The following is a 111,934-nucleotide window of genomic DNA, read 5'->3' as shown; positions in this document are numbered from 1 at the left end:
CTTCACACACATTTATTTATGGTTGTCAGAATTGTTATCAGATTGTGGTTTCTGTTTATTCCAAAGAGATTTGCCAATACAGTATATACAGGTGCGGAATGACTGTCTTTAATAACACGGACTCCACAAATTTGTTCATGGCCACCTGGGTGTCTGAATAAATACAGATCCATGGTGGAACAATTACTTTCTCGTTAATTGTGAATAAATGTATTTATGAATTAAGATCACCTACCAGCAGCCTCACATTTGTATAAAAAAATACTGCAAACCTTGTGTAATGGCACACACTGGTTGCAATAAAATACAGTACAGGGGGTAAAATTGTGACTAGCGAATCAAAGACGGGCAAGTGCAAATGCGCAAACAACATTAAGTGAATTAAACACTAATTTGCACATATGAGCAACATCAACTTCTCATTTCTTAACGCTGATGTAAATGGAAGTTGGATGAACAGCATTTTGCTGGTTAGAAGAATATTCTTTTATTATTTCTACGGGATTGGGGGAGGGAAGAGTAATCTAAAACACTCATGATTCAGCCAAGCAGTTAGCATAAATGGGTGCTATAAATGATATTTTATTTGGATGCGTGTGTACAAAGTAGTCAGCATAAACATATGTATGTCATGCTAGATAAATAAATACCTATTCAGAGAAGTAAAAAAAAAATTCTGGAATTTAATCTCTTCTTTGCAAAAGATATATATACAAGGTTTTCAATAACCCCTTTTTTGCCCTTAACTGTAGAGATCAGCCTTTCGATGTTTTTATGCAGCACAAAGCTTTCTCTTGCCCAGACCCCAAGGCATGCAAGAAGTTTTGTGCAACTGGCCCTTTCTGATAATTTCATTGATGGTGCAAATCAGCAAATATACACTGGAACACTCATATTGAACACAAACTAGAGAAATATTTGCTAACAAGAGACCTCTGTGCCTGTGAAAGTTGTGTAGATCTGGGCCAGAAAATCAATATGGGGGTGGGGGGTGGGGTGCAGAAGCCCGCTTTGAAATCTTATATATTGCTTAGACAGGAGCCTCAGTTTTAAAAAGTATGAGACCTCATTTAGCCAGTGGAAGAGCAATGGCAAATCACTTGTGGGTGGTCCAGTGCTATCTTACACCATTCATTCAATGTATCTGTCTACTGGTTATCATTGGCTGGCGTTTATAACATGCTCTCTAGCAAGCTGCTTTAACTAGCTGGTGATGTCTCAGTTGCTTCCTTTTGAGCTTCCTTATTTCAATGGGTTTGATTGAATGAAAAAAGTCCAGTTTTCCATAGCATGGCTTGTTTGCCCCACACGGCAGGAGGGGTGCACTTCCACGGTTATGTAAATGTAAACAAGGTCTTTGTGGCCATGGTGTATCGTGAGTTACAGGAAAGGACTCACTTACTGTGAGGCTGGAACATGGATTGGTAACAAGTGTCACACATCACATAGCTATTGTGCTGTTGTTGGTATTGTTACTACAGTGGAACCTCAGTTTACGAACACCTCGGTTTACAAATTTTCGGTTTACGAACGCCGCGGACCCATCTGGAACGGATTAATTCACTTTCCATTACTTTCAATGGGAAAGTTCGCTTCAGTTTATGAATGCTTCACTTTATGAACAGACTTCCAGAACCAAGTGTGTTCATAAACCGAGGTACCACTGTAATTGGAATAGGTAGAGTGAAGCTAAGTAATGAATTTATCTGATGCAAGTACCTATTTAGATGATGGCTTTTGTTCATCCTGCCCCTGTACATGCCATCAAATCAGTTTTGTGGGTCCCCCCCCCAAACCTCTGGACCAGATCATGGGGGAGGGGAGAGCAGAGGGAGGGGAAATTCCTGTTGCACAAGTGGAAGTCTTTGCCTGTACAGGGCAAATTTGTTGGATACAACACTTGGCCGTTAACTCTTTTTACACCCTTAGGCTTCTTGTTAGGCTAAATATGTTTGTTCATTTTGTATCTTCCTTTTCTTATGTTTTTTTTTAAAATAGCTGTGCACACAGAGAGACATGTAATAAGTTGATGTGGTAAAGGAACAGTGGGGATTCAGCTGCATATTTTGTGTCAGTTGTTATTGCTAGCATAAAATAAGCAACATCGCAGGTGTGGATAGTTCAGCCATATTGGATTTATTGTGTATTGTGCGTGTTGCATAGCCGGGACATTAGTTTCTGATTCTTCTTGTGGTAGCCCAATCATTCTCAGAACTGCTATGGATTGAAGCAAAGGTCATAGAATCGTTTGTCTGAAACAGCAGAAATTGGCAGGCGTCAGTGTAGCAGTTTTTAACTCAGATGTTTCTTGCTACCCTATTTTTTGAAATCTTCCAAAAGGAAGTCCAACTGAATTCTCGGGGTTTACACCCAAGTACCTGTGTAGAGTTGCAAGCAATAAAGATTTAAATAACTGCTGGTGATCTGAAGCGTTCTGCTTTGAATAAAGCATGGTGTGTCTGACGGGCCAGGCCAATGAAATGGAACTACCCTCAGAATACAAAAGTGGATGGCTACTTTGAAACATTCATATTCTTCCACCCTCCCTAGTTTGGACTAAAGCGCAAAGGAAGTATTGGCACTTCAGAAATGAAAACTGGTTTCAGAAATGAAATGAAAACTTCAGAAACTGGTTTCTGTTAGCTGAGGTGGAGCAGGGACACCCAGTTTTGTGCTGGCACTCAGGAAGCTGTGACTAATTTGCATGGGAAGGTTTTGTGTCTAGTGTAAAACAATGGAAAATACCACTTATATATGTTAGCCATTTAACCTGAAAAAAATATACCACCTTGAGGTCATCTTGAATGAAAGCTCCACCCTTGACAAGATGATGGGCCAAAAAGTATCACAGGAAACGAACCAAGAGCATAAGGCTGGTTATATGTGATGTTTTTAGCCAAGAAGGGGTCTATGCGTCTCAAAAGCTAAGAGTATCTTAGCTTTGAAGATACACAAAGCAAATCCCACCTAGCCACAGATACCCGAAATGAATTTTTTTCTGGTCAACTTCCATCAGTTTCTGGCCTATTGAGATAGCTTAGCAGCCCTCTCCCATCTTTCAGTAATAATTAACAGAGCCTTCTTGTTAAGGTGGAGCAGAAGAGTCATGGTGTATGTCTTAAGTGAAGGGAGGGACCTTGGTGTGGAGCGGATGTTGTTACGGTAGAAATAAGGATCCCCAATTCCCCTCTTGCTCTGCCATGCCTCTTCGCCAGTTCAGCTCCAGATGTAAAGGAGAGGTATCAGTTTAAATATGTCACCCCTGGTCCAGGTTTCCTGTATCAGTAAGATCTGATAATGTGATAGAAAATCAGTGGAAGAGTGTTCTTTCTGCTGGCCTGTTGGCTGTCAACCCTTTTCCCTCACAAGGTAGTTGGTGGGGCTGTTAATTCCACCAAGGCTGCAGGACAGTTCTTGGATATTCTTTGCATATGGCAAACCTCTGATAGCCTCTTTTTAAATACAGTGGTACCTTGGTTTATGAACACAATTGGTTCCAGAAGTCTGTTCATAAACTGAAGCGAACTTTCCCATTGAAAGTAATGGAAAGTGGATCAATCTGTTCCAGACGGGTCCACGGAGTACTTAAACTGAAGCGTTCATCAACTGAAGCGAACTTTCCCATTGAAAGTAATGGAAAGTGGATTAATCCGTTCCAGACGGGTCCGCGGAGTACTCAACCTGAAGCGTACTTAACCCGAAGCATGGGTGTAATTGGTTCCGGAAGTCTGTTCATAAACTGAAGCGTTCATAAACTGAAGCGAACTTTCCCATTGAAAGTAATGGAAAGTGAATTAATCTGTTCCAGATGGGTCCGCGGCGTTCGTAAACCGAAAATTCGTAAACCAAGGTGTTCATAAACCGAGGTTCCTCTGTACTCCATTACAAGTGTGTGATTTGCCATCAGCATGCACCCCCTCATTCCTGTTTTCTTCATGGTTGACACTTGTGAAGCAAGAGGGTTTAAAAAAGCACACCTCAAAACTACCCAGTACATAATAAACCTTGTGTGATGAGTGTTTGATAACTGCTCTGTGGCTTCTTATATGCTTTTTTATTTGTATACAAGGAACTGGGACTGAGAAAATGATGATCTGCTCCCTGCAAATTTCGATTTCATCATCTTATTGCACGTAAAGCATGCTGCAACAGGCAAGTCAGTTTCAATCCTGTTGTCAGATTTTCTCTCTGGTTAAGCCAAAATCATGGTGCAAGTCAACAGCTGCACACAGTAATAGGCCAAATTAATATATAAATGGCAGCTGTTAAGCTGTACTGCCTACCTAGAAATATCAATGACCAGGAAGAGCCATTTTTAGATAGCCTGATGCACACTAGCAAAACATTTCCTCTGTTCTAAAGGCTATAAAAAGGGGGAGGTGGGAGCAGGAAATGGATCTTGCTTGACTCAGCTGATCCTGCCATTATCCCTGCAGGCACACGGAGGAGTGAATTTAGGAGCTGTTAATATGCAGTTGTTGTGAACAGAATTTGTGTCCCCTTGTTGAAAACTTCTTAGTCATGTACATGTGGTCTAAAGGATAGTGTAGCTGTTTGTAAGATGGGGCAAGGACCATATGCAAGAGGCTGCCAGACCAGACATTTTCCAAATTATAAATACACCCAGTATGGAAGAGCATGTCTTTTAAGGTAGGATTTTTGGTACCTCAACTCCCATTCATATAATCTATCAGAGGGAGGGTGTATGAATCAGAACCCCCTGGAACAGAAGTGTGTGTGTGTGTGCAGATGGACTTACAGTGGTACCTCGCTAGACGAATGCCTCACAAGACGAAAAACTTGCAAAACGAAAGCGTTTTGCAATTTCAATGGAGACTTGCAAGACGAAGTTTCCTATGGTGCGTTTCGCAAGACGAATTTTTTCGTCCCATAGGGTGCCTCGCAAGACGAATTTTTTCTCTCTCTCCATCTTGCGAGGCACCCTATGGGAAACCGCACTTCAATGCATTCCTATGGGAGCTGCTTTGCAAAATGAAGCAAAACGAATTAAATTCGTCTAGCGAGGCACCACTGTACTGCTTATAGTTGGCATTTTTGCTACATGCTCACTCATGGACAGACTGGATAACCTTCAGTAACTTGTTCTCAAACCCCTCCCCCCCAATTATCTAGTTAGTAGTAATACAGAGGTAATCATATTGGCGTACTTTGGAGTAGTTAAGGATTATGAAGAAAATGTGCTTGAGCTTTAAATAACTGAAATAGAATAATTGACTTCTGAGTAGCTTCATTTGGTCTCCAATGCATGCTGTTAATTATACTGCAGAAAGGTCTGTCCATCTGACTTACTGTTTATTTCTATATTGAAGCAAACTTTGTTAGGTCAAGCAAGGTCTGTGCAAGCTTTGAATTCTAGTCTAGAGCTTTTCACTAGGGTGGTTCACACGCAAGCAACCTTGCTCTCTCCTGCTGTTGCTGAAGTACATCTCCCATCATTACAGTATTTAAGTGCTGATTTCTCTGCCCTCACATTATGTTTGACTTCTTGACTTCGCTTGGTTGGTAGAGCATGGGACTCTTAAATCTCAGGGTCATGAACTCTCTGCATTGCCAGGGGTGGGACTAGATGACCCCCCCCATGGTCCCTTCCAACTCTCCAATTTTATGATTCTATTATTTTATCTTGCTGGCTCTGCTGGATACAGAGCCATTTTAACTGTTTCCCCAGAGTGGCTGGAAAAACCCAGCCAAATGGGCAGGGTAGAAATAATAAAATATTTTGCGTTCTCCTTTGTGAGCCATGTCAGAGAACATTTATTTCACCTTTGTTTTTTTTTGTTTTTTTACATTTAGTCCAACATTAAGGTAAGATGACATCCATGAAATAAGTAAACGAAATAAGTAAGCAAAAAAAGTTTTATTTCTACCACGTTGCAGTTGGAAAATTTAATTGCTGAACAGGTAGGATGTGTCCTATAAGAGAGTTTGTGTGAGGCAAGCCAGAGCTGTTCAACACCTCAATAATACATTTATTAAAAAGTTAAGGCTCCCTTTGCCCACAGTGATATACAAAAATATTAAGCAAAAAGATAGTTACATGGACTTTGAAGCAACTCTTGTGGCAGAAAATAAGCAATCGAGGAATTTAGCACACACAGAAGTAAAACCATTCTAGTGTTTTGTTCTATCTTCTTCGGCCTCTTGCTCTTCCACTTTCCAGGTCCTAACTTGTGCACCCTTGACTGGCATTCAATCAGGCTGCAACCCCTCCCACCCCCTTCTCAAAAGATTTCAGCAAATATATGTACTGTAGTGGCTTGCTTTTGTTCCTCAAAACACCATACATTGCTCCTCCCAACAAGGGCAAGTATGGTACTGCTACGCAGCAGTCCTGAAACTGATCAACTCAGCCCACAGGATGCTTCAGGGCAAGATATAGAAGAGCCTTGGAATCAGCATACAGGACAGGACAGAAGCATGCTCAAATAGACTGAGGAGCCTGTTCTCTCTAGGTGGAAGGAGAAACAGCAAAGGCACAGGGAGGGACGCCAGGCTGCAGTTCTAGTTTTAATGAAATGGACAAAAGGAAGGCAGAGTCTGCCTAAAGTTGTTTGTGCACAATCCACCCCCACCCCCAACTGAAATAACTGGAAGGCACCCAAGAGGAGTGCTTGCACAGCTTGCAGAGTTTTCACTTCATTTCAATGTGGCTTTTTATCCCAATGTCCAAGTGGGATAGTAGCCCATGCAGATAAAAAAAAGATGTCTGGAAGAGACTAGAACTTACTCATTCGAGAATGCGAGACTTCATCACACACACACACGTTCATACACAATGGAATTAATTTTGGGGGGAATCTGGCCACAGAATTTTAATTTAACAAACAAAGCTATTTAGCAACTTATAAAAAGATCTATATAAAAAGAGTAGTTAAAATGCACACGATATCTCTGCAGTTAATAGGCCTTACGTGCATCTCTCTGGAATCTGTAGAAGTCTTCATTCTTTACCAGATATTAAAGAATACCTGCTTTCCGATCCCTTCTGGCAGTTGTAAAGCTTACAGTTTAAGAAGATATATACAACACACACTTAGAGCTTTAAGTAACTGTTTGATGTCCCACAGCATTCCAAACGTGACTCGACTTCCAAAAAATCAATTACAACTGAAATACCATTTTTAAAAAATCAGTGGGACTTCAGCACTGGGCTGTTTTACACACTTCACTACTAAAGAAGGGAGGAAGCATTTTAAGGAACACTTGGTGTACAAAGCTTTGCTTGGGAATGCTTAGCAAGAGAAACTTAAGGAAGACGTTGCTCTATAGTGAGACAATAAATCAGCTGTGTGTTCTCAGTATACAAAGGTTTCTAATGTATTTTCATTAAATAAGCAACACTCCCCACCCCCCACCCCAAACTGGCTAAACCACCAATCTTCAAATAAAGGCAATAATGAAATTTCAATTATTGAGCTTCGTGACAAGAAAACTCTTCCTTCCATCACATAAGCGTGCTATATCAGGAAGAAACTCTTTGGTGATGCAAGAGGCCGGCTACAGTTTGCCTATCTATTGTGAAAGAGTTAATCCAGTGGCCTTACAACAGATTTATTAAGCATAGCGAAGCTAAAGATACCATATGCAACACAGATATCCAGTACAGAATTTTCAGCGTGTCACTAATAAGAAGACACCAAACTTGTATAGAGAGTTTGGCAGTCTCTCTGAATGCAGCTTCACACCCCTTTGCCTCAGGCACTGTTTCTGCCTTGTTCCCTGTTGTTCCACGCACTTCCATCCATTCTTTTCCCCACTTACACATTCTGATTTCATCATTCCTCCATTCCCCTTTAGTACGCAAATCTCATCTCTTTGGAATATCCCAATTTATCCAGATTGGGAATGCAAGCATACTGAATCATTGGAGGGGGGCCACACATCAGGATGAGAACGTCGTCTTGTGGCGGGGGCAGGTGGTCCCTGATCATGTCTTCACTCACAAATCCTTGGCTGTAATCCCAACCTAGTTGGGAAAGACCACAATCCAAGTTAGTATCTATAGACACCAAAGAAAATAAATGCATATATATACTTTGTATTCATGGATTTTTACTCTGCTGTAAAAAAGAAGAAGCTTCAATGTGATTATTGCCTCAGACACTACAAACCATGAGACAGTAAGAACAAATACAATGCTTAAATGCCATTAAAAACCCAAGAGGGCAAACTTTGTCTAGTCCCTAAAATAATGAATAAGGAATCAGGTGAACACACATACGGAGGAAATCCTGTAAATTTGGGTGCCCCAGTGAAGAGGCCCTTTCTGTAGTTACTACCAACCTAATCTACCAAGGGAGGGCAGACCAGAGAAGGGTTTCTGATGAAGATTTTAATTCCCAGACAAAGTCAATGCGGAGAAAGTCCTATGTTGGTGCTGAAGAACAGAATGGCTGATTCACACACGGCACTGAGTTAAGCCAAGATTTAACTGAAGTGTTGTCTGAACCAGGAGTGACGAGTAAGCTCTCTCCTCACTAACCAAAAGCTGTAACCAATATTTGTTCTAGGAGCAAAGTAGTAGCCATAGTTTGGGCTCACTGTATTTTGTGAACCAGGTGATAGTGAGCATGTGTGAATGAGCTATCCCCAGTCCAACACTGCAGTCAGAAATTTCATTTAACCCAAAGCCCATTTCTAATGAGCCTCTTCACATATTCAGGAGTCATTGTGCTAATGCACAAAGTTAGTATCAACTAACTTTAAAAAGGTCGTTGGTGGTTCAAGTCCACCCAGGGATAGCTGTGGGCAGGATTCCTGCATTGCAGGGGCTTGGACTAGATGACCCTCTGGGTCCCTTCCAGCTTACAATTCTGTGATTACAGTTGGAAGACATTTTCCACAGAAGTCTGTTTTTTTCCTGGCATCTGTCACAGCAAACTGGAGTTTTCTTGCATGCACTCAACACTCAGCTACCACCAATCCTGGCTCACGTAACAGGTGTACTTGTACAATACATATGCAAACATATTTTTAGATGGGCAACTAAGAAGATAAAAAACCATGAGAAATAACCATAATGGAATAAGGGACTTACTTTCAGGTGCTCTATCCAACGTGTACCACAGTTTAAAACGGTTTGAATGTTGAGCCTGCACTTCCTCAAGTTCTGGACGTAGCAGGATGTCATTCTCAGTCTGTTCAAGAAAAAAAGGAGCAGCAGTTTTTTTATGTAGCTTTGTGCTGTCCACCGTACAAACTTTTTTTAAAGAATAGGTAAAACCACTCCCAAACCAGTAAATGAAGAAGGAAGTACAGTAACAGGCGTAAATTAGAAAGCCATTATCTCACCGCACTTTTCCATGAGGCTATGGTTTGAGGTCTGACTGGACTCTTGGTAGCAAGGAATAACAAAACTGGTCTAGTGATGCATGCCATCTACTTTGATACCATGGTTTGATAATGCCAGAAGTTGCAAGAAATTATATACAGTGGTACCTTGGGTTACAAACGCTTCCGGTTACAGACTCCGCTAACCCAGAAATAGTACCTCAGGTTAAGAACTTTGCTTCAGGATGAGAACAGAAATCGTGCTCTGGCGGCGCGGCGGCAGCAGGAGGCCCCATTAGCTAAAGTGGTGCTTCAGGTTAAGAACGGACCTCAGGAACAAATTAAGTTCTTAACCAGAGGTACCACTGTAGTGATGTTCATAACCCTCTACTTTCTCAAAGCACCGTAAGGGACACTTCTTCCGGTTTCATCTGCTAAGACTCTTGACACACCAAGAGTCTTACATTCAAGTACGGCAGCACTCCAGGCAGGCCTCGGTTTCTGCCTGGTGGGCTCCATTCAGCTTGGTGCATTGTGATTTGGACAGGCCTCATCTAGCTAGCCAGAAGGAATTCAGGGAAGGCTAATAATGACAGGTCAGTCTAAGGGGACAGGAACCCCTTACAGAAAAGCAGCATAAACATTGCATGGCTTCTTCCCATCCCAGCGCCACTATCTTTTGCAGCTAGGCAACACTGAAGAAACCATATCAGTTGCTCATCAATATAATATAGATGTGCACATCTGTATACGGTATGTGTATATTTTGTAGAGCTGGAAAACGTGCAGAAAAAAAGAGCAATCCAAATGATCAAGTGACTAGAGCAACTGCCTTATGAAAGGGAGCAATATTACCCATCCAAAGGAATCTGGCACAAAACAAAAGGCTATATTTAGGGATGCAAGGAAAGATTAATCTGCACCTGTTGTTGCTGGGAGAAGACACCTATTTCTGGAGCTGTCTCTATCAAAAGAAAGCTATTCTTGGAGGTGCCACAATGGAGGGTAAATAATGCAGAAGGAATCTTGGACGTACAGAAGCACGTTATTAAAAATCAATAAAGTTTATGTTACAGGATTTAAATTTGTAAATCACCTTGTGGAGAAAACTCTAAATTCAGATAAATCTATTGGGGGGTAGGTTGCAATTAGAGGGCACACTTATTTAGTTTTGGGGCTACTTTTATTTTGGTGTAAAAAAAGATTTAAGATGGACTAACAATGTGTGTAGCTTGATATATCATCCCAATACAGACATCTAGCACAACTGAGTATGAAAACACCAAAACTAGATTCAGTCTCTTCATATCAGCAAGGATACAAAAGGTCCCAGGATCTAAGGCAGGGGTAGAAAATCCCTTTCAGTCCAAGGGCAACACTGTCTTGTGGGCAGCCTTCTGTGGGCCATGGCCACGTTGGGTGGGGTCAGAGTGAAAATTGGGTGGAGCGATGAGTGCAATTTTTACCTTTGCATGGTAGGCTGAGATTTCTGTGTACCTCTCTCCACCCAGGCCAAGGCCTCTTATCACAGTTCAAGAGCACATTCCACCCAGGCAAAAGCATTTGAAGATGTGAAATGGTGCCACTAGCAAATGATGTGGCCTATGGAGAGAATGCAGCCTTGGCACAGTCCCAAGGGCCAACAGAGAGGCCTGGAGGGGCACGTTTAGCACCTGGGCTTGAGGTTCTCCACCCTGGCCTAGAGGAGGCTTCCCCAACTTTGTGTTCCCAGATGTTGCTGCACTTCAACTATCATCATCTCATCTACTGGCCAAGAGTTGTAAGGCCAACAAGGTCTGGAAACTCAATGTTGACCGGACCTCCAGTAGTACCACTTCCATTGTCACTGGTTGTGCTTAGTTTGGCAATATCCTGAGGGTCAAAGGTTCCCACTCCTAGCCCATGGCACGGTCTGAAGCAACATGACCTAGTTCTCCTGCTGAAGCCAAGGAGGAGTCCAGAAACCTTCTGAGATGGAACACAGTGGGAACCCAATGCAAGTTGCTCTGAGCAGTTGAAAAAGTGGGGATGTAAGGCTGCAAGCTTATGCACACTTATGTGGGAATAAAGTCCTATGTAAATTATAGATATATTCTCGAGTAAACGTGTAGGATTGCACTGAACATCTATGAATATTTCTCCTTTTAAAAAATACCACCACCTTGCTTTTCTTAGCCCTGCCAAAATCCTGCCTTTCCTTCAGATTAACATCCACAAAAAATAAAATTAGGGACTTCTATTTACCTGGTTAGCAAAGAGTAAATGGCAAATGGTGGGATCCTCTTCATCCTTCATGATAGCCCGAATGAGTTGCAACATGGGGGTAATTCCTTTAGAGAAGGGGGGGAAACCAGACACAGCCAAGTCAAACAAAGCCACCTCTTAGAGAACACAAACAAACTCAATACAAAAAGACCGCAAACAATCTATTTTGTACCTGTTCCACCTGCTATCATCCCCACATATTTGACATGTTTAAGAACCGGTTCAGATTTCTTTTCAGGACGAATAGCAAATACGCCTGTGGAAATAGCAAGAAAGGACATAAACAGTGGTTTTATGTCTAGAAGCAGAAGTTGAAAAGAGCCACAATTTCCCCACCTTTAACTAGGAGACTGGAGGAAGAAAACCTTGACCTAGAAATGTGCAACCTGTGGGCCTCCAATGCTGCTGCACAGAAACTCCCATCAGCACCAGTGAGCACGGTCAATGGCCAGGGATGACGGGAGTCTCACAACACCTAGAGACCCCTGTTGCCTCAGCAGAATAGGGAGAGACCTTCTGCTGCCCTCTGAGAAAATAAACATAAGCTAGGGAAAATGCTAATCTCGTGGTGGTTTACTTACTACTGAAACCCCTACACCTTTCTACTAGAGAGGCTGCATTAATGCACAGTGCTATTCAGGGTTTAGCATTGAGAGAACGTGCTGTAGCAGGAGCTGTGCCCATGCACTCTCTCCCACTCCATGTGCAAGAATATGAAAGATGGCGCCTCGTATGCCTCCTTCCAGCCACTCCTACTGACAAGCTGATGCCAAACATATTGCCGCTTTCCTTTGGACCACATTAGGAAGGCCAAGAGGGAGGTCTTGTTGTCTGGGCAGCCCAGGACCCCCTTACACACTGCCCAGGCTAGCATCCCAGGGAGGTCACTTCAGTGCTGCTAATGCAACAGTTTGACTTTGCCCGCGGAAGCGCACTCCATTGTCTCCCGAGACAGACGGATGCCAACACCATGGCTTGTAATAATACCAGCCTTATTCTGAACCAGGAAACTGGTTACATAGCTTCTGCTACGGCTGGCAAGTTCTTTCCTTGCAAGCAAGCAAAGGGAGGAGACATGTTTGAGCTCAAGACTCACCACAGCACATGAAGACTAAATTGTGCTTCAGTTATCTGAAAGCAACCAGAGTTCCTGTGGTAACTGGTTTGATTTAGGAAGTAGATGTTCTTAATCCCTGTTCAGAATGACTGAAGTATTGCTTTGTTCCATTATATGCACATTGGCCCCATTCAGAGTATCAAATGGGCTCCAACGTGCACAAAGAACTCCCTGCAGGGGAGTTGGAAATTGGTAACAAACGGCACCTGCAACACACACACCCCACAACCCTATTCTCTGCACATCTTCCATTGTGTAGGAGACCCTCTCACTTTCTTTCCATCTGACCAAATTATCCAGTTTACTCTGCTGCTAGCACAAAGTGTTTTTCCTTTTCGTTTAAAGGCATCTTGTTTTGCCGGCTTTCCTTAAGAAAACAACTGTTGTCTTATTCCATTTAAGAGGAAGTTAGGATAGGATAGAGCAGAGCCAGCCAACAAGATACTGCATGACTCTTAACTTTCATCCGTTTCTCAATGGTCAGGGATAATGGGAAATGGAGTTCCAACAACATCTGAAGTGCAACATGTGGGGAACCCATGGAATATAAGGAACATGATGTTTCTTATGAACCCATGCTATTTATAAAAACCACTCTTGCCTTTCCCGTTGTAGACAAGCAGTCCACTGGGTCCACGAAACTCAATCGTGTCATTTATTTTTAGGCTTTCCAAGTACTGAGACATCTTCCCTCCTTCAGGGAATTTTGGGTGAACTCCTTTGAAATATATCTATTTAAAAGAGAGAGAATAGAAAAAAGGATAGCTTTAAAACAAAAAACAAAAATAGTGTATACACCAGATTAGTTTCAGGTTTTCTATGTGGGCAACACAAGGATAAGAAACAGGTCTCACTTCACATCCTTTGCAAATCTAGACTAATTAACAACAGAGTTTCACTACCACACTGCAAGCATATGGATGTACAGGGGCCATCTGTGAGGGTTTCAAATGAGACTGAATACTTCACAGAGTGTCACGAGATACTTAAATTTTTGTTGCTTTATCGCCCTGAAGCGATCATTCTCAACAGCCATTACCTTCACAACAAGATCCACATAACCTTTGTCGTCATCGCTGGTAACTGGTGTGTAGGGCCTGATCACCAGATTCCCATCAATTCTTGCAGAGAGGTAGATGTGCTGCCCTAGAGGTAAATTTGTAAGTTTAAAAAATACATCATATTTTGAAGAGACTGAAGAACATGCTTACATTATCCTTGATATTGACATCCCTTTAGCATACTAGGTACCAATCTACACTCTCCCAAAAGACTATGTTACGTTATGGCCATTCTAGATCAAATCAGCAAACCCATCTGTAGAGCTTCATTTTTCTTAAAAAAATGATGTAAAACTAACTCACCCTCCCTAAATTTTCAACTCACCCTCTCTAAATTTTCAATTTAACATTTACACTATAAAGCCAGCTCAAAAATTTATTGCACTTCTTTCCTACACATAGAATTCAGGAACTCAGGCTGCAATCCTACACTTGCTTATCTGGGAGTTAACTCCCACTGAACTCAATGGGTCTTACTTCTCAGTAGACGTGTATAGGTTTGTACTACCAGAGTGGCCCACATCTGCACAGAGCCCCAAGGGGGTCTCCTACCCAGGTGTGTACATGGCTCAGCCCAAGAACTAAACTACGTACCTTGGACCAGCAGTTGACTCTTCTTGTTTTACGGTATTCAGAATGGCTAACTTTCCCCATGGTCATACTACACATCAATAACACAAAGTACTGTCTATATGGTCACACCTATTCTCATGGTTGATCTGTGGGCAATATTAACAAGTCGGACTAACATGTGGCTTTGTGTGATACTTTTGCTTTCTGGAAGCTCAGATGTTAGAACTTGCTCTCAGGTGGTAAGAGAGGTGGACCAACAGCACAACTGTTCTCCTGGACAAATCATCTCAACACCAGAGAAGGAGAAGAATTTGTGTTGCAACCAGAGACAGAGGGGCTATAGTAAACCAACTCATCAAGTCCTTAAGCCAGTTGTATGAAGACAATGGAAGCTGCAGTGCCATTCTGCCTTTGCCACCACTTGTGTCCCAAGAGCAAGGTGGGGGCATCTTTCTGATTAGCTAAATGTATAAAAGACTGGATCTCTCCAGGGGGAAAACACTGATCCGTGAAGCATCAGAAATGTTGAAAGCTACTCTTTTTGCACTTATTGGCATTGCTTTCTGACTTTATCTCCTTCCATATTGGAACTAAAGCCATGAGCTCCCAGGAGATGTTCCATTCATGTACTGACCAGATCCATATCTAGCTCAGTGTTGCAGCAGCATCGTATATAACTGGGTGTATAAGACGACCCCAACTTTTCCAGTTAAAATATAGAGTTCGGGATATACTCGCCGTATAAGAAATACAACCTGGCGTATAAGACGACCCCCGACTTTTGAGAAGATTTTCCTGGGTTAAAAAGTAGTCTTGTACGCAGGAATATACAGTATTTGTGGGTGCTGTGACAATTTTAAAAGATCATAAATACTTTTCACCTGAGCTTTACTCCACCTGCCAATGGAGAAACGTAGGCACAGGCTTAATACAGGAGTGGGTGGGTGAGTGGGCTGCTCATAAGGCTCTTTCAAAGCCCCACAATTCAACCAAATGTCTTGGATTCCCATTCTATTCCTCCACTACACGCAAAGACCCCAGGTAGACAGACAGACAGACAGACAGTCAGATAGATGATATTAGATACATCCAGATGCACTGCAAAAAGTGTTCATTTTCTTCAAATAAAAACATACCAACAGGAAGGCCTAGAATGTGTTCTGGGGATGGCAAGGCAAAACGGAATTTTCTTGTGTCATGACTAATCTCCTGAAAAAGGAACAGCAGGCAAGTCAGTGCTTTGAAGGGAGGTGCAAATGCTTGAGTATTATACATTCTTCTACCACATATATTTATAACCAAGATAAGAGGTAAAGGAAAAGGATCCCTGGATGGTTAAGTCCAGTCAAACTGGTTAATGGGGTGTGGCGCTCATCTCGCTTCAGGCCAAGGTATCTGGTTTGTCCACAGAAGGTTTCTGGGTCATGTGGCCAGCTTCTGGCGCAACGGGACACAGTGATGGAAGCCAGAGCGCACGGAAACGCCATTTACCTTCTCACCACAGCAGTACCTATTTATCTACTTGCACTGGTGTGCTTTTGAACTGCTAGGTTGGCAGAAGCTGGGATAGAGCAATGGGAGCTCACCCCGTCGCACGGATTCAAACTGCTGACCTTCTGATCAGCAAACCCAAGACGCTCAGTGGTTTAGACAACAGCACCAAGCCATGTTTCAGAACTGCCTGTCAGCTTAGAAAATAAACATGCTTGCTTATAAGGAGAGTGGGAGACACACACTTCGGTTTTCCATGGATTGTTTGGGAATCCTGGTGCATTTTGTTCTCTATCTTAACTTGGCAGGAGGAGGAGAGGAAAAATTGAGCTAAGGTGAATATTACCTCTTTGTCAATCAGCCGCAGAGCATATTTCACATCTGGATTCTCTAGGGTAATGGGAGGCAGAGGCTTAGAGAAAATTCTCATGATCACACTGATCACGAAGTATACTGGAGAGAGTGCGACTCTTCCCAACTGCAACACAAAAAGGGAAAGTAGAGTATCACTACCATGACTCTAAATATCAACATTTCAGTAAACATTTATGAGCAAAATAAAAAATAAAAAAGCAAGTAGCATCACATTAGTAGCATATTATCACAAGGCAATACATAAGATTTTAAATATATTATAATTTTCCTTTTAAAACATCAGTTCAAGTAATCTTTATTTTCCTGAGGGATGAAGTGAGAAAATATAGTCCCTCTGTACTGGTAAGTGGCAAAAGCACATAGGAGATTTATGGCATTTTAAAATATTTGCTTTATTTACAAATACCTATCTCTCTACATGAGGGACACAGGTGGCGCTGTGGGTTAAACCACAGAGCCTAGGGCTTGTTGATCAGAAGGTTGGCAGTTTGAATCCCCGCGACGGGGTGAGCTCCCATTGCTTGGTCCCTGCTCCTGCCAACCTAGCAGTTCGAAAGCACGTCAAAGTGCAAGTAGATAAATAGGTACCACTACAGTGGGAAGGTAAACGGCTTTTCCGTGCACTGCTCCGGTTCGCCAGAAGCAGCTTTGTTATGCTGCCCACATGACCTGGAAGCTGTACGCCGGCTCCCTCGGCCAATAACGCGAGATGAGCGCCGCAATCCCAAAGTTGGTCACGACTGGACCTAATGGTCAGAGGTCCCTTTATCTCCCTACATACCTATATCCATCGAGAGGGAGATGTAATGAGAATGAAAATGCTAGCACAAATGGAAGCAAACAGGAGATCCACCACCGCACACCAAATCCCCAAGGTACATTCTGCTAATTCATAGCTGTTTGATTCTTCCCAACTACCAGCCCTTGTTTTTCACATACATCCACACCTGATCCCTCCCTGTGGCACAATGCCTGCTGCATATCTTCCCAACTGATATTTCACACACGTAGATTTCCTAACTATTAGCCAACATTTATGGGCTATGAACCAGCAGTTCGTCTTAGAAAAACAAATGGTGGATGTCATTATGCAGCCATAATATAAATATGACAAACACAGGTCTCATTTGTGTTAACTAGGACTTTTGCTTTTCTGAGCCAGAATCAGAGCCAAGGGCCTAGAAATTTAACGATCAACACTTCTTAAGCACAAACATACATTATGGACCTGCACAATACAAAAGGATGCAACTAAAAATAACTTGGATGGGTTTTAAAATGATAATAATAATAATAATAATAATAATAATAATATACAGATCTTACAGGATGAGAAGGGAAGCTGCATGTGACTCGATCACAGTATCTAACTTACAGCGATGCACACAAGGAGGGCATTTGTGGGTATATGCTAAGTTGTATGACTATCAAGTGTAAGATACCTGTGCATCATGTACTAAAGGTAAAGGGACCCCTGACCATTAGGTCCAGTCGTTGGCAGGAGCTGGGACCGAGCAATGGGAGCTCACCCTGTCACAGGGATTTGAACCGCCGACCTTCTGATCAGCAAGCCCTAAGCTCAGTGGTTTAACCACATCTCCACCTGGGTCCCAGGTGTTCATTATTACTAGCTGCTCATTATTATCCATAATTCAGTAACCAGCTTTATAAGAAGGCCACTCTGAGGGAAAGATGCCCAGTGATCAAGACTGCATCTCCATCTGCTGCTGCAATTGCTCATGGCTGGCCCAAGACATTTTAGCACCTGAGCTGAACCACAGAATGGTTCCCACCTCCCCACCAGGGAAGAAGCGCGAGTGAAGATCTACATCAGGCACAAAGGGGAATAAAGATCCACATCAGGATCTGCTGCCCCTATGGATTCTACCACTTGAGATGGCTGCCTCACCTTGCCTCATGCCATTTGCTCTCCTCTGAAGAAGTTATTTGAGGGCTAGCAGGCATTTCTCAGAGGATGAGATCTGGACTTGGAGCCTAGAGCAGCAGGACTACTCCGACTGCTTCCCACTCTTCATTCCGAGGGAAGCTCTTTATCAGATTTGGCTGAGTGACTCTTGAACATTATACATGATGGCAACTTATCTAACTGCTCCTGCATGGTTGACCTTTGTGGTTTATAATTCCTTAGAAGATACTGCTGAGGGGCAGGAGAGATAATCTATCATCATGAAAGGAGAGGAAGGAAAGGAGCAAGAGAATATCCCCACATACCAGTGCAACAGACAAACTTCGTGGAATGATTTGTTTAAAGGTGCTGCAGATTTATAAGCACGCAGCCCATCTTACTGTAATTTAGTATTCCTTAAAAAAAACACAACCCAAAACAACCTGAAGGCGGTTCCCTCACTGCGAGAAGCCAAGTTACAGGGAACCAGTGGTTGGAGGGCCTACAAAGACTCGTGCATATGCACAGGCAGCATGGTGAGGCATTCTCTGATATTTGGTCTACATACACAGACTTTCCTGCATAAACTTGTCATGAGCAATGTGCTTGAGGTTCACTGTCTCAGGCGATTTGTCAGATCTGGCAGCTAGAGAAATAACCCTCGGCTTCCCTCCTTTTCCTTCCTCTTACTGTTTTTGTCTGTATGGAGCCGCCTTTCTCAACGTTAAATCCAGTGTCAAAAATTCCCGAGGCACCAGGCACACTTTGCTATCAGCCAAGTGATTGTGACCAAGTGAAGATGCCTGGGCACCAGGATGGTGCCTGACATCTCCACCATCTGGAGCTGCATGCCTGGAGATCCTTGGATCTGAAATTTGTTATATTTTACCTGCACAATCGGAATGAATTTCAGAAACCAAAATGCTTTTTCTGTGCAGCCTGAGCAAGAGCACGGAACGTTATAGTTAATTGTTGTTACTTCACCTACCCCACCCCACTGCCCTGCTCACAATTGTTATGAATGGTTCATGTCACCATTAACGAAAAAAGGTAGGAATAGGCCAATATACATGTGGATCAAGGGACTTTTCTTCCTTAAGTTCTCAAAGCTCTTAACCTAGCTCAGGGTGGTCATCTGAACCAGCCACATGTTTAAATGAGAATCAATCACAGCGAGTACTTCATTTGAAAATAAGACATTTGGCACCCAGCTTCTATATCTGAGTTTCTAACACTGGTTCCTAACACCCAGCTGTTGTTGGACTACCATCATCCCTGACCACTGGTCCTGCTAGCTAAGGATGATGAGAGTTATAGTCCAATAACAGCTGAGCACCTAACATTGAGCGTATGGATGACTGTCTTTTGGTTATGATACAGTGGCTCTCTTTCTTTCCAACATGTAAGTGCTGTTTGATACTGAATTAAACAGAGCCACCATGCCCGTCCCACAGAGTTAGTCCAACAAGATACCGGGGTCAGTGGTATCAAAAATTATTGAGAGCAGAAGCTGCATCCCCCCCCCCGTCCTCCTTTCTACAAAAGGTCACCCATCACAAAAACCAATGCTGATTTGGTCTCAAGCCCAGACAACCCACAATGGAATGCAGCCAGATAATCAGTCCTATCCAGGCATGCTTGAAGTTATTCTCCCATGATGACCCCCTCAATCACCTTCCCCCAAAAGGAGGTATCTGCAACTGGGTGACAGCTGTTAAAATCTACTAGGTCCAGAGCCGTTCCCCCTGCCCCTAAGTGGCTACTTTTATGGTGGCAGCAACTACCCCTTATGCAATGAAGCGCTCACCACCCCCTGGACCCTCCTCTCTTCGCCAGGCTAGATTTCACTAGCTCTGATGGGCACGGTACTTTACTGCAGAGGGTTGGACTGAATGACCCTTGGGGTCCCTTCCAACTCTACAATTTTATTATTCTACCCTGTAGACATCATACCACGTAAGCTGAAATTAATTCCACAAAGTCAGACATATATTTTCCTCTAGCCGCAATATCAGATATTCCCAGGGCTAGCACTAATGTTAATCACTAATGCAGGAGAACATAAAAAACACTCTTATTCTGAATGCCCCATTGAAAAAGACAGGTTGGGAGCTCTCTGCCTTGTTGACATGGTGTGTTTGCGCATAATACTAGTGAACCACCCTATGTTTGTGACCCATTACAGCCTGTCTCTCCCAGAAAACCAGATGCAATTAAAATTTTATTACTTTTGTTCTAATTCTTTCCTGCAGGGAGTTTAGGCAACAGACATGGCATCCAACTTTGGAGCTCCCAATTCAGTACTCCCTGGTCCAAGTAACATTCTACCCACTATGCTATACTGCCAGAAACTATTACCACCCCACCCACAACATATTACCATAATCTCAGAGGCTGGGTCAACCACTTCTCAGGCTAGTGGAGTTGGCACTGCTTTTCCATGCTCTTCCAATCTTACCTTCTTCAGGCTGCCCAACCACAGCCAACAATACAGCATCTTCAGCTGTCTTTACCATCTAATTTTAAGCCAGGGGAGCCATTTTGTTTTGTAAACTTTGAATGGCCAATGACTTTTTAAATCCATTCTTGCTGGTTTATCCTCTTGTTGAGAGGCTCTCAAACCTAAGACATAAGACAGGGAAAGCAGCCATCGCCACAGCATTAGCACTGCAGCCTGTGTGACAACCAAGGCATGGTTAACATCTTTAGATCCTACTGGAACATCTACAAATTCAACAAACTGTTGCATGAGATGCATGGCTGCTACAAAAGGCAGCAATTCTAAATATGTTTCTCCCCAAGCCCCTTCATTGTGTCTAGCAAGTAAAATGTGCGATAATGATATCATGGTACTTCAAGTTTCCCTATCTCATTTCATTGGCAGCTGCTTCCAAGGATGGGAAATTTGAAGGATGTTTTCATGTTACCTTTTAGTTTTTTGTGGGGTCGGGAGGAGAGAGAGAGAAAGACAGGAATCATACATCTCCTGAAAGGACGAGATGTGCCCTGAAGGCCACATCTATCTATCTATCTCTCTATCTCTCTATCCTATTATTAAACATTAATTAAAAACCACTGGTATTCATGGTTTATAGCCATTGTTATTAATTTCATTAATTGCTAGTTTTCTTCATTGTTAATTGTGAGTTTTATTGCTATTATTTGCCACACATAAAACAACATAACTTATAACACACAAACCAAGCACCACTACCATATTATCCATTTTATGAATGAAGAGGGCATGTGTGTTTCGCTACATGGAATCAGTTTGTTTAAGAGCCTCACGAGAGTCGGTTAAAAGAACAAGCAACACATTCCCACTGGCTGAACTTTCCAGATTAGTAGTTCTTCCTGACCAAGAACCAGTGAGGGAAGCCAAAACACACACACAATATTTACAACAGTTTCCTGGAAGACATTCAACATCTCAAACATCAGAATATTATTGTCAAGTAATAAAAAACCAATATGGCTTCTCTCCCTTCCCTTGGAATTTAGTCTTCTTAAGAAACAAATGCAAACCAGTTAGCATTCTGTTCTTAAACCTTTCAACCAGGACCTTGGTCAGCTAAGGATTCTTGGCTCCAGCCTTAGGGTGGGGCCAAGCAGCCTGCAGCACATTCAAATTTAGGACTCTGAGGAATTCAGTAAGACTGGCCAGAGGGAATGGTGGGAAGATGATGCCCACAATCCCTGTTACGAAAACAAGTTCATCCTGTCAAGCCAACTGCAATAGACCATGTTTTCCAAATGTCTCAAACTGATCCAACTCTCCCAAGTCACTTCTGCAACGGAACCCTTTCTCCTACGAACATGTTGCTAATATCTAGCATGCATAAGTGATATATTTTATATATTTTTCTTTCCTTCCATACATCCAACTGATTACAAAAAGGACACACTTATTTTCAGTGTAATGTACAGAGCCATCAATACACAAGGGGACAGCAAAGGCGAACAGAGCGCTCAGGCAAATTTGGGGAGGCAAAGATTACCAACAAGGATACATAAAGATACAGCGTTGTGTCCACGGCGGGTTGTGTTTTTTCAGGATATGAATGTGACGGACCTGGAAGTGTTTACTTCCGGTTTCCACTTTGCACACAAGCGTTCTGCACGCTTGGCACATGCGCAGAAGCACTCTATCGCGCTTTTGCGCATGCATGAAAGCGCCGCTCGGGTTGTGGACTTTTGGGGTGCACATGGCACCCCGGAACAGATCAGGTCCGCAACCCGAGGTACCACTGATGAAAGTCAAAACAGTCACCAAGAAACAAGAGGAATGTCTCAGGAAAACCCCAAGGTTTGCAGAAGTGCAATCAAAATGCTAACTAAAGATCAAAACTAATAGGGCAAAAAAAGAAAAAGAGTAATAATAATAATTTATTATATAGACCCTGCCCATCCAGCTGGGTTTCCCCAACACATAGCTATGGAGACTAAGCATGCTCAGCACAGTCCTTTGGAAAACGCTGGGGCGAGGGGGTAAGGAATTGGCTGGCTGGAAGTGGCCAGAGAACAGTGGGACATAGCCAAGGTAGACAGTAAAGACCACAGTGGGGGTTAAGAAAAGAGAGTGGAAGGTGCAGTTATCTCCACCTCTCTTGCCATTTTCTCTTTCACTTTCTTCCACTACTGACTACTCAATGAACAGAGAAAAGGGAAGTAGAAAAATGGAGTGAAACACACAACTACAAGGAGGGCAGAGACAACCATCTCGTTGCCTTGAATAAGTCACTTCCTGAAATGCTATTTAAATGTAGCTAGGAACGAAAGTGACAGCTGCTGGTAAGAATCAACAGAAAAATCCAAGAGTAGTTGCGACTGAACTTGGAAGGGAGAGGAAGCAGAAAGTTACAAGGAGAGGAGGAGGAGAGGTCTGGAAGCCAGGAGTAGAAACAAAAAGGAAAGAAAAGATAAACAACAGAGGTGAAGCGAAGGAGACCATGTGGGGTCTGCCCTAGAGCCAATGCACTTAAGCCTTGCATAATTCACCCCCTCTACCTTAGCAAGGGCAAGGCAGGTTTTGGGGAATTCCCCACCACCACCACAGAATCTCCCAGCAACATTACCTTACAAGTTTGCTCTACCCGTAAGTAAGTGGCTAACAAACAGCACCTGAGATCAATGATTAAACCCCATTATTGTGAACTGTGGTGGTAACTTTTCCTTCTCTGAATTGTTTTGCCACCAAGTACTAAGTCATCTTTTGCAAAGGGATCAAATACTTATTTCACTCATTATAATGCACATCAGAAGACTTTTTTCTTCTGGGTTTCTGGGGTTTTCCCTGTTGTTATTCTGTCTTTCATGGCTACAATAAACCTACCATTAAAATTATGGACTGGTCATTTCTTCGTCAGAGGGCAAACAGGCAAATTTAGCAGGGGATCAAATACTTTCCCCCCTCACTGTAATACTCTGCCTTCTGACCGAATAATCCTCAATATGGTTTACAAGTTGCAATAATACAAAACAGTATGGGAGAATGCAAGCTCCCTGTAGTCCCTGCAGCTGGTATTTCTCTGGACGGATGGACGGATCCTGGCACCTCTTGATAATCCTTTTGGAGAGCAGGAACCTCAGACACCTGCTGGTGGATGAAGAGTGTGTGGCTGGGCTTCCTTCCCAACCCACCATTCGTGCCATTCCTGTATATTGCTTCTTTAGGAGCTATGAGATAAAAGGAGAAGCAAATACCTCTGATATTGGTCCAACTTGCTCCATACGCGTGACTCTTGGTAAATCTCCGCATTTCACCAAGGTCTTTCCTAATCCTGCTGCCCAAGGCCTACCAGGGGTTCAACTAGAGACCTTGCACCTGCAAAACATGTGCTCCGCCACTTTTCTCCAAGGACTGCAGTGCTTTTGTAAGCAAGATAACACCTTCTGTTATGCTCTCATTCCAAAGGCACCAATTATGCATAAAAAAATCCACTGAACGTAAATAAGATAATAGCTCAAGTAAGAGCTATTAAAAACCAGTAAGGCATGCAGCTCTACATTATGCATATTTACTCAAGAGTAAGTGCTACTACATCACTACTGACTCAATGTAGATTTACTTGGGAATAAAACACAACTTGCCAAGAGTTACTAAACATGTACTGAGTTGGGCTATTGATCTTAAAAAAAAATTCTTTAGATCAAGCTGCTGGGGGTACATAATGTTCTCTTAACTGCCTCTCACCAAAGTGTAATAATGCAAAATATATTGTCATCACCCCCGTCATAAAATAATTACACATCAAAGTACATTAGGCACACCCCCTTTATATATATAAAAAAACAAAGCTCTATAAATTACTTTAAAAACCACCCACAGCTGATGGATGGATAGCAACAGAGAGAAGGCAAAAAGCCTCTTATATTCCAGTGTGGTGATCGCCAGGAAAGTCTGGAGTGTTTTTCCTATGAGTTGTCAAAGCACGATGAGTCACAAACCCCGCCCTGCAAGCTTCGGAGCAGCTGATAGACTAGGCCTACATACCAGTCTTCTCTCGATTTCTCTCTCCCCCCTAAACTATTTTTTCCCTCTTTCTTAATTCACTCACGAGGTGTGTGGGTGAATCTCTCACTCCTTCCGTCCCCCTTGCAAACGCGCAACAACCTCAAAACAGGGCCTTCTGCCTATTTTAAAAACGTGAAGGAAAGGAAGACGCTGCCCTCGGTCGGACTTGCTCTCCATGCAAAGCGCCCAGGCAAGCCCCCTGCGAAGGCAAAACTGGAAGCGGCAGCGCTGGGCGAAGCGGTGCAGAAAGAAGCGCGCGCGCCCCTCGGCTGCCATTTGCAGAGGCTGCACCCCAGGGAGGCGCCTCCCGCCTCGGCCGTTCCCCGGGGAGCAGCGGCTTTGCAAGGAGCGGAGGCGCGGGGAGAAAGAGGGAACCGGCCGGGGACTTACAGTGCTCAGATACGCCCCCATGGCTTCCACTGGGGTCCCGCTGCTGTAGCCACGAGATGCGCTTCCAACTCCACAGTGCAAAGAGCGCAGCCGGAGAAATCACTCGCCCCGCCCACGCACGCACGTACGGACCTCCTTCCACCCGCCCCTCGAACGCTCGCGTGCTCATTTGCCTCGGAGTCCCGTCCATCACAAGGACTGGCACAGCGTGACTCGCTAGCAAGAAGCGGCGGGCGGGGTTTGGATGCCAACTGCGCCTTGATTTGTGGAGGAGCGAGAGGGAGCTCTTTACGCGTGGAGAGAAGACAGAGAGGGTGGGAGGGAGTGCCCGCTTACCCCTAGCAGGGGCTGCTGGGAATTGGAGTTCGCCACGTGGGTGGCGCTGTGGGTTAAACCACTGAGCCTAGCCCTAGGGCTTGCCGATCAGAAGGTCGGCAGTTCAAATCCCAGTGACGGGGTGAGCTCCCCCTGCTCGGTCCCAGCTCCTGCCAACCTAGAAGTTCGAAAGCACGTCAAAGTGCAAGTGGATAAATAGGTACTGCTCCAGCGGGAAGGTAAACGACGTTTCTGTGCGCTGCTCTGGTTCGCAAGAAGCGGCTTAGTCATGCTGGCCACATGACCTGAAAGCTGTACGCCGGCTCCCTCGGCCAATAATGCTCAGGGGTCCCTTTACCTTTACCTGAATCAGAGACATCAGTGCACGCTGACGTTCACTCTGAAATAAGTGCCACTCTCTTCTTGAAAGTTGTCACAACTAATTTCATTATGTTATATTTTGGTATGAGCTTTCGTGTGCATGCACACTTCTTCAGCCGGCTCTTCTCTTTCATTGTATCTGAAGAAGTGTGCATGCACACGAAAGCTCATACCAAAACATAAACTTAGTTGGTCTTTAAGGTGCTACTGAAGGAATTTTTTTATTTTGCTTCGACTCAGATCAACACGGCTACCTACCTGTAACTTTGTTATGTTATGTTGTTGTTGTTATGTTATGTTATGTTATGTTGTTGTTGTTTAGTCGTTTAGTCGTGTCCGACTCTTCGTGACCCCATGGACCAGAGCACGCCAGGCACTCCTGTCTTGCACTGCCTCCCGCAGTTTGGTCAAACTTATGTTCGTAGCTTCGAGAACACTGTCCAACCATCTTGTCCTCTGTCATCCCCTTCTCCTTGTGCCCTCCATCTTTCCCAACATCAAGGTCTTTTCCAAGGATACTTCTCTTCTCATGAGGTGGCCAAAGTATTGGAGCCTCAGCTTCACGATCTGTCCTTCCAGGGAGCACTCAGGGCTGATTTCCTTAAGAATGGATAGGTTTGATCTTCTTGCAGTCCATGGGACTCTCAAGAGTCTCCTCCAGCACCAAAATTCAAAAGCATCAATTCTTCGGCGATCAGCCTTCTTTATGGTCCAACTCTCACTTCCATACATCACTACTGGAAAAACCATAGCTTTAACTATACGGACCTTTGTCAGCAAGGTGATGTCTCTGCTTTTTAAGATGCTGTCTAGGTTTGTCATTGCTTTTCTCCCAAGAAGCAGGCGTCTTTTAATTTCGTGACTGCTGTCACCATCTGCAGTGATCAAGGAGCCCAAGAAGGGGAAATCTCTCACTGCCTCCATTTCTTCCCCTTCTATTTGCCAGGAGGTGATGGGACCAGTGGCCATGATCTTGGTTTTTTTGATGTTGAGCTTCAGACCATATTTTGCGCTCTCCTCTTTCACCCTCATTAAAAGGTTCTTTAATTCCTCCTCGCTTTCTGCCATCAAGGTTGTGTCATCTGCATATCTGAGGTTGTTGATATTTCTTCCGGCAATCTTAATTCCGGCTTGGGATTCATCTAGTCCGGCCTTTCGCATGATGAATTCTGCATATAAGTTACATAAGCAGGGAGACAATATACAACCTTGTCGTACTCCTTTCCCAATTTTGAACCACTCAGTTGTTCCCTATCCAGTTCTAACTGTAGCTTCTTGTCCCACATAGAGATTTCTCAGGAGACAGATGAGGTGATCAGGCACTCCCATTTCTTGAAGAACTTGCCAAAGTTTGCTGTGGTCGACACAGTCAAAGGCTTTTGCATAGTCAATGAAGCAGAAGTAGACGTTTTTCTGGAACTCTCTAGCTTTCTCCACAATCCAGCGCATGTTTGCTATTTGGTCTCTGGTTCCTCTGCCCCTTCGAAATCCAGCTTGCACTTCTGGGAGTTCTCGGTCCACATACTGCCTAAGCCTGCCTTGTAGAATTTTAAGCATAACCTTGCTAGCGTGTGAAATGAGCGCATTTCACCTGGGGAAGGAATTGGCAAGCCACTCCAGTATCCCTGCCGAGAAAACTCTATGGACAAAGTCCGCTATGCTCACCCGCAACTTAACCCTTGCCCTTCTCCCGCAGCTGAAACTCGACGAGGTGAACGGCACGGCGGCCGGGAAGCGTCTCCACGCCGTGCTGGAGGACCTGACGGAGATGGAGAAGGTCTTAAAGGACGTGGATATCCTCTCGGCGCTGGCCAAGCTCCTGCCCAAGGGTGCCTGCTCCTCCAGGCCGCCCGCCGCCACCTCCAACAGCACCAGCTCCGCCGGGAACTTCACCTCCGGCACCAACGCCAGCGCCGAGGAGGGCAAGGGGGAGAGCGAGGCGCCCGCCGAAGACCCCCAAGGGCAGTGCTCGGCCTTCGTCCAGCTTTGGGCCGGCCTGCAGCCCATCCTCTGCGGCAACAACCGGTGAGGCCAAGCGGCCCAGAGCCCCACGGCTATGCCAGAGGGGTCCGCAAGATGCGATTAGAATAAAAAAAATATATTAAATCTATTTCGTACGACAACAGATTTCTTTGCTTTGGCCGCTTCCTGCATGAGCAGAGTCTAGCGCAAAACTGGAATTAGATGGAGGCAGGAGTTCCGCTGTATGCCGTTAGGTGGCGCTTGACAACTTCCTGACAGTAAGAGCTGTTCGGCAGTGGGATTTGCTGCCAAGGAGTGTGGTGGAGTCTCCTTCTTTGGAGGTCTTTAAGCAGAGGCATGACAGCCATATGTCAAGAATGCTTGGATGGTGTTTCTTGCCTGGCAGGGGGTTGGACTGGATGGCCCTTGTGGTCCCTTCCAACTCTACGATTCTATGATTCTATGAAACTACAAGAAAGAAGATTTCACCTCAACATTAGGAAGAACTTCCTGACAGTAAGAGCTGTTCAGCAGTGGGATGTGCTACCAAGGAGTGTGGCGGAGTCTCCTTCTTTGGAGGTCTTTAAGCAGAGGCTCGACAGGCACATGTCAAGAATGCTTGGATGGTGTTTCCTGCTTGGCAGGGGGTTGGACTGGATGGCCCTTGTGGTCTCTTCCAACTCTAGGATTCTATGATTCTATGAATTTAATTTAGGGAGGCCATAGTTAAAGGCTTGCCAAATGCACACCCAGAAAGGAAGCAGGACTGAATGTGGATCCCCTGGGGCTGGATCCTATTGTGTTTCACTGAGCAAGGGGAGTAGCCTCTGAGCACATGCAAAGTGCCACTGTCCCTCTTATGAATACCTACAGGCAGCTCTCATATACCTTGGTTTAAGCAACAGGACTCCTGTTGCTTTGAAGATTCCACCTCAACATTAGGAAGAACTTAACCACCTCAACATGAGGAAGAACTTCCTGACAGTAAGAGCTGTTCGGCAGTGGGATTTGCTGCCAAGGAGTGCGGTGGAGTCTCCTTCTTTGGAGGTCTTTAAGCAGAGGCTTGACAGGCATATGTCAAGAATGCTTTGATGGTGTTTCCTGCTTGGCAGGGGGTTGGACTGGATGGCCCTCGGGGTCTCTTCCAACTCTATGATTCTACGATTCTACAAACACGACTGTTTTGCAAAGAGGCAGCGGGCGCGTTCGACTAACGCTCACCTCCCCAAGATGCTTTGCGCGCGTCGGCTTCAATTGTGCGCTACTGCGCAGGTCCCCTGTCTTCTCCATTCCCCTCCCTCCTCCCTGGCGCACGCTGCCTCTTTGCAAAACCGCCGTGTTTGTCCACAAAGCGTTGTTTTTCGCGGAAGCTACAGTTCGCGTAGTTAAAAATGGACCGTTGGTTTAAAAAGGGGTTCGTTCAAACGACAAAGGCCTACAGATGAAGAGGAAGAGAGTGCATTCGATGTTCAAGCGAGTAAGTCAGCGACTCTCGAACCCGATCCTGAACCTAAATCGTCGGCGTCCCTTGAACCTAACCCTTCCAAGATCAGTGCTAAGCTTGCTGGAAAAATTAGATTAGGAATTAGATTTAGGATTACGAATTAATGGGGGTCCTTGTCACAATAGCGGCTCGATGAGGGGTCCTCGGGAAAATTTTGGAGGGAACCCCTGTTCTAGAGGATATGTAGTTGCCAGTGCTTCAGCCCCGCCTGTCAGCTCAGCTGTTTGGTTTATTTCATTTACGGGGCATTTGCAAGTTCTGCAAGGGATTACCTTTATATCCCATAGAATCATAGAATCCTAGAGTTGGAAGAGACCCCAAGGGCCATCCAGTCCAACCCCCTGCCGAGCAGGAAACACCATCAAAGCATTCTTGACAGATGGCTGTCAAGCCTCTGCTTAAAGACCTCCAAAGAAGGAGACTCCACCACCACACTCCTTGGTAGCAAATCCCACTGCCGAACAGCTCTGACTGTCAGGAAGTTCTTCCTAATGTTTAGGTGGTTAAGTTCTTCCTAATGTTGAGGTGGAATCTTCAAAGCAACAGGAGTCCTGTTGCTTAAACCAAGGTATATGAGAGCTGCCTGCAGGTATTCATAAGAGGGACAGTGGCACTTTGCGTGTGCTCAGAGGCTACTCCCCTTGCTCAGTGAAACACAATAGGATCCAGCCCCAGGGGATCCACATTCAGTCCTGCTTCCTTTCTGTGTGTGCATTTGGCAAGCCTTTAACTATGGCCTCCCTAAATTAAATTCATAGAATCATAGAATCCTAGAATCCTAGAATTGGAAGAGACCCCAAGGGCCATCCAGTCCAACCCCCTGCCGAGCAGGAAACACCATCCAAGCATTCTTGACATATGCCTGTCAAGCCTCTGCTTAAAGACCTCCAAAGAAGGAGACTCCACCGCACTCCTTGGCAGCAAATCCCACTGCCGAACAGCTCTGACTGTCAGGAAGTTCTTCCTAATGTTTAGGTGGAATCATAGAATCATAGAGTCATAGAGTTGGAAGAGACCCCAAGGGCCATCCAGTCCAACCCCCTGCCAAGCAGGAAACACCATCAAAGCATTCCTGACATATGCCTGTCTATCAGCAGAGTTGTAGAAGCGTAGCAAAAACCCCTTGCTTAGCACGCTTGTCAGGCATCTATTTGCCTGCATCCAAGTCCAAGCTGCGTAGCAGATAACTGTCCAGTGCGCTCCCGTTGCGCAGTTTCTGCTTCTATCACGAAAGTCAAGCCTCGTTTCTAAACGTCTCGGAATTCTTTCTTCTGAAGTTTAGATAACAGTTCAAACTGCAGCTTGTAGCAGCGGAAACTTTCCAGCTTTCAGCGCCTATGAAATAAATCACTTTCACTCCCTTGTTCATTAAAACAAGTAAGTTTTATTTCTTAAAACAACTCCAACCTGGGGAAGATAGATCCATCCTGGATGGAAGCTTCAGCACAACAGACAGAACAGAAACAGACGATGTCATATATACAGATACACAATAGCAACAGGTACTACTTCCTGTTTCCTGTCTATACGACACGTCACAAGCCCCTCGTGATACAGGACGACTGCTGAGCTATAATCCTCAGCTCACACCCCCTCTCGTCCTGCATCGCAGGGGTAGCGTAAAGACTTCCTTACGCAAGACACAAACCTTTGCAGAATCCATTACGTCTCCGGAAACCCAAAGATTTGGTGAACCCAACTGCCAGGTTCCCCTGGCTCGGGCAATCCCTCAGTTTTGCCAATCCTGCGTGGACGCCTTGGCAAACGTTCCGAAAACGAATGTCAGCGCGTTTGGCACTGGTTACAACGCAACCAGTCTCAGTAAGCAACAAACAGAGCCGGTTGTCCTCCCAAACCGTGATGGGTTGGCAACACTCCCCGTTGACCTTCTGGACCAAACATTGGCAAACCTGAATCGCTCCACAGACTCCTGACAGAGCGTCATACTCAGTCTCTGCAGAGAAAAGAGTAATAAAGCTTTGACGCTTGGAATAGCGTTCCATCAGAGCATCATCATACTTCATACCTATCTCAGTTGCTGACTCCCCGTCCTGCAACTTGGCCCAGTTGCTGCCAGACCAGCACGTGTCCTGTGCTGTACTCATAACTGGCTGCCTAAAACACAACTCCTTAGTATCTCCCAGATACCTAAGAACTCTCTTTATGCCATTCCGGGCATGCACACTGGGCTGTGCATCCTCTTGGCTAAGCCTCTTCATAGCAAACATACCAACTGGTTTACTCCACTGAGAAAAACTCAACAAACTCCTTAGAGTTGATTGGAACATCGCGGGGCTCTGGGACTCAGAGTGTTCCCCGAACTGACTATCCTCAACAAAACAAATCTCTAAGGGTGTTCTGATACTAGCACTATCAGTCTTCTTGAACTTTGCAACCAACTGTTCAATCTTACCTTCCTGCCTCAGCAAGAAACTGTGATCCGCAGACCTGTCAATCCTGACACTTAGGTAAACCTTCACTGGACCTAATTCTTTGAGCTTAAAATACCTGCTAAGCTCTTGTGCAAACCAATGCACCTGTGCCTCTGTATTTGCAATGCATCTGATGCTATCTACAAAACAGAACACAAGAATTTGCTTCTGGCTAGACCCTGCCAGATAAAAACAACTATCAGCAAATTTCTCTTGGAAACTTATACCTTCCTGTCACAGATGGGGTGTTGGCTACTCCCGAGTAAGCACTCCACACATCCTCTGGATTTTCATAGTTTTATTGTGCATGCTATATACAGTGGTGAGATGTCTCAAATCATGTCTGCTCTGCATGGGGCAGAAGCCCACAATGGCGTCTCGTGGGCTCTGACCCCCCTTTTAAGACTCCAAACGCCCCTCCTCCTTGCTCTATGGGTCCTCCGTGGTCCCAAACCAGGCTCCTGAGGTGCCGTTCTCTCTCCTCCCTCCTTTCCAGCCCCTGCTGAAGCTAGCTCCTCCCCTGCTTCCCTGCTACCAACCTGGAGCTGAGCCACCAGGACTCTGCAGAGCCCTGGACCCGTCTTAACCCTTCCTGTTCCTGATTTGAACTCCCAGACTTGCTGCTGCTCTCCCATCTGATGGAAGTAAGCAGAGTGGGCTGCTCTCTGCAAGCCCTCTCTCTTACATCCACCCCCCCTCCAGGCTCCCCCCCCCTTTCTGAGGCCTGGTTTGCCTGGTCTGATGTCTGTAAAGAGGGCTGGAAGCCTGACAGGTCTTCCTCCTCTGTAGTGTGTGTAAAATCCTGTTCCCAGTCGGTGCTGGGTGGCTGGTCCGTGTAGTTCCTTCCGTTGTCATCCTCCTCCTCCCTCTGGAAAATTGCTTCCGATTCCCGGAGGGCTCCTTGGGTCTGCGTCTCCCCTGCTCCCCACCTGGGATCGCCCTCCCCCTCTGTGTTCCCTGTGCTACTGACGTGTGGTGGTTTGGGTCTGTGGGAGAAAGGAGCGTGCAGTTCCAGTGTGCGGTCCTCCCCTTGCATGGTGTGCGTGGTTGCCTCCGCGTTTTGGGAAGCAGGAGTGCCCTGCCTGGCCATCAGACATTTTAACCCCCCCTCCCCCCACCGGGAGCCCGGGCTCGCTGTGGCACTGTAGACCTCCTCCTCTTCCTTTCTTTCTGGAACCTCTTGGCTGCCTTCTCCCTCCACCCTTCTGTCTAGTGTCTTTTGTGTGATTTCCTCCCCCTCCCTCCTGTCAGCGTCTTGTGTTGGATGTGTGTCACGTCCTCTGAACCTTGGGCTTTCCCTAAAGTGTGAGAGCAAAGACCTGTGACCCACGGGATGGACCTTCCTCGCTGTAGGTACTTCCCCCCTGAAGGTGACAGGGTTGATCTGTGTCAGAACCTTGAAGGGCCCCAGCCTTCTGGGTGCCAGCTTCTTCCCCCTTCCCCCCATGGGAAGGCCTTCTGACCACAGCCAGACCCTGTCCCCTCCGTGGAAGACCTTCTCCAGTCCCCTGTGATGGTCTGCCCCCTCCTTGTAAGCCTCATTGCCCCTTGCCACGTCTCCATCCAGTTGTTGGTGTACTGTCTCCCTCCTCTCACCCCATGCCTCAATAGGTGGTCCCCCAATCTCCCCCTCCCCCTGCCCTGGGAAGGCTCTGGGGTTTCGCCCAAGACTGGCCTTACTGGGTGTGAGCCTCGTGAAGACATGTACTGCATGCCCCTCCGTGGGGTTGTCATGATATTGCCTGAGAATCTTCCCTCTGAGGGAGTCCTGGGGCATATACCGGGCATCATTGCTAAAGAGTAACCCCTCTTTCTCTGCAAGCCCTTCCCCTGCCCCCTCTCCCTCCCTCAAGTCCCTCCGTATGTTCTGGGTAAAAGTGTCCTCTTTGGTGAGTTGGCTCAGTTTCTCTTCCTGCATCCCCGCCTCTGCGTCGTTCCATCCGCCTGGGGAGCTGATGTGGTGCGATCCTGAGGATTCTCCTTCTTTCCTGCAGTGCTCCATGCCGTCTGCATCTCCAAAGGTGAGATCTCCCTGGCACTGGCTGCCCACAGGGTCATGGTCAATTAAGTCAAAAGCTAGCACTTCTGAGTGCCTATTCACTGTCCTCTTCAGAGAGGGGGTCTGTTGCGTGACCTCCCCCTCCTGCAATTCCCTGCCGTCTATGGCCGAGACGCTCATGGGAAGCTTCCTTGGGAAAAGGGGAATCTGATTCTGCCTAGCAAAGTCCACCGATAGAAAATCATTGCTGCTGCCCCTGCAGAGAAGCCCGACTGTCTCCTGGGTCTGGCCTCTTGGTAGCTGCAGACTTACTTCCATCACTTTGCCGTGCTGTGGGGTGTTCCAGGAGGGCTCTGTTGCTCTTCCTCCGCCTGGCCACTCCCCTCCTGATCTGGCAGCCAGGCTGGCTCGTTTCCCCACGCTCCAGTTTGCATGTTGAGCTCTTCCATCTTTGTGCCTGCCTGCTCTCGCCATTCCTTCCTCTGGGGGCAGTGTTCCACCCAGTGGCTGGACGCATTGCAAAGGAGCCATCCCCCACCTTTCTCTTCTTTCTGTTTTCCCGCGTCAGCGTTTGAAAGCACCCGCGCGCGGGCTTTATCCCTCTGCATCACATCTGGTGGGAGGGGTCTGTGCTGGGCTGCAGCTGCCTCACCAGGACTGTGTGGGGACTTGGGGTGGCCGCCTTTCCCCTCTGTCTGTCCCTCCTGTCCGGAATCGCCTTGCACTCCCTCCTGCGCTTTCATGGCACCATGTCTCTCAGCCTCAGAGCCAGCTCGTGCTGGGGGTCGCCCTTCAAAGTGCTGGCCCGTGACGGCACCCTGCTCATCAGCCCTCCCGAGTGTCCTCTCTGCTTGTCCAGCCTCCGCTCCTCTGGCCTGGCTGTGTTCAGAGCTGCTCGGTTCACTAAGCCTGGCTTCCCCTGTGATTGGGCGCCTACCTTGTCTTTGAGCTGTTCCATAGTTGCAGGGTGCTGGCTGCAGCTTGCTCTCCGCTGCTCCCCTCATGCATGCCAATCCTTCCTTGGCATCTCTCCTTTCCGTTTCAGATGCTGCCAATTCCATGCCTGCTGCCACGTTTGCAGCTCTCTCTCCTCGGGGCAGCCATCAAAGATTGTGGGCTTGCTGTCACAGATGGGGTGTTGGCTACTCCCGAGTAAGCACTCCACACATCCTCTGGATTTTCATAGTTTTATTGTGCATGCTATATACAGTGGTGAGATGTCTCAAATCATGTCTGCTCTGCATGGGGCAGAAGCCCACAATGGCGTCTCGTGGGCTCTGACCCCCCTTTTAAGACTCCAAACGCCCCTCCTCCTTGCTCTATGGGTCCTCCGTGGTCCCAAACCAGGCTCCTGAGGTGCCGTTCTCTCTCCTCCCTCCTTTCCACCCCCTGCTGAAGCTAGCTCCTCCCCTGCTTCCCTGCTACCAACCTGGAGCTGAGCCACCAGGACTCTGCAGAGCCCTGGACCCGTCTTAACCCTTCCTGTTCCTGATTTGAACTCCCAGACTTGCTGCTGCTCTCCCATCTGATGGAAGTAAGCAGAGTGGGCTGCTCTCTGCAAGCCCTCTCTCTTACACTTCCAAACCTTCATCCAAACTTACGGTTGACTGCTTCAAACCATAAATGGGTATATGTAACTTACAGACAACATCTGGCTTACTGATCTCAAACCCTTGTGGAGATAGCGTGTACAGCATATCCTCCAACGGTGAATTCAGACAAGCGTCACTGATGGTAAAAACAAAACTTTCCTGAGCAGCTGTAGACAACAAAGATCCTAGCGCTTCAGGTACTGCGGGTGCAAAACTCTCAGAATGCAACTCCTCCAGCTTTGAGACATCTCTGGCTACAAACCTAGCCCTGTACTGAGATTCTCCAGTTGCCGTGGTTTTAAGCTTAAACACCACGCGACTATGTACAGCACGGTGGCCCTCGGGCCGCGCCACTGTGAAAAACACCTTCCGTGCTTCCATGGAGTCTAACCCCATCTGCATTGCCTTGTACCACTTCCTGGTCACCTCCTCAGGCAATTGATGAACTTCCTCGAAGCTTTCTGGCTCACACTGATCCATACAAGTCCACAGACTAGTGGCTGTATATCTGTCAGTAGAGATCCTTTTCGTGGCCCTCTCTGACCTGCTCAACCTAGCAACTGCATCCTCATCTGACCACGTCACGATGAAACCTGCTTGAGTACCAATGACCTCAGGAAATGCATAGCGCGAACTACTGCGCGTGCTGTTAGCTCCTGAATCTTGGCGCGGGAACAACCTGCCCCTATTGGCTTGTCTACCAGTGCCTGGCACTGGAGGTGTGAGAGTGTTCCTAGGCTCTTGCTTTGGAAACCCTCCCTGCTGTGCATTACGCTGGGCAGCGCTGAGCATCCAGCTCGCGTGTCCAGCACCTAGCACAACAGTACCTGTGGATGGAGTACTGGCTGGTTCACAACCAGACACAGCCTGTCCATCAACACTAGAACCTGCCAAAACTGTAAGCACATCAGGACTGTAGTGGATAGGTATCCACACCTGTGCCTCACAGAACTCAATGCTATCGCTGAGTATCACCCGTGACTCATCAATTTTTCCTGGGCGCACGAACAACCAAAACGTGGAACAAAGTTCGTATCCCACAAAAACTACCTTTCGGGACCTGGGACCGTCTTCAGATTGCATCACAAAGACTCCCCATTCAAACAAACTCAAGGAAACCTCTGGTTCCTCGCTACATAGCAACAAATAGGATTCACACCCTACCGTTGAATTGCATGGCCAGAACTTCCTCAGAAAACTGACGACAAAGACTATAGCTGACAACGTCTTTCCAAGAATCGTATCCTGTCCAGCTATTGCACAGCCTTGTAGCCCCCTGGGAGCTGACAATCTGTGCTTGCTTCCTTCCTGTGGAAAGAAACCTTGCAGTGTGCCCTCAGCACAAACTGATCCATGATCGGCCTGAAAACAAAACACCTTACAGGCAAACTTTAGCTTCACAGCTTGAACCCACTCACTAACCAAGCCTAACTCCTTCCCTGTACTCCTGAGAGGTATGGTGAAGCTCATTCTGGTTTGGCCATCTGACAGAAATATTTGGGTTCCGCCCATACGGAGCGCTTCCCTTGGTCTACAGGAATCCATTTGAGTCAGCATAGGTGCCTGACTAGAAACATTGGCAGACCTGGAACCTTCACATAATGTAACTTTGGCTTGTTGACAAACAACACCAAGAACCTTAGAGCATGTCAAGACGTTACACATCTCTGGTTGTGTATCTGTACCTGTACCTGGTACCTTCTGCACATCACTTACGTGCGCACAACCTTGTTGCCACAAGTGGGCGCAATTGTGGTGTGGACTAATGTTGGCACCCTGAACCTCAGTCGTGCCTGAGATGATTTTACCTGTCACAAGGATAAAAAACTCATTCACATTGCATTTCACACACATCAACAATCCACCCTCCATTGAGCACATTGAGCACATAACATCCTCAGAATGTACATTGCAACTATCTTTCAACAAAGACAAGACAGATTACATTTCATCAATGGCAAATCAAATACATCAATATTAGCAATATTAGCATGTACAGAGTGAAACTTAATGCCATTTGCAAAACTTAGTCCTCTTCCAGGGAAAAAGTTCTTGCAGCTCAGGACTTCACCACCAGGGGTCTGGAGTCCAGAGCGTTGCTTAGCAACTGGCACGCCACTTGCTTCATCTCTTGCTGCAACAACAAGATGACGGAACTCACCTGCTGACCGATTGCCAGCACACAAGGTTCCCAAGCTGGTGGTTCCCTTGCCATTCACAGGCTCCTCCAGAGAACACGTTATCTGGTGGTGGCCCAGCTGGCGACCTTGGCCTGTATCTTCTTCAAGATGACGTAGGATGGAACAATGCCCCTGCTCATCAACAATGGAATCTTCCAGGACTTTGCACACGGGCCCCATTGCATTCCTGGGAACTGAGCAGCCTTGCACAGTGTAAATTTCCATGCCTTGGTCAAAACAGCCCTCGCAAGTAGCCTTGCCTTCAGCTGTGGCAAAACAGCCCTTTGCAGCAGCAAAGCCTTGCCTAGCCATTCTGAGAAACTGTGCATCACAGGAAAGCTCCAAAACAGCAACAAACAGCTGGGGGACATTTTGGACATCTTCAGCCCAATTGGCTCTGCCTTGTGCCAAAACAACCCCCACCTTTGGGGTTGGGCATGCAGGGATCGGCCGTGGATCCTGGCTGACTGCCAAGTCTCCATTTGGGAGCGTAGCAAACTTGCTTTCTTTCCCATTTGTCCACCTTTCAGCAAAGCCTCTCAAAGCATTTGCTTCCTGTCTGCCCACAGCAGGCCAGCCCCCTCTTCTCTCCCTTACTCTCTCTTCCCTGGGAGTGGGCGTGACCACAGCATTCCATGCTGCGCCACGGGAATTTAGCAGGAGTGCTGGGGTGGCATGCCCTCTGGCAACGATGTGCAAATAGGGCAAATGAAAACCTTTGAAGCTTGTGCTGCTATCTTTAAGCAAACACTCCTTCTCATTTCCCGGGACTGTCAGCTTACTCACGTGTCGCATCGTTTCCAACGGCTGGAGTCTCCTTCAGCAGACGGACCTCCGGAAGAGAAGATACCAGCGAGATTGATGCACCTTGTTTGCACAACCTCCCAGCTGGAATTTTTACGGCTTTCCAAAGAGCAGCAACTTTTCCACAGCAGTTCATAGGCTTATGAAAGCTGTATTGATTGGATCCATAACCTATCAGCAGAGTTGTAGAAGCGTAGCAAAAACCCCTTGCTTAGCACGCTTGTCAGGCATCTATTTGCCTGCATCCAAGTCCAAGCTGCGTAGCAGATAACTGTCCAGTGCGCTCCCGTTGCGCAGTTTCTGCTTCTATCACGAAAGTCAAGCCTCGTTTCTAAACGTCTCGGAATTCTTTCTTCTGAAGTTTAGATAACAGTTCAAACTGCAGCTTGTAGCAGCGGAAACTTTCCAGCTTTCAGCGCCTATGAAATAAATCACTTTCACTCCCTTGTTCATTAAAACAAGTAAGTTTTATTTCTTAAAACAACTCCAACCTGGGGAAGATAGATCCATCCTGGATGGAAGCTTCAGCACAACAGACAGAACAGAAACAGACGATGTCATATATACAGATACACAATAGCAACAGGTACTACTTCCTGTTTCCTGTCTATACGACACGTCACAAGCCCCTCGTGATACAGGACGACTGCTGAGCTATAATCCTCAGCTCACACTGTCAAGCCTCTGCTTAAAGACCTCCAAAGAAGGAGACTCCACCACACTCCTTGGCAGCAAATCGCACTGCCGAACAGCTCTCACTGTCAGGAAGTTCTTCCTCATGTTGAGGTGGAATCTTCTTTCTTGAATCCATTGAATCCCCAGGGGTTGATCATAAAGGAAAGTCTGGGAAAAAAAAACCCCCGGAAAAGCCCTTTCTATACTGAACGGCCCCAATCTCGCAAGACCGCAAGACAGTCCCGTGAGAACTCACGAAAGCCTCCCAGAGTCTTCGGGTGACCGTCCGAAGAGCTTCAAAGGCAAGGTGGAGGGCTTAAGAACAGCCCTTTGCAGAAGCAGTTCTTGAAGCCCCTCTGCCTTACTTACCCAGGCTCTGGGACAGTTTTGGAGACTTCTGCGAGAACTCATGGAGCCATCTGGGATCCTGCAAGTGTCTCCAGAGGCCAGCAAGCAAAGTTTTCATGCCCCCATTCCGTTGGTTGGTTGATCAAAGGCCTGGAAACGATGCCTTATGAGGAACGGCTTAGGGAGCTGGGTATGTTTAGCCTGGAGAAGAGAAGGTTAAGGGGTGATATGATAGCCATGTTCAAATATATGAAAGGATGTCATATGGAGGAGGGAGAAAGGTTGTTTTCTGCTGCTCCAGAGAAGCGGACACGGAGCAGTGGATTCAAGCTACAAGAAAGAAGATTCCACCTCAACATTAGGAAGAACTTCCTGACAGTCAGAGCTGTTCGGCAGTGCGATTTGCTGCCAAGGAGTGTGGTGGAGTCTCCTTCTTTGGAGGTCTTTAAGCAGAGGCTTGACAGGCATATGTCAGGAATGCTTTGATGGTGTTTCCTGCTTGGCAGGGGGTTGGACTGGATGGCCCTTGGGGTCTCTTCCAACTCTAGGATTCTATGATTCTATGATTGATTGAGTGATGATCTGTGTAAAGTTGCGATTGCGTCAGTAAAGTCGCTGTAAGTTGTGATCCCCGTGCATTTTGTAAAATTGATACGCCGCTTGATTATAAAGGAGGAACCTCAAAGTGGCTTATGAAACAATAAAACAAGGACCTTGTCAGTCGAAAATAGATATTTTGAATCATTAAAAGTCACGCCTGTTAATTTCAGTGGTTCTCCATTTTCCTACTTAGAATCATAGAATCATAGAGTTGGAAGAGACCCCAAGGGCCATCCAGTCCAACCCCCTGCCAAGCAGGAAACACCATCCAAGCATTCTTGACATATGCCTGTCAAGCCTCTGCTTAAAGACCTCCAAAGAAGGAGACTCCACCACCACACTCCTTGGCAGCAAATCCCATTGCCGAACAGCTCTTACTGTCAGGAAGTTCTTCCTAATGTTGAGGTAGAATCTTCTTTCTTGTAGTTTCATAGAATCATAGAATCCTAGAGTCGGAAGAGATGTTGGGAAAGATGGAGGGCACTAGGAGAAGGGGACTCCCTGGAAAAGACCCTGATGTTGGGAAAGATGGAGGGCACTAGGAGAAGGGGACTCCCTGGAAAAGACCCTGATGTTGGGAAAGATGGAGGGCACAAGGAGAAGGGGACTCCCTGGAAAAGACCCTGATGTTGGGAAAGATGGAGGGCACAAGGAGAAGGGGACTCCCTGGAATAGACCCTGATGTTGGGAAAGATGGGGGGGCAATAGGAGAAGGGGACTCCCTGGAGGAGACCCTGATGTTGGGAAAGATGGAGGGCACTAGGAGAAGGGGACAACAGAGGACGAGATGGTTGGACAGTGTTCTCGAAGCTACGAACATGAGTTTGACCAAACTGCGGGAGGCAGTGCAAGACAGGAGTGCCTGGCGTGCTCTGGTCCATGGGGTCACGAAGAGTCGGACACGACTAAACAACAACAATTTTTGGATAATTAATAAAATGTTATTTTTTTTTAAAAAAAGGAAGCTTACTGGCAAAAACAGTGACGTTGTCTTGGTAGGCTTGATTGAGGGTGTAGTTGACAATACTCTCCTCATCCGGAAAGCCCTTAAAGATGTCCACGCTGACCTGGTGGTGGAAAAAAGAGAGAGAGAGATTTCATCAGGGGAAGCCGCCCAGAGCTGCAGACGTCTTTTCATCTTAAGCCCTGTTTCTGTCATGGGTTTATTTATTTTCATAGAATCATAGAATCATAGAGTTGGAAGAGACCACGAGGGCCATCCAGTCCAACCCCCTGCCAAGCAGGAAACACCATCAAAGCATTCTTGACATATGGCTGTCAAGCCTCTGCTTAAAGACCTCCAAAGAAGGAGACTCCACCACACTCCTTGGCAGCCAATCCCACTGCCGCACAGCTCTTACTGTCAGGAAGTTCTTCCTAATGTTGAGGTGGAATCTTCTTTCTTGAAGTTTGAATCCATTGCTCCGTGTCCGCTCATCTGGAGCAGCAGAAAACAACCTTTCTCCCTCCTCCATATGACATCCTTTCATATATTTGAACATGGCTATCATATCACCCCTTCACCTTCTCTTCTCCAGGCTAAACATACCCAGCTCCCTAAGCCGTTCCTCATAAGGCATCGCTTCCAGGCCTTTGACCATTTTGGTTGCCCTCTTCTGGACACGTTCCAGCTTGTCAGTATCCTTCTTGAACTGTGGTGACCAGAACTGGACACAGTACTCCAGGTGAGGTCTGACCAGAGCAGAATACAGTGGTCCTATTACTTCCCTAGATCTAGATGCTATACTCCTATTGATGCAGCCCAGAATTGCATTGGCTTTTTGAGCTGCTGCAACACACTGCTGGCTCATGTCAAGTTTGTGGTCTACCAAGACTCCTAGATCCTTTTCACATGTACTGCTCCCAAGCCAGGTGTCCCCCATCCTGTATTTGTGCCTTTCATTTTTTTTGCCCTTACATTTCTCCTTGTTAAAATTCATCTTGTTTGCTTTGGCCCAGTTGTCTAATCTGTTAAAGTCATTTCGAAGTGTGATCCTGTCCTCTGGGGTATTAGCCACCCCTCTTCACAGATGTTAGATGCCTGTTCGTACAGCCGCCCTGGTCAGTATTGTTGTTGTTGTTGTTTAGTCATTTAGTCGTGTCCGACTCTTCGTGACCCCATGGACCAGAGCACGCCAGGCACTCCTGTCTTCCACTGCCTCCCGCAGTTTGGTCAAACTTATGTTCGTAGCTTCGAGAACACTGTCCAACCATCTTGTCCTCTGTCGTCCCCTTCTCCTAGTGCCCTCCATCTTTCCCAACATCAGGGTCTTTTCCAAGGATTCTTCTCTTCTCATGAGGTGGCCAAAGTATTGGAGCCTCAGCTTCAGGATCTGTCCTTCCAGGGAGCACTCAGGGCTGATTTTCTTCAGAATGGAGAGGTTTGATCTTCTTGCAGTCCATGGGACTCTCAAGAGTCTCCTCCAGCACCACAATTCAAAAGCATCCATTCTTCGGCGATCAGCCTTCTTTATGGTCCAGCTCTCACTTCCATACATCACTACTGGGAAAACCATAGCTTTAACTATACGGACCTTTGTCGGCAAGGTGATGTCTCTGCTTTTTAAGATGCTGTCTAGGTTTGTCATTGCTTTTCTCCCAAGAAGCAGGCGTCTTTTAATTTCGTGACTGCTGTCACCATTAGATGCCTGTTCGTACAGCCGCCCAGGTCAGTATTACTATTCCCATATTACCTATCTAGGGGACTGAGGTTGAAAGAGAGGTGCCGGTCTATGTGTGGCTCTGCCTCCTGTCACTACGCAAGTGGTGACCCAGGAGAGAGTCTCCCTGCTTCCAAAATGCTCTCCAGCGGCACCTACTCTAATCTCACTTCGGCATCCAGCAAAAAAACTTCTTAATCTCCTAGGCTTTAAAACAACCAAGCAAAGCCTGGAGAAGAGAAGGTGAAAGGGTGATATGATAGCCATGTTCAAAGATAGGAAAGGATGTCATATGGAGGAGGGAGAAAGGTTGTTTTCTGCTGCTCCAGAGAAGCGGACACGGAGCAATGGGTTCAAACTGCAAGAAAGAAGATTCCACCTCAACATTAGGAAGAACTTCCTGACAGTAAGAGCTGTTCGGCAGTGGGATTTGCTGCCAAGGAGTGTGGTGGAGTCTCCTTCTTTGGAGGTCTTTAAGCAGAGGCTTGACAGGCATATGTCAAGAATGCTTTGATGGTGTTTCCTACTCGGCAGGGGGTTGGACTGGATGGCCCTTGTGGTCTCTTCCAACTCTATGATTCTATGAAACAAAACTACTTTAAGCCACCATGGGAATTGCGTGTTTATCTGTTGTCATTTGCCATCTTTTTCTGGCTGTTTTCCTGTTTCTTAAGTCTCTTTCTTTATTACATATAACTCTAATAAATGAATAGGTAAAGGTACTGTTTGTGGGGCACAGGAGGCGGGCGGGTATGGAGGACTCCCTGGTCCTGAATGGGGTAACTGTGCCCCTGAAGGACCAGGTGCACAGCCTGGGAGTCATTCTGGACTCACAGCTGTCCATGGAGGCGCAGGTCAATTCTGTGTCCAGGGCAGCTCCATCTGGGACGCAGGATGAGACCCTACCTGCCTGCAGACTGTCTCACCAGAGTGGTGCATGCTCTGGTTATCTCCTGCTTGGACTACTGCAATGCGCTCTACGTGGGGCTACCTTTGAAGGTGACCCGGAAACTACAACTAATCCAGAATGCGGCAGCTAGGCTGGTGACTGGGAGCGGCCGCCGAGACCACATAACACCGGTCCTGAAAGACCTCCATTGGCTCTCTGAGCACAATTCAAAGTGTTGGTGCTGACCTTGAAAGCCCTAAACGGCCTCGGTCCAGTATACCTGAAGGAACATCTCCACCTCCATCGTTCTGCCCGGACACTGAGGTCCAGCACCGAGGGCCTTCTGGCGGTTCCCTCGTTGCGAGAAGCCAAGTTACAGGGAACCAGGCAGAGGGCCTTCTCGGTGGTGGCGCCCGCCCTGTGGAACGCCCTCCCACTAGAGGTCAAAGAGAATAACAATGACCAGACCTTTAGAAGGCATCTCAAGGGAAGCTTTTAATGTCTGATGGATTTCTGTATTTTAATGTTTTGTCGGAAGCCGCCCAGAGTGGCTGGGTGAACCCGGCCAGATGGGCGGGGTATAAATAATAATAATAATAATAATTATTATTATTATTATTATTATGGGACCCAGGTGGCGCTGTGGTTAAACCACAGAGCCTAGGGCTTGCTGATCAGAAGGTCGGCGGTTCGAATCCCTGCGACGGGGTGAGCTCCCGTTGCTCGGTCCCAGCTCCTGCCAACCTAGCAGTTCGAAAGCACGTCAAAAGTGCAAGTAGATAAATAGGGACCGCTCCGGCGGGAAGGTAAACGGCGTTTCCGTGCGCTGCTCTGGTTCGCCAGAAGCGGCTTTGTCATGCTGGCCACATGACCTGGAAGCTGTAGGCCGGCTCCCTCGGCCAATAATGCGAGATGAGCGCGCAACCCCAGAGTCGGTCACGACTGGACCTAATGGTCAGGGGTCCCTTGACCTTTACCTTATTATTATTATTATTATTATTATTATTATTAAAATCCAAACTATCATAAATTCAGTTAATATTGCCAAAAAAACAAACAACCGTTCTGGTCTTGCACACCTCTTGCGCTCGCGCAGTCCGTGACATTGCGCCTGCTGTGTTTCACTAAACATGAAAGGAAGGCGAATGGCGGTCGCGGCTGCTGTCTAGGGGCCACGGAAGCTGGCCTCTTGGCCTGACCCTGTCCCCTTTCGTCCTGGCAGGTGATGAAAATGATGGGGCTGAACAACGCGGTGCATTGGGTGGCCTGGTTTATCACAGGGTTTGTCCAGCTGTCCATCTCCGTCACGGCGCTGACCGCCATCCTCAAGTACGGGAAGGTTTTGATGCACAGCGACGTCTTCATCATTTGGCTGTTCCTCGCCATCTACGCCGTGGCCACCATCATGTTCTGGTGAGTTAAGGGAGGGACGGGGAGCGGAGGCGGGTGGCGAAAGCTAGATTCGAACAGGGAGCTTCCTGATTCACAGCTCTTGTTTCTCGAGTGGGCAGTGGGACATGACCAGTAGGGTGGGTCCTAAAAAACTTTTTTTGGGGGAAAATGTCTCCTCCCTCGATCTTCTATCAGGCGTACGGTATGAACATAGTCCAATTTCAAATTGGGGACCGATCGGTTCATGTTTAGACCCTGCTCCTCCAGATTGAAATTTTTGCCTCGCTATGAGCGATGAAAACGTAGGAATTGGACTCATTTATGTTAAATTAAATTAAATTAAATTATGTTAAATTAAACATACTCAGTATGTTAAATTGTGAACTAATCGACATCAATTTTAGGTTTTATGTAGAGCAATAAGAGTTGCCTACTCTTATTTTCTGCAATATTTATTTATTTAACATGTTGATAATTGACGTGAAAAACCAAGGGTTTGGAACAAATGATATGGAACAGTTAAGCAAACGGTGTGCTAAACAAGGAAACATAAACATTAAACAATAATGGATTAAAACTTCAAGAAAGAAGATTCCACCTCAACATTAGGAAGAACTTCCTGACAGTAAGAGCTGTTCGGCAGTGGGATTTGCTGCCAAGGCGTGTGGTGGAGTCTCCTTCTTTGGAGGCCTTTAAGCAGAGGCTTGACAGCCATATGTCAAGAATGCTTTGATGGTGTTTCCTGCTCGGCAGGGGGTTGGACTGGATGGCCCTTGTGGTCTCTTCCGACTCTAGGATTCTATGATTCTATGATTAGGAAGAACTTCCTGACAGTAAGAGCTGTTCGGCAGTGGGATTTGCTGCCAAGGAGTGTGGTGGAGTCTCCTTCTTTGGAGGTCTTTAAGCAGAGGCTTGACAGGCATCTGTCAAGAATGCTTTGATGGTGTTTCCTGCTTGGCAGGGGGTTGGACTGGATGGCCCTCATGGTCTCTTCCAACTCTATGATTCTATGAAAACACCACTCATGTTATGTGTTGCATCCAAACATCACATTATACTTAATTACTTAGGTATAAATTGTACTAAATGCTTACATGTTGTGTAATTAATAAAATTATGCCTTATGCAATATTATACATTGTACTTGTACACCATAAATGCTAAAAATATGCTTTTATGCCTTACACTAAACCTCTATTTTGGTAATAAGTAATTAATTGACAGTAAGAGCTGTTCGGCAGTGGAATTTCTACCAAGGAGTGTGGTGGAGTCTCCTTCTTTGGAGGTCTTTAAGCAGAGGCTTGACAGGCATATGTCAAGAATGCTTTGATGGTGTTTCCTGCTTGGCAGGGGGTTGGACTGGATGGCCCTTGTGGTCTCTTCCAACTCTACGATTCTATGATTAGGAGGAACTTCCTGACAGTAAGAGCTGTTCGGCAGTGGGATTTGCTGCCAAGGATTGTGGTGGAGTCTCCTTCTTTGGAGGTCTTGAAGCAGAGGCTTGACAGGCATATGTCAAGAAGGCTTTGATGGTGTTTCCTGCTCGGCAGGGGGGTGGACTGGATGGCCCTTGGGGTCTCTTCCAACTCTAGGATTCTATGATTCTAAGTATAATGTGATGTTTTGGTGCAACACATAATATGAGTGGTGTTTTATTGTTTAATATTCATGTCGATTAGTTCACAATTTAACATACTGAGAATAAATGAGTCCAATTCCTATGTTTTCATCACTCGTAGCGAGGCAAAATTTCATTCTGTAGGAGCAGGGTCTAAATATGAACCGATTTGTCCCCAATTTGAAATTTGACTATGTTTATACCATACGCCTGATATAAGATCGAGGGAGGAAACATTTTCCCCCAAAAAAGTTTTTTATGACCCACCCTAATGATTAGGGAGGTCGTTTTTTCTCCCACTTGCTTGAAGGAGGCAGAAAAATGACCAGATGTGGGTTCCTTCCCTACCTTGGGGGCTCAGCTCGTTTTTCTGCCTCGCTTGATGCTGGACCTGTTTCTACTACCACACGTCTTCTGGCCTTAGGAATAAAAAAAACCCTGTGCATTGAAAACTAGCAGGTCAGGGAGAAGGTGAGAGTAGAAGCCACCTCTCTGATATGCTAGTTTTCTATAGAATCATAGAATCATAGAGTTGGAAGAGACCTCAAGGGCCATCCAGTCCAACCCCCTGCCAAGCAGGAAACACCTTCATAGCATTCTTGACATATGGCTGTCAAGCCTCTGCTTCAAGACCTCCAAAGAAGGAGACTCCGCCACACTCCTTGGCAGCAAATCCCACTGCCGAACAGCTCTTACTGTCAGGAAGTTCTTCCTCATGTTGAGCTGTTCGGCAGTGGGATTTGCTGCCAAGGAGTGTGGTGGAGTCTCCTTCTTTGGAGGTCTTTAAGCAGAGGCTTGACAGGCATCTGTCAAGAATGCTTTGGCGGTGTTTCCTGCTCGGCAGGGGGTTGGACTGGATGGCCCTTGGGGTCTCTTCCAACTCTAGGATTCTATGATGGCCACATGACCTGGAAGCTATACGCCGGCTCCCTCGGCCAATAATGCGAGATGAGCGCCGCAACCCCAGAGTCGGTCACGACTGGACCTAATGGTCAGGGGTCCCTTGACCTTTATATTATATGTATGGCAATCTTGGGTGGTCTAATGAGAACGGCTGTATCCAAAAACATTGCCGCTTGCTCTGGGATTGGCTAACTGAAGCAGAGCGAGCCGAAGAGATTCAGCAGAGCAGTAAGGGAGAGAGTGTGTAACGGGATTAGGCCCTTCCTAGGCGCTGTGGTTTTTTTTTTCAATTTTTTTTTATTTTTTATTTAATTAAACACAAACAAAAATTTCATAATCTCAACTTCGCCTCCAATCTTGGTGTTTGACTTCCTCGGTTCCTCCTTACTGCGATTCATAACATATTAATCTGTTTGCAATGTCTACTTCCTATTCCTTTTTTAACTTGGATTCCATATATTTATACCTTACTCCATCCATAACCTTCATAGATATTACAATTTTCCTTCAGCGCAAATCTATTTTCGTAAGCTGCAGCTCCCTGTATCTGTCAATGACCCTTTCTTTTTTTTAAAAAAAAATCTTTTTTATTAAATTTTATATAACATTTTAAAAAAAACATAACAAATTAGAACAAAACATCAAAAAACAAACAAACCCAGATATGGTTACAGGTAGGTATCTGAAGAAGTGCGCATGCACACGAAAGCTCATACCAAAATAAAAACTTAGTTGGTCTTTAAGGTGCTACTGAAGGAATTTTTTTATTTTACTTAAACCCAGATATACACAACAATAAAAACAATAACCTCATATCATCGTACATCATCTTGTTAAATCATTGTCCCTTTTGCTTCCCCAAGTCCCTTCTTACTGATTTTCATTTTAAATTCATCTATAACAGTTTCTAACTCATTTCTTTTAATTTTCACCATCTTCACTTTCCCCCCCTACTTCGTATTAATCTCAATCTTTTGTTTATAACTCTATTTCCTCCTTTATAATAAAACAAAAAAATTCCTTCAGTAGCACCTTAAAGACCAACTAAGTTGGTCAACCTCCTTTATAATCTTCTCTTCTTTTTCCCTAATGCCTTGACTTCGATGTTTCCCTAGATATTCAGTCTTTCGATTCTTAAAAATAGTTCCCTAAATATACTTTGAATTTTTTTCCAATCTTCCTCCATTCTCTCGTCCGCCTGATCTCGGAGTCTTCCTGTCAATTCTGCCAGTTCCATAAAGTCCAACATTTTCATTTGCCATTCTTGTAGAGAGGGTAATTCTTCTTTCTTCCAGCTTCAGGATTGTTCTCCTGTACTATTTCAGACACGTGGTTTATATACTTATGTATGTGTTTGCCTTGTACATTTATGAGTATATATATATATGACCTTAGAATTCCTTTTTTAAAAAAATATTTTTTATTAAATTTTATATAGCATTTAGAACACGTAACAAATTAACACAACAAAACATCAAAAACATCACAAAACCAAAAAATTAATAAACAAGATACAACAATAAAAACATTAAACACACACATCATCTTATATCATCTTTTTAAATCATTGTCCCTTTTGCTTCCCCAAGTCCCCTCTATCTGATTTTCATTTTAAATTCATCTGTAACAGTTTCTAGTTCATTACTTTTAATTTTCATCATCACATATTTTTCTTAATTCATCTTACTCTCAGTCTTTTATTTATAACTCAATTTCCTGCTTTATAATCTCCTCTTCCCCCCCCCAATGCCTTAACTTCAGTGTTTCCCTAGATATTCAGACTTTCAATTCTCAAAAGTAGTTCCCTAAATATAATTTGAATTTTTTCCAATCTTCCTCCATTCTCTCGTCCGCCTGATCTCGGAGTCTTCCTGTCAATTCTGCCAGTTCCATAAAGTCCAACATTTTCATTTGCCATTCCTGTAGAGAGGGCAATTCTTCTTTTTTCCAATATTTCGCAATTAATATTTCCAATATTTCCTCGCCGCTGTGGTGGCGTACATAAACAAGTTGACATCTTTCTTTGGGATTTCCTCCCCAACTATTCCAAGAAGGCCTCTGGTTTTTTCAAAAATGTATTTTTATAGATCTTATTCATTTCATTATAAATCATTTCCCAGAAGCCTTTTATCTTGGGGCATGTCCACCAAATATGATAGAACGAGCCTACTTCTTCTTTACATTTCCAACACTTATTGTCGTCCTTGTGGTACATTTTCTTTTTTCTTTTTTTCCGGATTAAAAAAAGTATTTTATTGTTTTCCATTTAAAAATCACACTATACAACAATATTACAAAAAAAACCAATGTAATCATATATCTGTCTTATACAAATCTAACAAAAAGAGAAAATACATAATCACAATAAAGAAATACAAACCAGTAAGCCTGTAAAAGTATATGCCTCATCTAATAAACTCAGAAGAGGCGAGGGAAAGGAGAAAAAAGGTAACGATGAACAGAAAGGAAAATTCAAAAAGAAAAAGGGGAGAAGAAAAGGAAAAGAAAAGAAAAGAAAGAAAAAGAAGGAAAAATTGAGGTTTGACTTCCCGTTACTTCTCTGTACCTCATACGTTACATTCTATTTCACGGCGCGAATCTTAATTTACATTTACATCTTATTCCTCAAATGTTCTATTTTGGGCTCAGGTACGCTCTGCTGGTTGGCTTAATTATTTCATTTGTGGTACATTTTCGCTAATTTAACCGGGGTCAAATACCATCTATACATCATTTTCATTCAATTCTTATCAAGGACCCTTTCTTGTTGCTCGACTTCTATATTATTCTTTTTCAAATCGTCTTTAAAACTCTTCCGATCTCCTTCCACCGTTTTTTCTCGCTGGTCTCGAAGTCTCCCGGTCAGGTTGGCTAATTCCATGTATTCCCTCATCGTCATCTGCCATTCTTCCACCGTCGGTATTTCTTTCGTCTTCCAATATTTCGCTACCTAGGCGCTGTGGTTAAACCACTGAGCCTAGGGCTTGCCGATCGGAAGGTCGGCGGTTCGAATCCCGGCGACGGGGTGAGCTCCCGTCGCTCGGTCCCAGCTCCTGCCAACCTAGCGGTTCGAAAGCACGTCAAAAGTGCAAGCAGATAAATAGGAACCGCTCCGGCGGGAAGGTAAACGGCGTTTCCGTGCGCTGCTCTGGTTTGCCAGAAGCGGCTTTGTCATGCTGGCCACATGGCCTGGAAGCTGTGCGCCGGCTCCCTCGGCCAATAATGCGAGATGAGCGCGCAACCCCAGAGTCGGTCACGACCGGACCTAATGGTCAGGGGTCCCTTGACCTTTACCTTTAGTGAAAGATATATTCAAGACTAAGTCCCACTGAAGGCCATCGAATGGGCCTTAGTCATGGCTTATCTAAGCCCCAGGGGGGTAGAATCATAGAATCATAGAATCATAGAGTTGGAAGAGACCACAAGGGCCATCCAGTCCAACCCCCTGCCAAGCAGGAAACACCATCAAAGCATTCTTGACATATGCCTGATAAGCCTCTGCTTAAAGACCTCCAAAGAAGGAGACTCCACTACACTCCTTGGCAGCAAATTCCACTGCCGAACAGCTCTTACTGTCAGGAAGTTCTTCCTAATGTTTAGGTGGAATTTTCTTTCTTGTAGTTTGAATCCGTTGCTCCGTGTCCGCTTCTCTGGAGCAGCAGAAAACAACCTTTCTCCCTCCTCTATATGACATCCTTTTATATATTTGAACATGGTTATCATATCACCCCTTAACCTTCTCTTCTCCAGGCTAAACATACCCAGCTCCCTAAGCCGTTCCTCATAAGGCATCGTTTCCAGGCCTTTGACCATTTTGGTTGCCCTCTTCTGGACACGTTCCAGCTTATCAGTATCCTTCTTGAACTGTGGTGCCCAGAACTGGACACAGTACTCCAGGTGAGGTCTGACCAGAGCAGAATACAGTGGTACTATTACTTCCCTTGATCTAGATGCTATACTCCTATTGATGCAGCCCAGAATTGCATTGGCTTTTTGAGCTGCTGCATCACACTGCTGACTCATGTCAAGTTTGTGGTCTACCAAGACTCCTAGATCCTTTTCACATGTACTGCTCTCAAGGCAGGTGTCTCCCATCCTGTATTTGTGCCTTTCAATTTTTTTGCCCAAGTGTAGTACTTTACATTTCTCCTTGTTAAAATTCATCTTGTTTGCTTTGGCCCAGTTGTCTAATCTGTTAAGGTCATTCTGAAGTGTGATCCTGTCCTCTGGGGTATTAGCCACCCCTCCCCATTTGGTGTCATCTGCAAACTTGCTCAGGATGCCCTCAAGCCCATCATCCAAGTCATTGATAAAGATGTTGAACAAGACTGGGCCCAAGACAGAACCCTGTGGCTCTTCCCACTAGTCACTACTCTCCAGGAAGTACTCAAAGAGTACGATTCCTGCCTCACTGCTCTCCTCCTCTTCTGACGATTCCTCCTCTTCACTGTTGTCCACATCCTTTGGAGGAGGAGCCATTTTCTTCTGTTTAGGCAGGATTTTAACGTTCTTGGCGAGCTTCACCACAATGGTGGCGGGTTGTGTCCGGATGTCTAGTGTGTCGAAAGAAGCCTCCGCTCGCTCCTCTGGTGGACCCTCTTTTGACTCGTGAAGAGCGGAGGCTGCAGCTAAGGGACCCCCCATCCCACCCCCAGATCAAGGGGACCAGGGGCGTAGCCAGGATGAAAATCAGGGGGGGCAAGGGGCGGGGAGCAAGGGGTGGGGCCACATCGGAGCAGCCCGAAATCGGGCTGCTCCGACTCCCTCCTCCCCCTCCGCGATAGGAAGGGACGAGGGGGAGCCAGGATCAGCCCGAAATCGGGCTGCTCCGACTCCCTCCTCCCCCTCCGCGATAGGAAGGGACGAGGGGGAGCCAGGATCAGCCCGAAATCGGGCTGCTCCCCCTCCCTCCTCCCCCTCCGCGATCGGAAGGGACGAGGGGGAGCCAGGATCAGCCCGAAATCGGGCTGCTCCGACTCCCTCCTCCCCCTCCGCGATCGGAAGGGACGAGGGGGAGCCAGGATCAGCCCGAAATCGGGCTGCTCCGACTCCCTCCTCCCCCTCCGCGATAGGAAGGGACGAGGGGGAGCCAGGATCAGCCCGAAATCGGGCTGCTCCGATCCCCTCCTCCCCCTCTGCAATCGCTGGGGCAGGTGGAGGGAAAGCCCCAGAGCCGCGCAAAGCGGTTGCCTGGCTTTCCCTCCGCCCGCCCCACAGCCAGCCAGGGAGAAGGGAGACGGCACCGGGCGGGCAGTGGGGCAGGCTGGCCAGTGGCCCTGCTTCTAGGGGGGGCAATTGCCCCCTCCTGCCCCCCCTGCCTACGCCCATGAAGGGGACCCTCAGGCATACACAGTAACTGCTATCTCCTCTCAGGACCCAGCTTGGAAAATAGATGATGGGTGATGGGAGACAGACTGCCTTACAGAAGCCAGACACAAACCATTTTACTATTTTGAGAATCTTTCTTTCGATGCCAGTTTCAGTTGCCTCTAATGAAAGGAGTTTTTAGCAAACTAAAACAAATAAAAGTGACTAACCAACTTAAGTATCACCAGCATAGAACAGGCATCCCCATCATATTCAATATTGAATATGATGCGTGGTTGAAATTACGGAATCAAACTTTAAGATTTACAGCATGTACTGCCTTGAAAGAAAATGTCTATAAGATGATGTATAGATGGTATTTAACTCCAGTTAAATTAGCTAAAATGTATAGAATGAGTGACAAAAGTTGCTGGAAATGTAAAGAGAAAGATGGTGAATTTTATCATATGTGGTGGACATGCGAAAAAGTTAAAAGATTTTTGGGAAAGTTTATATAACGAATTGAAAAAGATGTTTAGATATACTTTTCCAAAAAAAAACCAGAAACATTTTTGTTAGGAATAATGGGAGGAGAGATTAGAAAAGAAGATCAAACACTGTTTATGTATGCAACAACCACGGCTAGGACTTTGTTAGCCCCAAAATGGAAATTACAGGAATTACCTACAATTGTGGAGTGGCAGACAAAAATGATGGACTATGCTGAACTTGCTAGATTGACATGCAAGATTCGTGACCAGGGGGAGACAAGGTTTCAAAAGGACCGGAGTAAATATGTGGACTATATGGAGAAAAACTGTAGATCGTTAAAAACTCTCGCAGGATTAAAATAAACCTTACGAATTGACCGATATGACAAAAAAAGGAACTGCAAAAAAGGGAATTAATAAGAAACCCGCATGAAGGGAGGGGGGGAAGTCATAGCTCGGCGGAGCAAGGTAAAAGATGTGAATATAAGATTTTGTATAAAAGATTGGTTTTGTTAATTTGTTGAATTTGGAAAATGGAATAAAATGTATTTTTTTAAAAAATAGAACAGGCATCCCCAAGCTTCGGCCCTCCAGATGTTTTGGACTACAATTCCCATCATCTCTGACCACTGGTCCTGTTAGCTAGGGATCATGGGAGTTGTAGGCCAGGCATCCCCAAACTTCGGCCCTCCAGATGTTTTGGACTACAATTCCCATCATCTCTGACCACTGGTCCTGTTAGCTAGGGATCATGGGAGTCGTAGTCCCAAAACATCTGGAGTCACACTGGTTGGGAAACACTGCCCTAGGCCAGGCACCCCCAAACTTCAGCCCTCCAGATGTTTTCCCATCTTCCCCGACCGCTGGTCCTGTTAGCTAGGGATCATGGGAGTTGTAGGCCAACAACATCTGGAGGGCCGCAGTTTGGGGGTGCCTGGAATTAAAGCTTTGGAATAGAACAGGCCTCCCCAAACTTGCGGCCCTCCAGATGTTTTGGCCTACAGCTCCCATGATCCCTAGCTAACAGGACCGGCGGTCTTGGGGATGATGGGAATTGTAGTCCAAAACATCTGGAGGGCCGCAGTTTGGGGATGCCTGGTCCAGCTCTCACTTCCATACCTCACTACTGGGAAAACCATAGTTTGAACCAGGCATCCCCAAACTTCGGCCCTCCAGATGTTTTGGACTACAATTCCCATCATCTCTGACCACTGGTCCGGTTAGCTAGGGATCATGGGAGTCGTAGTCCCAAAACATCTGGAGTCACACTGGTTGGGAAACACTGCCCTAGGCCAGGCACCCCCAAACTTCAGCCCTCCAGATGTTTTGGACTACAATTCCCATCTTCCCCGACCGCTGGTCCTGTTAGCTAAGGATCATGGGAGTTGTAGGCCAGGCATCCCCAAACTTCAGCCCTCCAGATGTTTTGGACTACAATTCCCATCTTCCCCGACCGCTGGTCCTGTTAGCTAGGGATCATGGGAGTTGTAGGCCAACAACATCTGGAGGGCCGCAGTTTGGGGGTGCCTGGAATTAAAGCTTTGGAATAGAACAGGCCTCCCCAAACTTGCGGCCCTCCAGATGTTTTGGCCTACAGCTCCCATGATCCCTAGCTAACGGGACTGGCGGTCTCGGGGATGATGGGAATTGTAGTCCAAAACATCTGGAGGGCTGCAGTTTGGGGAGGCCTGGCATGGGACATGTCATTACCGAGGAGGCAGACCTGGGCGCCGGCTCCCTCGGCCAATAATGCGAGATGAGCGCGCAACCCCAGAGTCGGTCACGACTGGACCTCATGGTCAGGGGTCCCTTGACCTTGACCTTTTCAAGGGAATGCTACCCTCTCATCCCTTAACTGTTTACAGCAGGCATCCCCAAACTGCGGCCCTCCAGATGTTTTGGCCTACAACTCCCATGATCCCTAGCTAACAGGACCAGTGGTCGGGAAAGATGGGAATTGTAGTCCAAAACATCTGGAGGGCCGAAGTTTGGGGATGCCTGGCCTAGGGCAGTGTTTCCCAACCGGTGTGCCTCCAGATGTTTTGGGACTACAACTCCCATGATCCCTAGCTAACAGGACCAGCGGTCGGGGATGTTGGGAATCGTAGTCCAAAACATCTGGAGGGCCGAAGTTTGGGGATGCCTGGGTTGGATCTTGCCAGCTCAAGTTCTACATCAGGCATCCCCAAACTGCGGCCCTCCAGATGTTTTGGCCTACAACTCCCATGATCCCTAGCTAACAGGACCGGTGGTTGGGGATGATGGGAATCGTAGTCCAAAACATCTGGACAGCCGAAGTTTGGGGGTGCCTGGTTTATTGCGCTTGCATCCCGCCATTTCCCCCACGGAGCTCGGCGGGTCTCTCTCCCTGTCTCCATTTAATCCAGGCATCCCCAAACTGCGGCTCTCCAGATGTTTTGGCCTACAACTCCCATGATCCCTAGCTAACAGGACCAGCGGTCGGGGATGATGGGAATCGTAGTCCAAAACATCTGGAGGGCCGAAGTTTGGGGATGCCTGGTTTACAGGGTCCCACTTGGGGAGGAGCCCGCAAAGCTCTAGGGTCGGACTCGGCCCCCTTTGGAAGGCTAAAAACCCCAATGTCGTTGTGTTCCTCCAGGATGATCGAAGACCTGGAGCTGACCCACAAGTGCCACTCCCTGGTGCAGACGCTGTCGGGGGGCATGAAGAGGAAGCTGTCGGTGGCCATCGCCTTTGTCGGGGGGTCCCGGGCCGTCATCTTGGACGAGCCCACTGCCGGCGTGGACCTCTACGCGCGGAGAGCGATTTGGGACCTCATCCTCAAATACAAGCAAGGTCGGCGAGATCATGGGCGTGGCCTCACTCTGGGGAAAAAGGAACGGTTTTTTTCTTATAGTCCAGCCGCCTTCAGCGGAGAAATCTTTTGCCCAACGTGGGACCCGAACCCAGGACCCTGAGATTAAGAGTCTCATGCTCATACTGAGCTACAGTGGTACCTCGGTTTATGAACACAATTGGTTCCGGAAGTCTGTTCATAAACCGAAGCGTTCATAAACCGAAGCGAACTCTCCCATTGAAAGTAATGGAAAGTGAATTAATCCGTTCCAGACGGTCCGCGGAGTAAGCGTTCATAAACTGAAGCAAACTTTCCCATTGAAAGTAATGGAAAGTGGATTAATCCGTTCCAGACGGTCCGCGGAGTAAGCGTTCATAAACTGAAGCAAACTTTCCCATTGAAAGTAATGGAAAGTGGATTAATCCGTTCCAGACGGTCCGCGGAGTAAGTGTTCATAAACTGAAGCGAACTTTCCCATTGAAAGTAATGGAAAGTGAATTAATCCGTTCCAGACGGTCCGCGGAGTAAGCGTTCATAAACTGAAGCAAACTTTCCCATTGAAAGTAATGGAAAGTGAATTAATCCGTTCCAGACGGTCCGCGGAGTAAGTGTTCATAAACTGAAGTGAACTTTCCCATTGAAAGTAATGGAAAGTGAATTAATCCGTTCCAGACGGTCCGCGGAGTAAGTGTTCATAAACTGAAGCAAACTTTCCCATTGAAAGTAATGGAAAGTGAATTAATCCGTTCCAGACGGTCCGCGGAGTAAGCGTTCATAAACTGAAGCAAACTTTCCCATTGAAAGTAATGGAAAGTGGATTAATCCGTTCCAGACGGGTCCGCGGAGTAAGTGTTCATAAACTGAAGTGAACTTTCCCATTGAAAGTAATGGAAAGTGAATTAATCCGTTCCAGATGGTCCGCGGAGTAAGCGTTCATAAACTGAAGCGAACTTCCCCATTGAAAGTAATGGAAAGTGGATTAATCCGTTCCAGACGGTCCGCGGAGTAAGCGTTCATAAACTGAAGCAAACTTTCCCATTGAAAGTAATGGAAAGTGGATTAATCCGTTCCAGACGGGTCCGCGGAGTACTTAAACTGAAGCGTTCATAAACTGAAGCATGGGTGCAATTGGTTCCGGAAGTCTGTTCATAAACTGAAGCGTTCATAAACTGAAGCGAACTTTCCCATTGAAAGTAATGGAAAGTGAATTAATCCGTTCCAGAGGGGTCCGCGGCGTTCGTAAACCGAAAATTCGTAAACCGAGGTGTTCATAAACCGAGGTTCCACTGTATTCCAATTCCTAAATCCTTTTGCCTTCCCTTGTGTTTCTGGAATAATAATAATAATAATAATAATAATAATAATAATAATAATAATAATAATAATAATAATAATAATAATTTATGATTTATACCCCGCCCATCTGGCCGGGTTCCCCCAGCCACTCTGGAATTGTGCAACCCAGTGCAAAGCAGCTTCGCGCCGCTTCGAACGCACAGTTTGCCTCGGGGTGGACAAACCAGTTCCCCTTTGTGGTCAATAAGGATCGTGGCCATAGGATCTTATATAATATATTGGGAGGATATATATATAATGAGATCAAAAAGATTCTTAAATATGCAATAGAAAAGAAATATACACTAAATAAATAAAAGAAATGTACAATAAAAATATAAATATAAATATACAAATATATAAATAAAAATATACAATAAAATAAATAAAAGAAATACACAATAAAAATATAAATATAAATATACAAATATATAAATAAAAATATACAATAAAATAAATAAAAGAAATAGACAATAAAAAAAGAAGCCGGAGGCATTCCTGTTGGTGGGGAAAGATGTTGCAAAGGATGATGTTAAATGGTTCCTATATGTGACTACAGGAGCGAGGGTAATTCTAGCTCAGGTCTGGAAACAAGAGTTAATTCCATCGGTAGAAGACTGGAGAAGGAAAACGGTGGAATATATGGAAATTGCAAAACTAACATCGAGAATAAGACAGCGAGGCAGCGGGGTGTACATGAAAGAATGGGGGAAATTTATAGCATATATAGATAAGATAGTTGAAACAAAATAACATCTTAAATAGGAAATTACTCACAGAAGGAAACAAACTCGCAACAACAAATTAAAAAGCTTTATTGGACGTACAGATAGAAAATACAGTACAATGTATAGTAAAAAATAAATAAATAACTAAATAAATACACACACATATATATACAAAATATATACAAAATAAAAAATATATATACAAAATATATACAAAAAAAGAGAGGATTAAACAAGAAAATATGAGTACAAAAAGAAAGAGGATGAAGGTTTAAAAACGAGACGAAGAATGTTGAAAATAGACTGGAACTATAAGGAATGTTATGCCGTGCAACCAGACATATGAATATAAAAACAGCAGAAGAAAGTAGTGTGGAAATTTTTGTTTGAACTTTAAGAGTTGTTGTTATTATACTAAGTTGCATTTTTATTTGAGAATTCTAGAGAATTTGTAACGATAATGAATGTAATGAGCCCAAATGTCTGATAATGGAATATGTGGTATGCGGAAACTAATAAAAATTAATTTTTTTAAAAAAAGAATCTTATATAATATAATAATAATAATAATAATAATAATAATAATAATAATAATAATAATAATTTATGATTTATACCCCGCCCATCGGGCCGGCTTCCCCCGGCCACTCTGGGCGGCTTCCAAAAAAAACAGAAATTCTAGAAGGACCACAGGCAGGGAGACCCGAGGGGCTCCCTACAGACAATGTGAAGGGAATAAGGAATAAGTATAATTTGGCTTTGTGTTTTTTCTTTGTAGTGTTATTGGGAGGGAACAGTTATTATTGTTGTATTCTCTTTTTTCCCTTTTTGCGCTTTTTACGGTGTACTTTGAAAAACTCCAATAAAAAAATATTTATATATATATATATATAAAAGAAATTCTAAAATACAGAAATCCAATCTTAGAGTTGGAAGGGACCCCGAGGGTCAGCTAGTCCAACCCGCTTGCAATTTAGGACTCTCGGCTCAAACAGATGGCCGTCCAGCCTCGGCTTAAAAACCTCCAGCGGAGGTGAATGCATGAAGCAGAAGATTTATCTCTCTCTCCAGAACATTGGGGTCAAGGCCTTTGAGAAGGTGCCCCATGATATTCTTGTAAAGAAGCTGGTAAAATGTGGGCTAGACAATGCTACCATTCAGTGGATTTGTAGCTGGCTGACTGACCGAACCCAAAGGGTGCTCATCAATGGCTCCTCTTCATCCTGGAGAGTAGTGACTAGTGGGAAGAGCCACAGGGTTCTGTCTTGGGCCCAGTCTTATTCAACATCTTTATCAATGACTTGGATGATGGGCTTGAGGGCATCCTGAGCAAGTTGGCAGACGACACCAAATGGGGAGCGGTGGCTAACACCCCAGAGGACAGGATCACACTTCAGAATGACCTGAACAGATTAGACAACTGGGCCAAAGCAAACAAGATGAATTTTAACAAGGAGAAATGTAAGGGCAAAAAAAAAAAATGAAAGGCACAAATACAGGATGGGAGACGCCTGGCTTGAGAGCAGTACATGTGAAAAGGATCCAGGAGTCTTGGTAGACCACAAACTTGACGTGAGTCAGCAGTGTGATGCAGCAGCTCAAAAAGCCAATGCAATTCTGGGCTGCATCAATAGGAGTATAGCATCTAGATCTAGGGAAGTAATAGGACCACTGTATTCTGCTCTGGTCAGACCTCACCTGGAGTATTGTGTCCAGTTCTGGGCACCACAGTTCAAGAAGGATACGGACAAGCTGGAACGTGTCCAGAAGAGGGCAACCAAAATGGTCAAAGGCCTGGAAACGATGCCTTATGAGGAACGGCTTAGGGAGCTGGGTATGTTTAGCCTGGAGAAGAGAAGGTGACGGGGTGATATGATAGCCATGTTCAAATATATCAAAGGATGTCATGTGGAGGAGGGAGAAAGGTTGTTTTCTGCTGCTCCAGAGAAGCGGACACGGAGCAACGGATTCAAACTTCAAGAAAGAAGATTCCACCTAAACATTGGGAAGAACTTCCTGACAGTCAGAGCTGTTCGGCAGTGGGACTGGCTGCCAAGGAGTGTGGTGGAGCCTCCTCCTTTGGAGGTCTTTAAGCAGAGGCTTGACAGGCACATGCCAATAAGGCTTTGATGGTGTTTCCTGCTTGGCAGGGGGTTGGACTGGATGGCCCTTGGGGTCTCTTCCAACTCTAGGATTCTATGATTCTAAGTAATGTGTCCTTTTGCGAGGGGGCTGTCGCCCTGTCCTTCGTGCCTCTGGGGCAGCCCCTTTACCTTTTTTTTTAAAATCATATTTTTTATTAAGGTTTTTCAGAATACAAAAAGAAAAGAGCAGAAAAGGAAAGAAAAAACACAACGATAATAACACTACAAAAAAAGAATAAAAACATACAATCAAAACGCTTCCCTGTTTCCCCTATTTTAAGACATACCCATAAAATAAGCCGTAGCAGGATTTTTTAAGCGTTCAAGGAATATAAGCCATACCCCGAAAATAAGACATAGCGATAGGCGCAGCAGCGATGCCGGCCGCAGCAGGAGGAGGAGGAGCGGAAAAATAAGACATCCCTTGGAAATAAGCCATAGTGTGTTTTTTTGGAGGAAAAAATGAATATAAGACGTGTCTTATAATATGAGAAAAACGGTTATTCCTTAGTCCCTTCACATTGTCTAGAGGGACCCCCTCGGGTTTCCCTCCCTGTGGTCCTTTAATAAATTTATAATTAGCAAATTCTATATCGTTTTCATCACCTTCTATATCTGATTTTTTTTAACCATCATCTCACATCTTATTAATTTCCACAGTTTATTTACAACTTAAATTTCTATTCTAATACAGTGGTACCTCGGTTTATGAACACAATTGGTTCCGGACGTCTGTTCATAAACCGAAGCGAACTTTCCCATTGAAAGTAATGGAAAGTGGATTCATCCGTTCCAGACGGGTCCGCGGAGTACTTAAACCGAAGCGTTCATAAACTGAAGCAGACTTTCCCATTGAAAGTAATGGAAAGTGGATTAATCCGTTCCAGACGGGTCCGCGGAGTACTTAAACCGAAGCGTTCATAAACTGAAGCAGACTTTCCCATTGAAAGTAATGGAAAGTGGATTAATCCGTTCCAGACGGGTCCGCGGAGTACTTAAACCGAAGCGTTCATAAACTGAAGCGAACTTTCCCATTGAAAGTAATGGAAAGCGGATTCATCCGTTCCAGACGGGTCCGCGGAGTAAGCGTTCATAAACTGAAGCAAACTTTCCCATTGAAAGTAATGGAAAGTGGATTAATCCGTTCCAGGCGGGTCCGCGGAGTACTTAAACTGAAGCGTTCATAAACTGAAGCGAACTTTCCCATTGAAAGTAATGGAAAGTGGATTCATCCGTTCCAGACGGGTCCGCGGAGTACTTAAACCGAAGCTTTCATAAACTGAAGCGAACTTCCCCATTGAAAGTAATGGAAAGTGGATTAATCCGTTCCAGACGGGTCCGCGGAGTACTTAAACCGAAGCGTTCATAAACTGGAGCGAACTTTCCCATTCAAAGTAATGGAAAGTGGATTAATCCGTTCCAGATGGGTCCGCGGAGTACTTAAACCGAAGCGTTCATAAACTGAAGCGGACTTTCCCATTGAAAGTAATGGAAAGTGGATTAATCCGTTCCAGACGGGTCCGCGGAGTACTTAAACTGAAGCGTTCATAAACTGAAGCAGACTTTCCCATTGAAATTAATGGAAAGTGGATTAATCCGTTCCAGACGGGTCCGCGGAGTACTTAAACCGAAGCGTTCATAAACTGAAGCGAACTTTCCCATTGAAAGTAATGGAAAGTGGATTAATCCGTTCCAGACGGGTCCGCGGAGTACTTAAACTGAAGCGTTCACAAACTGAAGCAGACTTTCCCATTGAAAGTAATGGAAAGTGGATTCATCCGTTCCAGACGGGTCCGCGGAATACTTAAACCGAAGCGTTCATAAACTGAAGCAGACTTTCCCATTGAAAGGAATGGAAAGTAGATTAATATAATAAATAATAATAATAATAATAATAATAATAATAATAAATTTTTATTTATACCCCGCCCTCCACAGTCAAAAACCGGGCTCAGGGCGGCTGACACCAACAGAACCACAATAAAACATAAAAACAATTAATTAAAATACAGATTAAAATACAATATTAAAATTTAAAGTGCATCCGTTCCAGACGGGTCCGCGGAGTACTTAAACCGAAGCGTTCATAAACCGAAGCGAACTTTCCCATGGAAAGTAATGGAAAGTGGATTAATCCGTTCCAGACGGGTCCGCGGAGTACTTAAACCGAAGCGTTCATAAACTGAAGCAGACTTTCCCATTGAAAGTAATGGAAAGTGGATTCATCCGTTCCAGACGGTCCGCGGCGTTCGTAAACCGAAAATTCGTAAACCGAGGTGTTCGCAAACCGAGGTTCCACTGTATGTTACTTTAGCATGTTTTTTAAAGATATAATTTAAAATCTTTCCATTCTTCTTCCATCGCTTCTCCTCCCCGGTCATCTCAGCCGGTTCCATAAACTCCATCATCTTCATCTGCCGATCGTCGATCGTTGCCTTTACCTAACCCTGACCCTTTCCCCGCAGGAAGGACTATCCTCCTCTCCACGCACCACATGGATGAGGCCGATCTCTTAGGCGACCGCATCGCCATCATCTCCAATGGGAGGCTGAAGTGCTGTGGGTCCCCCCTCTTTCTGAAGAGCACCTACGGGGACGGGTACAAGCTTACCGTCGTCAAGAAGCAGTCGGACACCCGAGCCAATGCCGGTCAGTGGCTCCAGCCGCTCTCTCCGAAGCCCTTGCTGCAGCAAGCAGGATGAGGCTCTCCTGGCAGGAGCAGACGACTGTTCTCTGTTTAAAGAGCAATTTGACTCTGGCCACCCTTGTTTGTTGGTGCTCAATTTCTAATATTTTGGTGCAGGCTGCCCCTGTACATGGAGGTTCCATATAGTGGTTTGCATTAGTGGTTGTTGATAGGCTCCTCCTCCTCCTCATATTCCTGTTCCATATCTTTGTCTGGTTCCCACTTAAAGCCACCGCAGACTAGAATCATAGAGTTGGGAGACACCCATGCGCAGTAACCCAGGGACACACGGGAAATCTAGACGCAGAGACACTTGGACTTTATTATATAAACTAATATAAGGTGGCATCAAATAAATCATTCGTCTTTTTTTTTTCTCCTTCTTCCCCGCCCCACCTCCTCTTTGTTTAGACCCTGGGCAGACCCACAGCTCTCCCGGCCGGCCTCCCGCCAGCCCTTGCTCCGAAGCGCGAGTCACGCAGTTCATCAAGAAGTATGTCGCATCCTGCCTGCTCATCTCCAACACCAACACAGAGCTCTCCTACATTCTCCCCAGCGAAGCGGTCAAGAAGGGCTGCTTTGAAAGGCTCTTCCAGGTACCGGGCGGTTGGTGAATAAACAAAGGGGGGGGTGGACACTGGACGGGACTGGTTGGTTGGCATCCCTCTATCTCACGAGACAATCCAAAAATGAAAGGCACAAGTACAGGATGGGGGACACCTGGCTTGAGAGCAGTACGTGTGAAAAGGATCCAGGAGTCTTGGTAGACCACAAACTTGACCTGGGTCAGCAGTGTGATGCAGCAGCTCAAAAAGCCAATGCAATTCTGGGCTGCATCAATAGGAGTATAGCATCTAGATCTAGGGAAGTAATAGTACCACTGTATTCTGCTCTGGTCAGACCCCACCTGGAGTACTGGGTCCAGTTCTGGGCACCACAGTTCAAGGAGGATACTGACAAGCTGGAACGTGTCCAGAAGAGGGCAACCAAAATGGTCAAAGGCCTGGAAACGATGCCTTATGAGGAACGGCTTAGGGAACTGGGTATGTTTAGCCTGGAGAAGAGAAGGTTAAGGGGTGATATGATAGCCATGTTCAAATATATCAAAGGATGTCATGTGGAGGAGGGAGAAAGGTTGTTTTCTGCTGCTCCAGAGAAGCGGACACGGAGCAATGGATTCAAGCTACAAGAAAAAAGATTCCACCTCAACATTAGGAAGAACTTCCTGACAGTCAGAGCTGTTAGGCAGTGGAATTTGCTGCCAAGGAGTGTGGTGGAGTCTCCTCCTTTGGAGGTCTTGAAGCAGAGGCTTGACAGGCATCTGTCAAGAATGCTTTGATGGTGTTTCCTGCTTGGCAGGGGGTTGGACTGGATGGCCCTTGGGGTCTCTTCCAACTCTAGGATTCTATGAGGCTTTGACATGGAAACCTTGCGCCTGGCTGGTGCGCTCAAAAGAAGGGTGCTCCTTGGCTGATCCCGAATGTTTTGACTGTTAGCCGTGCGCGGCGTCTAGTGCCGTGTTTCCCAACCAGTGTGCCTCCAGATGTTTTGGGACTACGACTCCCATCACCCCTAGCTAGCAAGACCAGCGGTCAGGAATGAGGGGAGTTGTAGTCCCCCAAAACATCTGGAGGCACACTGGTTGAGAAACACTGCTTTAGCGCAGTGTTTCCCAACTATTGTGCCTCCAGATGTTTTGGGACTACGACTCCCATCACCCCTAGCTAGCAAGACCAGCGGTCAGGAATGATGGGAGTTGTAATTTCCCAACCAGTGTGCCTCCAGATGTTTTGGGACTACGACTCCCATCACCCCTAGCTAGCAAGACCAGCGGTCAGGAATGATGGGAGTTGTAATTTCCCAACCAGTGTGCCTCCAGATGTTTTGGGACTACGACTCCCATCACCCCTAGCTAGCAAGACCAGCGGTCAGGAATGATGGGAGTTGTAGTCCCAAAACAATCTGGAGGCACACTGGTTGGGAAACACTGGTCTAGGGGAGGTTAGAGGGACACACCTGTATTGACTCCGCTCTGGTTCCGTCCCGTTCCGTTTCTTTAGCACCTGGAGCACAGTTTGGATGACCTGGACCTGACCAGTTTTGGGCTGATGGACACCACCCTGGAAGAGGTTTTCCTCAAGGTCTCCGAGGAAGACCAGTCTCTGGAGAACAGCGACGTCGGTAAGAATAATCTGAATTCGAGAGTTCGAATGGACCCTGGGGGCCGTCTCGTCCAACCCCCTGCAATGCAAAATCTCAACTAATGCGTCCACCACAGGTGTGGCCTCCCAACCTCTGTTTAAAAAATCTCCAAGGAAGGAGAGGGCACAACCTCCCGAGGGCGATTATTTTTTTAATCTGGCTTTATGTCCGCGTTCCAAGATATAATAATATAATAACAATTTATGATTTATACCCCGCCCGTCTGGCCGGGTTCCCCCAGCCACTCCAACAAAACACTAAAATACAGAAATCCATCAGACATTAAAAGCTTCCCTAAACAGGGCTGCCTTGAGATGCCTTCTAAAGGTCTGGTCATTGTCGTTCTCTTTGACCTCTGGTGGGAGGGCGTTCCACAGGGTGGGCGCCACTACCGAGAAGGCCCTCCGCCTGGTTCCCTGTAACTTGGCTTCTCGTAGCGAAGGAACCGCCAGGAGGCCCTCGGCGCTGGACCTCAGTGTCCGGGCGGAACGATGGGGGTGGAGACGCTCCTTCAGTACTTCCTGACAGTAAGAGCTGTTCGGCAGTGGGATTTGCTGCCAAGGAGTGTGGTGGAGTCTCCTTCTTTGGAGGTCTTTAACGATGGGGGTGGAGACGCTCCTTCAGGTATACCGGACCGAGGCTGTTTAGGGCTTTCAAGGTCAGCGCCAACACTTTGAATTGTGCTCGGAAACGTACTGGGAGCCAATGTAGGTCTTTCAAGGTGTTATGTGGTCCCGGCGGCCGCTCCCAGTCACCAGTCTGGCTGCCGCATTCTGGATTAATTGCAGTTTCCGGGTCACCTTCAAAGGTAGCCCCACGTAGAGCGCATTGCAGTAGTCCAAGCGGGAGATAACTAGAGCATGCACCACTCTGGCGAGACAGTCTGCAGGCAGGTGGGGTCTCATCCTGTGTCCCAGACGGAGGTGCCCTGGACACAGAATTGACCTGCGCCTCCATGGACAGCTGTGAGTCCAGAATGACTCCCAGGCTGCGCACCTGGTCCTTCAGGGGCACAGATACCCCATTCAGAACCAGGGAATCCTCCACACCCGCCCGCCTCCTGTCCCCCACGAACAGTACCTCTGTCTTGTCAGGATTCAACCTCAATCTGTTAGCCGCCATCCATCCTCCAACCGCCTCCAAGCACTCACACAGGACCTTCACCGCCTTCACTGCTTCTGATTTAAAAGAGAGGTAGAGCTGGGTACCGTCAGCGTAACCACCCGTAACCCGAAAAGTTCGCAACCCGAAAACGCCATCTAGCGCATGCGCAAAGCGCTATTTTCGCTATTTTCGCGCTTTGCACAAAGCGCTATTTTCGCTATTTTCGCAGACACGCCCGAGAAGCCGGAGGCAGACCGGAAGTCCCTGCAGTCGTCGTCGTCCTCAGCCGGCTCTGTGAGAGGCGATGAAGGTGGGGCTTATTCAGAGTTCTATTTTTTTTATATATATATATATTATTTTTTATTAGTTTTACAACTGTACACAATAACAAATCACATAAAAGGGAAGAAAAAGCTGTGCCATACAGAAAAGGGAAATAAACCACAGGTATCCATTTACAGCTTGCATTCCTCAAATAAAACGATCATTTCATACCGATTGTCAACCTGGATTTATGTCTCAAATTACCACATTTTTCTTCCTGGTCTATGTTTCCCTCTTCACCTCATCTTCCCCAATTCGACCTCCCTCCTCTCTCTCTTTTGGTTTTATTTCCATCCGATTATTTCCGTCCCATTATATGTTTGACCAGATACCCTTTTCCATTTTATTCTTAACTATACGCTTACGTCCTGGTTACATACCCTCTTGTTGCATTTTGTAATGGCCATCTACCAGTTTTCCCTTTTTTTTCTTCTTCTTTTTTTCATTTTGTTTTCTCCTTGGTCATAGAATCATAGAATCATAGAATCATAGAGTTGGAAGAGACCACGAGGGCCATCCAGTCCAACCCCCTGCCAAGCAGGAAACACCATCAAAGCATTCCTGACGGATGGCTGTCAAGCCTCTGCTTAAAGACCTCCAAAGAAGGAGACTCCACCACACTCCTTGGCAGCAAATTCCACTGCCGAACAGCTCTTACTGTCAGGAAGTTCTTCCTAATGTTGAGGTGGAATTTTCTTTCTTGTAGTTTGAATCCGTTGCTCCGTGTCCGCTTCTCTGGAGCAGCAGAAAACAACCTTTCTCCCTCCTCTATATGACATCCTTTTATATATTTGAACATGGTTATCATATCACCCCTTAACCTTCTCTTCTCCAGGCTAAACATACCCAGCTCCCTAAGCCGTTCCTCATAAGGCATCATTTCCAGGCCTTTGACCATTTTGCTTGCCCTCTTCTGGACACGTTCCAGCTTGTCAGTCTCCTTCTTGAACTGTGGTGCCCAGAACTAGACACAGTACTCCAGGTGAGGTCTGACCAGAGCAGAATACAGTGGTCCTATTACTTCCCTAGATCTAGATGCTATACTCCTATTGATGCAGCCCAGAATTGCATTGGCTTCTTTAGCTGCTGCATCACACTGCTGACCCATGTCTTTCTTTACTTAAATCTACAATAATCCATGTCTTTCTTTACTTAAATCTTACAATAATCTTTCCTATAAGTTATGAACTTTTCCCATTCTTTTTGAAACTTTTGTTGTTTTTGATCTCTGATTCTCCCCGTTAACCTCGCTAGCTCTGAATATTCTATCAACTTCTCTCTCCAGCCTTCTATCGTTGGCACTTCCGTTGTTCTCCACTTTTGTGCTAAAATAACCCTTGCGGCCGTGGTGGCATACATGAAAAGTTTGTGATCTCCTTTCTTTATACTTAAAATTCCTTTATACTTAAAATTCCTGCTTAAAATTCCTAGTAACATTTCTTCAGGTCTTTTGGGGAACGTGTATCGTAACAGTCTTTTTAGTTCATTATATATTTGTTCCCAATAGGTTTTTACCTTTTCACAAAGCCACCACGGAGTTCTATGGGGATTACTCTCCTAACCCTAACCCTAACCCTAACCCTAACCCTAACCCTAACCCGCAAGACCCTGATAACATCAGTCTGCAAGGTTTGTAACACGCGAGAGAATCCTAGAGTTGGAAGAGACCACCAGGGCCATCCAGTCCAACCCCCAGCCAAGCAGGAAACCCCATCAAAGCATTCTTGACATGTGCCTGTCAAGCCTCTGCTTAAAGACCTCAAAAGAAGGAGACTCCACCACACTCATTGGCAGCAAATTCCACTGTCGAACAGCTCTTACTGTCAGGAAGTTCATAGAATCATAGAATCCTAGAGTTGGAAGAGACCACAAGGGCCATCCAGTCCAACCCCCTGCCAAGCAGGAAACACCATCCAAGCATTCTTGACATGTGGCTGTCAAGCCTCTGCTTAAAGACCTCCAAAGATGGAGACTCCGCCACACTCCTTGGCAGCAAATTCCACTGTCGGACAGCTCTTAATGTAATGGAATTTTCCTGTTAAACCTTCAGCAATATACATAACAGGCATTTTCCATTTCAGTGCCCATTAAACCATTATACTTAACATGGTGGGACTCAGCGACAAGTGCTTTGACGCTAACAGGATGTGGGGCTAGCATAGAATCATAGAATCGTAGAGTTGGAAGAGACCACAAGGGCCATCCAGTCCAACCCCCTGCCAAGCAGGAAACACCATCAAAGCATTCTTGACATATGGCTGTCAAGCCTCTGCTTAAAAACCTCCAAGGAAGGAGACTCCACCACACTCCTTGGCAGCAAATTCCACTGTCGAACAGCTCTTACTGTCAGCTAAAGCAATGGAATTTTCCTGTTAAACCTTCAGCAATATACATAACAGGCATTTTCCATTTCAGTGTCCATTAAACCATTATACTTAACATGGTGGGACTGGAAAAACTTTCTGCCAGTAAGAGCTGTTTGACAGTGGAACGGTCTCCCTCGGGAGGTTGTGGGCTCTCCTTCCCTGGAGGTTTCTAAGCAGAGGTTGGGTGGCCGCCTGTCAGGGATGCTTTAGCTGAGATTCCTGCATTGCAGGGGTTTGGACTGGATGATCCTGGGGGTTCCCTTCCAACTCTGATTCTGCAGTGTGATGCAGTGTGATGCAGCAGCTCAAAAAGCCAATGCAATTTTGGGCTGCATCAATAGGAGTATAGCATCTAGATCTAGGGAAGTAATAGTACCACTGTATTCTGCTCTGGTCAGACCTCACCTGGAGTACTGTGTCCAGTTCTGGGCACCACAGTTCAAAAAGGATACTGACAAGCTGGAACGTGTCCAGAAGAGGGCAACCAAAATGGTCAAAGGCCTGGAAACGATGCCTTATGAGGAACGGCTTAGGGAGCTGGGTATGTTTAGCCTGGAGAAGAGAAGGTTAAGGGGTGATATGATAGCCATGTTCAAATATATGAAAGGATGTCATATGGAGGAGGGAGAAAGATTGTTTTCTGCTGCTCCAGAGAAGGGGACACGGAGCAATGGATTCAAACTTCAAGAAAGAAGATTCCACCTCAACATCAGGAAGAACTTCCTGACAGTCAGAGCTGTTCGGCAGTGGGATTTGCTACCAAGGAGTGTGGCGGAGTCTCCTTCTTTGGAGGTCTTTAAGCAGAGGCTTGACAGGCATATGTCAAGAATGCTTTGATGGTGTTTTCTGCTTGGCAGGGGGTTGGACTGGATGGCCCTTGGGGTCTCTTCCAACTCTAGGATTCTATGATTCTATGACTTGGTTTTGAGAAACCCATGCTGAAAAGCATCCTATGATTAGAAAGGCGTCGTTTTCTAAGTGCTCACAGACCAAATGTTGAATTATCGGTTCAAGGACCTTTTCTGGTATTGATGTCGAGCTCACTGGTTGGTAGTTATCCAGGCCGTCTTCTCCCTTTTTGAAAATGAGGACAGCATTGGCCCTCCTCCAGTCTGCAGGGGCCTCACCTGTTCTCCAAGAAGTCTCAAAGTTCATAGTAGGCAAAGAATCTGAGATTACACCTGCAATCTTGTGTGTGTACGTCCGCCGCTCCAGCAGGGACGGAGGCCACCGTTGGCCAGGGCGTGGAACACCCTCGGCGCCCCATCACCCCCGTCAGCGGCAAAGACCGGATGAGTGCGGAGGGCTCCCTCCGTGCGCTCACCAAGCCCCCAGCGCGGACAGGTGGGGCGCAGAGGGTACTCTTCACCCTCCCCGCTCACCCAACCTCCCGCCACTGCCACCGTTCACCCTTCACACCCTGCTCCTCTCTTGACTGGCGCTCGAGAGCCCACCCGTCGGAGGCAGGGGCTGGGCGAGCGCAAGGAGGGAGTCCGAGGTTTTTGGTTTTGAGAGGGAGGGATCTGTAAAATAAACCAACAGGTTGGTTTGCGAGGTCGCTTCTGCTTTCTCCCCCCTGGTGGGGGGCGAGGGGAGCGTTTGTTATTTACGGACACCAGACTAATTGAAACATAAAAAATCCCAGACCTCTGCCCCAAGGGGCTTCCAGTCTAAATAGATGAGAGACCACTTCCTGCCCTGCAGACCTTTCCAGGGGCTGAGATCAGCAGAGGTGGCCGCCCTCTTGGTAGTTCCACTGCCCTGAGAGGTTGGTGGTCCGAGAGAGGGTCTTCTCTGACCGTAAGCTGTGGAGTTTCCTCCCCAGAAGAAGAAGACGACGTCCAACTCACATCTTATGCTGGGGTTACGTTTCATTAAAAGCCAAAATTGTTTAATATCAAAGCACCCGCTCGGAACTGGCCCTACACAAGCAGATTTGCCTTCTGGAGTCGGTGACCCCAACAAGTCTTACCCTCCCCAGCAAGGCATGTCGCTTTTAAGCTCCCTGCCTTGGCTGCTGGACTCTTGGAGTATCAAGAAGGATACTGACCAGCTGGAACGTGTCCAGAAGAGGGCAACCAAAATGGTCAAAGGCCTGGAAACGATGCCTTATGAGGAACGGCTTAGGGAGCTGGGTATGTTTAGCCTGGAGAAGAGAAGGTGAAGGGGTGATATGATAGCCATGTTCAAATATATGAAAGGATGTCATATAGAGGAGGGAGAAAGGTTGTTTTCTGCTGCTCCAGAGAAGCGGACACGGAGCAATGGATTCAAACTTCAAGAAAGAAAATTCCACCTCAACATCTTCCTGACAGTAAGAGCTGTTCGGCAGTGGGATTTGCTGCCAAGGAGTGTGGTGGAGTCTCCTCCTTTGGAGGTCTTTAAGCAGAGGCTTGACAGCCACATGTCAAGAATGCTTTGATGGTGTTTCCTGCTCGGCAGGGGGTTGGACTGGATGGCCCTTGGGGTCTCTTCCAACTCTTCTATGATTCTTGCAGAAACTCTGGTGGACCCATGAGATCTGATAAGAGCCCACCATAGTCGGGTAAGCGAGGAGGAGATCTGAAAAGCTCTTTCTGCGCTGGGAAAAACCCTGCGCAAAAAGAGCTTTTAAAGCCCTCTGCCTTCTGTGCGTTTAACATTGATTTTGACCGGCCAGCCATCAACTGCGTAAAGTTGACATTGGACGAACTAAATGCATGTTAAGTTGTATTAAGTAAAGCATTTTGACATTGGGGAAAGACTGCAGGATAGGGTGGGTCATAAAAAACTTTTTTGGGGAAAATGTTTCCTCCCTCGATCTTATATCAGGCGTATGGTATAAACATAGTTAAATTTCAAATTGGGGACAAATCGGTTCATATTTAGACCCTGCTCCTACAGATTATGAATTTTTGCCTCACTACGAGCGATGAAAACATAGGAATTGGACTCATTTATTCTCAGTATGTTGAATTGTGAACTAATCGACATAAATTTTAGGTTTTATGGAGAGCAATAAGAGTTGCCTGCTATTATTTTCTGCAATATTTATTTATTTAAGATCAAACATGTTGATAATTGACATGAAAAACCAATGGTTTTGAACAAATTATATGGCAATGGATTCAAACTTCAAGAAAGAAGATTCCACCTCAACATTAGGAAGAACTTCCTGACAGTAAGAGCTGATCAGCAGTGGAATTTGCTGCCAAGGAGTGTGGTGGAGTCTCCTTCTTTGGAGGTCTACTAAACAAGTAAGCATAAACATTAAACAATAAAACACCCCTCATATTATGTGTTGCATCCAAACATCACATTATACTTAATTACTTAGGTATAAATTGTACTAAATGCTTACATTTTGTGTAATGAATAAAATTATGCCTTATGCAATATTATACATTGTACTTGTACACCATATATGCTAAAAATACGCTTTTATGCCTTACACTAAACCTCTATTTTGGCAATTAGTAATTAAGTAATTAAGTATAATGTGATGTTTGGATGCAACACATAATATGAGGGGTGTTTTATTGTTTAACGTTTATGTTTAACATACTGAGAATAAACGAGTCCAATTCCTACGTTTTCATGCCTCGCGGCGAGGCCAAATTCCCATCTGTCGGAGCAGGGTCTAAATATGAACCGATTGGTCCCAAATTTGAAATTTGACTATGTTTATAGAATCATAGAATCATAGAATCATAGAGTTGGAAGACACCACGAGGGCCATCCAGTCCAACCCCCTGCCAAGCAGGAAACACCATCAAAGCATTCTTGACAGATGCCTGTCAAGCCTCTGCTTCAAGACCTCCAAAGAAGGAAACTCCACCACACTCCTTGGCAGCAAATCCCACTGCCGAACAGCTCTTACTGTCAGGAAGTTCTTCCTAATCATAGAATCGTAGAGTTGGAAGAGACCACGAGGGCCATCCAGTCCAACCCCCTGCCAAGCAGCAAACACCATCCAAGCATTCTTGACATATGCCTGTCAAGCCTCTGCTTCAAGACCTCCAAAGAAGGAGACTCCACCACACTCCTTGGCAGCAAATCCCACTGCCGAACAGCTCTTACTGTCAGGAAGTTCTTCCTGATGTTGAGGTGGAATCTTCTTTCTTGAAGTTTGAATCCATTATACCATTTAATACCATTTAATACCATTATACCATTTATACCGTACGCCTGATATAAGATCGAGGGAGGAAGCATTTTCCAAAAAAAAATTTTTTAATGACCCACCCTACTGCAGGAGGTGAGGGGTGGAGGGGGCAGGAGAAGGTACAGGACTCCAAGCGCCCCATGAATGCCACTCTGCGGGGTACCACTCCTATAGGCTCTGTGTCTCCGGCACCTACTCTTCTGCCTGTTTTCGGGAGGTGGGGGGTCATACATCTGCCTGCGTCCTGTTTTTTTTTGAACCCCACCCTACGAGAGAGAGAGAAAGAGGAGCCTCCGTCCCCCATCTTTCCCTCTGCTCTTTCCCGCTGCAGACCCAGAGGTGGACCTGGATGAGCATGCGCTGGTGGGGCAGGGCAGCGTCAAGCTGGAAGGCTCTTGGCTCAAGTTGCGCCAGTTCCACGGGCTCATCGTCAAGCGGTTCCACTGCGCCAAGCGGAACACCAAGGCTCTCTTCTCCCAGATCCTGCTGCCCGCCTTCTTTGTCTGCGTAGCCATGACGGTGGCGCTTTCCGTGCCGGAGATAGGTAGGTGCGGTTTATTCCGAAGCAGGCTCTGCCCCCCAGCCGTCTCCCCAAATACAGAAGGCCAGATGAATGCAATTCTGGGCCGCATCAAGAGGAGTATAGCATCTAGATCAGGCGGCCCTCCAGATGTTTTGGCCTACAACTCCCATGATCCCTAGCTAACAGGACCAGGGGTCAGGGAAGATGGGAATTGTAGTCCAAAACATCTGGAGGGCCGAAGTTTGGGGATGCCTGATCTAGATCTAGGGAAGTAATAGGACCACTGTATTCTGCTCTGCTCAGACCTCACCTGGAGTACTGTGTCCAGTTCTGGGCACCACAGTTCAAGAAGGATACTGACCAGCTGGAACGTGTCCAGAAGAGGTCAAAGGCCTGGAAACGATGCCTTATGAGGAACGGCTTAGGGAGCTGGGTATGTTTAGCCCAGAGAAGAGAAGGTGAAGGGGTGATATGATAGCCATGTTCAAATATAGGAAAGGATGTCATATGGAGGAGGGAAAAATGTTGTTTTCTGCTGCTCCAGAGAAGCGGACACGGAGCAATGGATTCAAACTACAAGAAAGAAGATTCTACCTAAACATTAGAAAAAGCTTCCTGACAGTAAGAGCTGTGCGGCAGTGGAATTTGCTGCCAAGGAGTGTGGTGGTGGAGTCTCCTTCTTTGGAGGTCTTTAAGCAGAGGCTTGACAGCCATCTGTCAGGAATGCTTTGATGGTGTTTCCTGCTTGGCAGGGGGTTGGACTGGATGGCCCTCGTGGCCTCTTCCAACTCTAGGATTCTACGATCTCAGCATGACTGAGATTATCCTGAGCAGTGCTGCTATTTGTCACTGTCGTTGTTGGTAATTAAATTTGTGCGCCACCCTTCATCCAAAGATCACAGGGCAGTTTGCAATATAAATCACAAAACTGCACGTAATAACAACAAAAGCAATAACTCCCTCCTAAATAAGCACAATTTAAAAGGCCATGTATTTTGTTTAATTGGTCAAAAGGCCTGAGAGAAGAGGAATGCTTTTAGAATCATAGAATCCTAGAGTTGGAAGAGACCCCAAGGGCCATCCAGTCCAACCCCCTGCCAAGCAGGAAACACCATCAAAGCATTCTTGACATATGCCTGTCAAGCCTCTGCTTAAAGACCTCCAAAGAAGGAGACTCCACCACACTCCTTGGCAGCAAATCCCACTGCCGAACAGCTCTTACTGTCAGGAAGGTCTTCCTAATATTGAGGTGGAATCTTCTTTCTTGAAGTTTGAATCCATTGCTCCATGTCCACTTCTCTGGAGCAGCAGAAAACAATCTTTCACCCTCCTCCATATGACATCCTTTCATATATTTGAACATGACTCTCATATCACCCCTTAACCTTCTCTTCTCCAGGCTAAACATACCCAGCTCCCTAAGCCGTTCCTCATAAGGCATCGTTTCCAGGCCTTTGACCATTTTGGGTGCCCTCTTCTGGACACGTTCCAGCTTGTCAGTATCCTTCTTGAAAGTCCCGCCAGTTTCGTCTGCCCTCAGCTGGCTCCTCACCTCCCTGCCTTTTTACAACTAGCCAAAGGCTCATTTTGGCCCTGACTCTGCCACTTTTGACCCTACCAGTCCCAACGGGTCACGTGGCCCCGCTCTGCCTCAGTTTTGCAAAATGTAAACCCTTTGTGCTGAGGCGAGCTCTGCATTTCTGCTCTGTCGTCCGTTCTCGCGCAGGTACGGAGCGGTGACCTTTGGCAACCTCCTGAAGTCCATCCCGGCGTCCTTTGGGGCCAAAGCTCCTCCCATGGTGCAGAAGATTGCTGTCCGGAGAGCCGCCCAGGTATTTGCTTTTTAAAATATTTCCGTAGCCTGCCCTTCATCGATACAGATACTCGATAATGTAGCAGACACCGCCATTTAAAAAACAAAACAGCGGCAGCCAGCAGAGCAGGCTAAACGTCGGACCAAAGGTAGGGGACCCTAGTTAAACTTCTGCATAGCTGCCAAGTATCCCGTTTCCGCCGGGAAAACCCCGTTTTTTCCCTACCGTTTCCCGGCGGTCTCCCGTTTGGTCGTTAATCCCGATATTCTCCCTTAAATCGGCTTCTGACGGCGGCCATTTTCCCGGTGCAGCTATGCCCTTCCGCGCATGACCGGAAACACGTAAAAGCGACTTCCGGCGCCGGCACCGCCATTTTCTGGTGCCCGTGGAAGGGCAAAGGGCCGCCGGCGCCGGTAGTCGCTTTTACGTGTTTCCGGTCATGCGCGGAAGCGACTTCCGGCGCTGGCGCCGCCATTTTCTGGTGCCCATAGAAGGGCAAAGAGCGAACGGAAGTTGCGTTTACGCATTTCCGGTCATGCGCGGAAGCAACTTCCGGTTTTCGCGCGCGCTGCCGATCCCGGATCTTTCCGTCCAGGACTTGGCAGGTATGATACTTCCGTTTCATTTTGATCAGAATAGAGATCCATCTTCGGTATAGTAGAGAAGGATCTTGAGCCAGAACAACTTTTGCCAACCGGGTGCCCCCCCCCCGAGGTTTTGGGCTATAACCCCCAGGCAGCGCAGCCATGCTGGAGTAGCAATACAGCTTTGCTTGTTGGAGGGTGATGATGGGAATTGTAGTCCAAAGGCTCTGGAGGCCATCAGGTTGGAAAAGGCTGTAGTAGAGCTGGGATGGTTTGGGTTTCAATCTCAGATCAGCCATGAAGCTTGTTTGGGTTTAAATCCCAGCCATGAAGCTAATTGGGAGGCTTTTTGCATAACCTAGGGACCCAGGTGGCGCTGTGGGTTAAACCACTGAGCCTAGGGCTTGCTGATCAGAAGGTCGGCGGTTCGAATCCCTGCGACGGGGTGAGCTCCCGTCGCTCGGTCCCAGCTCCTGCCAACCTAGCAGTTCGAAAGCACGTCAAAATGCAAGTAGATAAATAGGAGCCGCTACAGCGGGAAGGTAAACAGCATTTCCGTGCGCTGCTCTGGTTCGCCAGAAGCGGCTTTGTCATGCCGGCCACATGACCTGGAAGCTGTACGCCGGCTCCCTCGGCCAATAATGCGAGATGAGCGCGCAACCCCAGAGTCGGCCACGACTGGACCTAATGGTCAGGGGTCCCTTTACCTTTACCTTTACCCCGCCGGATTGCTGCGTAGATAAAATGTGCCTCGCTGTCTGTGAGCTCCTGTTAACAGACGAGCAGCCTTGCTCAGAAATAATAATAATAATAATAATAATAATAATAATAATAATAATAATTTATTATTGATACCCCGCCCATCTGGCTGGGTTTCCCCAGCCACTCTGGGTGGCTGACAACAGAAAAATGAAATCAAACAATGAAACATTAAAAAGCCTCCCTGAACAGGGCTGCCTTCCGATGTCTTCTAAAAATCTGGTAGCTGTTTTTCTCTTTGACATCTGTTGGGAGGGCGTTCCACAGGGCGGGCGCCACCACCGAGAAGGCCCTCTGCCTGGTTCCCTGCAACTTGGCATCTCGCAACGAGGGAACCACCAGGAGGCCCTCGGTGCCGGACCTCCGTGTCCGGGCAGAACGATGGGGGGTGGAGCATTCCTCTCTCCCCCATGCCTCTCTTTGCCAGGTTTATTACAACAACAAGGGCTACCACAGCATGCCTACCTACCTCAACACCCTCAACAATGCCATTCTCCGTGCCAACCTGCCCAAGACCAGGGGGAATCCTGCTGCCTATGGTGAGCCAGTCAGCCCTTGTGTGTTGAAATTGGGGAGCAGGTTGAAAGGCAGAAGATAACTCAGGACTGTATCTAAACTTCTGGACCTAGCTAGATTTCGCTTTTTTTGTTGATTTCCCTAACACTGTGATGGTGAAAGTCTGTTTCATATTTTAGGAGGCCTCTTGCGAGTGTGTGAGTGTGCCGCCTCTCTGATCCTTACATGGGTTTTGGATGGTCCGCCTGTGGAAGATGCTCTTTGATCAGAAAGATGTTGAAAAGAAAACAGATTTGGCTGGCATGCCTATCTGTGTTATAATAAAATCCATACTGGTTTCAAAAGTCATATATTTAGAGGTTCAATCTTGGAAGTATGGAACCGTAATAAAGCTCTACTAGAAAGGGAAACACCATGGTGGGTTGCCCCCTTAAACGTCCTAGCTATACGAAAAGTGAACATGGAAAGGAAAGGAATTACGTATGGGGATATTGTTGTAAAAACGAAAGATGATTTCAAATTAAAAATTTATGACCAGATTAAGGATAAATTCGCCGGATGGCTACAATATTATCAAGTTAATGATTTATTTAATAAGGATAGAAGAGAAATTGGTTTTGAGGGGAAAAAGTCGAAATTTCAAATTGAATTATTGGAAAATAGTCAAAAATTATTATCAAAAATGTACAATTTGTTACTGGATTGGATGAGTTGACAAAGGATTGTATGATCAAATGGGCGAGAGATTTCGGGCACAATATACCCACTGATAACTGGACAAAACTATGGAAAGAACATCTAAATTTTACGGCATGTACTACACTCAAAGAAAATGTAATGAAGTTAGCACACCGTTGGTACCTAACACCAGTAAAATTATCCAAAATGTATAGAAATCAAAATAAATGGTGTTGGAAATGTGAAACATCGGTGGGAGAATTTTACCACATGTGGTGGGAGTGCAAAAAGGTTTTAAAAAATTGGGATTTGGTTTACAATGAATTAAAGAAAATTCTGAGATACACCTTTCCCAAAAAGCCGGAGGCTTTTTTGTTGGGATTTCTAGACAAAGAAATAGCAAAAACTGACCAAAATTTCTTTTTGTACGCCACTACGTCGGCGAGAATTCTAATAGCCCAGAAATGGAAAACTAAGGAAATGCCATCAATTAACGAGTGGCATTCGAAACTTTTGGAATATATGGAAATGGCCATACTCACCAATAGAATCCGGGAACAGGATGAAGGAGAACTCAAATTGCAATGGAGTAAATTTGTTGAATATGCTAAAATCAATTATAAAGGTATGAAAACGTTAGTGGTAATAACATAACTCTCACAATGATACATATGTAATGAATTAAACAATACGATATGAGATTGAAATAATTTACCCTTTGCTGGAAGGAAGGACGTCGTGCTGTTGATCTTGAGGTACATATTGTTTTCTGTTCTGATATACCAATTTTGTTGGGAAATCAATAAAAATGAACCATGTTCAAATATATAAAAGGATGTCATATAGAGGAGGGAGAAAGGTTGTTTTCTGCTGCTCCAGAGAAGCGGACACGGAGCAATGGATTCAAACTACAAGAAAGAAAATTCCACCTCAACATTAGGAAGAACTTCCTGACAGTAAGAGCTGTTCGGCAGTGGAATTTGCTGCCAAGGAGTGTGGTGGAATCTCCTTCTTTGGAGGTCTTTAAGCAGAGGCTTGACAGGCCATCTGTCAGGAATGCTTTAGTGGTGTTTCCTGCTTGGCAGGGGGTTGGACTGGATGGCCCTCGGGGTCTCTTCCAACTCTATGATTCTATGATTCTATGAGTGTCTTGCTTGGAGCCTGGTGCCTCCCAACCCCAAATGTTTTGGACCACAGATCCCATCAGCCCCCAGCCAGAATTTCCTGGTTGGAGCTGATTGGAATTGTAGTCCAAGACAGATTGGAGACGGCTGGTTTTGGCCGCAGCTTCTTGCCTTTCTGGAGCGCAAAGCAGTTCACCCGTCCCTGTTCTTCTCCTCATCTACTCCAGGTATCACTCTGACCAACCACCCAATGAACAAGACCAGCGCCAGCCTCTCGCTGGATTACCTGTAGGTATCCATTTATTTACCTTTGCTTCCAATTTCAAAATGAAACCGGGAGTGGGTTTGGTTCTTTGAATTGAGATCGTGCTACACGCTTTTTCTTTCCTTTTAAGAAAGAGAGAATAATGATTTTATCATTTATAGCCTTTCCGACTGGTTGGGTTTCCCCAGCAGAATAATATAAACAGATGGGTAAGGGGGAGAGCTGCATAGCTGCCAAGTTATCCCTTTTTTACAGGGATTTTCCCTTATGCTGAATAGGCTTCCTCGCGAGAAAAGCGAAAACTTGGCAGCTATGGAGACCTGGCAGAGTTGCCTTCATCCCCTCCTTTGTCTATATTCTGTCTTGGGCCCAGTCTTATTCAACATCTTTATCAATGACTCGGATGATGGGCTTGAGGGCATCCTGAGCAAGTTTGCAGACGACACCAAATTGGGAGGGGTGGCTAATACCCCAGAGGACAGGATCACACTTCCGAATGACCTTAACAGATTAGACAACTGGGCCAAAGCAAACAAGGTGAATTTTAACAAGGAGAAATGTAAGGGCAAAAAAAAAATGAAAGGCACAAATACAGGATGGGGGACACCTGCCTTGAGAGCAGTACATGTGAAAAGGATCTAGGAGTCTTGGTAGACCACAAACTTGACATGAGTCAACAGTGTGATGCAGCAGCTCAAAAAGCCAATGCAGTTCTGGGCTGCATCAAGAGGAGTATAGCATCTAGATCTAGGGAAGTAATAGTACCACTGTATTCTGCTCTGGTCAGACCTCACCTGGAGTACTGTGTCCAGTTCTGGGCACCACAGTTCAAGCAGGATACTGATAAGCTGGAACGTGTCCAGAAGAGGGCAACCAAAATGGTCAAAGGCCTGGAAACGATGCCTTATGAGGAACGGCTTAGGGAGCTGGGTATGGTTAGCCTGGAGAAGAGAAGGGTAAGGGGTGGTATGATAGCCATGTTCAAATATATGAAAGGATGTCATATGGAGGAGGGAGAAAGATTGTTTTCTGCTGCTCCAGAGAAGCGGACACGGAGCAATGGATTCAAACTACAAGAAAGAAGATTCCACCTCAACATTAGGAAGAACTTCCTGACAGTCAGAGCTGTTCGGCAGTGGGTTTTGCTGCCAAGGAGTGTGGTGGAGTCTCCTTCTTTGGAGGTCTTTAAGCAGAGGCTTGACAGGCATATGTCAGGAATGCTTTGATGGTGTTTCCTGCTTGGCAGGGGGTTGGACTGGATGGCCCTTGTGGTCTCTTCCAACTCTATGATTCTATGATTCTAAAAGCACCACCTCTCAATTTGCCTCTTAATGCTCTCTCTCTTTCCACTCTAGCTGGTCCATCACCCCCATCATGTACCCAGCATCCTTCTGGTTTGAGGTGCCCAGTTCCGCTTACGTCTTCCTGATCGTCATCAACCTGTTCATTGGCATCACCGCCACCGTGGCCACATTCCTGCTGCAGCTTTTTGAGCACGACAAGGTGAGCGGGACTTGGGCGAAAGGCGGTAGAAAAGTTCTATATAGGACAGCTGTTTAGTTCGGCACATAGCTGCCAAGTTTTCCCTTTTCTCGCGAGGAAGCCTATTCAGCATAAGGGAAAATCCCTTTAAAAAAGGGAGAACTTGGCAGCTATGGTTAGGCACGCAACGGCGGCCGGCAGACTACTTGTCGCAGTTAATTGGAAAAGTGAAAGAATACCAAAAAAAAAAAAAGGAAGAATGGGTAGAAAAGGTAATAACATATCAAAACCTATCAATCAAAGCGGGCAGGCAAAAAGGTATAAAAGAGAGCAGTTTAGAAAAAAAATTGGGGACCACCTAAGATTCCACCTCAACATTAGGAAGAACTTCCTGACAGTCAGAGCTGTTCGGCAGTGGGATTTGCTGCCAAGGAGTGTGGTGGAATCTCCTTCTTTGGAGGTCTTTAAGCAGAGGCTTGACAGGCATATGTCAGGAATGCTTTGATGGTGTTTCCTGCTCGGCAGGGGGTTGGACTGGATGGCCCTTGGGGTCTCTTCCAACTCTAGGATTCTATGATTCTATGAACTTCCTGACAGTAAGAGCTGTTCGACAGTGGAATTTGCTACCAAGGAGTGTGGTGGAGTCTCCTTCTTTGGAGGTCTTTAAGCAGAGGCTTGACAGGCATATGTCAAGAATGCTTTGATGGTGTTTCCTGCTTGGCAGGGGGTTGGACTGGATGGCCCTTGGGGTCTCTTCCAACTCTAGGATTCTATGATTCTATGACCGCTAAAACAATACCAAAAAAGACAGATAGAAAAAACAAACCTTTTGGCAGATATAGAAAAGACACAAAATTAAAAGATATCTAGGGAAGTATAGGAAAATAGGCGTGCACATATAAATTGATCAAGAATAACAATAGACCAAGGTACACGGTGATTGGAAGTCGTTTTTTTTTTTTATGTAGGGGAGGGACGAGGGACAGGGGGTTTATTGAGAATTGGAATTTTCCTTTTTCCCTTTTTTGTCTTTGTTGATGTCAAGAATATAATTTAGAATGAATGATTAATTATTATTTTTTATATATGATTTGAGTATGATTTGAATTTGATTTATTACGATTTGATTCGGTTTGATATTATTTGACGAACGTATGTGCTGTGTTTATTTTGTGTTATGTTGATTTTGAGTTACGTTGATTTTGTGTTATGTTGATTTTGTAGGTGTTTTTAAATGAAATAAAGTTTATATTTATAAAAAAGTTATAGCCTTGGCTCTCCCGTGAGGCTGCCTTGGGGAGAGCCATTTTGAGCAGGGAAACTCTGATACTTGCTCTTCATTTGTAAGAAATTGATCTTTTAATGCAGACTTTGAAACTCCCTTCCTGCTGGCATTGGGCAAGCAACTTCATTTGCCCTTTGGCACCCGCTAAAAACGTTTTTCTTTAGGGAAGCCAACCCAGATATGTAAAACATTGCTTGACGTGCGTTTAGTCTGGTTCCACTTTAACTTTTTAAAAGTTTTAAATACAGTATATTCCTGCGTATAAGACTACTTTTTAACCCAGGGAAATATTCTCAAAAGTCGGGGGTCGTCTGATACGCCGGGTCGTATCTCTTATACATTGAGTACTGTATATCCCAAACTCTATATTTTAACTGGAAAAGTTGGGGGTCATCTTATTCGCCCAGTCGTCTTATACGCCGGAATATACGGTAGTTCTTTTTAACTCTTTTTACTGGTCATTTTGTTCCTCTGTCCTGCTTGTGCGTTTTACGAAATGAATAAAAAGATAAAGAAATTATGGCGGGTGGCTTTAAAAGTTTTTTTTTAAAAAATATATGCTTTTTATTGATTTTGCAACTATGTACAATAACAAATCATATGAAAACGAAGAAAAAGCTATTCCATACAAAAAAAAGAAAAAGAAACCACAGGTATCCATTTATAACTTACATTTCTCAAATAAAGTATCCTTTCATACAAATTGTCAACCTGGGCTTGTGTCTCAAATTATTGCATTTTTCTTCCTGTTCTTTTGTTTTCATCTTCACCTCATTTTCCCCCACTTGACTTCCTCCTCTCTCTCTTTTGGTTTTCTTTCCCAGTTGATTTCGTCCCATTATATATTCTACCAGATACCTTTTTTCATTTATTTTTCCACTTAATTAATTTTACGTCCTGGTTACATACCCTCTTGTTGCATTTTGTAATGGTAATCTACTAGTTTTTTTTTCTCCTTGGTCTTTCTTTATTTAAATTTTACAATAATCTTTCCTATAAATTATAAATTTTTCCCATTCTTTTTGAAACTTTTGTTGTTTTTGATCCCTGATTCTCTCCGTTAACCTCGCCAGCTCTGAGTATCCTATCAACTTCTCCCTCCAATCTTCTATCGTTGGCAGGTGGCTTTAAAAGTGAATTGTTTACGGATTAGATCTGACCCGGGGACCTTCTTATGTCTTCTTTCCGTAGGACCTGAAAGTGGTGAACAGCTACTTAAAAAGCTGCTTCCTGATTTTCCCAAACTACAACCTGGGCCATGGGTTGATGGAGATGGCCTACAATGAATACATCAACGAGTACTATGCGAAGATTGGTAAATTTCACCCTTTGCTTAGTTTTTTTATATGGATTAGCCCGGCCTTTGCCATAGTTAAAGGCTTGCCGAATGCACACCCAGAAAGGAAGCAGGACTGAATGTGGATCCCCTGGGGCTGGATCCTATTGTGTTTCCCTGAGCAAGGGGAGTAGCCTCTGAGCACACGCAAAGTGCCACTGTCTGTCCCTCTTATGAATACCTGCAGGCAGCTCTCATATACCTTGGTTTAAGCAACAGGACCCCTGTTGCTTTGAAGATTCCACCTCAACATTAGGAAGAACTTCCTGACAGTAAGAGCTGTTCGGCAGTGGAACTTGCTGCCAAGGAGTGTGGCGGAGTCTCCTTCTTTGGAGGTCTTGAAGCAGAGGCTTGACAGCCATCTGTCAAGAATGCTTTGATGGTGTTTCCTGCTTGGCAGGGGGTTGGACTGGATGGCCCTTGTGGTCTCTTCCAACTCTATGATTCTATGATTCTAATAAACCAAAAACTAATTATTTAACCAAACCAAACCAAAAACCCCTTATTTATCACAAAGTGCCCAGAGCTGTTGAGCTTTTGGGGGGGGTGCTGCTGACCAAAGTTTTGGAGGGTTTTTTTGGGGGTGCAAAAGTTACTTTGCTTTTGGGGCGGTGTGCTTTTGGGGGGGGGGGAAGAGAACAGAAATAAATGACAAATAATACCTTTGCTGGAACTAACACGCAGCACCGACATAGTCTGCCAAAGCGCCAAAAAAAAAACAGCACAGAACAGGTTAAAAAACGAACGCTGTTACACCCAATCATCGTCTGCCAAAGCGCCAGAAAAAAACAGCACAGAAGAAAGAGACCACAAGGGTCATCCAGTCCAACCCCCTGCCAAGCAGGAAACACCATCAAAGCATTCTTGACATATGGCTGTCAAGCCTCTGCTTAAAGACCTCCAAAGAAGGAGACTCCACCACACTCCTTGGCAGAAAATCCCACTGCCGAACAGCTCTGACTGTCAGGAAGTTCTTCCTAAAGTTGAGGTGGAATCTTCTTTCTTGAAGTTTGAATCCATTGCTCCGTGTCCGCTGGATTCAAACTTCAAGAAAGAAGATTCCACCTCAACATTAGGAAGAACTTCCTGACAGTAAGAGCTGTTCGGCAGTTGTTTTATTATTATTATTATTATTATTATTATTATTATTATTATTGGCTACTAGCCATTGAAAGCTTTCTCTACTTCCCCCCCAAATGGTCTTTTAAAGCCATCCAGGTGTTAGCTATGCACTGTGTGAAGAAGTCCTTCCTTTTATCCATCCTTTATAAGAAGTGGACCCATTGAATTGGTTGGGCGTGTTTTCAGTTGGCCTTGAGTAAAATCCAGTTGGGGGATAAACCAGTGCGTGTTACTTCTCCGATGATTGTGTCCAGCAAGAGGGAATTTTTCCAACCATTACCTCTGCTTTTGTGTGTCCCCTCACCTTAGGGCAATTTGACAAAATGAAGTCACCATTCGAGTGGGACATCGTGACCAGGGGCTTGGTTGCCATGACAATCGAAGGCTTTGTGGGCTTCTTCATCACCATCATGTGCCAGTATAATTTCTTCCGGAAACCACAGTAAGTATATGGGAGGGGGGGGCCCACTGGTGGCATCATCAATATGCCAAAGGTTCTTAATTTTTGTATTATGGGACATCAGCCATAACCTGTTTGGGTTTGTGCTAAGCAGGCAAACCACCTACAGTGGTACCTCGCGAGACGAATGCCCTGCAAGACGGGTTTTTCGCAAGACGATCTGATGGTGACTCGCAAGACGAGTTCGTTTTGCGAAAAATGCACCTTGCGAATCGCGGTTTCCCATAGGAATGCGTTGAAATTTAATTACAGTGGTGCCTCGCTTAACGAATGCCCTGCTTAACGAAATTTCCGCTTAACGAAATGATTTTTCGAGCGGAGGTTGCCTCGCTAGATGAATTCGTTTTGTGAAAAATTCGTCTAGTGAATCGCGGTTTCCCATAGGAATGCATTGAAATTCAATGGGCAAAAAAAATAATCAATGCATTCCTATGGGATTCGCTAGACGAATTTTTTGTTATAAGAAAAGACCCGTGGAACGAATTAAATTCGTCTAGCGAGGCACCACTGTAATGCGTTCCTATGGGCAAAAAAAAAAAGAAGAAATTTCAATGCATTCCTACGGGAAACTGCGATTCACAAAACGAATTGACTTGCGGCACAAATTAAATTCGTCTTGCGAGGCACCACTGTCTTGGGTTTCGTTACAGCTTAAACTCCTATCTTTGGGTCCAGCACCTTTCCAGACACCCAGTTAAGCAGAGTAAATGCACAGCAGCAAAATGTGTAGGAGCTTCCGAGTCAGACATGAAGCAATAATTCACAGAAGGCAACCCATTACAGACAGTAATACTATTATTATTTTTTTGTTTTCTTTTTTTCTTTTTTCTTTTTTCTTCTTTTCTTTCTTTTTTCCTCCTTTGTCGTTTCTTAATTTTTTGCGCATATGTATCTTTGTATTTTTGGATTGATGTGTTTTTCTTTTTTTGTAATTTTTGATTTTGTATGTTTGATTTTGTATTTTTAAAATTACCCGAATAAAGCTTTTTTTTAAAAAAAAAAAAATTTTAAAAAAAATACAGACAGGAATACTTTTATGTCAGTTTTTAAGCATAATGGTGATAAACTATGCAAACTTCTACTGGAGCCCCTGTAGATGTCAAATTTGAAGTTACAGGCCTTGCCCTAGAGAGCTTCTGGGCCCTCCCCTGCCTCTCTTATATCCTTCCCGTTCAAGAGACAGGGTGAGGCCGCTAAACAATATCCCAGTCCAGTCTAGGAGCTGTGCATTCGGGTGGGTCATAAAAAACTTTTTTTGGAAAATGCTTCCTCCCTCGATCTTATATCAGGCGTATGGTATAAACATAGTCAAATTTCAAATTTGGGACAAATCGGTTCATATTTAGACCCTGCTCCTACAGATTGAAATTTGGCCTCGCTACGAGCGATGAAAACATAGGAATTGGACTCATTTAGTCTCAGGATGTTAAATTGTGAACTAATCAACATAAATTTTAGGTTTTATGTAGAGCAATAATAGTTGCCTACTCTTATTTTCTGCAATATTTATTTCTTTAACATGTTGATAATTTACATGAAAAACCAATGGTTTTGAACAAATTATATGGAACAATCAAGCAAACGGTGTACTACACAAGTAAACATAAACATTAAACAATAAAACACCACTCATATTATGTGTTGCATCCAAACATCACATTATACTTAATTACTTAGGTATAAATTGTACTAAATGCTTACATGTTGTGTAATTAATAAAATTATGCCTTATGCAATATTATACATTGTACTTGTACGCCATATATGCTAAAAATATGCTTTTATGCCTTACACTAAACCTCTATTTTAGTAATTAGTAATTAAGTAATTGACAGTAAGAGCTGTTCGGCAGTGGGATTTGCTGCCAAGGAGTGTGGTGGAGTCTCCTTCTTTGGAGGTCTTTCAGCAGAGGCTTGACAGCCATATGTCCAGAATGCTTTGATGGTGTTTCCTGCTTGGCAGGGGGTTGGACTGGATGGCCCTTGCGGTCTCTTCCAACTCTAGGATTCTATGATTCTAAGTATAATGTGATGTTTTGGTGCAACACAAAATATGAGTGGTGTTTTATTGCTTAATATTTATGTTTATTAGTTCACCATTGAACATACTGAGAATAAATGAGTCAAATTCCGATGTTTTCATCACTCGTAGCGAGGCCAAATTTCAATCTGTAGGAGCAGGGTCTAAATATGAACCGATTTGTCCCCAATTTGAAATTTGACTATGTTTATACCATACGCCTGATATAAGATCGAGGGAGGAAACATTTTCCCAAAAAAGTTTTTTATGACCCAGCCTACTGTGCATGTGCAAAAACAGTTTTCACAACATTGACTTTGGCACCTGCAGTAAACCGTTCGGCATTCTGGCAGCTTCTGGGATTTTCACAAACTTGCTGTAACTTGTTGCTTCCGGGAATGAATGGATGACGCTCACCCCGACACTTATGTGGCATAATGGTTAGAGCAGGGTCCTGCCAGCTAGGGATGATGGGGTTTGTAGTCCGACAACAGCTGGGGCCACAAATTTGAGAAGCAATGTGTTAGAACAGAGCTTCTAGTTCAGGCATCCCCAAACTTCGGCCCTCCAGATGTTTTGGACTACAATTCCCATCTCCCCCGAACACTGGTCCTGTTAGATAGGGATCATGGGAATTGTAGGCCAAAACATCTGGAGGGCCGAAGTTTGGGGATGCCTGTTCTAGTTCCCACTCAGCCATGAAGCTCAATGGGTGAGCTTGGGCCAGTCACTGCCTCTCAGCCTAAGCTACCTTACAGGGTTGTTGTGATGATAAAATGGGAATAGGGAGAACCATGTTCACTGCCTGGAGCTGCTTGGAGAAAAAGATGGGATATCAATAGAATCCATTCATTAATTTTGCGTTTTTACGCGACCCTATCAAATTTCTTATTTCCCAAGCCAATACATGAAGCTGTCCTTTGAAATCTGTACTTCCGAAAACTTGGTGGTGTAGTTCTCTAACCTGAAAGGCCTACACAAATTGCAGGTGAAAATGTCCATATTAGGATAAGTGCATATGGCAATTGGCTAGATAAGGGTGCAAGAATACTCACCTGGAACCCCCTCCCCCCCCCGATTCACTGCTACTGGCAACTAACGTACCAACAGATTCGGTCAATGAGAAGAGCCTTATCCAGAGTTCTACTCCGTTTCTGCTTTTAGTTGCCGAAGGCACTCCAGCTCACGCTTGAAAGAGTGCCTTTCTCACTCCTCTGTCTCTCTCTCTTTCTCCGAAAGTGTCAGGAAACATTTTTCGCTGCCTTCATCCCCCTACCCCGAGGCCTCACTCCGCACCCTGTTCCCTTTCCTCCCATCCAGACGCCTTCCTGTGTCGAGCAAACCTGTGGAGGACGATGTGGACGTAGGGAATGAGCGCCACCGAGTCTTGCGGGGAGATGCTGACAACGACATGCTGAAGATCGAGAACCTCACCAAGGTAGGGGGGGGGGACGGGACGCCTTTCCTCCGAACCTGTCGGGGGCTGTGGCGAGGGTTGGCTTCCAGGATCAGAGAGGGATTTAATTGGGCAGGAGTTTCCGTAACGTGAAAGGATCAAATTCCACAAGCAGCAAACAGTGACGCAGTGGGAGTTGCTGCCAAGGAGTGTGGTGGAGTCTCCTTCTTTGGAGGTCTTTAAGCAGAGGCTTGACAGGCGTATGTCAAGAATGCTTTGATGGTGTTTCCTGCTTGGCAGGGGGTTGGACTGGATGGCCCTTGTGGTCTCTTCCGGCTCTATGATTCTATGATTAGGAAGAACTTCCTGACAGTAAGAGCTGTTCGGCAGTGGAATTTGCTGCCAAGGAGTGTGGTGGAGTCTCTCTTCTTTGAATGGCTTTAAAAGAGGATTAGGCAAATTCAGAGGAGAAAGTTATCAGTGGCTGTTAGCCGTGATGGCTATGTTCTGCCTCTGTGATTGTAGGCAGGAGTGATTCTGAAAACTCACCGGAAGGGAGAGTTTTGAGAAGTTGTGAACTGTGGGCGAGGTCACCCGGTAAAGGCCCCCAGACGTTTCGCGGTCTATGGACCCAGTACCTCCCTCGCCTATATTCTTCCTTGCTTCCACCAACCAGTAAGTCTGCGTACTGGTACACAAATATTGGATTCCAGTCAGGTGAAAGGTAAACCAAACAATTAAGTTTATTGAGACGATGATCTTACAAGCATATAAATTCTTCGCGGTTTCTCAGGTACTTTGGCTTAAAGTTAACCTTTAGCACTAGTTCCTCCCTTTGCCTCCCTGACCGAAGTTCCCTTCTTATTACTCGCTCAGATTCAGCACCACAGCTCACCTCACTAGCTTCTCTAACCCTCTCTCTCTATCTCAAATCCTCTCCACCTCACTCATCAAGTCCCCCTCTTGTTTATCTCCTCTCTCCCCTCTGACTGCCTGCTTCTCTTTATATCCCCCTGCTTCTGCCTGGTGAGCTCCTATTGGCTATTCGCCTCCCATGCAACATAATAATAATAATAATAATAATAATAATAATAATAATAATAATAATAATAATTTATTATTTATACCCCGCCCATCTGGCCGGTTTCCCCCCGCCACTCTGGGCAGCTTCCAACAAAACAGAAATTCTAAAATACAGAAATCCATCAAACATTAAAAGCTTCCCTAAACAGGGCTGCCTTAAGATGCCTTCTAAAGGTCTGGTAATTGTTATTCTCTTTGACCTCTGGTGGGAGGGAGTTCCACAGGGCGGGCGCCACCACCGAGAAGGCCCTCTGCCTAGTTCCCTGCAACTTGGCTTCTCGCAACGAGGGAACCGCCAGAAGGCCCTCGGCGCTGGACCTCAGTGTCCGGGCAGAACGATGGGGGTGGAGACGCTCCTTCAGGTATCCTGGACCGAGGCCGTTTAGGGCTTTCAAGGTCAGCACCAACACTTCGAATTGTGCTCGGAAACGTACTGGGAGCCAATGTAGGTCTCTTAGGACTGGTGTTATGTGGTCTCGGCGGCCGCTCCCAGTCCCCAGTCTAGCTGCCGCATTCTGGGTTAACTGTCGTTTACGGGTCACCTTCAAAGGTAGCCCCACGTAGAGCGCATTGCAGATTCAGATTCATTTATTATTATGGTCGAGGACCAGCTCTGAGCGCATTGCAGTAGTCCAAGCGAGAGATAACTAGAGCATGCACCACCCTGGAGAGACAGTCCGCGGGCAGGTAGGGCCTCACCCTGCGTAACTTAACTCTTGCTGGTCCCCTAAAGGTGAAACGCCACATGAACTGACTCGTGGTCTTTGAATGAAGGGTGGTATACAAATATAAGATGATGATGATGATGATGGTAGTGATTTGTGTGACTCTGCGAATTCAAAATCCAGGAAGGAGAGCAGCAGCTAGATCAGGCAAATGGCCCATCTCGTCTAGCATCCTGACCTTGCAGTAGCCAGCCAGGTGCCTGTGGCAAACCAGCCATCAGGATTTGAGCCCTCTCCCCTCCTATGGCTGCCAGCTAGGAAAAAACAGGCCCTTTTGCCAGTTTGCCGCAAGCCCTGGTTGCACATTGAAGGCGCAACGCCTTCAACTGATGACTTCGCTCCTTCGCCGGCTTCCAGGTCTACAAATCCCGCAAGATTGGGCGCATCCTGGCCGTGGACCGGCTGTGTATGGGCGTCCGCCCAGGAGAGTGTTTTGGTTTGCTGGGTGTCAATGGGGCCGGGAAGACGACCACCTTCAAGATGCTCACAGGGGACGAGAGCACCACTGGCGGGGAGGCCTTCATCAATGGACACAGGTACGTCCATGGGGCAGGTGGTTGGGAGGTAGCTGGGGCTTGGGTCTGGGCTGTGCCACCGGTTCTGTTTATGTACTTTCCCGAGAGGTTAACAAACACTGCTCTTGGGGAAAGAAAAGGAAAACTTGCTCACAGCAGCCTCTCAGTTGTTTCTCTCTTTAAAAAAAAAAGCTTTATTTTATTTCAAGTTAAAATATACAAACCATAACATAACATAACATGACACAACTTAAACATAATATAACGAAACATAACATAACATAATCAAATCTAACTAAACATAAACAAACATAACGAAATAATCCGGTATAACCAAACCTAATTTTTAGGATTTTCGGAAAAAAAATCAAAATTAGGCCAAAAAATAGGCAAACAAGAATAGACACAAAGGAGCAAATTATATATAAAAGGTAAAGAAGAAAAGAAAGAAAGAGGGGGGGGAAAGGGGGGAAAGGGGAAAAAGGGGAAAATAGAAAAGAAAAATACTAATTAAAAAAAATTAAAAATAACTTCCAAACATTTACATTTGGTTCTCTCTTATATACAATTTTACTAGGCTTTTCCTAATCTTTTAGATTCTAACCCAAAAATTATATAACAACTTTTTATATTTTCTACTTACTTAGTCAGCTTGTGCATTTTACTCTAAGCCTATCAGTTCCGTTAAGGCAGACTTCCTACATCTGTTCTGGAGGATAGCATGCGCAGTTGTTTTGGAAGGACAGCCTACATGAAATTCAATAAACGATGGGATATGATGTTCCCTTTGACACCTTGGGATACTTAAAGGGGTTGGTAGACTCCCATTGATAAACCCTTCACTTGCAATTGCAAGCATTTTTATCGCTGGGCCCTCACCAATTCCAACCCTCTTGGAGTGATTAAAAACAATAAAAATCTGGGAGACTGCTCTGTCAGTTGAAACAAACTTATTTCCCTTGAAGTTACAACTAGTTGCTGATTCTAAACATGTTATGGCATATTTTAGTTAGTGTTTTTAATTAGTTTGTTTTTATTACTTTGTGTTTTATTACATTGTTTTAAAAGTGGGTCGAGTGCCAGACTAGGGCCTGGAAGACCAGGGTTCAAATTCCCGCTCAGCTATGAAGCTCACTGGGTGACCTTGGGCTGGTCACACTGCCTCTCAGCCTACCTCACAGGGCTGTTGTGCGGATAAAATCTGTGCCACCTTGGAGGGAAGAAGGTGGGATATACAGTGGTGCCGCGCTAGACGAAATTAATTAGTTGCACGGGTCTTTTCTTCTAGCGAAAAATTCGTCTAGCGAATCCCATAGGAATGCACTGGATTTTTTTAGACTTTTTTTTGCCCATTAATTGAATTTCAACGCATTCCTATGGGAAACCGCGATTCGCCAGACGAATTTTTCGTAAAACGCATTCGTCTAGCGAGGCAAGCACCGCTCGAAAGATCCTTTCGTTAAGCGGAAATTTCGTTAAGCAGGGCATTCGTGAAGCGAGGCACCACTGTAATTGCAGTTAACAGCAACAACTTGGGGGACAGGTGGGAAATAAAGACATTAAATGCGGACACGGAGCAATGGATTCAAACTTCAAGAAAGAAGATTCCACCTAAACATTAGGAAGAACTTCCTGACAGTAAGAGCTGTTCAGCAGTGGAATTTGCTGCCAAGGAGTGTGGTGGAGTCTCCTCCTTTGGAGGTCTTTAAGCAGAGGCTTGACAGGCATATGTCAAGAATGCTTTGGTGGTGTTTCCTGCTTGGCAGGGGGTTGGACTGGATGGCCCTTGGGGTCTCTTCCAACTCTACGATTCTATGATTCTAAATGATAGCAATAATTGGGTGCCAAGGACTGGTTGAGCCCCTTGAATGGTGAGAGGAACCAGCTGAAAGACTTTCAGGGGGGAAAGGCTAAGAGCCCGGGGGTTGGTGGTGGAATGATGTTGAGTGGTCAGAGGGAGAGACTGAAAGGAGATGTCAGAAGCCGAAGAGGTAACAAGGCCTAGTGAGCAGAGAGAGTCTGTGGCAGAGAAAAGTCCAGAATCAGAAGCTGATGCAGGAGAGCAGGGAGGGCAAGAGGCAGAGAAAAGTCCAGCTGGTTCAGAGGTGCACCATCCTGCAACAAGACCCTCTCCCCGCTGGTCTCCCAGAACCAGAAGAGGTATGAAGTGGGAAGGGCAAAGGCAGGCACCTAGGTGGGGTGTCAGATAACTTGGGGAAAGCCCTGGAGAGCAGGGGACTTAGGCAGCTGTGGGACCTTCCGTCTCTGCAACTGCTTTATAGGGGCAAGACGCACTGAAGAGTTCCTACGCTCATTAGACCTGACACTCCTGTGTCTCTCTAATAAAGAGTTGACTCCACTTACTTGGTACGAATTACTGCTGGCTCGCTCCTGACACCGGGGCTTCTCAGAGGAACATACATCTTTGCTTTGCCCCATTCTTCTTCCTCCCTGTCTCTGTAGCATCTTGAAGGACATTCTCCAGGTGCAGCAGAGCTTGGGCTACTGCCCCCAGTTCGACGCTCTCTTTGATGAGTTGACTGCGCAGGAGCACCTGGAGCTGTACACCCGGCTGCGTGGCATCCCATGGAAGGATGAGGAGCGGGTGAGCAAGAGTGCTGTGGAGGGACTGCTTCCTCTGGTGGGCAGCATAGCTGCCAAGTAGCCCGTTTTCCCCGGGAAACCCCCATTTTTACTTACCTTTTCCCGGCGGTCCCCCGTATCACTTTGTCTCCCGTTTTTCTCCGTTATTTTCTCCTGCCGGCGGCCATTATTTTTTTCCTGATTTGCCCTTCTATGGGCACAAAAAATGGCCACCACCGGCTTCAAAAGTAGCTTCTACGCATGACCGGAAGTGCATAGACACGACTTCCGGTGTCGCCCCGCCCATCTATGGGCACAAAAAATGGCCGCCGCAACACCGGAAGTCGCGTCTACGCACTTTCGGTCATGTGTAGAAGCTACTTTTGAAGCCGGCGGCGGCCATTTTTAGTGCCCATAGAAGGGCGAAGCGACGTCGACGCAACTTCCGGTGTCACATGGCTGCCGGTCCCGGATTCTGCAGACCGGGACTTGGTAGGTAAGGTGGGCAGTGGTGGAGAGGAAGAAGGCCGGGGTGACTCTGGCCTCTCTTTCCCATGGACCTCTACCAGGTGGCTGGTTTGCTGGTCAGCCTGGACTCCTAATGATTGGGGCAATGGCTAAGCTGTGCATCACAGCATTGAGCAGCAGTAGATTCAGGGCAAACAAGTAGCTGCCGCCGCTTCACACAATGCATAGTTAACTTGTGGAACTCATAGCCACAAGATGTGGTGGCAACCACTTTAAAAGAGTGTTGGGGGGGGATTTACAGAAGGGACGAGAGGTTTGCTAACGGCTGTCTTCATGGTGGCTAAGCATGTATTCCCCTGACCATCAGTTGGTGGTGGTGGAGCATGGGCGTAACCAGCATGGGGCAGGGGGGGCAACTGCCCCCCCCTAGAAGGCCAAACCACGGGCCCGACTAGGGAAGTCTCCAGAAAGCGGCCTGAAGCCGCTGAACAGCTGAGAGGTGCGCCTGGGTCGGCCTCCGCCGCGCCTCTCAGCGGTCGTAGTGGCGCCCCTGGTGGCCTGGTGCCCCGCGCCATCGGTCCTGGGCCTAGAGACGGCCCTGCTTCAGAGCAGGGGAATTTCGTAGGAGAGAGTTTAGGGGGTTCATTTAGCGGCTGCAGCCGCCACCACCGGGTCGTTGGGCCCGCTGGCCCTGTAGCCCCGCCCACATTCCCACTTTGTGGCCCCTCCCCTCCCGTGCCTGAACGACCATGGCTTGCCCCCCCCCCCTAGTTTTGATCCTGGGTACGCCCCTGTGGGTACGCATATGGCTGGCCAAACAGGAGACTGGGCCACCTGGGTGCTTCCACCGAATCCGGCGGAATGATTCTGATACTCTTGCGGTAGCTAAGAATGAAGCCTGGCTGCTGGTTTAGGCGAACCTTTGGCCTGATCCAGCTGCGTACAAGCAATCTCCTCTTTGCTCTTCTCAGGTCGTGAAGTGGGCGCTAAAGAAGCTGGAGTTGGCCAAATATGCTAACAAACCCGCCAGCACCTACAGTGGCGGCAACAAGAGGAAGCTGTCGACCGCCATTGCCCTGATTGGCTACCCAGCCTTCATTTTCCTGGTGAGGAGAGGAGGCGGGCTTAGGGCACATGGCACACAAGATCAACCAGAGGTTCCATACTGTGTAATGCTTTTTTCTGTCCCTAGGTGCCACTATGGTGCAAGTGCTATATCTTTGTATATATATACTAAAGCCTATAAGGGACCCAGGTGGCCTGTGGTTAAACCACTGAGCCTAGGGCTTGCTGATCAGTGGGTCGGCGGTTCGAATCCCTGCGACGGGGTGAGCTCCCGTTGCTCGGTCCCAGCTCCTGCCAACCTAGCAGTTCGAAAGCACGTCAAAATGCAAGTAGATAAATAGGAACCGCTACAGCGGGAAGGTAAACGGCGTTTCCATGTGCTGCTCTGGTTCGCCAGAAGCGGCTTTGTCATGCTGGCCACATGACCTGGAAGCTGTACGCCGGCTCCCTCGGCCAATAATGCGAGATGAGCGCGCAACCCCGGAGTCGGTCACGACTGGACCTAATGGTCAGGGGCCCCTTTACCTTTACCTTTACCTTACTAAAGCCTATAGTCCCCTAGCAACAGAACCTTGGCAGAGAACCCAAACTAAGTTTCCAACCACAAAAGATGACCATGTAAATTGCAGGAAATTTGTGTTAATTTAAATTGGGTTTCCTGGGTCCCTCCTTCCTTGGATGATTTATATTCAGAATCCTTGGCAATTGACAATAGGCTTGTATGGAGCCAAACCCGAAGGATGGTAAGGCTTAAGGATGCCCCTGTGGACAACTAATTCTGCCATTTGCCCCCTTCTCCCTGGCAGGATGAACCAACCACTGGCATGGATCCAAAGGCCCGGCGTTTCCTGTGGAACCTTATCCTGGACATCATCAAGACAGGCCGCTCAGTGGTTTTGACATCACACAGGTGGGCGGGGGGGGCCTTGGGGTGCCTTCTTCTGCCTCATGAGACCCAGGGCAAGGGGGCGGGGCATGAACCGAGGCAATGGATGGTTCAATGGATTAAAACGGAGCAATGGATTCAAACTTCAAGAAAGAAGATTCCACCTCAACATTAGGAAGAACTTCCTGACAGTAAGAGCTGTTCGGCAGTGGGATTTGCTGCCAAGGAGTGTGGTGGAGTCTCCTTCTTTGGAGGTCTTTAAGCAGAGGCTTGACAGGCATATGTCCAGAATGCTTGGATGGTGTTTCCTGCTTGGCAGGGGGTTGGACTGGATGGCCCTCGTGGTCTCTTCCAACTCTATGATTCTATGAATGAAGGAAGGGCTTGTGATTGCCTGCTCGCCCTGTATTGGGAGAAGATCGTGCGGGCGACTCAGCCATCCAGGCTGGCTTTGTGTTGAGGCCCTCTCCTTTGTATCCCTCAGCATGGAGGAGTGTGAGGCTCTCTGCACGCGCTTGGCGATCATAGTGAACGGGCGCCTGAAATGCCTGGGCAGCATCCAGCACCTAAAGAACAGATGAGCGGGAAAAGGTCAACGGGGCGCCAGAGGGTGCATCAAAGGGAAGCTCTTCCAACCCTTGCTCATCCACGTTAGAACTGGGCGGTGGGTGCGGATCCCGCGAGGCAGGACCGGCTCTGTATTTGAAGGGGTCCTGGCTAAAGTGACTCCCCTTCCTCTGTCATCAGCTGCATGGAGCAGCTGGGACCAGTCACTCTTATGACTTCCCACACTGCCCCAGAGGTAGAACAGAAGAGCATCGTGGAAAGTTGAAGGAGGGCTGAATGGAGCCACCTGGTCAGGGGCGTACCCAGGATCAAAACTGGAGGGGGGGCAAAAGAGGGGGAAAGAGAGGGAAGGAAGGAGGGAGGGAAGAGAGAGAAGGGAGGGAGGGAGGGGTGGGTGGGTGGGTGAGAGAGAGAAGGAAGGAAGGAAGGAAGGAAGGAAGGAAGGAAGGAAGGAAGGAAGGAAGGAAGGAAGGGGTGAGAGAGAGAGAGAAGGAAGGAAGGAAGGAAGGAAGGAAGGAAGGAAGGAAGGAAGGAAGGAAGGAAGGAAGGAAGGAAGGGGTGAGAGAGAGAGAAGGGAGGGAGAGAGAGAGAGAAAAAGGAAGAAAGAAAGAGGGGGGAAGGAAGGATGGAGCTCCCGTCTGCCGCGCCCCCCCCCCCAGCTCAGGCTGCTCCTCCCCACTCCCACGTTCCTTTCGCTGGCTGCAGTCGCGGAGGGGGCGGATACGGCCCGATTTCCATAACCCGCAGTGACTTTTCCCCTTCAGTTTTCGGAGGGGAAAAAGTGCAGGTTACGGTCCGTAAAATACGGCAATTTATTTATTTTTGCTTCGGGGGGCAGCTGCCCCCCCTTCCCCTCGCTGGGTAAGCCCATGCACCTGGTCCTGCTCGGAGGAGGCCATGGCAGCTTCCCAAGGGTGCTGGATCTGGCCTAGCCAGGAGGCCCTGCTTCCATGGGTACCTGATCTGAAAAGGGTCTAGATCAGGCCCTGCCTTGCCCCAGGGCCTGACAGGAAACGGCGCCATAAAGTTTCAGCTGCACTAAACTTCAATTTGAAATTTGCTTGCGAAGGTGTGTCATGGTTGCAAGCCAAGGTGTGAGAAACCAGGGCTAACTTTTGCTGGCGAGGGGCGTGTGCAGAGAGGGAAATGAGAGCGGCACGGTCGGTTTTCCTCTGTTCCTCTAGGTTTGGAGACGGCTACATGATCACGGTGCGGACCAAATCCAGCCTGAATGTCAAGGAGGTAGTGCGGTTCTTCAACAGGAACTTCCCAGAGGCTGTCCTCAAGGTTAGGCTTCTTCCAGCGTGGAAATGCCCAGACTCGGCTCTGCTTCCTGCAAGCTTGGCCCCTGGCTGCATCTGTGACAGAGTTCTCTTTAAAGGGGGACTTCCTATCTCTGTCCCTGTGTAGGGGAAATTAGGAGGTCCACTTATTGGAGGCCAATAATAACAAGATAATGAATTCAATCACATTGATTGATTGAACGTGCAAAGAAACAACCCCACTTGTGGAAGTTGCTACCTTGCAACCATTAACTATTACTGGGAAGTTCGTAGTTTCCCCTACGCCTGTGGTTCCCAACCTTTTTTTTGGCCACGCATCTCTAAATTCCTGATTCCCCACCCCGTGACATATAATTCTCATTATTCAAAAAGTGAACTGCTATTCACATGGCGGAAGCCTAAAAGGCCATTAACTGTTAATAACTCATTCTCGAATTGCCCCCCCCCCTTAAAAATCAAATTACCCCCCGCGGGGCGTGTGTCCCACGTTGGGAGCCATGACCCTACATCTAAACTGCCAGTAAAGGTAAAGGTCCAGTCGTGACCGACTCTGGGGTTGCGGCACTCATCTCGCGTTATTGGCCAAGGGAGCCGGCGTATAGCTTCCAGGTCATGTGGCCAGCATGACAAAGCCGCTTCTGGCAAACCAGAGCAGCGCATGGAAACGCCGTTTACCTTCCCGCTGTAGCGGTTCCTATTTATCTACTTGCATTTTGACGTGCTTTCGAACTGCTAGGTTGGCAGGAGCTGGGACCAAGCAACGGGAGCTCACCCCGTCGCAGGGATTCGAACCGCCGACCTTCTGATCAGCAAGCCCTAGGCTCAGTGGTTTAACCCACAGCGCCACCTGGGTCCCTTTCATGTGGATGTAGCACTGGGTATTAAAGTCCACCAGGAGATAGATTTGGGGTTGCAGAAAAGGGGAGAGGCCCTTCTGCTGCTGTGCTGATGTTTTGTCTCTGTTTCCCAAGGAGAGGCACCACACAAAGGTGCAGTACCAGCTGAAGTCAGAGCAGATCTCGCTGGCTCAGGTCTTCAGCAAGATGGAGCAGGTGGTGGACATCTTGGGCATCGAGGATTATTCCGTCAGCCAGACCACCCTGGACAACGTGAGTTCAGGAGCCTCTTGGGACCATTCCCTGACCTCTTGAGGGTGGAGCCAGGATGTAAGAGCACCAAGGGGCTGTTATTAAGTGGTTATGCTATCTCTGACCATGGAGGGTTCTGTTTAGCTCTCATGCTTAATAGCCATCGATAAGGCCTCTCTCATCCTCCATTGCCTTCTTCTATGAAGCCACCAAAGCCAGCTGGCTATTTCCACACCTCTCAGTGGAAGAGCAGCTGCTTTGCATGCAGAAGGTCCAGTTTCAGTCCGTGGTTTCTAAGCTGGCAGGGGATGGGGAAGACCAGTGACTCAGAGAGTCACGGCCAGGTGGAGAGACAGCTGTCCCGATAGAAAGCAACTCCTTGTGATGCATCGTACTTCTTGGCAGCAAATTTCATATATTCATTTGATATGATAGCCATGTTCAAATATATGAAAGGATGTCATATGGAGGAGGGAGAAAGGTTGTTTTCTGCTGCTCCAGAGAAGCGGACACGGAGCAATGGATTCAAACTACAAGAAAGAAGATTCCACCTCAACATTAGGAAGAACTTCCTGACAGTCAGAGCTGTTCGGCAGTGGAATTTGCTGCCAAGGAGTGTGGTGGAGTCTCCTTCTTTGGAGGTCTTTAAGCAGAGGCTTGACAGGCATATGTCAAGAATGCTTTGATGGTGTTTCCTGCTTGGCAGGGGGTTGGACTGGATGGCCCTTGTGGTCTCTTCCAACTCTAGGATTCTATGATTCTATGATTATGCACTGTGTGACAATCACTTCCAGGGGTTTTGTGGGACATAACATAAAAACTGGTTCCTTAAAAAAATAACAGCAAAGAGCAATTAGAAGCAAGGAGTGAGGAGAGGTGATTTTCGGAAGGTGCCTATCGTGGGGTCCCAAGCCAAACTGGGACCATTTTCCAGATCAGGGTCCCAAAAGGCTGTTGTTGTTTTTTTAATTAAAGTGGCCAGTTTAAACATGTATTTGAGGGAGGGGGAGCATGTTCATTGTGACATGTACTCAGTCTGCTGTTGTGTCTCTCCTGAATATCCTTGCCAATCCATTTCATGGAGAGCGGGGGCTTGGGTTCTGTTGTTAGGCGAGAGGGAGAAAAACTGTGAGAGCTAATGAGGCCTCCACATACAGGTGAAACTCGGAAAATTTGAATATCGTCGAAAAGTGCATTTATTTCAGTAATGCAACTTAAAAGGTGAAATCAATATATGAGATAGATGCATGACATGCAAAGCAAGGTATGTCAAGCCTTGATTGGTTGTAATAGTAATTATTTGTCGTTAGGCGGGTCAATTATAAATGGAATGGAATTAATGAAATGTCATAGCGATGTTTATTTTTGTATGATTGTAACGATTTGTTTTATTCCTGTGGAATTTCCAAAAGAAAGCATTTGCCAAAATTAAAAGAAAAATTAAAAAACCATAAGTTGCATTGCTGAATTAAATGCACTTTTCAACGATATTTTAATTTTCCGAGTTTCACCTGTATATAGACGGGAAATTTTTTTAAAAATTGCCCAGTAGCATCTTAGAGACCAACTAAGTTTGTTCTGGGTATAAGCTTTTGTGTGCGTGCACACGTCTTATACCCAGAACAAACTTAGTTGGTCTCTAAGGTGCTACTGGACAATTTTTTTATTTTTTTGACTGCGTCAGACCAACACGGCTACCTTCCTGGATAATATATATGCTCTTCTCCTCCTGGTCAAAGGCCTGGAAACGATGCCTTATGAGGAACGGCTTAGGGAGCTGGGTATGTTTAGCCTGGAGAAGAGAAGGTTAAGGGGTGATATGATAGCCATGTTCAAATATATAAAAGGATGTCATATGGAGGAAGGAGAAGGATTGTTTTCTGCTGCTCCAGAGAAGCGGAAACGGAGCAATGGATTCAAACTACAAGAAAGAAGATTCCACCTCAACATTAGGAAGAACTTCCTGACAGTGAGAGCTGTTCGGCAGTGGGATTTGCTGCCAAGGAGTGTGGTGGAGTTTCCTTCTTTGGAGGTCTTTAAGCAGAGGCTTGACAGGCATATGTCCAGAATGCTTTGATGGTGTTTCCTGCTTGGCAGGGGGTTGGACTGGATGGCCCTTGGGGTCTCTTCCAACTCTAGGATTCTATGATTCCTCCTCCCCATCCCCAGGTGTTTGTGAACTTCGCTAAGAAGCAGAGTGACAACCTAGAGCAGCAGGAGACCAGCCCGGCCTGTTCAATGGAATCACCTCTCCAGCGCTTGCTAAACCTTCTGCTGCCCCGTGCGGCCCCTACTGAGCTGCGGGCCCTAGTGGTGGAGGAGCCCGAGGACTTGGAATCAGATGACGAGGGCCTGATCAGCTTTGAAGAGGAGCGGGTGAGAGGACTGCTCTCGTGGCAGCCGTTATACTATTTTCTTTTTCGTTTCTTCTTATTTGAAACCAACTGGCCCTGCACGCGTTGCTGTGCGTTAGTCTGTGAAATGGAGGGTAATAGCCCCCCTTCAGATCCCCCTGAGCATCAGAGTCCCCCTGGGTCGAGGCAAGATACTGTGGAGAGGGCAGGTTTCATCCCTGTGCCCCCCCCTGTTCTGACCCATTTTACAGACTGAGTGAGAGGTGTGAGCTTGCTTTGGCTGGGTAATCTCATTTATAAAAGGTAAAGGGACCCCTGACCATTAGGTCCAGTCGTGACCGACTCTGGGGTTGCGCGCTCATCTCGCATTATTGGCCGAGGGAGCCGGCGTATAGCTTCCAGGTCATGTGGCCAGCATGACAAAGCCGCTTCTGGCAAACCAGAGCAGCACATGGAAACGCCGTTTACCTTCCCGCTGTAGCGGTTCCTATTTATCTACTTGCATTTTGACGTGCTTTCGAACTGCTAGGTTGGCAGGAGCTGGGACCAAGCAATGGGAGCTCACCCCGTCACAGGGATTCGAACCGCCGACCTTCTGATCAGCAAGCCCTAGGCTCAGTGGTTTAACCACAGCGCCACCTGGGTCCCTTAGTCTCATTTATATTAGAGTCTAATTTGAGATAAAGAAAGTCTCGTCTCCTCATCAACACAAATAAGCTTTTCTCATCTTTTTATATTGACAGCATGCTATGCTATACTCTACTCAATGCTTTTTTCTGGTGCTACTCAATGGTACACACCCCCACCCCCAATTCCTACAGTGGGGAGACCTAGCATGCAACTGTGGCTAAAGGGGGGGGGTTGTGAAAAGCAGGAGCCCGAGGCGGCTGCAGCAAAAAAAAAAAAGGTGTCTCCTGTTTGGGCTTGTAGTAGCTGCTCTCAGTCAACAGCTTGCACCGCTTTCCTTCAGCTGCCCTGCAATGTGCACTCTCCCCTTGGATGGGCTGCTATGCTGCTGTGAGCAGCCGGCTGAGCATGAGTATCGCTTCCCTTTCATTTCTGCTCGCTCCTTCCATGTTGGCAGGGGAGGAGAGAGGAGGGAAGAAGAGAGATTAAGAAGGCAACTGCTTCTGCTTCTAGCACCACCATCCTCCTAAAATCTTCCACCACACTTGGCATCCTCTCCTGCCACACCCTCTGAGAGCCACTGAATTAAAGGAAGGCATTCATGTCGCCATCTCTTATGGAATGTGGCAACCGCAGTTGGTCCTGTGATTCTTACCCAGCAAGGCAGTTGGACTGTAGCATCAGGTGGATAAATGGCCGCCTGTGAGCCGTAGATGCCCCTTGTGTTTCTCTTTTCTTTTCCCCCTCCCTCTAGCCCAGGGCCTTGCACCAGTTTTTTCCAGAAAGTGCCATGTCCCAAATCATATCGTACTATTTTTGTATATCTTCCTCGTCTCCCCGCAGGCTCAGCTCTCCTTCAATACCGACACGCTCTGCTGAGGAGTGGAGAGGGTGCGACCCCCTCCCTTGGCTTTTGGAACCACCATGGACTCCGCCTACCCCCACCCCCCTCCTTGACATCTACCTTCCTTGGCCTTCCCCCCACAACCTCCATCGAACCTCTCGTCTAGCGGTAGTCGGCAACTGCAAGAGGCAGGTGGTGAGAGGGCCCAGCGCCCAAGCATCTGATCTGGGCAAATTCCGCGTTGGTGGCTGGCAAGACCTGCGGAAAAGGAACTGCTCGAGTTGGTGGTGGTGCCTGGATTGTGTCTCCAAGGAGAGCGGAAAGGCTTGCTCAAGGGAGCATTTTTCCGGAAGCGGGAGAAGAGGCGGAGACCTCCCGAGCCCGGAAGTTGTCAATTGGGATGGAACTCTGGTGTTTTAAGATATGATATCTTTATTGTCATTGTCCCCTTGCGGGAACAACGAAATTACTCGGTTGCTACATCCACTCCGATAAAGCATTCCGCATAATCCAAAATTACTACAAAACCTAATTAAAAACAGTAAATATAATACAAAATAACAAGTCAAATAAGATGACTTCAAAGTCCAGGCTTTCCATTTAAGGCCAGAATCGCTCTCGAGAAGAAACTGTTCCTGAGACGGCTCGTTCTTGCCTGCATTGTTCTATATCTCCGTCCTGATGGCAGGAGCTGAAAGAAATGGTGACCAGGGTGCGTTGGATCCCTTGATATGTCTAGTGCTTTTCTATGGCACCTGGTGGTGTAGATTTGTTCTAAGGTGGAGAGTGAGCAGCCAATAATGCTCTCTGCTGTTTTCATAATTCTGCACAGCCCTGCTCTGTCCTGGGAAGTACACCTTCCGTACCACACACATAAACCGTACGTGAGCACACTCTGTATGGCACAGGGATAGAAGGCAAGCAGCAGCTTTTGTGGAAGGTGGTTGTTTTTTTGGGGGGGGTCAGTAATGGAGGGGTGAGCAGCTTTGTTTCCTGACTCCGAAGCAGCCAGCTAATTAAACAACTTGCCTCTGGGATATCTGGAGGATATTTTTCAAAGAGGGGAGAAGCTTCATCAGAATGGCGCTCCAAATATGAGGGCTGTTTGGGTGGACTGTGGGGGCTGCTTTCTAGCAGGGCTTATTTGCAAGGAAGGCCCTCCTTCCCCCTCTTTCTTCCTTTGTCATTTAACGTGGGACAAAAAAAAAAAGAGATTGGTGGCTTCTTACAGAGCTGGCAAATGCTGTTGAATCAAGGGTGTGTTTGTACAGGATCACACACTCCCTCCGTCTCTGCTCACTCTAACTTAGGCCTGGATTCTTCTGCTGTTTTTTTTACAAAATGAATGATCCTGCAGTGCTGCTCTCTACAACAACACCCACCCACCCAAAGCACCCAACTAATGCTTCTGCTCCTCCTGGCTGAAAACCCCCTAAAGCTTTTGAAGGCAGAAACCTCCAGTGTGGAGCTTTGCGGAGTTGAGTGCTGGAGGTGTGGAGAGAGGGCTTCTTCTCAGCTGAACTTGGGCCAGCCTGGGTCCTTTGCTGGAAACACACACACACACACACACACACACCCTGCCTGCAGTTTTGTCTTGGGGTTTGTAGGGAGTCCTCTAGTGAAGGTACTCTTGAGCTGAACCTGAGCTACACACTCATTGTAGCAATAGAGCACAGAATGCGGGAGGTGTTGGACCAGAAAAATTAGGTAGAGTTGCTGCTGGCTGTCCTCCCAGGTCTAGCCTCTCTCACAGTCACAACTTATCAGTTGGAGTTTGCCTTTGAAGAATTGCAGTCCAGCCAGCTGAGTGCTGCATATTCTCTGAGTAACCACACACACACACACCAGCACCAGCTCTATGGTAGTGAATCATAGAATCATAGAGTTGGAAGAGACCACAAGGGCCATCCAGTCCAACCCCCTGCCAAGCAGGAAACACCATCAAAGCATTCTTGACATATGCCTGTCAAGCCTCTGCTTAAAGACCTCCAAAGAAGGAGACTCCACCACACTCCTTGGTAGCAAATTCCACTGCCAAACAGCTCTGACTGTCAGGAAGTTCTTCCTAATGTTTAGGTGGAATCTTCTTTCTTGTAGTTTGAATCCATTGCTCTGTGTCCGCTTCTCTGAAGCAGCAGAAAACAATCTTTCTCCCTCCTCCATATAACATCCTTTCATATATTTGAACATGGCTATCATATCACCCCTTCACCTTCTCTTCTCCAGGCTAAACATACCCAGCTCCCTAAGCCGTTCCTCATAAGGCATCGTTTCCAGGCCTTTGACCATTTGGGTTGCCCTCTTCTGGACATGTTCCAGCTTGTCAGTATCCTTCTTGAACTGGGGTGCCCAGAACTGGACACAGTACTCCAGGTGAGGTCTGACCAGAGCAGAATACAGTGGTACTATTACTTCCCTAGATCTAGATGCTACACTCCTATTGATGCAGCCCATAATTGCATTGGCTTTTTGAGCTGCTGCATCACACTGCTGACCCATGTCAAGTTTGTTGTCTACCAAGACTCCTAGATCCTTTTCACATGTACTGCTCTCAAGCCAGGTGTCACCCATCCTGTATTTGTGCCTTTCATTTTAAGTGTGGGCCTTTTTATCTTGGCCTTTCTGGTTGGAGTCTGATGGCCATCCGTTGGTACCTGGCAGCTCCCTGGTTCCTTACTCAAACTTCAAGAAAGAAGATTCCACCTCAACATTAGGAAGAACTTCCTGACAGTAAGAGCTGTTCGGCAGTGGAATTTGCTGCCAAGGAGTGTGGTGGAGTCTCCTTCTTTGGAGTGTGGTGGAGTCTCCTTCTTTGGAGGTCTTTAAGCAGAGGCTTGACAGGCATATGTCAAGAATGCTTTGGTGGTGTTTCCTGCTTGGCAGGGGGCTGGACTGGATGGCCCTTGTGGTCTCTTCCAACTCTAGGATTCACACTCACACACATGTGCATCTGTCTCATTTCACTGTCCTTTCATTTTCGTCTGGTAGGCAATACAGGAGAAGATGGATGGACAGTTGGAGCTGGTTTAAAGCCGCTTCTTGACCTGCACCCCCAAGCAGCTGAGCAGAATTTGCCAAATTGAGCCACTTGGACACGCAGGATGTGTTGATTTACAAACTGCATTTTGGAAAAAATCTGAGGATTTGGGGGCTTTGATTTTTATAATTTATTTCAGTGTATGTTGAGCAAGTGCAAGGTTTTTATTTATTTTTGTTAGGGTTGTGTGGGTGTGTACACAATCTTGAGGGGAGGAAGATCCAAAGAAAGGGGACCCCTGCATGCATGAGAGTTGGGGAGTGGGGCTTTTATTGCAGGTTCCCCAAACCCGAGTAGTTTCAGCTGCTAACATCTCGGGCAGCTTTTGGTTAACAACCTGATCCGTGGAATCTCCTGTTTTTGAGCTCTGCCAAGAATGCACCTTGGAAGTGTGGAGCAAAACGTGAAGCTTCACCCACATCCATGAGGAGGAGCACGCGAACTGAGAGAATCCTCCGGGTCCTGCCCTGGGTGGGTCTGCGCTCCTTCGATTCTTGCTCTGCCTTAACACTCCGGGCTGTCTTCTCTTTCAAGTCTCCCCTTGACATGTGCCACCTTTTCATGTACTTTGCCTCACCAGGCTGGAGTCCTTCCCTTCAAATGGTTAGGGTTGTGTGGGTGTGTACACAATCTTGAGGGGAGGAAGATCCAAAGAAAGGGGACCCCTGCATGCATGAGAGTTGGGGAGTGGGGCTTTTATTGCAGGTTCCCCAAACCCGAGTAGTTTCAGCTGCTAACATCTCGGGCAGCTTTTGGTTAACAACCTGATCCGTGGAATCTCCTGTTTTTGAGCTCTGCCAAGAATGCACCTTGGAAGTGTGGAGCAAAACGTGAAGCTTCACCCACATCCATGAGGAGGAGCACGCGAACTGAGAGAATCCTCCGGGTCCTGCCCTGGGTGGGTCTGCGCTCCTTCGATTCTTGCTCTGCCTTAACACTCCGGGCTGTCTTCTCTTTCAAGTCTCCCCTTGACATGTGCCACCTTTTCATGTACTTTGCCTCACCAGGCTGGAGTCCTTCCCTTCAAATGGTTTGCATGGGAAGAACCGGCTGTTGGCGAGGGCCTTTCAAGAGCCTGTATATTGCAAGCAAAAAAAAAAAACCAGACAAACAAAATGTGAATATAATGTTTGTTTTAATAAAAATATAATAACCAACAGGTGGTTGATGGGTGCTTTATAGCAGGGATAGGCAGGTTTTAGGCTGAGGGGAATATGCTTTGCTACTCATGAGAACCCTTGAAGTCTGCCAGCTGGAACTGGCATTCAGCTGATTAATTAACATTGTATGGCTTTTTTAATTGGGGAGGGGGGTTTGGATTGTTTTTGTTTCGTTATGTATTTTGTATCTTCATTCCATATATTTCTGTTGTCAACCTCCCTGGAATCCTTGCATGAAAGGTGGTAAACAAATTTAATAAATAATAATAATAATTTGGTAAGATATAGTGGCTCAGAAAGGTAGACAGTTGCGGGATAAGTTGCCTCCAAGCACACATTTAACCCAGGAATTTTTTGTTAGTACCAGAACTGAAGCACACTCTCCCTCTCTCACATACAAACACACACATGACCCTACTTAAGTTTTTTTCCATTCTCTCTTCATTTCAGCACAGTGCAGAGGTTGTCTTGAAATCGGTGGTTTTTATCACTTGAGTAGCATGCTGGGTGGGGAGAAAGAGGTCCCAATGTTTCCCATGATGCTCTGGAATTTTTGGTGAGACACACAAACACACATATGTATATGTATATGTATATATATGTGGTGCGTGGGTGGGTGTGTACACACACTAACTCCTAAAATACCAACGTGATCAAGATATACAGTACAGGGGTACCTCTGGTTACGAACCTAATTTGTTCTGGATGTCCGTTCTTAAGCAGAAACCGTTCTTATCCTGAGGCACGCTTTTGCTAATGGAGTCTTCCGCTGCGCACATGCACCTTCGACACAAAATTTCCATTCACATCCTGGGGCAAAGTTCTCAACCAGGAGCACCTACTTCTGGGTTAGTGGAGCTCATAACCCAAAGCATTTGTAACCAGAAGTGTTCATAACCAGAGATGCCACTGTTTGCCAGTACAAAATAATCACTAAAATGTTTGCCTGCTCAAAAGCCATTTAAGCATATGGAGGAGGGAGAAAGATTGTTTTCTGCTGCTCCAGAGAAGCGGACACGAAGCAATGGATTCAAACTACAAGAAGGAAGATTCCACCTCAACATTAGGAAGAACTTCCTGACAGTAAGAGCTGTTCGGCAGTGGAATTTGCTACCAAGGAGTGTGGTGGAGTCTCCTTCTTTGGAGGTCTTTAAGCAGAGGCTTGACAGGCATATGTCCAGAATGCTTTGATGGTGTTTCCTGCTTGGCAGGGGGTTGGACTGGATGACCCTCGTGGCCTCTTCCAACTCTATGATTCTATGATTCTAAGCAGCTACATTTGGCATAGAAAGGTCTACAAGGGAGGCTACACACTGAGCTGCCTTCCCCTCCTATAGAAGGAGCCCCTTTCTCACCTTCTGGCTGGCTGGCTCCCTCCCTGACCTAGCTGTGCTCTGGTGTCCAAGCAGAGGGATAGATGCTGGTCAGCAGAACAGGCTCTATGACGGGTTGGCAACCTGTAGCCCACGGACCACATGGGGGTCGTTTAAACGGCCCACAAGCCGCCCCCGAACTGAGCTGCCTACTCGGCGAGTCCCCACCACGAGTTCCGCGGTGCCGGAAGTCGCATCTGCATCTGCACATGCACATACACCAAAAATCACACCTGTGCAGACGCGATCCGGCCCACTGAACGATCTCTGCGGGAGTGAACTGGCCCAGGTGAAGTAAACCTTGCCGATCCCTGCTCTATGACCTTACTGAGTGGCTGTATCTAAAGGCAGGCTTCTCTCTCCCTGCTCAAGAGGCCGATCCCTGATGTTAGCAGGCAAGGGAGGCAATTGTGAGCTCCTCACAATGTGTGTGTGTGTGTGGGGGGGAATACAGTAACCAATTCTAACAATTGTAGGTGACATGCACCATCATAAAATAACCATTGTAGGTAACATGCGTCATCATAAAATAAAAGTTCTGTGGGTGGGGGAGGGAAGCATCGTTCAAAAACCATTGAATGGCAAGATTAATAGAGGACACCTGATCATTCACACACACCAGAGCTACTGCTTCTGGGACAAAACAATAATAAAAAGGCAGTCGATCGAAACAAAGAAAGCTTCCTCCCCCAAACGCCTGACCACGTGCTTCATCTTGCAAACAAAGCGGAACAGACTCCTTACTGAGGGCTGAATTTGGCACACCCACACCCCCGCCAGGTGTGTTTGTGTACACACACACAACACGTGTGTTCATAAAGGGCATAAAAAGTAGGCAGTATATTATTTGAATACAAAGGTTTATTTTTAAACAATATTGATTTCCAGCTTAATTTACACAACAAAATATCCAAAATAACTTATAACAAATAAGTAATAAAATATTATAAATAGTATGCATTTTTTTCAGAATTAGGAGATATAAACTGCATCAACATATAGCATTATAAAATTTTTTTACTGCTGAGATAAATAAATTCTTGTTACATATTAAAGGCCAGAATCAAACTGACTGAGGAGGTTGGGGGAAATTTAAAAACAAAAGAACAATATATATGCTGCACCATAAAGCTCCGTGCCAGGCAGATATTCCTGTTCACTTCAGGCATTAAGTTGCTTAAATTACAGTCGTTCCTTGGTTGACACATTGCAGCTTGAACATTTTGGCTCCCGAACGCTGCAAACCCGGAAGTGAGTGTTCCGGTTTGCAAACGTTCTTTGAAACCCAAACGTCGGTTTTGGCTGTCAGCATTGTTTCCAGGACCAATCAGCCAATTGGAAGACATGCCTTGGTTTGTGAATGTTTCGGAAGTCAAACGGACTTCCAGAACAGATTCCATTCATCAACCAAGGTATGACTGTATTATCATTGGCATATTGTATTAATTCCCACCAAAGAGCACTAAATACGAGATGTTAAGGTGCAAATGTATTTATAACAAAGTTTAGAAGCTAGCATATGTTCTATGCCAGGCATCCCCAAACTGCAGCCCTCCAGATGTTTTGGCCTACAACTCCCATGATCCCTAGCTAACAGGACCAGTGGTCAGGGATGATGGGAATTGTAGTCCAAAACATCTGGAGGGCCGAAGCTTGGGGATGCCTGTTCTATGCTGATGATACTTAAGTTGGTTAGTCACTTTTATTTGTTTTAGTTTGCTAAAACTCCTTTCATTAGAGGCAACTGAAACTGGCATTGAAAGAAAGATTCTCAAAATAGTAAAATGGTTTGTGTCTGGCTTCTGTAAGGCAGTCTGTCTCCCATCACCCATCATCTATGTTCCAAGCCGGGTCCTGAGAGGAGACAGCAGTTACTGTGTATGCCTGAGGGTCCCCTTGATCTGGGGGTGGGATGGGGGGTCCCTTAGCTGCAGCCTCCGCTCTTCACGAGTCAAAAGAGGGTCCACCAGAGGAGTGAGCGGAGGCTTCTTTCGACACACTAGACATCCGGACACAACCCGCCACCATTATGGTGAAGCTCGCCAAGAACGTTAAAAGCCTGCCTAAACAGAAGAAAATGGCTCCTCCTCCAAAGGATGTGGACAACAGTGAAGAGGAAGAATCATCAGAAGAGGAGTGAGGCAGGAATCGTACTCTTTGAGTACTTCCTCTCGACTGGCCATCTCCAGAGTGCAATTCTCTTTCTCCAACATGGTCTCCATGGAAAGTAGTAACAAACTCCAAAGGACAATTCAGATGTCCATATTTAAAAATGTGTAGGGAGCCTGTGAAGATAGTCAACCAGAAAGGGTGAACTGATCACCCTTTTCTCACCCCTGGGCTGCTCTTCCACCTTCCATGATGACAAGGACCAAACTATAGGGATCCTTCCTTTTGAAAGAACAGCAAAATGACCCTCTCAATGCCTACACATTGCCTTCCAAGTCTCTGATGGAGCAGATCACGTTAGGTGTGTTAGAACTGGCTATTCCATCCAGCTCGGCTCTGCATTTGCTCAAATGGCAAAACAAATATTCTCTACACTTGGTTTACTGTAAATCATTATGAAGAAAAGAGGGGATTGGGGGAGGGACACTAGGAAGGTTTCTGGTGACCGTCCTGATGTGTCAAGAAAGACTGTCACAAGTCCTATTGTGGTTGTTCCTCCTCAGTGTCTTCCCTCTAGATTTGTCAGATCTAGATAAGGAAAACTTGTCTGGTTGTTAAAGGGCAGCCTTCCACAAACTGGTTGTAGGATTCCAGCTTCACTAGCCCCTGCCTACCCACCCAGCAACATTTCGAGGGTCCCAGGTATAGACAACTATATCAATCGAACATGCTGAAGCATCAGCACTTGACCTGAAGGAACTGTTAACAAAATTTGCAAAGGAAAAGGCACATAAAATAAGATTTTGATTTGCTTGAAATTGAAACATTAGAGAGACTTAAAATTCAGTTTTTTGTAGTCCAGTCTGTAGTCGTGGCTTCCAGATGTGATATGACACTGGATTTGTTGGAGTTGTTTTTTAAAAAAAGTGGAGGATCCTTGAGGATCCGTGTAGATCCGCGTTTTACCTTCTTCCCAAAAAACCCTACTAGCACCGGCCCTGAATTTTGACCTCAGCACTCAGCATTCCCTGGTCACTAAGTCTGCTCCCTTCTCATTTGGCTGTTCTTCCCTGCCCTTGTGATTTATTTTCCTGGTGTTTCTGTTTTGTTTTGAGTTCTGCAAACTTAAACCTGAGAAGTCCTTTTTGTGTGTGGATTGTAGAAATCCACTCTGTTGTATAAATAAGGACTGGAACTCGCAACTCACTGCTGCACTTTGAAAATGCAGGGAATGGAGGCAGTAGGCAGAAGGAGGGAGGAATTCAGCAGAGCTGGTGCCAGAGCAGAGCAAGTAGAAGGACCGGCTATAGCAGGCATGTCGATTGATGGGTTAATCATGGGATGGGTGTTTGTCAATCGCACTATGGCTCATAGGAATTGAAAGAGACGACCCGTTGCCTCCACCCGCTGCCCTCTCCCTTGTCTGCTGGGCAGGGCACCCTCAGCGGCATCATGCCCCCCCCCCTCAGGCAGCACGGCCAGTCGAGGCTCCGCTTAGCCGGGCTTGCTCATCGCCGCCCTTCTCCCCTCCCCTGCTCCTTCCATGCCCTGAAAGGTGCAAGGCACGTGACTCCACACCTGCAAGCCCCAGCCCCGGAACAGGGAGGCGGGGGAGGAGCAATGACAAGGCACGTGACTCCACACCTGCAAGCCCCAGCCCAGAACAGGGAGGCGGGGGGGGGAAGAGCAATGACAAGGCACGTGACTCCACACCTGCAAGCCCCAGCCCCGGAACAGGGAGGCGGGGGGAGGAGCAAGGACAAGGCACGTGGGCTCCACACGTCCTTTTCCCATCTCCCGCCCTTCTGCTCCTAGTTCTGTGTGGACGCTGAACTTTCCCAGCTCCAGTCTAGCTGCGTTTACTAAGCCACCGCCCCCCCCAATGTCCCCATGGAACTCATTGTCTGGTAAAGGGAAGC

The 111,934-nt window shown here is 46.4% G+C and overlaps 2 protein-coding genes across 3 annotated transcripts; one reads left to right on the top strand and one right to left on the bottom strand.

The window, feature by feature from the left end:
* Nucleotides 1–5,863: 5,863 nt before the first annotated feature.
* On the bottom strand, nt 5,864–25,099 carry LOC118083826 (NADH-cytochrome b5 reductase 3). Of its 2 annotated transcripts, none has more exons than XM_035112744.3 (9): nt 24,984–25,099; nt 16,145–16,276; nt 15,444–15,516; nt 13,713–13,819; nt 13,275–13,404; nt 11,729–11,812; nt 11,536–11,621; nt 9,059–9,158; nt 5,864–7,987 (listed from the first exon to the last, which is right to left on the bottom strand). In XM_035112744.3, exons 1-9 carry the CDS (start codon nt 25,002–25,004, stop codon nt 7,815–7,817), a joined length of 906 nt encoding a protein of 301 aa, XP_034968635.1. In that variant the 5' UTR covers nt 25,005–25,099; the 3' UTR covers nt 5,864–7,814. The 2 variants fall into 2 exon arrangements, with proteins under 2 accessions (XP_034968635.1, XP_088516333.1); XM_088660207.1 differs by having other exon boundaries at nt 24,637–25,072.
* A 2,237-nt stretch (nt 25,100–27,336) lies between these two features.
* On the top strand, nt 27,337–104,233 carry LOC118078892 (ATP-binding cassette sub-family A member 2). Its single transcript, XM_088660189.1, has 27 exons — nt 27,337–27,704; nt 30,758–30,926; nt 44,547–44,737; nt 44,912–44,918; nt 55,564–55,852; nt 62,526–62,708; nt 63,157–63,341; nt 64,806–64,971; nt 66,281–66,361; nt 73,217–73,429; nt 74,203–74,269; nt 75,135–75,240; nt 76,993–77,104; nt 79,111–79,171; nt 80,504–80,651; nt 83,107–83,230; nt 84,683–84,815; nt 88,173–88,290; nt 90,414–90,592; nt 93,035–93,176; nt 94,594–94,728; nt 95,494–95,597; nt 96,058–96,147; nt 97,322–97,427; nt 98,395–98,532; nt 100,681–100,887; nt 102,336–104,233. The coding sequence occupies exons 1-27, from the start codon at nt 27,337–27,339 to the stop codon at nt 102,369–102,371; spliced, it is 3,858 nt and encodes a 1,285-aa protein (XP_088516315.1). The 3' UTR covers nt 102,372–104,233.
* Nucleotides 104,234–111,934: the final 7,701 nt, after the last annotated feature.

The sequence above is a fragment of the Zootoca vivipara genome, unplaced genomic scaffold, assembly GCF_965207765.1.
Source record: "Zootoca vivipara unplaced genomic scaffold, rZooViv2.hap1.1 HAP1_SCAFFOLD_30, whole genome shotgun sequence".
Lineage (NCBI taxonomy): Eukaryota > Metazoa > Chordata > Lepidosauria > Squamata > Lacertidae > Zootoca > Zootoca vivipara.
Note: the sequence above shows the minus strand (reverse complement) of the source record. Positions and strands in the feature narration are given on the sequence as shown.

Excerpts from the sequence above, each read along its gene's own strand:
- LOC118078892 (XM_088660189.1), top strand. The coding sequence starts at position 27,337 with ATGCTCACCCGCAACTTAACCCTTGCCCTTCTCCCGCAGCTGAAACTC. Across the intron at positions 84,816-88,172 it reads AATTTCTTCCGGAAACCACA|ACGCCTTCCTGTGTCGAGCA; the intron begins GTAAGTATATGG and ends CCTCCCATCCAG. Across the intron at positions 93,177-94,593 it reads CATGGAAGGATGAGGAGCGG|GTCGTGAAGTGGGCGCTAAA; the intron begins GTGAGCAAGAGT and ends TGCTCTTCTCAG.
- LOC118083826 (XM_035112744.3), bottom strand. The coding sequence starts at position 25,004 with ATGGGGGCGTATCTGAGCACT. Across the intron at positions 11,622-11,728 it reads GATGATAGCAGGTGGAACAG|GAATTACCCCCATGTTGCAA; the intron begins GTACAAAATAGA and ends CCTTCTCTAAAG. Across the intron at positions 9,159-11,535 it reads ATTTACTCTTTGCTAACCAG|ACTGAGAATGACATCCTGCT; the intron begins GTAAATAGAAGT and ends TTTCTTGAACAG.